Below are 144179 nucleotides of genomic sequence, written 5' to 3' on the forward strand. Positions count from 1 at the left end.
AAGTTTCCAAAGAGTACTAATAAGGAAAAGATAAGACTCAAGTCTCAGAGGAACCAGTATACCAAGTAAAGTAGATTATCGATGCAAGGACTGACATAATACAACTAGCCTGAAGCCCAGGAAAGGGAGGTTTAAGGAAGGGATTTGATCATAGGAGCAAGGTAGGACCCAGGTATTCAGAGAAATTGACATAGTAAGATTATTTACAAAGTGACTTGATACTGAGTCAGTTCAGCTACTGAAGAAGAATTATTTCCATTTTATAGATAGAGGAAAAAAGTCAAGATAGATAAATGTGAGTTGAAAAGTTTGTTCATGGTATAATTTAAGAAATATGGGGACTAGAAGTCAAACAAAACTCTATGGTTATGGTTCTCTTTACTTGCCAATTTTCAAAACCGTCTGAATCTTAATGTTTAATATAGATCAAATTTTGTTTGGGGAGGAAAATATATTCAGGAAATGTGATTCTCAGATCTCTAATCCAACATTTTATGTTATCCAATGTTTTTGATTTCTTCTACTAGCCAAAAGTATGAAAATATAAACTTTATTTTTATTTTTGTTGAAGAAAATGCTCAAGGCAAATATACTGTTTATTCAGTATTTGATTCCACTTTCTACTTGGGTTCTACCTTGGTGACCTGGTGCAAATCACAGATTATCTTCAAGGGCCCTTCTTGAAACTTTACCTTAAGATGCTAGCTGGAGACAATGGATTGTTTTTAAGTATGTTTTCCATGGGACCACACTATGATCCTTTCCTTTTAAAACAGACAAATTCTATGGAGAAATGAGGAGTAAACTAACAGCACATAGGGTAGGAAGAGGCAGATAATCATTCAACTCTCCTCTTGAATGATCAAGCAAGAACAGAGTGGAGCAAACAAGAAGAAAAATGGGTGATAACTGCTGAGGGCTTAAGTCATTTAAAAAAGAAAAACAAAACAAAACAAAAAGCACTCAGACTTTATTTTCCCATATAAGCCACATTGGACAAAGGGATGCAAAATATGTAGCATAGAGAAGAGAGCCAAGGGAAGAAAGTGTCTTTGGAGTCCGTTTTTATTTATAATTCTACTATTAGTCTCACTAGAAGCTCAAGTCTGTGGACTAGTCATTTAATGGAATATATACATATATCAGTCCTTTGAATATCAAGACAGAGATTTTTTTTTTTTTCGTTACAGGTAGTGTGTTGCATGGTTTGAGCTCCCTGAAGGTTCAAGAATATGATTCATAGTGTACAAGTCAAAGTTGGAAAAAAAAAGTGCTAGAGGCAAATAAGATACAAGTAATCATAGGTTTACATTCTACCAGATCATTCCCATTCAGAAAATTAAAATTGAGCTTTTTCTTAATTGTATCAGTAATCAAAGCATTTAACTGTATTTTTTATGAGATCAAAACATACTCATACATGTGAACCTATGCATTATTTTATGCCCAATTAATATCTAACATTTAGCATTTTAATTTTACTTTTTGATACATACAGCCAAAATCTGTAAAAATTATAGAATGCCATTTTTTAATGTTTGCAAAGAATACAACATATTTTCTCCTTAAATAACATCTATAAAAATAATGAAAAATTACACTGAATTCTTTTCTGAACATAACCATAAGGGTTCTACACTCCCATTTACTAATATGTCAGGCTTCCCAAAAATCTCTTCCAAGAAACATGCTAAAAATAAGGCATTCTAATACATAATGATGACCTACCCAATCTTACACTCCTGGCTAGAAGAGGGATGAGAAACTCCAATTCTGCCAAAAACTGATTAAGAAGTACATTCCAAGTCTCATGTCTAGATATTTTCCACTCAGATATTACTCATAATGTCCTAGCCAAATAATTCACAATTTGCCAACCCTCCACACCTCACTCTACATGAGGTAGAGGAAAGTCATCTGAAATACCCTACTTGATTACCTTCAGAAGGCTAATCCAAAGCAATTAGACTGCGGTTTTCTAATCTTTCCAATTTTATTAAATTTATTATATATGTCTCATTTTTTTAAGGAAATCAACATAAAATACTACATAGTGCTTCTCATGAATACTTTCATGTCTTCCTTTCATGAAGATGTTGAGTTGTCTTTGTTATCTAAGATAGGAATCACCTAAATTTATATCCTGGCTTTTTCATTTACAGGTAATCTTTTGTAAGGAATATAACTTCTCTGAGAATGCTTCCTAATCTTTTGAAGTGAAAATAATACTGTTACTTAGCTCAGGATTGTTATGAATACATGAGTTAATCCACATGAAGTGCTTAGCACCTTGAAAGTCTCTAATTTTTAGCTATAAATCTTATTAATATCAGGTAACTCCGTTTTTTCAAGATGTCACACTTTTTCCCAGCTTGACTGGTTTCTTAAAATGTGACCCCAAATTTACTAACCACTGTAGATTAATTGTATTCCAAGTAATTGTCATGTTCTTCAATCTCAGATAAATTGCCTTTCGAAAACATTTAAAAGATGGACCAGAAGAAACTATTTATAGTGAGTTTCCTGAAGAACATGTATCCATTCATTTCTTTAGGACAGTGTTTTATAATATTTGTTCATTTCAATTATTCCATATGATTTTTTTAGGTCATACAAAAAGGGAGACTGTATGGCCACGTATTTTTAAAAACACTGGTAAATTCAACTTTATAATCTTCATAGGTAATTTCTGTCCATACTCATAGCAAGCTACACTTACACAAAGGTCCCCAAAATTTTACTTCATCTGAGACCTCTACTCTGAACCCTAGATATTCAAAATCCACAATCAAGTCTGAATTTATTAACTGCCTCTGACCAACTTCCTCTCCCCCAGAAAAAGTTGAGTCTATCTAGTTGCTCAGTTTAGAAGTTATCCTTGATAATTCTTACTTCCTCCTCCCCCCATATCCATCTTTTTAGTATTCACATTGATATTACTGCCCTGAACAGGTACACATCTTTCCACTTTCACTGTTTCCATTTCAAGAAAACTTTTTCTCTCCCTCTGATTAGGTTAATATTCTAGTAATTGGTCTTCCTATACCTACTTCTTCTTCTTCATTTGCCACACTACAGAAATCTTGTCAAAACATACACTTAGTCATGTTATTTTTAAAACTCTCCCATTGCTTTCTTTTCCTCTTTGGAGCAACATTCTTCATATGACTAATTTTTTGGACTCTCTTCCTCCCCTCTCTCTCAATCTCTCTCTGCCCCAATCATAGTGACTTTGTTCCCCTTATAGTATGTGCCATGACCATGGCTCCCTCTTACTGCAAGACCTTGACACATGTTGTTCTTCCTACTTTGCAATGCTCTTTCCTCTTTTCCAACTAATTTCTACTCAAAATTTAGATCTTGGTTCAAGGGCTGAAGCTTTCTCTAACCATACCCTACCCTGCCATTTAGCCATTTAGATGAGACTCTTCCTTTCTTCCTTCCTCTCTCTCTCTTTTGTTTTTTTTCCCCAAGGCCATGGACTTGAGGGGCAGAATTGATTAAACACATTAGTTCATGGAACATTACCATCATCTATGTGGGCATAAATGTGACAGATTGTATTTTTCAAAGATGACCTCAACAATTTCTCCAATCCCCCATGTTTTTCTTGACACTACTTCTATTGAGAAGTGGAGTCTATGATACTTCTTATATCAGAATGTGGTTGTGACTTCTTTGAGCATAAAGTATGGTAGAATTCATACTATGTGACTTCTGAGATTAGGTCATTAAAGACCGTGCACCCACCACTTGGTTCTCTTGGAACACCCATTCACTGGAGCCCCTCTTAAGATACTCTCTCTCAGATCCCACCCACCTGGCTGAGAGAAGCCTCAGCCACACAGAGAGGCCATATGTAAGTGTTCTCATGATGAGTTTCAGTTGCATCAAACTTTAAATCATCTCATCTTTGATTCCAAATGTGAGTAAAGACATCATCTTGAAAATAAATCATCCAGTCCCAGATTTTTGTTTCCCCAGCCATTTTAATCTTCTAGGCTGAATCTTCAGACATACTGTAGCTTTTCTCACAGATTTGTGAGTATAATAAATGCTGTTGTTTTATATCACTACATTTGGGGATGATTTGTTACATAGCAATAATAACCAGGACAGATAGCCATTTTTGTTTTATGGGTTTTTTTATTCATTATTTTTACACTTTGAGCCAAAATTCCCACTTCTATTTCTCTGTCCTTCCACTGGCTGCTGCACTACTCTGTTTTAGTATGTGTCCTTGGATAAGTACATATCTATGAGGAATGTTAACAGTTGGTTTTTCTATGTATCTATTTTCATTGAAGTAAATGATCTTGTGCTCAGATATTTCCTCCTAACTTTTCCCAGTCAGTAGTGTTTCACAATCAACCTGGGTTGGTAATTGCCTATCAAGTTCACTGCTCCTAAATGCTCTACACTATTCCACTGTGTGCATTCATCACATTTCTTTTTTTTTTTTTTTTTAACGTGTTCATCCTTTCCTTTGTCACTGGCTTTGGCTTTTGGTGGCGGCGGGTGGGGGCACCATGTAGCATGCGGAATCTTAGTTCCCCAACCAGAGATCGAACCCATGCCCCCTGCAGTAGAAGCACGGAGTCTTAACCACTGGACCGCCAGGGAAGTCCCCATCACATTTCTTATTATCTAGTTGTCTTGGGCTGAATTCTTTGGTTACCTCCAACTCCCTTCTTTGTGAAAAACAAGCCAGCAAAACAAAAAACACCTTAGTATGGACTAGAGAATATATAACAAGGTATATACAACAAAGAGTGAAATAATTGGTTCAGAGGTATATTCATAAAAAGACAGGCATATGTAATTCCCCTAAATACCATCAGATATCTATAGCAGTCTCAACGTCTAACAGCAGTGCACAGGAACACAAGAATTTCCATTTTCTACATATTTACAAATACTTGGCATTTTTCTAAGCTCTAATCTTATGGAATCCTGGTATTGCTTTAGTTTAGATTTGTACGTTAATAATATAACATAGTACATTTTCAGGCTTGCTGTGTACTGTCTACTTAAACCTTTTGCCCATTTTCACTTGGGTTTCCTTAGTTTTCCTTTTGATTTGCAGAATTTCTTGTATTTTGTAGATATTCTTTGTTTGAAGCATTACAAATATTTTCTCCTAGTCGCTAATAAATTTTAACCAAAGAACCCTAAAATTTGATAGTTTCAAATCTACCTTTAGTATTATTATTTTTTCCTTAGCTTTTCTGCTTGGGTATATATTTTACTTTTCCTACTCATGTCTTTATTCCATCCACAGTTTACCTTTTTATACAATGTAGGTAGTGATACAACTTTATTTTTCTCCACAAATATGAGCCAAGTCTTCCCAATGCCATCTACTACAAAATTCATCTTTTCTCCCCTGAAATTTGGTGCCTCCTTTATCCTATGCTTAGCATCTATGTGCACAGGACACTGCTGGTATATCTTTCTGTTCCTGTATCAGTACTGCAGTGTTTCCATGATGATGGCTCTGTGACACAGTTTAACATCTAGTAGCATGAGGCCTCCTCCCTCTTTTTCTCCTTTAAAAATAGTTTTAGTTAGTCATGGACTTCTATTCCTTTATACAATTTTTTAAGAATAGTTTTCACATGTTTCTACAAAATCTTGCTTGAGTTTTATTAGAATTATTTTGAAGTTAGAGATAAATTTGAGAATTAACACCTTTATAGTAAGTCATCTCATTCAGGAATATGTTATCTCTCTCCATTTGTTTAAGCCTTGTGTTATGACTTATCTTGTAACAGTCTTTTGAATTGCTTACAGGTAATTCCTAGATAGTCTATAGCATTTTACTTTGTTTTGTTTGAGGAGGGGTGTTTTGTTTTGCTATTTTGAATGGTATTTTACTATCAATCTTAGCTTACTTTCTTATTGGTTGTAGATTGTAGAATGAAACACCATTTACTATTTTATGTTGGTATTATGTGAGATATTTCTGATTTCTTTTATTGGAGCCACTAAGTAATTTGTTAATCATATCTTACAGTGTTACCTTGGTTTATTGTTTCCCCCATTTATGGTATCAGGATGTCAAAACACATCATCAACCCAAAAATAAACAATTCCAAGGTTTATTCCTCACTTGGGAACAAACAAATTGCTGGCAGAGGGACCACCAGCAAGAGGACTCTTTGACTTCAGGGCAGGGAGAAAAAACCTATTCCTGGGTAGCTGTATGATTTCTGAATGATGCTGTGGGCAGAGTGGTAGAGCAGGGCAGGCTGCCCTGCAGGAGAACTTATCCACAGGACTTAGCAGAAGTGACTGGGGCTGATGCCCTGGCTGGTGTCAACGTTTGGACCAAATGTCATTTTGCTGAGAAAGACTTATTAATTATACCCAACTCTATTTTCCCACATTATATCACCTGCAAACAAGGATAATTCAATCTCTTCATAATCAGCCCCCCTCTTTTTTGGATTGTCCTATAAAACCATTTTCCATGTTAGAGGGGCCAAATAGCAGACTCTGGAGCTGGACTTCCTTATGTTTGACTTCCAGCTCAATCATTTAGCATCTCTATGACTCTGTTTTCTGTACCTTAGTTTTCTCATCTGTAAATTGGGTATCATACTGGTACCCAGTTCACGGTGTTTCTGGGAGGATTAAATGGATTACTATATATAAAACTTTTAGACGAATCCTGGCAGAGGTCAGTGACAGGTTCTTCTCTTTGGAGCCTTTACATTACTTTGCAATTTTATCTCCTTAAATGTGATCATGGATATCAGTCTTTTCTACTAGACTGTGGGCTCCATGAGAGCATCCACTTTATTTGGACTGGTTCATCATCACATTCCTAGTATTTAGCACATATTCTGGAACAGAGTAGATATTATATGCTGAATAAATAAATGAGTGAATGAATAAAAATGTTTATTTACTATAAAATTTCTCAAAATATTTAATATACTAATGAGATTTTTTAATTCTAAGAGAATATTTAAAGTTTCCTAAGTTTATATGACCATAGACATTTTGTTTTGACCTATTTCAATGGAGAGCCACTAAGGACCAATACACATTTGCACCACAACTAGTGAAAACCTGCTCACCATATTTGGCATTTTATTCCTGAGTTAAGTCAGGCTATTAGAGAACCAAATACCAGATTTTAGTATATTGGCATCCATCTAACTGTTTATGCTACATTACATTTCAGTATAATGCTCTCAGTTTATACTGAAGGGCTTTAGAAGGACCAGTTCTACAAAACACTTCAATATTTTTACTATAAAGAAGTAACTGAAAGTGCACATCGTTAATGGTACAGGGTTTTCTTGGTGAGGCCCACTGGAGTAATTCCTGGTGTCGGTAAGAGAAATATCTTCCTTTTTCTGAATATTTCCTTTGTTTGGTTTTGTGAAAACCACAAATTTTCCTCACTAATTGCATTTGCTTGATCATAGTAACCACTAGAAAGCTTCGAGTCAAATTTATGTATGCCCTCTAATATGAGTTAGGGTTTCTATTCTAACTCCTGGTTTCATCATAATTTTCTACCTTATTTATATTTTTCTCATGTATTTTAATTATTTTAACATATTTTATTGCTTTAAAAAATACTCCTTTGCCCTTTACAAGGCAAAGCATAATAAACAAAGAAGTCAATTTACAGTACAGTAATAAAATCATTTACAAAGATACATATTGCTAAAATAGCAGAGAGAACAAGAAGAGGAGGAGGATAAAAAGAAATGATGTCTATTACATCTCTTTTGTTATTTTGGAATGGTAAACTGATCTTTCTTTGGGAAACCACACCTCTCGCCTCTCCTCCCTCAATCATTTCAGGGATCAAATCCTCCCATACCCTGGCCAGTGACTGACTGAGTCTGTGATGTGATGTAAGCCAGGCCAACTAGACACAACCGGGATTTTTGGTGAAACTCTTGGAAAAGAAGCATGTAATCTCTTTCTGATGGGTCTCCCTTAGAGTAGAAGATACGAACCAGGAGCTACTGGTGGTAATCTTGCCACTGTGTGGAATTAATTGTCTACTTGAATGAAAGGACTTAAGAGGAAAGCAGAGAAGAGACAAGGAGCCAGAATCCTCATGGAACCATTTAAGCCTAGAAATTCAACTATACCTGATGCATCCTGGGGCTATTCAATTACTAGTGAAATTTCAAATAAAACAATGATTTTTTTATATAAAATTAGAGTTGCTTTAGCCTGAGTTCTCCTTCAGAAAGACTAGCCTGGAACAAATATTTGAGGAGAGTTAGCAAGCATATTTTGAGAATGATCTCCAGAATCAGGTTGGGGGACTGGGAAGAGTGAACTGAGAAAGAGGGAAAAACAACACAAAGATGCTTTCTAGAGTTGATCATCATGGTGGTCAATGTGGGCTAGCTCCCACCAGGACCTTCTGAGTAACACTGAAGTATATGCCCAGAACTGTCTGCTCAAAGAAGAAAAGAATAGTGCACTTATCCACCAACTTTCTCCCCGCTGGTCAGGAGATTTCTCTAGGCTTCATAAGCATGATTGCAAGATGGTTTTTGCCAGGGACAACCCATGCCAAAAGTTAGAAACATGAGATATGTTGTGTATGAGGTACTATCATCTTGCACTTGCACAAAGTGCTCGCCAAGATACGACTGGAGTAAAAGATAAGCCAAGAGCATAGGAAACAAGGTAAAAGAGGAGTAATGTTAAACCTCAAACCCTAAAATATAGAATTGGATAGAGGAAAATGAGGGTCCTTCTTCCTCAGCTAAGAAAGTGACTATCTTTTTTTTTTTTTTTTTACAAATACAAAACAGTTGTTTGAAATATATCCTACTACACAAGAATGAAACTATGAATTACAAAGTCTGGAAATAGAGAACAATATTAGCCTTTTTATAAGCTTATTCCTATGGCCTTCATTAAAGTCTCATTTCCACTGCAGTTGAAACAGGCTTGTCTAGAAGGATAAAGGAAAGAAATCTATTTTGTTCAGAAGAGCTCTTTCTTAACTTTTGGTTAAGGGCTGATTAGTTTTTCACCTTTTTTTTTTTTGTTTTTTGTTTCTTTAGTTTTTCACCTTTATCTCTGGCTATTAATTCAAAATTTGTTGAGAAAGAGACCTAAGTCATTAGCTGAGAGAGAGGGAGGTACAGATACAAAAATTTTTCTGTTAGAGAAGGAATTCCCAGACCAAAGTCCTGATAAATGATCTATGATTCCTCACTGATCTTTGTCTTTGGAATTTGACCACAGACAAGAAAAGTGACACTTTGCTAATCTTTTGAGGGAGGTATCCTCAGCCTCCGGGCTCCCAAACCCATACCCTGAGGACATAAGCAATAAAGATGAGCACCTTCCAGTAAGACAACTCTCCTCCTTAAGGCCCTTCAAATGTGACCATGGAGTAAGAACAACAGTAGATCTTCCTAGAAAGCAGAACAAGGTTGGCTGGACATGGAAGTCATTGCACTGCCAGGGAAGGGAGTGTTGCTGCTATTTACTGCTCTACAAGCTATGTTTTGAGATTTGGACCAGTACTATATCTCTATTTCTCTTTAACAAAATGGGAATTTTGCCCATTTAGCCTATTGGATTTTAAGTGTGTTGAAAATGATTAAATGTTACATTTAACTTGAAGTTACTAGATCATGAGTAACTACATGACAGTTTTTCAATCAAGACATTATTTTTCTCTCTTTGGCTTAAGGGAATTTGAATTGTTTTCTGATGGTTGCAATGGAAAGAGCACCGGCTTTTGTATTGTGAAATTAACTAATAGTAGGGGAATGGTTAAATAAGTTACAGTACATCTATTTGATGCAATAGTATGAAGCTACACACACAAAATGTTAATATATGTTTATATAATTATAAAATATAATATATAACTATAAACACATATAAGTTCTATATATATATATATTTAGTAGTTAATTTTCTTTGCCTCAAGATAAATTTGATGTAATGCCTAGATGAATCGTTTGAAAAGAGGTAAGTATTGTCTATCTGAAATCCTCTATCAAAATATCATGGAAATATTAATTATTTCATGGCATACCAGTCTATTAGTCAATATAACCTTAAAGATAGAAGTGTGGAATTAGTTATGTGATCTGATTAGACTTAAAAGTATAAATGACATTTTGGATAGTGGGTGAGAGAACAATGGAAGAGTTCCATAGCTCGTGATGGCAAACAATTACTTCAATTATCATTTGTAAACATCTGTTATTGAGTGCCTATAGAATCAAGGTTTGGGTAACCAAAACGTTGCTGCCACTAAATCTTTAAAGAAAATAGGATTATAATGGGCTTGGCTGGTCACTTGCTTTTTAGAAGACTTGGAGAAAGAAAATTATAAACTTAGGTCTTTAAATTCCCAGTTAAACAATAAGTAAGAAAATAGAAAGATTCTAAGACTTCCTAAAAAAAAAAAAAAAAAAAAGTCTTATCTGCTATAGTCATAGAGTTGAAATTTCTGAAAACCAAACCCACAGTCTAATTCTGTGGGTAGTAAAATCACACTGTATAGTGAATTCTCAATCTTACACTGTTTTTTAAAGTCAAATCATTTATTGGGAAGCAATGGGATCCTAAAATTTGGGATGACACGTGTGCAGATTTAAAGGAAGCTGAAGATCTTAAACCTCTAAATTCTGTTGAGCTTCCTCTGCCAACAGAAGTAAACCATCCTCTCCTTGCCTGAAGAATCTTTAATGGCCCTCTCTTAAGACAGTTTCCTTACAGGGGGTCGCTGATCCTCCCGAGGACCTGTTCCCAGCCCTTCTCATTGTTCCTAGACCTATAACCAGATTCAAGTCCCAGAAAGCCCCAGTACATCAAATTCGAAGTGTGAACTATGAGAAATCATCAGAGACACCAAAAGAATCGCAAGATTTTGCCAAATTTGCCTGAAGCAGAATGACTTTTTGAAGACTTGGAAATGGAGGCTGTTGGGTGAAAACGTATCACCATTGCAAGATGGAGTCATCTTCTCTAGAATGTGGAATATCTTCAGAATCAGCAATCAATATATGGCACTGGTTCTCCCATACCCATGACTCTTGGGTCTGGGAATCAAGGGATGGGAATGAGAGCTGATCCTTTCACTTTTACTTTTTATCATCCACTACACAATTTTTGCTTCTTTTCCCTGCAACATTGGACTTTGCTGGGCTAGAAGAGTAAGCTCCCATTCCTGGTGGAATGTACCACCAGGAGGTGTAGCAGTGGTTACAGAACACTGGAAATTGAGTTTACCACCTGGTCATTCTGGGTTTCTCATTCTAGTATACCAACAGGAAGAGAAGAGGGTTACTGTACAGATTAGAGAACACATTCTGACTATTAAATGGAAATTGGATTGAAATAAAGAGGTAAGAAACAGTATAGCTGGAATGCAGATGATCCTCTGAGATATTCCTCCATTCTCCCACATTCTGTGGTAAAATTTAAGGAAAAAAATTACAATAGCCCAATACACGCAGGATTGTCAATGGACAGACTTGTCAGGAATAAAGGCGTGGGTCACCCCATTAGAAAAGGAAATACAACTTGCTGAGATTCTTTCTTAGGGCAAAGGAAATGTGGAATGAGTAGGGTAAGATAGAAAATATAAATCACAGCTATGACCATGTGCCCATATATAGAAATGAGGACTGAAGTAGTTTTCAGCTCTTGTTTACATACATATGAATATATTTTTGTATAATTCATTTCGTTTTCTTTTTTCCCATCTCCCATTATCCTAATATTTAAGATATGTGATATAATAGAATGGGTAAACTTATATCTCCTCAGTAAATAAGTTATAAAATATTAAGGGGGGATATATCTCAGTTAAAAAAATGACTAAACATTACCCAAATGTAGATAATGTGCTGCATTGACTTTGTATCCTCTTTTGGAGAGTGGGTTAGTATGTTTTCAGTGGCAAGAGGGATAGTTATACCAGGTAAAGCTAACATAAGCTTTTGCTATTGTCTTTAGATGAAAATTAAATATGATTTAAACTGGTGTATATGGCTTTCGATTTGAAAAGTGGTGGACTGTAGTAGTTTCATACTATGTCAACATGGCCAAGCTGCAACTACATTTCCTGGAATCTCTTTCCCTTTATAGTTTTGAGTTGGAGTTGGTCAAGAGGGAAATATTCATAAGACTGGGAAGACAGAATTGAAGAATCATTGATTACTTCCTGGAGATTGTAGTGGTTCTGTGTGCTAAGAAATAGACACAAAGTGCTAGTGGCTTTCAACTTGTCTTTCCTCTAACGCCTCCCTGCTTACAGCTTTTCTTCCTAACTACCAGCTCTGCTCATCAATAACAAGCCAAGTCATGACCAAATGCAAAGGCAACAAATAGCCTTCCATAGTCTTCTCTACCAACTGTCCTTTCGGTTTCAGTATGGCAGCTGGAATTACCTGGCTTCCTAGATCTATCCCTGCAGACTCCAAATTGCTCATCCATACCAGTGCTTCAGCAGGGCTGGTTAGTAACTTTTCCCTGATCACCTATATCTCTTTTTTGGAGATTCCTTTTTCTTACTTCCTTAGCTCCTCCTGCAATTGCATAAATAATAAATTTATTTTTCTGCAACACTTATAGTGGTTCTATTTCCCTGATTGACCTCTGGTTGATTAATAATTGTTTTTAAAACAGTTGATATTTATTGCTGTTTTGATGTTTTTTTTCTTCTCTTGGTTTCTAGGTCACCACTTCCTCTTTCTTGTCCTCTTACTTACTTGAGTCTTCTTGTATGTTATCCTTTCCTTTTCCCTTACCCCTTAATAACAAATATTTCAGAGCTCAATCTTGGTCCTCCTTCACAAGCTACAATCAGTCCTTTGGTGATCTTAGGTAGACTTGCAGTTTAATATATTTGATTAATCTTTTTCTTCCATATCAAGATCTAATCTGTCAGAAAATATTCATGGCTTTATTTTCAGAAGATATTCAGAATTCACCAAAATTCAATCATATATGCCCATCTCAGTTATCTGAACTATCATTATCTTAAATGTCTTCTTTTGCTCAACTCTTGACACCCTAGAGGTTTCCTAACAAAGAATTCAGAGTAATTGTTACAGATCATACGTTACATCATTTTATTGTATCCCTCAAATCCCTGCAATATCACGCCATTTTATTTACAACTACAGCCAACATCCTCACAATGGCTAAGGCCCCTCTGAGACCCTATGAGATCAGGGCCTCTATTACATTTCTGGTCCCATCCTCTACTCTTTCCCCTGCTCACTCCACTCCAGCCACTCTGGCCTTGTTGGTGGTTCTCAAACATACCAAGTGTGCTCTCACGTTCAGGCCTTGATAGCTGTTCTTCTCTCTGATCATATGTCACCTGCTCAGTGAAGCCCATTGTGACCGCACTGATTAAAATTACCACTCACGCCACCATCAGGATTCCTCAAGGTTGCCCTATGCTTTTTGACATGTTTGTTACCTCCAAACATACCAAATACTTTTATTATGTACGTTATTTCATATTTATCTTCCCAACCCCAACTCTGGGTAGACTAGAAATTTCATCAGGGCAGATTTTGGTTTTCTTTTTTTTCTTTTTTTCACTGATGTAATCCATGGGCCTTGTATAATGCCTAGCAACTAGTGATCACTCAATAAATATTTGTTGCATTAATAAATGAATGGTGAAATTCATCTCTATCAAAGATCCAGTACTTTTCCTGACATATATATTATTTATAGTATAATTGTTCTTTCTCTTTTATAGAAATGTTGGCAAGAGATGACATTGTATAAAATGTGAATGTGTTAACTTTAAACACTATGTTTTATAAAAACTATGCCCTCATAAAAAGCAATGGCAAGCAAAGTTCAAATCTCTTATACTTTCTAAAGAAGAAAAAACAATTACAATAGCAATGAATGATGAGAAAATTATCTAACCAAAATATCATGCATAACCTACTTTCATCTGTATTATAGTTAGGTCAACATAAGAGAATCTTTAGTATGTTGTTGGAAACTTAAACAAAGGTTTGTTTAGTACTTCCTCCTTGATAAATGTCAGCTATATTTAAATTTAAATAAACCAGGAGCAAAGGGGAGAGCTGAATCCAAGAAATCCCTTCCAGCACAAAAATAAAAAATAATAATAAAAAAGAGGGGATAAGATTAGCTGGGATTGAACTGCTTGCCAGAACTGGGGGAAAATGTTACTGCAAAAACCACACCTCAGGAAACATTTCCAAATGTGATTGAGGGTGTAGTCTGGTGGTTTATGTAGCAATGTAGAGCAGAAAGTCGATCAGGAGAGCAGAAAAACAGACGTGACCATGAGCCAGTGAACAGTAAGTCAAGAGCAGAGCCCACACAGACCAAGGACAAGCAGCCTCACCCTAATGTTTTCAAGACATTTGATGAGTTCTGCCTTTTACTTAGAGCAAGGCTTTAGTGACTTGTGGAGTCTACTCTTTAATTCCAGATGTTTTTCTTCCTTGTAAGGATGCCATTCATCTCCCTCGTCTTTCACATCAACAGCAAACAGCTCTCTAATCCAAAAGGAGGTACAGAGCATAAATACTAGAAATTTCTACCTGCTTCAAGATGCAACATTTCCTTCCAGGAGAGACACCTTACTTTTGGAATACACTTTAAAAAAAACACTCCTATTAAGTAAAGATTCTAAGTTGAGTATAATTCTTGACTATTCAAATCTTACACTAATATTTCATGTTTTATTTTTTAATGCAAAAAATCACTACATTCACTAATCTGCAAGTAATATTTATAGCATAAGTAACTTTATCTGGGTAGTTTAGAGTATGTCTATTTGTAGAGTTCACAGAGGCTGACAGAGAATTAGTTTTAGAGAGAAGGCTTTGATAAACAATGATTTGAGATGGATAGATAAACAGATAGATAGGTAGATCATCCAGAAATGAGAATGAATGGCCCCAAATCTTGCCAACAAAAGCATGCACCAAAGTAGTAGTGTGATCAAAGTAGTATACATAACCCACTGACGTGGCTTTGTGATATTTTTTAAGTCTAATCACAGAACAAAATATGGAAGAAAGTAATAAGGTAAAAAAATTTATTCTCAATATATACGGCAGCATTAATCTAATAATGTAAAAAATGTTTTCTATTCAAAACTGTCAGGCTTTTGACATCAGGGACCATATAAAGAGTATTTTATAATGCCAAGTATGGGTCACATGTAAAGATGAATCATTTATAGTTAACTGGCAAAGATTGTCATTGTGTATTAGATTAGTGTTAAATATTATCCTGTCTGCAGAATTCTTTTATATTCTGAAATCACACACACACACACACACACACACACACACACACACACACCCAATATTTTCAAGGATATTTCCCCCAAGTCTAAGAAATTATTGTTCAAGGAGCAGGAAGATAGATAGATACATAGACACGTATCTTTAGCTATATACCTTTCATGAGCCCTATCCCCAGTTAATAAAGGAATGACAAGAAAAATACTCAAATTTGACGTGTAACTAGATACATAAATATGAGCTCTGATAAACATCAAACATATATATGAAACCAAATGGTACATTTCCCAATGAGAAAATATTTAACCATGCTAAGTTACCTCTATTTTGCCCAAATGTTCTTTTGGCAAAACATTTAATTTTCTTAAAAAAAAAAAATATATATATATATATCAGTTGATTAAAATATCTGTCTTCATTCTTTTTTATAAATAATTTTTCACCATTTATAGGAAAAGTTATGTTTAAGTATTAAGCGAAGAGACCAGGTATCACAATTTAAATCTAAATAAAATGAGGCAAGTCAAATGTAAGTGATTTGTCTGAGTAAATTTGTAGCAGGACTGTAATTATAAACCCTTCCTTGAAGCAATGCCTCTTCCCTGGTCTACTGCACATTCTACTGAGCCTTGCAGATTCCAGAATGGAGAAGATAATTATTTATTTAGTCAGAAATGTGAATATGATTCTACAGAAAAGGAACAGATTTAGAATTTTTTTTCCTCTTCAAATGTCTTAAATCCTTTATAAGTCCTCAGTTATTAGTTTGTGGTTAAATACAACACAATCATCTGATAAATCTTTGTAGTGTGGTCTGATTTTTCCTGTAACAAATCCAACAACCTGAACCAAACTAACACATTTTCTGGCTTCCTCCACTGAAAGAAATTATAAGAAAGTGAGCCAGCCTTTCTGTCCTGGGGCAAATTTGTCTAAGAGCTAAAGTTTTACTTTGCTAGATAAGGAAAAAAATAAAACTCTTTTTACAGGTTTAAAGCCACAAGACAAGCAGAAAACACAGAACTGTTTATCTGTCCTCATGCTTATTTATATCTCACAGCCATCAATCTGATAACAGGTTAATTCTGGGTGTCTTGTTTCTAAGGCAGTGACATGTAGACATTACAGATAGCTGGTGCCTGGCAGATAGGGGTGGCAGTACCCACCAGTGCCCAGATCTGTAACTTAATCCTACACTAAGTGATGCTTTACTAAGTCATAATGCTAAGAAAAGGCTAGAAAAATGCAGTGAAAGTCACCAACATCAATCCTAAAAATTCAAATAGAAACTGGACAGACAAGTGGGAAGGCTAGTACTGAAGAAACACTGCCAAGTTTCTTAAAGTATGGAAGATCAAAGATGAAAATTCACTTTGAAAATATTAATGCCATTGTGAAAAGAGCTGGGTCATGGCCAATTCTTCTCTAATTCTGAAGACTTAAGAACAATATAGGTTATAGATAAGAACTCCTTGTTTACAAGACAAGTCTGAACATCCAACTGAGAGGTTAGGCATCCTTTTCTGGCAGTCACTCAAACTGCAGACATCAGTCAAACAGAGCCAGATTATGGAGTTGGGGAATAGAGTAAGTGCCCTCCATAGTTACTTTTAGTCTTCAGATTTTAAATGTAAAGGCACTGCTAAGTCAACTAAAAGGAAATTGAGTTATAAATAAATAATGACATTCGGAAACAGAAGACTGCTACCTTCATGAACCCATACTGATTTTATTTATTATTTTCTTTTGGTTTCTGATGCTTTACTTGCTTCTCTTAAAGTTTGTAAACTTTCAGACCCTGGGTGGCCTATTATTCTGGATTTCAAAGTAAAAATCAAGAATTTGTTCTTTGTCCTTCCATAGATTAGTCACATGGCCTTAGGCAAGTTGCTAAATTTCTCTAACACTAAGCGATTAAATTAATAATTGAAGGTGTTACAAACTGTGTCAATGATAAAAATTGCTTATTCTTAATACCTGATATTCCTAAAAGCTGGGTTTGTTGACAGACCTTCCCTTCCTTTTGAGTTGGAATAAGAGCCTTTCAGTATGTAATATGTGATCTCATTACTCCTCACTTGTGAGTGACAAGTAAACATTATAAAATTCACTGCCTAAGACTGTAATGGAATGTTTAGGTTGAAGCTAAAATTCTCACTGGAAAACAAAAAAATAATTTAAGCCCCTTTCCCTCCCAATTTATACCAAAATTCATAATATCTTCTGGTTTTGTAATTAAACAGTACTTGAGTATTAGTTTATGGAGGCTGTTGTGCTGTTGTGGTTTTACTTTTTTTTTTTTAATAATCAAAACCACTGTTAAGAGTTTCACTGAAATAATTTTCTGGCTATATTTGCTAAAAATATTTTTGTTACTTAGTCTTTACATTAAGAGTCAAGTGACCATAATTTCAACAATGCAGTAGGGATTAATACCGTTACAGGATTTACCTCCTGTTGTCAAGAACCTCACAGCATATATCCCTGAAAACTGAAATGATTTGCAGTGGGACATGGAAATGGAGTGGTAGGGAGAGGTGGGAATGTTAAGTAGGGGGCTGAGGGGGTGCAATCCCTACAGCAACAAACTAGAACAACTTTGTCAGGGACAATTTGTGGTTTGACCTTTCTCTGTCTTTATTTTATGCCTTCCACCTGTACCTTCTGCATAATAATATCATCTTTATATTAAACTTACTCCCCTTAATTATAATCAGCATAATTTACTTTTTCTCATTCTCAGGAACTGAAAAAAAACTCTACTTGTAGACATTAGAAATTTGAAACTATAGAAGTATAGATATAGTGTTTTTTGTAAAGATAAACAAAATAAATACCCTAATCTTTAAGTATCTAAATTATTTTCGTTATTCCCTGTTTAAAAACATTTTTTTAAGATGGCTCATATATTTGGTGCATTTCCAAAGTGTAAATTACTATTTTTGTTATTATTTTGCTTATTGCATGTCTAAACAAGAACAACACTGGGAACAATGAAAAATTCTTTCCTTGGAAGCATATTTAGATTTAATATGTTGAGAGTTTGAAAGTAGACCTTTGTGAAGTCTTCTACCTTCCTAAACCAGTCCTGGTGTGCAAACTAACCTTGTTTTCTCTAAAGGAGGCACATAAATAGTCCTCCTGTATATCTGCTCGGAAGGGTACTAGTTCTCCCATACGCCCATGTCAACTGTGCAGTTCTTCCATTCATCTGGTCTGTTTGGAGAATTCTATTTGCATTCTCACAGCCATCTCTTTGCTTTAACAATGAAGTCCTTCGGTAATTAAAGAGTTCTGTTTTTCATATCATGCCCTACGTTTATCCCAGAACACTGCTTGTCAATCTTTGCTGAGCTATACTTGAGATTCTACTTCACCTAAGAGTAAAGAGCAACAATGTTTGCTCTTTTAGAATATGAGTATTACATATGGCACTAAGCAAATTCTCTATGTGTGACCATGTGGTGGGGTCCTGCATTGCCAGGTCATCTTGCCTACTATTTTTAGACCTTTCTATAATCTTCCATCTGGTAAGCATGCTACTGAAGAGATGCAGTAAAGAGAACAGAGTCAAAGATCTTCCTCCTCCTCCTTCCTTTCCACCTTCTCCTCTTATTCACTTTAATAGTGTTTATGCATATTTATATGACTTGGCAGCATTAACACTAATATGGATTATTATCTTTGCATTTGAAGATGTTCATTTATAATGAGTCCTTATAACAAAGAAAAAGTTATGTCTCTAATGTCATTTCAAAAAGCCTTAGTAGAGTACACCTGACAATGATATACACATTATTTCCACTTTCTTCAATAAAGATCCAAACTTTTCAAAGAGGCCCTGGTTCACAGACTTCCAACCTCAGGAAGCTTAATTAATTAAGACTGCAGCTGTGGTGCTCTGAATTCCACCTTGGCCTTTGCTTTGAGGCCACACTTCCCACTGGACGCTCCCAGTCGATGGCTGAGCCCGGAAAGCATTCAAAGGCAGGACTGTCCCTGGGAGACACAGACTCCCCTGCAGACTCTGGCTGGAGGACCCCCAAGTGTCCTACTGAAACTTCCTGAAACTATACTGCTCTTCAGTAGGCTTCCTAGCAACCTTTACTCCTTTTTCTCTTCGTTTACAGTTAGACTGACATTATGGTCTTAGAGCTACCCCAGACTTCTCCCAGTTCTCTAATAATATCCCTGCACATTTAATCCCATTTTGCCATCTGCTTTTCAGAGGCCCCGGACAAACACAGGTCTCAAAGACTAGAGATACACGAATATCGCAATATTTAAAATCTAAAATGGAGAATCCAAAGAACCATAAACTTCAGATGTATTGAGATCAAATCAAATAAAAAGATGGAGTGATCAAATAGCAAAAGGGTTTATGATGTTCACAGTTCAAAGTTTCTTCATGTCTTCTCTCTACAGAGGAAGAATTCAACATTTAATTCATTCTTACCTCAAGTCCCAAGCTCTCCTTGGCACAGTAAATACACCATCTCAGTTAATGCTCATACCTGCATGTTTTTAGCAGATAAGGAAAACTGAAACTCAGAGAGGCTGCCACTGAACAGGTGCAGAATGGTGGACGGGAAATGGGAATCTAAGCTGCAAACCTGTCCTTTGTCCTTCACTGCCTACTACATTTGATACGGTGCTAGGTTACAAAAGCAAGGGAATACAATAGCTGCCACACTTTTCATATTGTTCTTATTTTCCTATGGGTTGCCCTAATTCATAGCTGTTTACCAAAAACATATCAAATTAATTGTAGTGAGTGCTTCCATGCCAAACCTAGTTGATTGTAGCATGCCAGAAACTCGTTCGGTTCTAAATGGCAGAATTTTAAAAATACCGTAAAAAACACACATTTGTCAAATCTGCAGAATACAACATAGGGTTGCTGATATGTAGGGTGATACATTTAGAATGCAAACTGAACTTGATAAAATGAAATGAACTAAAAGCAGCAAGATGAAGCTTAACAGAGAAAACATGTGGCCCTCATTTTAAGTTCAAAAGACAGTTTTGTAAGTACAAGATGTAACTGCTCAAAGATGAGACCATTTTTCTTCTGAATGTAATACATGGGTTGGTCTTCTGGAATGACAAGAGTTCATGTAAAGGTCCAACGTTTTGTATGACCACAAACTCGATATGAGCCAACAGCGTTACTCTGTGGCTAAAAAAGAAAATCTACTTTTGGAGTACTAATTTACATATGGCATTATCAAAGACAGTAAACACACAGACCAGGAGGATAGTCCCTGCATCTGGGCATCGACTTTAGGAGGAGCCTCCCTAACCTCCAGTATTATGGACACCATGCCGAAACAATGTCCTGGATGAGGGTTTACTCATGCATTCATTTAACAAATGCTTAAGTGCACACTATAAAACAGAAGTGTGCTTGATAAAAGGGATGAAAAAGTAATCCTTGCTCTCAAGGAATTCAAAGCCTAGAGCTGATGATCTGAATATTTAGCCTAAAAGAAGACTTAGAGGAAAACGCAAGCTGCCTTCAGATATTTAAAGATATTTTAATAGGGAAGGTTTACTTTTTCCAAACTTGATTTCATTTAGGTTGATCTCAGAAAAAAAAGCTGGCCTGCAAAGCTGGATGGGAAATGGTTATGTTCCCAGTACTTAAGATAATCATCTCTCTTAGTCAAGTACTCCCAGTACCCTACTGCTGAACACGGATTGTGGCAAAGCCTACTGTAACCCTGGGCCCTAAGCCCAACTCCCATCCCTCCAGGGGAAGGGTAGTATCTGTTGTCCCTCCTGAACTGACAGGATAAGACTAATGATTATTATACCCCAGCCCCTCATCACACCAGGGAAGGAAAGAAGACTTGTCAAAGTCATCATCCTAGAATCTGACATCCAACCTGCTGGGTGCTCGTGCTGCCCTAGAGCATGATAGGCAATGTAGAATTTACACACCTCCTGATCCTGTCTGCATTGCCTTTTTCCTAAGACTGCCATTTCATCAGGATAGTCCATTTCTGCTGGACTATCTGCCGTTCTTTGAATGAAACGCATATAAGAAGAAATATGCTGCCGAACTTAAATTAGGTACTCAAATATTTGTTGAATAAAATAACTAGGAACTAACCTATAATCAGTGAGTGAAGGGTGCATCCAAGAAATTTTCAATGGAAGGAAGAAGGTTATAAAAGTAATAATGAGACACACAATTAATTATTTTTTAGGTAGAAATCTTTCAGTCATTGGGGTCTTCAAGCAGCGATGAAGATGGCATTACTTAAGTATATTATTGAGTTTATTTCCGCAATGGGCGATTCCTATATTGGGTGGAAAGATGTTGTCTTGGTAAAACTCTTAGTCCCTCTCCAATTCTAAAATTCTGTTGTGCTCATACTTTGAATGGACAATGCAAGCTGCATCCAAGCAGTTGTCTCATGTGGTTGATTAAATGCAGATAGTTGATCTGTATATTTTCTCAATGGCAGTATTTTCTGACTGTATTGTTTGTACATTTACATTACTCTCTCCATCTCGTATTTATTAATGTTACAAGTGAAATTTAGCACTGCAATTACTTCCTTTATTATTTTAATAAATTACATTATTTTTAAAAGAATGTTTTAAGTGTACGTCTTATTTATCCGAATTTTATCTTTTGAAATTTTAGAGTATAAATCAAGTTTAGTAAAAGATTAAATTTTACCCATACAAGGCATTTTTCTTGAAAACATGTCTGAAATCTATCACTTTTTCCTCATAGTACATTTATTAACACTATAAAGTGGATTGTCCTCACGTGGAAATGTTACAAAAAGTATAAAATTCAGTCTTGAAAAACTCCTAACAAAGGATCTTATATTTATACTTCCCTGAAAGATAATTTATGCTGGCAGTATTGACCATAGTAAATAAACTTGGCATTTACAAACATTACCTTACTTACTTTGGTGCCAGAACTTCGTTTCATAACACATCAAGCAATGCAGTTAAAGCAGTAAAGCCAAAACCCAAATGGTAAAACTATAATGAGTAAGGATTGTAAAAATACTCTGCCCAAACGGTGAAAAGCTACAAATAGCTAATTCCAAAGGGAGAAAAAGTTATTGTACCTGTGAGACAAATATGTAATCAAATTTTGTGAAAAATGGGGAAAATTAAAACATACCATCATTTCTGATCCTGGAGATTTCCCACTTATGTAACCTTTCTATTTTGGAGACACTTGATTTGTATCTCACAAATGTTTTAGTAAGGAAGGAGGAATAGCAGTTATCTAACATGCAAGAAAATCTCATTTTCTGTCTATTTTTCTCAGCCATTTTCAATAAATCAATCTCTTTAAGTTCTAGAATGGAAATCTTTTAAGTTTTTTGCAAATAAGTCTATATCAACAATATTAGATATTTACTTCTCTATTATACTTCATTTCTAACAGGAATATTTGTATGTGCCAAGGACTGTTCTTAAAATATCACAAAGAATGGGGAGTTTCATATTTTGAATAACAATTTAAATTTACCTAACATCTAAATACATGGTGCAAATAGAAATACTCGAAATAAGAACTTTGAGAAACTGGACAGAGAATGAAATTATATAGAAAAAAAGAAAGAGAGAGAGGGAGAAGGAGGGGGAGGAAGGAAGGAAAGAAAGAATTATAAAATGAAAGACAGTGCATGGCTACAGTGTTGTTTTACATAGGTTTATTTTGAATGCCTTTCTATAAATTAAAAACAGTAGCTTGAGTCTCTTACACTGTTATCTCATTTCTTTGATTAAAAGAAAAAAGAAATCTGACATACTATATATGCTTCCTCTTATCTAATAAGATCTAGACTAATTAGCAATCAAAACTTATGTGTGTTGAGTTGAAGTAACAGGCAGTCTTTCATTCATAAACCACTGTTATGGTTTATAGCCTGCAATATCCAGTTTTAGTTGAAGTTGAAGTAAGTCCTTAAAGATTCACAAAGCAATATGCAAAAACCACCCTAGATTTTTAAAATGTATCTCCTAATCTTTTACATTTGTCTCATTAACACCTTTTTGACAGCAGACAATTAACAGTATTTTTCCAAAGTATTTAACCTGGTTTTTATAAAAACAGCTTTCTTTCTTCTCATACCGCTACTCCACCAGTTATGTAATATTTGATTAATTACAATAACTTGTTAGAATAATAAGTATAACTGGCATAATCAGTTTTAAAATAAATATAATACCTTCTATATAAGCATAATAATAAAACCAGTCCCCTCTTGATACAGTCTAACTGTTAAGAGAAAAAGTGAGTGCTGTGCTCAAGTTTTGCTAACTAACCCTGAGCATACATAAAAGACATCAGTCCATATGAACCGTACTGGTTAATCTTGGACAGCACTTCAGTGAAGAGATATTAAGAGAGCTCTTCTGTATTTATGCAATGATAAAATGTTGAGGGCATAAAATGTGGAGAGTAGTCATTTGATTTTAGAAAATGTTTATATATGGATCTATTTATACAGATGCAAACTTTTACCATATATATAGATAACCATTAACCATCATCTGTATTTCACAAAGGAAATACTAGTCCAATTTGCTTTGAATCACTAATAGATCAAAGAGTTGGAAACAGACTAATTTTCAGTGCAAATTTAGAATCTATTATTTCTGAACCTATTAAAAATTGTAAATGTGGGTTTTTTGCTCTGACTCCAAGTCTTTCAGGAAAGTATCTATAGTTAACTATGCACCTTATCAGCAACTTTGGCAGTGAGTTTTTCGAAACTGCTTGGGCTCAAAGTTTTTATTTTAAGAATTGAAGTTGGTAATTGGGGTCAGATCTATGGTATGATGTAGTTGTTAAAAAAAAAAAGAAAGAAAGAAAAAAAAAGAACTTCTTCAATGCTGAGTTCTTATATTCCTTGACTAGATCATTTGATTTGGGAGCACTCTGCTAAAAAGATCATCCAGAGAGCCTGTGGATGCTTAACGAAGATGGGCAAGTTCTGAAGAATCAGCCAAATTCAGATCTAGTTTCAAGAGATTATTCATGAATATAGTATGTCAGAACAGGTCAGAGATCATATTGCCTGTCTGTAAATCTGCTTTTCCTTGAATAATGTTCACCTCCACTTTAAAAAGGTTTATGCACTTGGAAAAAAAAAGTCCAAGCTGGTGTTTTAAATAATCTATTTACTCATGACGGAGATATTGAAGACTTGATAACCTACATGCTTATAACAAAAAATGTTGCATAAATAGAAAGTGCGGGGTACATAAGACATATCATTATCCATAAAAGCAGTACAAATTCCCTTTGGTCTTCTTTTGACAATAAAGGAAAAAAATCTGGAACAGACTTTTAGAAAAAAAGTAAAGGATCATATAGCATACATTTTCGCCTCAATCTTTGGCATCTATAGGTAGAATGTCAAGTCTAGTATTGAATCTTGAAAAGAAATCAGAGACTTGTTTGGATAGAAACCAGCATTTTATTTCATTTAAGCCAAATGAATTTAGTTGGTTTGGGGAAATATTTTTTAAGTGTTTACTAATCTTCTGCCTTTGGGAGAAAAATAGAATCTCATCTTGAAATATTTTCTAATTTTAAGTCCAACTGTATATATTAAGCAAGCATGCCAATTTAAGGAGACCCTTACATGTTCTAAATATAGAGATTATAGATACAACATATTACAGCTACTGATACAGAACTCTCACAGATGACCAGGAATCACTTATATTGAATTTCATTTAGTGATGGATTAAAAAGTAATTAAAAATTACTTTTTAATAATAAAGTATTTTTGATTTTTAGAAAAGCAAAATATATTCCTTAACAAATTCTTAAATATTAACAAAAATAAAAACACTTCCACTGTAATTTCTATCAGTATATCTCACAACTCCATCTTCAGATATAAAAGATCATATTTTTTTTTTAAATCTTACAAATCACTATTATTCAATTCAGTCTTGTTTGCTCTTCTCTCAGTTTTTGAGCTTGAATTTACACATGTCCCCTGAAGCTGGAAACATTCTCCAGTTACTGCTGGCTATATGCCAAAATTTCCCTGTGCTCTCAGTGTTATAATTTTGTGAATTCGTTTCTTTCTGCCTTTTCTTTTCCTCTCTTTCTATCTCTCTTTCTCTGATATTCACAGACACCATATACCCAGCTTTCCTCCAAGGGCATACATACCATGCTAATGGGCTACTTGAAAAAGAATTCCACCACCATCCACTTGTCTGCCACCAGCCTGTCCCTAAAATAATCCCAGTCTTGGCGCTGGTCCTGGATCACTAGTCAAAACGTCTCACTTCTTTTTGATGAATTTCTTCTTTGAACACCTGGGTCTTTTTCCTGCCACTTGACCTAAGTCGGGGACTTGCGAATTCATCTTAAATTGTCTAATATTGAGCATCAAAAAGAAAACAGCCTAGTTCTTGATCATATTTCCCAAAGAAAACTCCTTGTCTGCAATGCAAATTGTCTATCCTCTAACCAACAACTTTTCAATTCTAAATTTAGGGAGCACTGCTTTTATCCACCGGCAAAGAATCATATTAGAGACTCTACCCAGATTAATAGAAACCTCCTCACCTTATTTATTGTTTCAATTAAGATTTGACTACAAGTAACAGAGACCAGCTCTGGATAACTTACACCAAAAAAGGAACTTAAAAATAGCGAAATTTAAATTTAAGAAGCAATGGGCATTATCTACATTAAGATAATTTTCAATTGCTAATGAAAGCCAGAAAACAGAACTTGCCTATTTTTAGATAGGATGATCCAGCGGTATGTCAATTCTCTCAAATTCAATCTAAAAATTTAATGCAAACTTTATAATATACTATTAAGATTTCTCTTTTAACTGATTATTAAGTTCATATTTTTAAAAAAGCAGGAAAAAATAATTCTTTTACATATACACACTGCTATATTTAAAATAGATAACTAATGAGAAGCTACTGTATAGCACAGGGAACTCTGCTCAATATTCTGTAATGACCTATAGGGGAATAGAATCTAAAAAAGAGTGGATATATGTATATGTATAACTGATTCACTTTACTGTACAGCAGAAACTAACACAACATTGTAAATCAACTATACTCCAATAAAAATTAATTTAAAAAAAATAATTCTTTTACAAATGCTGCCCCAAAAAAGAGCACTGACATGGAACTAACACTGCTAGATAGTAAAACATATTAAGAAGTTATAGTACTTAGAATACTGTCTTTTTATTACATGTCATTACAATGACACACTGCCAACTACTTTCTATCTTTAAGATACTTCATTGAAGTGTTCAGTTCTTCTAGGAGAGATTCAAATGCTAACCCACTGGTAGGTACATCTTGGAACTAAGACTACATGATTTGGAAGATGACTAAGAACTCAAAGAAGAATCAGGTATTAAGATCAGTTCCATTCCTATGTATTTCCCTAAGATAAAAGAAAATGTACGTTGTGTATAGCAGCTTTATCCGTGATAGCCTAAAACTGAAAACAACCTGGTTGTCCATCAACAGGATAACTGATAAACAAATTGTAGTATATGTACACAATGAACTAATACTCAGCAAAACAAAATAAACACTGATAAATGAACCGATCTTAAATACCTAATGTTAAACAAAAGAAGCAAAATACAAAAGAATATATGCTGCATGATTCCATTTACATGAAGTCCAAGAATACTGAAAAGTTAACTATAGTGATAGAAATCAGATAGTAATTGCTTAGCGGTGGTGGGAGGTGGGGAGATTTACTCAAAAGGGACATGAAGGAAACTTCTGATATGATGGAACTACTCCATATCTTGATTTGGGTGGTGGCTACATGAGTTTGTACAATTGTCAAAACTGATCTAACTGTACAATTTTAAATACATGAACTTTATTGTATGTAAATTTTACCTCAAAGAAAATATATATACATAATCCATAATTTTTTAAAGTGAAGTAAAAAGATAAGTTGAACATAAAATAGATGTCCATTACACTGCATCCCTCAAATAGTTAATAAAATACTTCCCTTCTTTCCTTCGATGTAATTCCAACCTTACTTCTTCCTTTTCCTATTTTGTGTCTCCAGACATCATCCCACCCAACAGTCCAACCATACTGTCATCTCTCCACCTTTATTTATTTTACCATTTTTCCAGTGGCATGAGAAGCTCATAATCGTTAGAAGGCATTCTCAGATTCCACTTCAATGAATCCATGATCATGTATAATAAAACCTTCAAATTATCAGAAAGCAGAGACATGAAGATGAGAAGTCAACATTTTAAGACGTTAGGTGTGATCATGAGAGCTGTGATATCCACTCCCTCACTACTGCCTCCCAAGACGTAAGGACAGTTTCTACTTTTTAACTTTTGGATGGACCAGTGAATTTTGACTATGAGGTTAAAGTGAAGCAGCACAGTTATTTCAGAACACATACTGGATATTGTAAGAGTACACTTACCCTTGAAATTATTTTCTCCCTGTTAGAACATGAGCCTCAAATGGGCACTTTGCTGTTCTAGACGGTCAGTTAATTGCTTCTGGGTTTACGATTAAGAGCAGTGAATTTTACGCTAACCTTCCGTTTTGATGTGAATTGAGTTCTTTAGTTAGTATAACCAAAGCTATATAAAAGGCAGCACTACTAAGTCTGTGATACTAGCAGGGGCATGAAAGACAGGGAAATGAAAACCAATTTCAGAATAGGTTGTCTTCTAGTATATTTTTCTTAATAATGTAGGGAATTCATTTGAGTGAGTTGGATACCACCTAACTTTCTTGTCTATTTCAGATATGAAACCATACTAGAAGTCAAGAATTGGTTTTTGTGGATGAAAAACTGGTCACCCAGCCATGGTGAAAGCCCTGTCTGTCTTTATGAGGGACAGTCCAAACAGCTGAGAACATGTATACAACCTCCATCCTTACCACTGGGATCCCTTTCTTCAAGAACCATTTTTAAAAAAATAAGCAACCTAGAGGCAGGGACTGATCAATATCTGTGGAGTGGGTTATCATATCCAGTATATGAAAAGCATTTTCTACATCAGACGTTTTTAATTTTTTTATAAGTATTTAAGTGAAACACAACTATTTTCTTGATCTTGACCCACTTTAAGAAGCTCATATACATCTCTCTCCAAATTACATCATCCGATTTTATTCTTGCTCCTTCAAAGTTCCCACCCATCCCAGATCATTAGCCTTTTGCCCAGGATCCGAGGTTTCTCTTTTTCCAATTAGTTCTTCTTTTAGAAAGGAAGACAGATGATTTTAATTTATAATAAGTTGTTGTAAAGCAATGTATGATAGATATCTAAGCAGTGTGCTATGGGAGCCAGAGAAGAGAATATTGTAACTAGGTGATCTGAGAGCGCTGATTGGAGATGCCAAGTATTTAATATAGGCTCTCAAGAGAATAGATAAGATTTTGAAAGAAAACAATGGAGGGACGATAAAGGAAGAGTATAATCTAAGAACAAGGCACACTGCTTAATAGATGGACTGTAAAATATAAGTAAATATACTTTTGTGAGATATTTAGGTTTCCATATTAAAGGACTTGTCTTTATTTTTTCTCTACAGTAGATATTCATCAGGTGACTCTGACCAGGGAAATGATTCGGCTTGATCTGTGCTTCAGAAAGATAATTCTGATATCATGCAGACTGGATTAGAATGAACAATACTAGAGAAACAGAGATCAGTTTGGAAGAAAAGAGAAGGAATTAAGACACCAAAGTGGAAATGGGGAAAAATATTATCAATGTAGCATCAATAGAATTTGACAAGCAAGTAGACTAAGAGTTCAGCAATAACTATTGGGGTAATTCTAAAAGCTTTCCGTCATTCACCATCTCTCCTGGGAAACACAATGGACCAGAAGTATAACAGAGCACTAACTGTCTCCCTGAAAACCAAGTTTCAAAAGCATATTCAGATCTCCTAAGTACCAGAAGTGAAAAACTTCATATAATGGAAGGACAGGTACTATGAGTAATTCTGGGAAAAGGCTAGGCTTCCTACTTTGTCATGTTTTGTCTGTGGCTTTTGTATTAATGGAATGGAATATGTGTTTTCCTTTCCACAGAATAGCTAACTACCACTACCTCCTCTTAGCCTGGTTCCCTGTTTCATTCCTGTTGTTTCTGTTTCCCAAGGGCTGCATCCTGTATCCCTTCCTTCCAGCACTGTTTTTGTACCCTGGCTTTTATGTTTTTACAGGTTTCATTTAATAATCCTGGTCCAATTTTCACCATCGTGAGCCTTTGAAGCCATTTGCAATATTCTTAAGTTGGGACACATTGGTTCTCCATACTGACGACTGAGCTGCCTAGGACCAAACTGAATTCCCCACGACCTTCTTTGGATTTGATCCCTACTGTCACTCCGGAGTGGGTCTTTTTTTTTTCCTGATGGGGCTCCACAATTTTGCTGGTTTTCTGTCACTTGCACATCCTTAACTCTGCACAGACCCCCTTTCACACCTAGCCTGTTTTCCTTGCAGTCAGGACACAACGTGCTGGGTTATTATCACCATCTTTCTAACAATAATGCTGACGCCAACAGACATCATAGTGAAACAGGAGGAAGGTTACTGGGAAGTAACATGTTGCTTGAGTTTGATAAGTTATCAGTCACCTTATCCCAAGGTTTCAGAAATAGGCCATACGCAACCTGTTTTTATATCTTTGCTTTCTCTTAAAAGATCTGCTCTGGAGAAATATTGCTCTAAGCACCAGAGTAGCTGGATCAATGTAACAGCAAACTATGTTTTGTATCATGCAAGATTCAAGGTTGTTGTTATAACTCTTTTGAAATATAGATTAGTTTTTCTTTCATTAAGCTTTCTATATGAATTTTTTCTAAAAGTTAAAATTGACTTGTGACTCCTGGCTCTAAATCACAAAAGATAAGTATATAATGGTGTTTAAAACTTAGTCTAATTATTCTGATTATCTGGGTCTCATTTTCTTATTCGTAGAATGAGAAATGGAACAAAACAGACTTTACAGACCCAAATTGTTTTAGAACGCAATCAGTAGTAGGAAAACAATTTACTCTTATCTTGTAAAGGACTACATTATTCCCCTGGCCTCACCTCCATTTCCACGCCAGTTTCTCTCAATTAAAAAAAAAAAAATTCATAGATATTGTGCTTTGGTTTAGTAGTGTATTTTTTTAATGTTTTTCATAATTTTTATGTGCATGAATATACCTACTGCTTAAGTCAATATTGGGAATTAATTCAAAAGTAAGTTTGTACTGTTATCAAGTTAGAAATCCTGTGTAATTTCCTCGGCTTCTACATCAATTGTACTTTACAACGACAATTAATATTCTTTGTAAAGAATGGCTCTGTTCCATGCCACAACTCTGACCATGATCCTTTTTCAAATCTACAGAACCAATTCAGAAGAAATTAGATATGTTTTATGTAAGACTTAAAAAAAAAAAGAATAATATCCTATCGTGTCCAATTATTTCAAGAATGTTTGCCTCCTGCTGTGCAAAAACTAATAACAATTTAGTTTTGCTTGGGGCAGAATGGCGAGTCCTTATTTGTTTAAGCTTCATTTAAAATATACCCTACAGTACAAAATGCCATATCACGGATGCTGTGGTTCATTAACTCAAGGCCATATCATACTCAAAAAGAAACATAGTTCTTCAATTAACCTATAGATTTTAGATAACTCTCCAAAACTCATTACCATTCAAGATAATTACATACTTCTGGCATTTTTATTTTTATTTTTGGTTAGTGAAAGTTCATTTCTCAATGGCGCTTACCCTTTCTTCCAACTGCTGCAGACATAAACCATTCTGCTTTAACAATTCCTCCCAAATTCATTCTCCCATGTATGCTTGTTGGAAGCTTTAGTGGTATCTAAATTAGACTTGGCAGAAATAAAGAGAGACTTTCCACTTTTAGACTGCACATCCTATGGGGCACTCATTTGAAAGAGGCAAATTGAAAATGAAAGAGATTTGATGCTACAAGGACTACAGCAGAAAAATGTCTGAAAGTGGCATAATTTAAAAATACAATAACCTATGTTTATTTATAATGTCTAGGGAATGCCATGGTTTGCTTAATTGAAAACTGTAGGTAATTCAAGGATACACATGCCATACATGGATTACTGATTTTCAAAGTGCAATGTGATAAAATACATTCAGCCCTAAAACTTGGATTTACCAAAATTTGAACTTTGATGATTCTGATGGTCCTTCATTGTATGTACATTCTTGGCTTGCCAAAACATGCTCCCTTTCTAGCAAAAAGAATGAATTTTTGTTTTTATTCAGCCCCAAAGAAAGCAATGTGTCTTGTAACAAAGAAGAGGATTGGTTGGTTAGGAACAATTGCATTTTTTTTAAAAAATATTTGTTCTATATTCCTACTGCTGGTCAGAAGAGTCTGTATATGGGCACTCAGGAGCAATGCAAGACATGGGCAGGAGGCATTGGAGAGCACCCATGTGAAGATCTACCCATCCACCAAGCAGTCTGTTCCACTCATTCAACCCAATGGAGATCTACTAGAAGCCAGAGGTTTCTTTAAGTAGATTTAAACCCTATTGCCATTCACTTATTTTTATTTTATTTATTTTTGACCACACCACATGGCTTATGGGATCTTTGTTCCCTGACCAGGAATTGAACCCAGGCCTTCAGCAGTGAAAGCATGGAGTCCTAACCACTGGACCACCAGGGAATTCCCTGTCATTCACTTTAGTGTTCATCGCTTAATACAGTGGAAAAGAGAAGCAAGAAGTCAGGGTTGTGAAGATGGTACAGGAGGAGGAAAGAAGGAAAAAACATGAAAACATATCTTGATTCATCCATTCAAATACAATTAAGTAGTGCTATGTTGCAGACGCTGCACAAAATTCAGAAGAAAAAGATTGTCAAGGAATTCAAGTCTAAAAGAGGAGAAAGGCATTTAAGCAAATAACTATAATACCTTGTCATGAGTGCTCGAAGAGAAGTATGCAGAAAGTACTAAGGGAAGAAAAAGTGAAAGAGGATAGGTCAGATCTTACTAGAAGGAGGAAGCTGTAAAGAATGGTCATGGATTGGAGGTAAAAATTCGATACATCTTGAAAAAAGGTTGAATTGTGAAGAATAAGCAAAGGGGCTCACATACATGAGAGACAGAAGTAAATACCTATAGCCAGTACAGCCAGTATGAGAGTCCACAGAGATGCAATGATCCACTTGAGCCCAGGGGGACTTCTTTTTGTCTTTTTTTAGAACACAAGGTGAACTTCACCCTCAAAATTTTAAACTCCAATTTACAGTTTTTAATCTCTTCAAAGTTGTCGGTATTTGTGAAATAGGGAGCCTCCATATATTTGTAGCTTTCCTACTGAAATAGGTGTAATATTTTGAAAATATTCAACTGTGAACCTTTCATCATTTAGGGAATCATATGTCCTTCCCCAATCCTAGAAGTCTTTCTAGTATTCAAATTAGTAAAGAAAGTTTAATTCCTAAGAGCCTAAGTAGTATCAACTACCTAGAACAGAGAAGTCACTGAACAGATTTAAATTGCAGACTACAGTTATCAGGCCTTGTCAAGCATTTTACATACTCCAAAAGCGCTCCTTTTATAGCAGTGCAGGACGCTATGGAGACTTCCTGGAACAGACCCCTCCCCCATATTCTCTGCTTTAGCTCCTCTCTGAAGTACCTAGATAATAGTAGCCAATGTACATCTCCTGAGTTGTCTTACATATGTGAAAATCCCCACCAAATGGAAGAAGTTAACTACTTGATGACCATGAGCACATAGTCCCCAGGCCTGCTGGAGCCTGAGAATAGATAAGGTTAATCCCTGTGACACCGCCCTGTTACTTCACCAATCAGAGAATTCGGCATGAGCTGATCACGTTCCCTGCAACACACCCCACCCCTTACTTGGCTTTTTAAAATGTTTTCCTGAAACCCATCGAGGAGTTTGGCTTTTTGAATACTAGCTTGTCCTGGACTTCTTGTATGGGGCCTTACAATAAATGCTGCACTTTCCTGCCCCACACCCAGTGTCAATAAACAGACCAACTCGACTGCACGTGGGTGAGTGAACCCAACTTCTGTTAGGGAACAATTCATATGTTAAAAGCAAGCCTAGTTTACACAAAATAAAGTCTTAATGTAAACCATGGGTAGAGAGAACTCAGGATATGTATGATATGAGGAACATAATCAAGTAACAGGAAGTGTAAGAGGAAATCCCTTCCTAATGGCAAAGAGGGAAGCGAGGAAAAAAAAGAAATATAGAAAAAAAAAGAAATATAGACCAGAATTGGATACCATTGCCCAGTTTACTTTTTCCATTTACTGATTATTTGTTTAATAACATTTTTGTTTTTGGTGCCTACAAGGTATCAGTTATTATTCTAGGTTCTATGGTTACAGCATCAAATGTAAAGTCTCTATATTCAGAGGCAAGTTTCTGAAGGAGGAGTGTTTTAAGAAATACCCAGATATGTTGGGGAATCTTGGAGAAGTGGGGTTTCTTTCTTACTTTCCAGGTTTCAAGGTGAAAAAATGCAAGTACCCTTAGTGAAGTACTGCATCTAACTTCACCAGGTGGAATATCAGAAATGGTTGAGATAAGGTCTGAGTCAAAGAAAAGATCAAGATGTCATCTTGGTTAAGAAAAAAATGGTAAGAGATTGAAAATTTGAAAGCAGAAAACATAGGGAACTCTTCTCTCAACCCACACCAAACAGAGTGCCAGGATCAAATCAATGTGTGTGTGTGTGTGTGTGTGTGTGTTTGGTTTTTGCAATGTTTTTACATGGCTAAATTTGAAAGCAAGAAAGGTTAAAAAAAAAAAAAGTGGTAGCCGAAGTTGAAGAAAGAAATAAGCCATAGCATGAATGGGAAGTAAGGCAGATGGCCCATGGACTATCAGGATGAGATGTACCTAAGGGACTAGGGTGTTAACACCCATGCAGGAACTGAAGTTGAGGTCACAGGTCCTAGTAAGCTGTGAATCTGGAACGAATTTCTCAGCATAAAGCTGGGAACCACCTATAAAACAGGAAACTAATAAAATTCTTTCCATTAGCCTACGTAGAACAGAAGTGGGCACTGACCAAATGTAAAGATAGTCACGTGTGCAATTTTGAAGCCCACACCTGTAAACATAGGGGTTAGAAATCATAAGCCTAGAAATTACCGTGAAACTGGCTTCAAATTAGAAAACCCATAGGTCAGATGTAAAGCAGCCACATTAAGGACATGCATAACTTAGGGTACACGTGTGGTCCATGTGGAAAACAACTCATTTTGATAAGGTCACTGTCCAACCGTACAAAGCATGAAAGGAAAACAAAATGGGAGGAGAATGTGCAAGTGAAAAAAACAGAAAAATTGGGATCATACAATTTAAGAAATTAGAGCAATCTGAAAGAGAATAAAATATGTTTGTCAAAAAGTTCAAATAGATGAAGGAAAAGATATATGCTATAAAGTAAATACAGGAGATTTCGAAACAGACAGTTACATTTGCAAAATACATAAAACTTACAGAAATGAAAACTGTGTTGCTGAAATTAAAATATCAGCAGACAGATGGAACAGTTTCTAAGACAAAACTAGAGAGAGTATATTAGACTATAGTTATCAGAAATCATACAAAATTACACAGATTTTTTTTAAAGGTTAACAGATAAAGAAGCAAGACTAGACAGCTCCAAAACTGTCTACTATGAGTTCCAGAAGGAGATGATATAGAGAATTGGAAAGAGAAACCATTTGAGAGGTGACTCCCAACAACTTTAACACAGAAAAAACTTGAGTCATCATACTTAATAACACACCTCATACTGAGAGAAATAAGATTAAACAACACTACCACCCAGCAAACTGAGTCAAAATAATAACATAAAGATAAAATATTACAAGCTATTCAAAACATCAAGAAATGGGACTTCTGATAATGACTGATTAACTTTTTTTTCATCCCACTGAGAGGAATAGAAAATCTGGAGACCCACAAAGAAGTGTTAGAGACAGGGTCAAGATACAGAGGATACCGGCCAATATACCAGGGAGACTTAATTTGGTACCTGGCATCTCTTTTTCCATTGGGGTAAGCCACACTTTCAACACCATCACAGGGCTAAGACGACTAGGAATTAGCATTCAATGTCTGAAAAGTGAGGAGCCACAGTGAACTCCCTGTTTTGAGTTAGGACACCCAAATATTGTGTACCTCACAACTAAGGATGGAATGCACACATGGCCTTGCAGATATTGTGGGTCAGTTTTGAAATAGCTTGATTCTCAAAAATGTGTTAAGGTAGATTTGTGAGTAAATATAATTAAATATTGGTTCTCTGATTATTATAATATCCCATGGGGTTCAAAATACATATAAAATGAAAGCTCAAGAAACTAATGGCATGGGGAAGAAGGTAAGGTTCAAAGAATTAAAGTGATCAAAGTCCTTTTATTCTTCAAGATGAGGGAAATGTCAGTATTTGACTTTGAAAATCAGGATAACATACTGTAAATTATAGGGTAATCATTTAAAATGCTGATAGAGTGGAAATAATAAAAGGGGTGTTAATAGAGAGAGAAAATGGAGTAAATAAAATTGTTAGTCTGTTAACCCAAAAAGTGGCATGAAAAGAATTTAAAACAGATGAGACAAATAGAAAGAACCAAAAAAGCTATTACTTAAAACCAAATATATCAGTAATAACATTTAACGTCAATGAATTTCATAATGCAAATAAATACAAAATTGTCAGACTAAATAAACACATGCGCACACACACACACACACACACTCCCCTAAATGCTGCATGCATACAGAGAAACAGCTAAAACATAACAATATGAAAGACTAAGAGGAAGATGATTAAAAAATTAGGCAAATGTTAATTAAAGGCAATCTAACCCATGTTCATTGATTCCAGAGAAAGACTTCAGGAAGAAAGCATTGCTAGTGATAAAGTGGCACACTTCACCATCATAAAAAGGTTCAATTCACCAAGAAGATATAATAATTACAAATTTTTATGTACCTAATAACATATTCCAAAATTTTCTAAAGCAAAAGTTGACCAAATTACAGAAAAAAATAGAGGAAATAATGATCATTATGGGAAATCATAACACAATTTTTTCAATAACTGAGAGAGCAATCAGGTAGAAATCAGTAAGATTAAAAATTTTAATTCCATGGTTAGCCAATTTTGACGTAAGGAACATATGCATAAGTACAACCACCCAGAAACACAGACAAATTTTTTTCAAATGCACAAGAGGAATTTACAAAAATGACCATATGCTGGATTTAAAGCAAGTCTGTCTTGGTCCATTAAGGTTGCTATAACAAAATATCACAGACTGGGTGGCTTGTAAACAACAGAAAGTTTTTTCTCACAGTTCTGGAGGCTGCAAGTTCAAAAATCAGGGTGCCGGCATGGTCTCATGAGCGCCCTCTTACAGATCACAAACTTCTCATTGTATCTTCATATGATATAAGGGGGTTAGCAAGCTCCCTGGGACCTCTTATAAGGGTGCTAACCTCATGCTTAAGGGCTCCACCCTCACGACCTAAGTACTTCCCAAAGGCCCCACCTCCTAATATCATCACATTGAGCAGTAGGATTTCAACATATGAATTTTGGGGGGACACAAACATTCAGAGCATAACAAAGTTTCAACAAATTTCACAGCACTGCATTTTATGCAGAATATGATTTAGGCAAGAAATAAAAGTAACAAGGGAATCCTCATGTATTTAGAAATTAAGAAATTGAATTCAAAATAACCCACACATAAAGGAAAAATCATAGAAACTGGAAAATATTTTGAACTGAATGAAAATGAGAATACCAACACAGATTTTCTAGGATGTACCTAAAATCATGCTGAGAGGATTTATGATATAAATGTATACTTTGCAACAAAAGAAATGCTGAAAATCATTGAGCTAAGAATCTATATCTAGAAGTTAGCAAAAGAATTTTAAAAATACAAAGAAAAAGTAGGAAAGGAAACTATTTAAGAGCAAATATTTATGAAATAGAAAAGTGGATCCATAAATCCAAAATTTGGTTGTACAAAAATACAATAAAACTTATAAGCCCATAATCAAGAAAAAAAGAAAGCTTAGATAACCAACATCAGGAATGAAAAAGGGGTCTTTATGCCATATTCTACAGACATTAAAAAGGAATAACAAGAAATCATGAACTTAATTACCAAGAACAAAGGAAAAGTTACATGAAATAGAGTAATATCTAGAGAAAGATAACTTAGCAATCTGATACAAGAAGAAATAGAAAACCTGAATAGATCTTTACTAATAGCTCATTAAATTTCTAATCAGAAAACTTTAAAAGAACAAAATCTCTAGCCTAGATGACATAAGCAGAGAATTACACCAAACTGTTTAAGAAGAAATAACACTAATAATTTACAAAATTTTCCAGAAAGTTGAAAAAGAGGTAGTACACACCTTACTTTATATGACCAGAGTAACCTTGATTCCAAAATTTGACAAGTTCATCACGAGTAAAAATCACTCTTATGATCACATATGTAAAAATCCTAAATAAAATGTTCACAAACCAAATTTAGCAATGCACTAAAAGGATAATAAGTCACACCCAAGTTGGATTTATACTGGGAATGCAATATGGTTTCAAAATCAATCCATGTAACTCACCACATTAATAGATCTCTTCTCATTATTCCCATTAGCATCTCTACGACCATTCTTTACTCATCTCCGCCCTAAGCTGTGCCCTGGCATGCTGGTAAGCTTCAACTGCTTCCTAGTCTGATATGTCGGTGGAAGACACTGGCAAAAGAAGACAATAGAAAAGTGATATCAGATATCTATTCATGCAGTTTTCTCTCCATCATGCTGTCCATTTGGACTGTTGCATTTATCATCCCCAAATTAAAGCTTCGATTAGGTGGTCCTCTCTTACAGCTTTGTATTTCACAAAAGTTAGGTAACCACTGCCTTCCTATCCTTTTGGCTTTGATATAATAAAGCTTCCCCAGGGACACCCCTGGTGGTCCAGTGGTAAAGAATCCACCTTCCAATGCAGGGGATGAGGGTTCGATCCCTGGTGGGGGAACTAAGATCCCACATGCCGTGGGGCAACTAAGCCCACATGCCACAACTACTGAGCTTGCACTCCTCAACTAGAGAGCCCGTGTGCCACAAACTACAGAGCCCATGCGCCACAGCCAGAGGAAAAAAACCCGCACACCACAACTAGAGAGAAGCCTGTGCACTGCAACTAGAGAGAAACCCAAGCAGACCACACGCCATAACGAAAAAGATCCTGCATGACTCAACAAAGATCCTGTGTGCCGCAACTAAGACCCAACACAGTCAAAGAAAATAAGGAGACTAAATAAATAAAATAAATAAATATTTTTTTAAAAAAGCTTCCCCACTATAAATTGTTTTGAGGTGCTTTACCAATTCCTATTGGGTATTCTTAACCCTATCTATGTCTTTGTACAACTTCTTTCCTGCTGATCACAGAGAAATAAAAAGTAATAAAATATTACGATCATCTCAATAGATGCAAAAAAAGTGAAATAATTCGATACTAATTCCTGAAGTAAATTTTAACGAACTAAGATTAGAAGGAAATATTAACCTGATAAAGAGGAACCACAAGAGACCCATAGCAAACATCACACATAATGGTGAAGTGTTGAAAGCTTTCCTTTTAAGATCAGGAATGAGACAAGAATGCCCACTAACATCATTTTAATTCAATTTAGTACTGGTGGTTCTAAGCTGTACATTAAAAAAAAAGAGAGAGAGAGAAAGAAAGACATAAGATTTTGAAAAGGAGACATTTTAAATCTTTAAATTTGTTCACAGATAATGGAATTTGTAGAAAATGTAAAATAAGAAACAAATATAGAATTAGAATCAGTAGGAGGGGATCAAGATGGTGGAGTAAGAGGACATGGAGGTCACCTTACCCCACAAACACATCAAAGTACATCTACATGTGGAAAAATTCTCATGGAAAACTAACTGGAAAAAGGCAGAAGAACTATACAATCCAGGCTGCAAGAAAGATTCCCAAATAACTGGATAGGACGGGCGAAAAAAAGCATCAGGTTGAGACCTGTGCCCCTGGGAAGGGCCTAAGAAAAAAGCAAAGACCACATGGACAGACTATTGCCCTGGGACACAAGTGGGTCAAGCCACAGACTGTGCATCCCAGTCCTGGGTTTGTATGTGGAGAAGACAAGCCCCCTTGGCTGCTGGAAGAACGCCTAAATTCAGGGACAAGAATGCATACTCTCACCACTTCTATTTAACATAGTATTGGAAGTCCTAGCCACAGCAATCAGACAAGAAAAATAAATAAAAGTTATCCAACTTGGAAGGGAAGAGGTAAAACTGTCACTATTTGCAGAAGACATGATACTCTATACAGAGAATCCAAAATTCTCCACCCAAAAACTATTAGAATAAATGAATTCAGCAAGGTTAATACACAGAAATCTGTTGCATTTCTATACACTAATAACGAAATATCAGAAAGAGAAAGTAAAAAAACAATCCCATTTAAAATCACATCAAACAAACAAACAAACAAAAAAACCTAGGGACCTACAGTCAATTAATCTACAACAAAGTAGGCAAGAATATACAATGGAGAAAACACAGTCTCTTCAACAAGTTGTGCTGGGAAAGCTGGGTAGCCACATGTAAAACAAGGAAATTAGAACATTCCTTCACACCATATATAAAAGTAAACTCAAAATCGTTTAAAGACCAAATGTAAGACATCAAACCATAAAACTGGAAGCATGCATAGACAAAACACTCTGACTTAAATTGTAGCAATATTTTCTTAAATCAGTCTCCCAAGGCAAAAGAACTAAAAACAAAAAAGAAACAAATGGGACCTTATCAAACTTAAAAGCTTTTGCACAGCAAAGGATATCATCAACAAAAAGAAAAAACAACATATGGAATGGGAGAAAATATTTGCAAATGATGCAGCCAACAAGGGGTTAATATCCAAAATATACAAACAACTCCTACAACTCAATATCAAAAAAAAAATCTAATCTAAAAATGGGCAGAAGACTTGAATAGACATTTTTCCAAAGAACACATACAGATGGCTAAGTGCATGAAAAGCTGCTCAACATCATTAATTATTACAGAAATGCAAATCAAAACCACAATGAGGTATCACCTTACACCTGTCAGAATGACTATCCTCAAAAAATCTACAAATAACAAATGTTATAAATGATGTAGAGAAAAGGGAACCCTCATACACTGAGGTGGGAAAGTAAGTTAGTGTAGCCACTATGGAAAACAGTATGGAGGTCCCTTAAAAACTAAAAATAGACCTACCATATGATCCAGCAATTCCATTCCTGGGAATATTTTTTGAAAAAAATAAAATACAAATTTGAAATGATAGATGCACCCTAATGTTCATAGGAGTACTATTTACAATAGTCAAGACATGGAAGCCACTCTAATGCCCATGAAAAGATGACTAGATTCAGAGAATGTGGTATATATACAATGGAATATTACTCAGCAATAAAAAATAATAAAATATTGCCATTTTCAACAACGTGTATGGACCTAGAGAATATTATGCTTAGTGAAGTAAGTCAGACAGAGAATGACAAGTACTATATGATATCACTTAGATATGGAATCTAAAAAATAATACAAATGAATATATATACAAAACAGAAACAGACTCACAGACATAGAAAACAAAATTGTGGTTACCAAAAAGGAGAAAGAAGAGGGGAGGGACAAATTAGGGGTATGAGATTAACAGATACAAATTACCGTATATAAAACAGAAAAGCAACAAAGATTTACTGTATAGCACAGGAGACTATACCCATAGCCTATAATGGAATATAATCTGCAAAAATACTGTATCACTATGCTGTACACCTGAAACTAACACAATAGTCTAAGTCAACCATACTTCAATTTAAAAAAAGACACAAGTATGCATTAAAAAAATAACTCTTGATTGTATAATAATAGTACCTTCTGTGCTATTTTTGAAGTTTGAAATCTGTACTTCCTAAAAATTAAGTAATGGGTATTTTCCTTCTATTAAACTACTAAAAAATAACTGATTAAAAAAAGAATGATAATCAGTAAAATTTAGCAGCAGTTAATGTACAAGAATCATTTATATTTCTTACACTGACAAACAACAGAAAAAATGTAAAAATATGCCATTTACAACAACATTACAAACAGCAAATATCTAGAATTAATCCAGCAAAAAAATATATAAGGTCACTTGCATAAAAGTATAAAATATCACTGAGAGAAATTAAAGAAGACTTAAATGAATAGAGCATGTTCATGGATTTGAAACATGAAACCATAAACATCTCATTCCTCTCAAAATGGATCAAAATCCTATCAGGTTTGTGTGTGCATATGTGTATGAGAAATAAGAAATGCATGAAGGGGGTATAAGTTTATTTAATAAAAAACACAGTAAATGAAACATTTAAAAAATAGGTTAATTGACATTAGAATTGCAGGAGAAAAATGTAGGTATTTTGTGGGGTCTTTAAAAAAGTGAAGGTATCAAATTATACTTAATAAAACATTTGCCAACTTAATGTTTAGTCACTACAGATTTGAACTTGATTAATAGCAAATAAAAATAAAATATAAAATAATAAAAAAATAAGCAAAATTTATATTGAAAGGCAAAGAGTCAAGAAAGAATAATTGACACTCATGAAGAAGCAAAAGGTAGGACATATCATGTTATCACAATATCATCAAAAGTCATAACATCATAATTAACAACTTATAACATTATAATAGTTAAGACAAAATAATATTGGCTTAAGGACAGATAAGTCAATGAAATAGAAAGGATCACGCAGAAACAAATTCAGACATATATAAAAACTCTATGAAATCTAAAAAAAAAAAAAAAAAAGGTTCTGAAGAATCTAGGGACAGAACAGGAATAAAGACGCAGACGTAGAGAATGGATTTGAGGACACGGGGAGGGGGAAGGGTAAGCTGGGACGAAGTGAGAGAGTGGCATGGACATATATACACTACCAAATGTAAAATAGATAGCTAGTGGGAACAGCTGCATAGCACAGGGAGATCAGCTCGGTGCTTTGTGACCACCTAGAGGGGTGGGAAAAGGGAGGGTGGGAGGGAGACTCAAGAGAGAGGATATATGGGGATATATGTATATGTATCGCTGATTCACTTTGTTATAAAGCAGAAACGAACACACCATTGTAAAGCAATTATACTCCAATAAAGGTGTAAAAAAACAAAAATGACGACAACAAAAAAAACCTCTATGAGAAGGTACCACTACAGAGTAATGGGAAAAGGATAGTATTTTCAACAAAAGATGGGAAAATGTGATATTCATATGGAAAACAATATACTTGAACCCTTTCTCATACCATGTATAAATATCATTTGTAAGTGGTCCACAGATTTAAATGTAAAAACTAAAACAATACATGTTACAGAAGTTAATATAAAACATCATTTTTATAGTATTGGGATACAGCAAGTTTGGGTAAGTAAGAAAAAAATTACACTGGAGTGTATTAAAATTAAACATTACTGTTTACCAAAAAGCTATTAAGAGAAAGAAAATACAAGCCACAAAATGGTAGAAGATATTTCCTCTGTGTGTAACTGACAAAAGGCAGAATACAGTAGTTCTCCCCTATTCACAGGGGATAAGTTCCTTCTAAGACCCCCAGTGAATGCCTGAAACCACAGATAGTACCAAACCCTATATATACTAATACAATGTATTTTCCTATATATATTTACATACCTGTGATAAAGTTTAATTTATATATTAGGCACAGTAAGAGATTATCAACCATAACTAATAATAAAATAGAATAATTATAACAATATACTGTAATAAAAGTCATGTGAATGTGGGCTCTCTCTCTCAAAATATCTTATTGTACAAATTTAATACCTTGTCTATCTCTAAGCACTTCTCATGCACTGTGGCCATAACTTTTGCAGCCTGAGGTGTGACAGCAAAACTAGCATGAATTTTTTTTTCCTTTTTCACAATTTTAGGAATAGAAGATTTGTTTTTACCATAGATCTTAGCAACCTCACATACAATTTTTTTTTCTTTCCTTATTAGGTCAAGAACTTTAACCTTTTCACTTAAAAGAAGCACTTTCTGGCTTCTCTTTGGCATATCTGAATTGTCAGCATCACTACTTTTGCACTATGGGGCCATTATATAGGGTTACTTGACACAAGGGCTACGTTATCTCAACAGTGAGAACGGAGATGGCTACTGAGAGACAAACAGGAATGATATGCTGGACAAAGTGATGATTCACGTCCCGGGGGGGCGGGGAATAAAGCAGGACATCGTGATATTTCATCAAACTACTCAGAACAGTGGGCAGTGTAACACCCCAGAACTGTTAATATCTGGAATTTTCCATTTAGTATTTTTTGACCACAGATAGCTGAAACCACAGAAAGCGAAACCACGGATAAGGGGGGCACAAATGTATACAGATAATCCCTAATAACCAACAAGAAAAGGGAGGGAAAAAATGAGCAAATGTTTGAATATTCACTTCAAAAAAAAACACACAGGATTCCTAAATAGCTAATAAACATGTTAAGAGGACACTCAAACTCATTAGTAATCAAGGAAATAAAATTTATAATCACAGTGAAATATTAATCCTCACCAATTAGAACATTTATAAGAAAAACAAACTCATAACATCAAGTATTGGTGTAGACGTGGAGCCCAAGGAACACTCCAACACTACAGCTGGGAATGTCAATTGATACAACCACTATGAAAGCTAGTTTAAAATTATCTGTCAATAATGAAGATAGATAACCCCTATGATATAGCACCATCATTGCTAGAATTATATTCAACAAAGAGACAAGCCCATGTGCATTAACAGGCATGGGCAAGAATGTTCATGCAGTATTATTTTTAATAGTCAAAAATTTAGGCAATCTAAATATTTATCACAGCCAAATGGATTAAAAAATGGTAATATTCATACAGTGGAATACTACAGACAGTAGGGCAAGGAAGTAAATATCTACTGTCGCATAGACAAATCTCACAGAGTGTTAAGTGAAAGAAGTCAGACAAAATGAATATATTAACTACACAGTTCCATTTATGTAATTTCAAAAACAAGACAAAATTAAACTCTAATTTTTTTTGGGGGGGACACACCCTTAGATGGTACAATTCAAGAAAAACAATGACACTATTACAATCAAATTCAGAAAGCTGTTCCCTTGGTGAAGATAGCTGGAGGCAAGAGAGTGGTTTTTGGAGCTGTGACCAAGTGGTGCTTATATGTTTTTGATTTGCAATAATTTTACTGAGCCGTGTAAGTTCTGCCTCTTTTCCTAATGTACATCATATTTTGCAATAAATAACAGATTTAAAATCAAAATTATAAAAAACTACTAGACAGAAAATGTAGCTGTTAATTAAAATGACAACAGACTTCTTTACAGCAACAAGAAAGACCAGAAAACAATTTTAAAAACTTACATCAATGGGAGGTAAATAAACTATAATAAATTGGTTATTTTAAGATTTATACTCATTAACAGCAGATTGGGATTTTGAAGGTAAAATGAAATCAGTAACAGACTCTAGAAGAAGACATTTTTTTTTTTAACTCTTAAACATCATGTGAAGTTTTGACCCTAATTTTTGTCCTTGATTTTTTTGACCCTATTATCTGCCTTTAAAATGAAGAGGTTCTTGGTGATAAAGACAACATTTAACTCAGAGCCAGTCTTTCTAGAATTTCAAAAATAAAAAAAGGAAAATATTCTGTGATTTTAGAGTGTTCTAAAAATGTAATATTAAAAGGTAATTGAGGGACTTTAATTGTATCTTATTCATAAGATAGAGGAGGGACTTCTCAGAAATAGGGCCCAACTTTGATAAAGGCATCACGATGTCAGAAGTATGGTTGAGTTCAGGAAACTAGAAGAGGCTGCATGAGGCTACAGTCACAGTTACAGGTCAGGGAGCTAGAGCAGTTAAAGCAAAAAACTAAAACTGGCTCTAGACTATAAGAAGCATTTAAGTGACATAAGAATATTTAAAAGATTCTGAGAAGAAAATGATTAGACTAGATATTTACCTTAGGAAAATCCTCCTGATAGGTGACTATTGGAAAAAGGGAATATTGAAATCCCAGGGACAAATTAGGACCTTTTCAAGTCCAGGAAAGAAATGGTGAGTATCTTAACTAAGGAGCAACTATATGACTAGACATGAAAGATCCAATTTATATTTTTTTAATTTTATTTTATTTTTTATACAGCAGGTTCTTATTAGTTATCAATTTTACACATATTAGTATATATATGTCAATCCCAATCTCCCAATTCATCCCACCAGCACCACGCCCCCCCTCCCCACTTTCTCCCGTTGGTGTCCATATGTTTGTTCTCTACATCTGTGTCTCTATTTCTGCCTTGCAAACCGGTTCATCTGTACCAATTTTCTGGATTCCACATATATGCGTTAATATACGATATTTTTTTTTTCTCTTTCTGACTTACTTCACTCTGTATGACAGTCTCTAGATGCATCCACGTCTCTACAAATGACCCAATTTCATTCCTTTCTTGGCTGAGTAATATTCCATTGTATACATGTACCACATCTTCTTTGTCCATTTGTCTGTCGATGGGCATTTAGGTCACTACCATAACCCGGCTATTGTAAATAGTGCTGCAATGAACGTTGGGGTGCATGTGTCTTTTTGAATTATGGTTTTCTCTGGGTATATACCCAGTAGTGGGATTGCTGGGTCATATGGTAAATCTATTTTTAGTTTTTTAAGGAACCTCCATACTGTTCTCCATAGTAGTTGTATCAATTTACATTCCCACCAACAGTGCAAGAGGGTTTCCTTTTCTCCACACCCTCTCCAGCATTTGTTGTTTCTAGATTTTCTGATGATGCCCATGCTAACCGGTGTGAGGTGATACCTCATTGTAGTTTTGATTTGCATTTCTCTAATAATTAGTGATGTTGAGCAGCTTTCATGTGTCTCTTGGTCATCTGTATGTCTTTGTTGGAGAAATGTCTATTTAGGTCTTCTGCCCATTTTTTGATTGGGTTGTTTGTTTTTTTTAATACTGAGCTCCATGAGTTGTTTATATATTTTGGAGATTAATCCTTTGTCCATTGATTCGTTTGCAAATATTTTCTCCCATTCTGAGGGTTGTCTTTTCGTCTTGTTTATGGTTTCCTTTGCTGTGCAAAAGCTTTTAAGTTTCACTAGGTCCCATTTGTTTATTTTTCTTTTTATTGCCATTACTCTAGTATGTGGGTCAAAAAAGATCTTGCTGTGATTTATGTCAAAGAGTGTACTTCCTATGTTTTCCTCTAAGAGTTTTATAGTGTCTGGTCTAATATTTAGGTCTTTAATCCATTTTGAGTTTATTTTTGTGTATGGTGTTAGGGAGTGTTGTAATTTCATTCTTTTACATGTAGCTGCCTACTTTTCCCAGCACAACTTACTGAAGAGACTCTCTTTTCTCCATTGTATATACTTGCCTCCATTGTCATACATTAGTTGACCATAGGTGCATGGGTTTATCTCTGGGCTATCCTGTTCCACTGATCTATATTTCTGATTCTGTGCCAGTACCATATTGTCCTGATTACTGTAGATTTGTAGTATAGTCTGAAGTCAGGGAGTCTGATTGCACCAGCTTGGTTTTCTTCCCTCAAGATAGCTTTGGCTATTTGGGGTCTTTTGTGTCTCCAGACAAATTTTAACATTTTTTCTTCTAGTTCTGTAAAAAATGCCATTGGTAATTTGATAGGTATTGCATTAAATCTATAGATTGCTTTGGGTACTATAGTCATTTTCACAATATTGATTCTTCCAATCCAAGAACATGGTATATCTGTCCATCTGTTTGTGTCATCTTTGATTTCTTTCATCAGTGTCTTACAGATTTCTGAGTACAGGTCTTTTACCTCATTAGGTAGGTTTCTTCCTAGGTATTTTGTTGCAGTGGTGAATGGGACTGTTTTCTTAATTTCTCTTTCTGATCTTTCATTGTTAGTGTATAGGAATGCAAGAGATTTCTGTGCATTAATTTTGTATCCTGCTACTTTACCAAATTCATAGATTAGCTCTAGTAGTTTTCTCATGGCATCTTTAGGATTCTCTATGTATAGTATCATGTCATCTGCAAACAGTGACAGCTTTACTTCTTCTTTTCCAGTTTGTATTACTTTTATTTCTTTTTCTTCTCTGATTGCCATGGCTAGGACTTCCAAAACTATGCTGAAAAAGAGTGGCGAGAGTGGACATCCTTGTCTTGTTCCTGATCTTAGAGGAAATGCTTTCAGTTTTTCACCATTGAGGACCATGTTGGCTGTGGGTTTGTCATATATGGCCTTTATTATGTTGAGGGAGGTTCCCTCTATGCCCACTTTCTGGATAGTTTTTATCGTAAATGGGTGTTGAATATTGTCAAAAGCTTTTTCTGCATTTATTGAGATGATCATGTGGTTTTTATTCTTCAATTTGTTAATATGGTGTATCACATTGATTGATTTGCATATATTGAAGAATCCTTGCATCCCTGGGATAAATCCCACTTGATCATGCTGTATGATCCTTTTAATGTGTTGTTGGATTCTGTTTGCTAGTATTTTGTTGAGGAATTTCGCATCTATGTTCATCAGTGATATTAGTCTGTAATTTTCTTTTTTTGTAGTATCTTTTTCTGGTTTTGGTTTCAGGGTGATGGTGGCCTTGTAGAATGATTCTGAGAGTGTTCTTTCCTCTTCAATTTTTTGGAAGAATTTGAGAAGGATGGGTGTTAGCTCTTCTCTAAATGTTTGATAGAATTCACCTGTGAAGCCTTCTGGTCCTGGACATTTGGTTGTTGGAAGATTTTTAATCATACTATCAATTTCATTACCTGTGATTGGTCTGTTCATATCTTCTATTTCTTCCTGGTTCAGTCTTGGAAGGTTATACCTTTCCAAGAATTTGTCCATTTCTTCTAGGTTGTCCATTTTATTGGCATAGAGCTGCTTGTAGTAGTCTCTTATGATGCTTTGTATTTCTGAGGTGTCCATTGTCACTTCTCCTTTTTCATTTCAGATTTTATTGATTTGAGTCCTGTCCCTTTTTTCTTGATGGGTCTGGCTAAAGGTTTATTAATTTTGTTTATCTTCTCAAAGAACCAGCAGCTTTTAGTTTTATTGTCTTTGCTATTGTTTTCTTTGTTTCTATTTCATTTATTTCTGCTCTGATTTTTATGATTTCTTTCCTTCTACTAACTTTGGGTTTTGTTTGTTCTTTCTCTAGTTCCTTTAGGTGTAAGATTGTTTATTTGAGATTTTTCTTGTTGCTTGAGGTAGGATTGTATTGCTATAAACTTCCCTCTTAGAAGTGCTTTTGCTGCATACGTTTTGGATTGTCGTGTTTTCATTGTAACTTGTCTCTAGGTATTTTTTGATTTCCTCTTTGATTTCTTCAGTGATCTCTTGGTTATTTAGTAACGTATTGTTTAGCCTCCATGTGTTTGTGTTTTTTACATTATTTTCCCTGTAATTGATTTCTAATCTCATAGCATTGTGGTCAGAAAAGATGCTTGATATGATTTTAATTTTCTTAAATTTACTGAGGCTTGATTTGTGACCCAAGATGTGATCTATCCTGAAGAATGTTCCATGTGCACTTGAGAAGAAAGTGTATTCTGCTGTTTTTGGATAGAATGTCCTATAAATATCAATTAAATCTATCTGGTCTATTGTGCCATTTAAAGCTTGTGTTTCCTTATTAATTTTCTGTCTGGATGATCTATCCACTGGTGTAAGTGCGCTGTTAAAGTCCCCTAGTATCATTGTGTTACTGTCGAGTTCCTCTTTTATAGCTGTTAGCATTTGCCTTAAGTATTGAGGTGTTCCTATGTGGGGTGCATATATATTTATAATTGTTATATCATCTTCTTGGATTGATCCCTTGATCATTATGTAGTGTCCTTCCTTGTCTCTTGTAACATTCTTTAAGTCTATTTTATCTGATATAATTATTGCTATTCCAGCTTTCTTTTGATTTCCATTTGCATGGAATACCTTTTCCCATCTCCTCACTTTCAGTCTCTATGTGTCCCTAGTCTGAAGTGGGTCTCTTGTAGACAGCATATATATGGGTCTTGTTTTTGTATCCATTCAGTGAGCCTGTGTCTTTTGGTTGGAGCATTTAATCCATTCACATTTAAGGTAATTATCGATATGTATGATCCTAATTACCATTTTCTTAATTGTTTTGGGTTTGTTTTTGTAGGTCCTTTTCTTCTCTTCTGTTTCCCACTTAGAGAAGTTCCTTTAGCATTGGTTGTAGAGCTGATTTGGTGGTGCTGAATTTTCTTCACTTTTGCTTGTCTGTAAAGCTTTTGATTTCTCCATTGAATCTGAATGAGATCCTTGCCGGGAAGAATAATCTTGGTTGTAGGTTCTTCCCTTTCATCACTTTAAATATATCATGCCACTCCCTTCTGGTTTGTAGAGTTTCTGCTGAGAAATCAGTTGTTAACCTTATGGGAGTTTCCTTGTATGTTATTTGTCATTTTTCCCTTGTTGCTTTCAATAATTTTTCTTTGTCTTTAAGTTTTGTCAATTTGATTGCTATGTATCTCAGCCTGTTTCTCCTTAGGTTTATCCTGCCTGGGACTCTCTCCGTTTCCTGGACTTGGGTGGCTATTTCCTTTCCCATGTTAGGGAAGTTTTTGACTATAATCTCTTCAAATATTTTCTCAGGTCCTTTCTCTCTTCTCCTTCTGGGACCCCTATAATGTGAAGGTTGGTGCATTTAATGTTGTCCCAGAGGTCTCTTAGGCTGTCTTCATTTCTTTTCATTCTTTTTTCTTTATCCTGTTCCACAGCAGTGAATTCCCCTATTCTGTCTTCCAGGTCACTTATCCATTCTTCTGCCTCAGATATTCTGCTATTGATTCCTTCTAGTGTATTTTTCATTTCAGTTATTGTATTGTTCATTTCTGTTTGTTTGTCCTTTAATTCTTCTAGGTGTTTGATCTTTAATTCTTCTAGGTCTTTGTTAAACATTTCTTGCATCTTCTCGATCTCTGCCTCCATTCTTTTTCCGAGGTCCTGGATCATCTTCACTATCATTATTCTGAATTCTTTTTCTGGAACGTTGCCTATCTCCACTTTATTTAGTTGCTTTTCCAGGGTTTTATCTTGTTCCTTCATCTGGTACATAGTCCTCTGCCTTTTCATTTTTTCTACCTTTCTGTGAATGTGGTTTTCGTTTCACAGGCTGTAGGATTATAGTTCTTCTTGCCTCTGCTGTCTGCTCTCTGGTGGATCTGAAAGATCCAATTTAAAAAAAGAAAATAGTGGTAATATTGATAAGACCTAATGAGCAGTGAGATACTGGAAAAAAGTTGATTCCTATTTCCAAAGTTTTCAGACTAGATGGAGAATTTAACAAGATGCAGTAGAAACAGGAAGATCACACATGCCACTTGCCCAAGACAGCCCCTCTCTAGGCCTGCTGGCCTTATCATTATTAACAGAATGCTCTTTAATTCTCAAAAGTGTCCCAGATTGAATGATAAATTATACAGTCACCTTGGCATATAGGAAGAAGTGCAAATTTGTAACTTGGAAAATCTACTACGGTTTCAGATATGCTGATTTTGTGATATCTATTGACTAACATATTCCTGTGATAAGAAGTTGAGTTCTAGAGCTATGGAGACTTGTCTGGGCAGAAGACTTTGAAGTTTGAATTTTGGAATTTGAGAAAATAATATACAGAGGCAAAGTAAAATCCATGGGTGGAGATGATATCATTCTGGAAGAGGTGTTGCATAAAACAAAAGAAGCCATGGAAGGCCTCATTCCACTACACCTAGTAATTCAGACTTATACAACACTCTTTTCAATAGCCATCTTCTTCATTAAAGAAGGTATCTTTTACATAGGCATTTCTATCACTCCTTGAAAGGTTTTCTCTCCTCCTCTTCTCCTTCTCTCCCTACTAGCTTTTACCTATCACCATGTAGAGTGTAAGTTAGCTTTATGAAGAAAGGGAGTCATCAACAATCAAAAGGACAAGGGCAGCCTTGCTGTGTTTTGAGTGGGATATTTGTAATATAAAAGAAGACCATTTGTCTCATTTTGCTTTTTTAGAGGACTGACTGAAAACTATTCATTCCCTGGATATCATGTGACCCTTCCCCTACCCTCATCCACTCTTGCCAAGTGGTTCATTGACCCTTAAGTATTGAACTGGCAAGAGTTTTGCAACATGGTTCAGTAAGGCTTAATGTGGGATGACACATTCCCCAAAATAATATTTGGTCTGGAGGGAACTTGTGAAGCAGTAGCTAATTCGACTGGGAGGAAAGTTGGGGACACACACTCCAATTCACTCTTCCCAGAATCACTTCCTTTATAAATTTATAACAGAAATCTTGGCTTAGATACATAAAATCATTTTTCACATTTTGAACAGCTTACAATGTATTTGTTCTTAACATTGCATGGACAACAACATTAAGTATATGTATCAAAATCACTTTGTCCTATATTTCTCTTTCAACTTTACTGTTCAGTTTAGTATTCTTTACAGTTTGTTGCTCACATAGGATTATCCTCTTATCACAGCTAGAAAACAATGAAAAAGAAACATCTCTGAGCATAATGCTTCAGTATTAGGCTAATGGTTTGGAATAGAAAAGAGAAGCAGCTGTATAACTTCCTTGAGTTTGTGATGGATAATTTGTCATGTTCTAAGCAAAGAATCCAGAGAATCATATCATGCACAGGGTCACTAAAAGTTTTAGGACTGGTTTTTCTCGACAAAATGAGAATGCCAGGAATAGGACTCAATGACTCAGTCTTCATACTTGAACTTGGCAAACTGTCTTCAGATACTTGAGACACCTTATTCTGAACTATCAAAAAAGTAAAATGGCAGGTAACACCTAAGGCTAATTATACTTACTTTTCATGAGGTAGATTGTTATGTGTGGGGATCTAGGGTGGAGGATGTTGGAGACAATAAAGAATAAATATACAAATTAAAATTTCCAAATAAAAGATTTTTACATATGTGATTAAGTCAGCTCTCAGACAGAAGACCCATGAGGAAAGGGATCACCTCACACTCAGTTGTATGGACAATCAGCACCTTCTTCACAGTGTTTCCTCATTTTGTAAATATGGACTTGGCATTTTAACTTCTTTTTTTTCTTTTTTTGGCCACGCTGTGCAGCATATAGGATCTTAGTTCCCCAACCAGGGATCAAACCCACGCCCACTGCATTGGAAGCGCAGAGTCTTAACCACTGGACCACCAGGGAAGTCCAGCATTTTAACTTTTAACGAAGGTATTATATAATCACCAACTATAGGATACTGGAAAAGTCATTAACTTGGGTCTTAATTTCCATATCTGTCAAATAAGCATACTGAATATGTTTGATGCTAGTGATAGGATAGAGTCCACAACAGCTATGGGAAGTTGGATAAGAGTTGGCATGGAAAATTGATTTTATTACAGCAAAAATCTCTGAATTTTTTTTAGAGAGAAAATACTCGTTGAGACTTGAGCATAGATTTAAATGAGAAGAATGCAAAATCAACTACCCAATAAATGTAACAAAATTCAGAAACTTCTTATATAGATCATGATTGCTCTATATTCTCTATCAGAGTATGTATCACTTGGACCTATTTGCAGCATTCCTGAGGTCATGATTTATGAAAAAAATACATGGAATATAGACATTTGAGTCAACCACATGCTATCATGCTATCTAAACAAAAGCATTTTTGTATAAAAAAGATTTATGTGAAAAATCATAGCAAGTTTAATCACTGTAGATGAGATCATGGATGCTGAGTCCACAGTCCTTTTAAACAAATAGAAAATGGTTGCTTTCACATAGCGCAATCTGAATTCAGACTACCCCAGTTGAACAAGTGATGCATGCCGGCTGTATTTACCCTATTATAGAATTTCTTATATTGTTGTCACTTTATATAATTCATTCCTTTCTTTTTAGCCTGACCCACTCAGTGGCTAACTTCTCAGAACTATGTATTTCTTTTCCATTGCCTTTTGTTTATGTTAGCCATTAAATTACTCTAGCCAAGCATATTCTAAAAGTATTCAAAGAAAAAAATGGTTTTTTTGTTTGTTTTGCAAAGTTGCAAACTTTGCATCTAAGTTTAGAAGTATTTGAAATAAAAACCTAATGGTATATTTTGGGAATATTCTCTTTGCGATTCTATAAGGCAAATGCCACATATGAAACGGTTGATAGTGGTTCCTTCGGTCACCATCATCCTGTAAAGGAGATCAGTTCACCATCAGGTAGAGAATAATGTTATTTTCTTTGTGAAAGCTCTACAGAGATGTACTATTTAGTCCAAGTATAATAAATCATATTGGGGAAATTATTTGTTAGCAAATATGTAGTTCCTTGAAGAAAGCACCTGAAATAACATTGCTTTACACTCAAACAAGATAACTCCTCTGGTTTGCTTCAGAAACAGATTTTTCATAAATCTAACAAGAAAAGTGGTGAGTAATGCCATCCTAACTTAAGGCATTAGGTGTCCTCACGTAGAACAGTTCTAATAAGCAAATTATGTTATGAAGCCTATTTTATCATCTTTTAGTAATTTAATTTTGATAAGGACTATCTGAAAAATATTAGCCAGTAAAATATCATGTTGATTTTTTTTCTACATTCATAAGTTTGTCAATCAAACACTAAGTCTTTTCAACTAACAGAGGATTAAGGAGCCTGGAAATAATAATACATAATGAGTCATTGGTGAATTTTAGTTCAATTAACCTTTATTCTGACAGTGAGTTCTGACATATTCTCCTGCTTCTAGATTTCCTTAGTCCTGTCGACTGGAAAGGTTAAATGTAACCAGAATATGAGAAAAGCAAACATACTGCTGTTCTGCAAAAACTCTACACTGTTATCAATAAGATAAAGAACTTGGACAGAACACAACTGGACAACAACCATATTTTATTAAAAAAATGAATTGGGGGCTTTCCTGGTGGCACAGTGGTTGAGAATCCGCCTGCCAATGCAGGGGACACGGGTTCGATCCCTGGCCCAGGAAGATCCCACATGCCGCGGAGTGACTAAGCCCGTGAGCCACAACTACTGAGCCTGCGTGCCACAACTACTGAAGCCCACGCGCCTAGGTCCATGCTCGGCAACACGAGAAGCCACCACAATGAGAAGCCCGCTTGCCGCAACTAGAGAAAGCCTGCGCACAGCAACAAAGACCCAAAGCAGCCAAAAATAAATAAATAAATACATTTTAACAAAAAAAAATAGAATTGGCCAAGGTATCTACTGATAGCTCAATTCAATAAAATAGTTTTTTCTAGCATCTGACAGTCTTTTTTATTTCACTTTAAAAATCATCACTGAGTTTTTTTTTTAATTCCAATGATTTTAACTACTATATATATGTGTGAATCACTATCCAAATTTCTGATCCAATTACTCCATGATCTTCAATACCTATGCATCACAATACCTTATGCAAGGTCTCCCAGACACTCTTACACCAACAGACTTTAAACCAAACTCAAAATTTCCCTTCTCTCTCTTGAAATCTGTGTTCCAGTATTCATCAGTTGCCTATTTAGGTCCTTCTCACTATCTTATAAGCTTGTTGAGTGTAAAATGTGTGCTTATATTTACTTTACCATTATGTATACTCCACACCAGAACATTGAAAAAAATGAATGAACATTTGAATCATAGTCTAGATACAATCCAGTCTTGAAACCTCAAATTCATCATGACTATTCCTCTAGCACATTGCTTCTGACACACAAGTTCCTCTGAGTTTGTTTGTTTGTGTTTCTAATAACTGTTTCACTAAGCCCAGGTCAGAGTAGACTGAGGTGGGGTAAACAGTGGCATGGATGCTGTGCATATTACAGTTAAAGTAGGCTAATTTGAGCAGGATCTTTGCCAAAAGAGAGAGCTGTGGCCTGGAAATCCAAGATTAAAGGAATAACTAGCATGTGGGCGTGAAGACAAGGACAACATTGGGGGCTCTTTTGGAGTAAGCAGCCTGAATGGCAAAAACAAAAGACGATTTCAAAGATAACAGGATATAAATTCAGCACTTAGGAATTAATTGCTAAGTAAGAGGAGTGAATTGTAAATGTTCTCCCAGAGAGATGTATTTTCCCAGACATTAATTCTTTGGAGATGCCTTCTATGGTATCATGGAAATAGTTACTACGTCCTCTGGATGGAGTGTCCATCTGTTCATGTCTTACCTATCACTACTTTTATCAAGAGAAATTCTTTGGTTTTTCCCCAATGAGACATGTTACAATTTTTATAAAATGTACTTTCCTTATTATGTTCCGTGACTGAGCACAGATGACATATATGGTCAGCTTCTGTCATAGAAAATACATATCATTTAAAGAGTATGATTTGTGCCATAGAAGTTGACTACTGAAAACTTTAAAATACAACTTTTCATTGAGATATGGTTGTATAATATTACATTTGCATGGATGCATAAAATTTTTTCCCCTTGGAGAAAACAGTATTTTTCAAATTCCTATGAGTGTGAAAGATATTAGATACAATAAAATCTTACTATTCAGCATTTCTTAACATCATTAATATACACTAACTATAGTTGTAATACTTTTTTAAGATGCTATATTTTCATGGTATAAGGACTGAATGAAACCAAAACTTTTATTTTTAAAGACTATGCAGCCAATTCTCCATTTTCAATGTGCAAATATTAAAAAATATTCCCTGAGGATTTGAAATACTTTATCATTTATTTAAAGTTTTCCTTTCCAAGACTTATACTTAATTTTGGATTCAATCATCTTTGGAAATGTTCTCACTTAATTTTGCTTAGGGCATATTCTGGAGTAAATAGATACTTGTTTATATACTTTAAAAAATGAGTGTACTTCATGAACTGGTACCTTTATCACACACAAATAAGTGCAGCATAAAAAATAAGATGGTAGGGGCAGGGAAACCATCTTGCATTTGAATCTCAAGGGGTACAAAAAGTCCTGGGAAGCATTCCATGCATTTGCCCTGGGAAAAGGCATTGTAATTTGAAATGCTATCTCATAACCCATAAGTTTCTTATTGCATGGTCCATACATTTTAAATTTTTTTTAAGTGTAGGAATAAAAAAGGAAGGGTTTTTTTTATCTTTTAAAGAACACATAGACCCACCACCAGAGCCTCCCATCAAGCCTCTTAGATAGCCTCAACCACCAGAGGGCAGACAACAGAAGCAAGAAAAACTACAATCCTGCAGCCTGTGGACCAAAAACCACAGTTACAGAAAGACAGAGAAGATGAAAAGGCAGAGGGCTATGTACCAGATGAAGGAACAAGAAAAAACCCCAGAAAAACAACTAAATGAAGTGGAGATAGGCAACCTTGCAGAAAAAGAATTCAGAATAATGATAGTGAACATGATCCAGGACCTTGGAATAAGAATGGAGGCAAAGATTGAGAAGATGCAAGAAATGATTAACAAAGACCTAGAAGAATTAAAGAACAAACAAACAGAGATGACCAATACAATAACTGAAATGAAAACTACACTAGAAGGAATCAATAGCAGAATAACGGAGGCAGAAGAACGGATAAGTGACCTGGAAGACAGAATGGTGGAATTCACTGCTGCGGAACAGACTAAAGAAAAAAGAATGAAAAGAAATGAAGACAGCCTAAGAGACCTCTGGGACAACATTAAACGCAACAACATTCGCATTATAGGGGTCCCAGAAGGAGAAGAGAGAGAGAAAGGACCAGAGAAAATATTTGAAGAGATTATAGTCGAAAACTTCCCTAACATGGGAAAGGAAATAGCCACCCAAGTCCAGGAAGCGCAGAGAGTCCCATACAGAATAAACCCAAGGAGAAACATGCCGAGACACATAGTAGTCAAAGTGGCAAAAATTAAAGACAAAGAAAAATTACTGAAAGCAGCAAGGGAAAAACGACAAATAACATACAAGGGAACTCCCATAAGGTTAACAGCTGATTTCTCAGCAGAAACTCTGCAAGCCAGAAGGGAGTGGCATGATATACTTAAAGTGATGAAAGGGAAGAACCTACAACCAAGATTACTCTACCCAGCAAGGATCTCATTTAGATTTGATGGAGAATTCAAAAGCTTTACAGACAAGCAAAAGCTAAGAGAATTCAGCACCAGCAAACCAGCTCTACAACAAATGCTAAAGGAACTTCTCTAAGTGGGAAACACAAGAGAAGAAAAGGACCTACAAAAACAAACCCAAAACAATTAAGAAAATGGTCATAGGAACATACATATCGATAATTACCTTAAACGTGAATGGATTAAATGCCCCAACCAAAAGACATAGACTGGCTGAATGGATACAAAAACAAGACCCATATATATGCTGTCTACAAGAGACCCACTTCAGACCTAGGGACACATACAGACTGAGAGTGAGGGGATGGAAAAAGATATTCCATGCAAATGGAAATCAAAAGAAAGCTGGAGTAGCTATACTCATATCAGATAAAATAGACTTTAAAATAAAGAATGTTGCAAGAGACAAGGAAGGACACTACATAATGATCCAGGGATCAATCCAAGAAGAAGATATAACAATTATAAATATATATGCACCCAACATAGGAGCACCTCAATACATAAGGCAACTGCTAACAGCTATAAAAGAGGAAATCGACAGTAACACAGTAATAGTGGGGGACTTTAACACCTCACTTACACCAATGGACAGATCATCCAAAATGAAAATAAATAAGGAAACAGAAGCGTTAAATGACACAATAGACCAGATAGATTTAATTGATATATATAGGACATTCCATCCAAAAACAGCAGATTACACGTTCTTCTCAAGTGCGCACGGAACATTCTCCAGGATAGATCACATCTTGGGTCACAAATCAAGCCTCAGTAAATTTAAGAAAATTGAAATCATATCAAGCATCTTTTCTGACCACAACGCTATGAGATTAGAAATGAATTACAGGGAAAAAAACGTAAAAAAGACAAACACATGGAGGCTAAACAATACGTTACTAAATAACCAAGAGATCACTGAAGAAATCAAACAGGAAATCAAAAAATACCTAGAGACAAATGACAATGAAAACACGACGACCCAAAACCTATGGGATGCAGCAAAAGCGGTTCTAAGAGGGAAGTTTATAGCTATACAAGCCTACCTAAAGAAACAAGAAAAATCTCAAGTAAACAATCTAACCTTACACCTAAAGAAACTAGAGAAAGAAGAACAAACAAAACCCAAAGTTAGCAGAAGGAAAGAAATCATAAAGATCAGAGCAGAAATAAATGAAATAGAAACAAAGAAAACAATAGCAAAGATCAATAAAACTAAAAGTTGGTTCTTTGAGAAGATAAACAAAATTGATAAGCCATTAGCCAGACTCATCAAGAAAAAGAGGGAGAGGACTCAAATCAATAAAATCAGAAATGAAAAAGGAGAAGTTACAACAGACACCGCAGAAATACAAAACATCCTAAGAGACTACTACAAGCAACTTTATGCCAAAAAAATGGACAACCTGGAAGAAATGGACAAATTCTTAGAAAGGTATAACCTTCCAAGACTGAATCAGGAAGAAACAGAAAATATGAACAGAACAATCACAAGTAATGAAATTGAAACTGTGATTAAAAATCTTCCAACAAACAGGGCTTCCCTGGTGGCACAGTGGTTGAGAATCTGCCTGCCAATGCAGGGGACACGGGTTCGAGCCCTGGTCTGGGAGGATCCCACGTGCCACGGAGCAACTGGGCCCGTGAGCCACAATTACTGAGCCTGCGCATCTGGAGCCTGTGCTCCGCAACAAGAGAGGCCGCGATGGTGAGAGGCCCGCGCACCGCGATGAAGAGTGGTCCCCACTTGCCGCAACTAGAGAAAGCCCTCGCACAGAAACGAAGACTCAACACAGTCATAAATAAATAAATAAAAGAACGTGAATTTCTAAAAAAAAAAAAAATCTTCCAACAAACAAAAGTCCAGGACCAGATGGCTTCACAGGTGAATTCTATCAAACATTTAGAGAAGAGCTAACACCCATCCTTCTCAAACTCTTCCAAAAAATTGCAGAGGAAGGAACACTCCCAAACTCATTCTATGAGGCCACCATCACCCTGATACCAAAACCAGACAAAGACACTACAAAAAAAGAAAATTACAGACCAATATCACTGATGAATAGAGATGCAAAAATCCTCAACAAAATACTAGCAAACAGAATCCAACAACACATTAAAAGGATCATACACCACGATCAAGTGGGATTTATCCCAGGGATGCAAGCATTCTTCAATATACGCAAATCAATCAATGTGATACACCATATTAACAAATTGAAGAAGAAAAACCATATGATCATCTCAATAGATGCAGAAAAAGCTTTTGACAAAATTCAACACCCATTTCTGATAAAAACTCTCCAGAAAGTGGGCATAGAGGGAACCTACCTCAACATAATAAAGGCCATATATGACAAACCCACAGCAAACATCATTCTCAATGGTGAAAAACTGAAAGCATTTCCTCTAAGATCAGGAACGAGACAAGGATGTCCACTCTCACCACTATTATTCAACATAGTTCTGGAAGTCCTAGCCACGGCAATCAGAGAAGAAAAAGAAATAAAAGGGGGCTTCCCTGGTGGCGCAGTGGTTGAGAATCTGCCTGCTGATGCAGGGGACACGGGTTCGAGCCCTGGTCTGGGAAGATCCCACATGCCACGGAGCAGCTGGGCCCGTGAGCCACAACTACTGAGCCTGCGCGTCTGGAGCCTGTGCCCCGCAACGGGAGGGGCCGCGATAGTGAAAGGCCCACGCACCGCGATGAAGAGCGGTCCCCGCACCGCGATGAAGAGTGGCCCCCACTTGCCGTAACCAGAGAAAGCCCTCGCACGAACCGAAGACCCAACACAGCCAAAAATAAATAAATAAATAAATAAAGTAGCTATAAAAAAAAAAAAAAGAAGAAATAAAAGGAATCCAAATTGGAAAAGAAGAAGTAAAACTGTCACTGTTTGCAGATGACATGATACTATACATAGAGAATCCTAAAACTGCCACCAGAAAACTGCTAGAGCTAATTAATGAATATGGTAAAGTTGCAGGTTACAAAATTAATGCACAGAAATCTCTTGCATTCCTATACACTAAGGATGAAAAATCTGAAAGAGAAATTATGGAAACACTCCCATTTACCATTGCAACAAAAAGAATAAAATACCTAGGAATAAACCTACCTAGGGAGACAAAAGACCTGTATGCAGAAAACTATAAGACACTGATGAAAGAAATTAAAGATGATACCAACAGATGGAGAGATATACCATGTTCTTGGATTGGAAGAATCAACATTGTGAAAATGAGTATACTACCCAAAGCAATCTACAGATTCAATGCAATCCCTATCAAATTACCAATGGCATTTTTTACGGAGCTAGAACAAATCATCTTAAAATTTGTATGGAGACACAAAAGACCCCGAATAGCCAAAGCAGTCTTGAGGCAAAAAAATGGAGCTGGAGGAATCAGACTCCCTGACTTCAGACTATACTACAAAGCTACAGTAATCAAGACAATATGGTACTGGCACAAAAACAGAAACATAGATCAATGGAACAAGATAGAAAGCCCAGAGATTAACCCACGCACCTATGGTCAACTAATCTATGACAAAGGAGGCAAAGATATACAATGGAGAAAAGACAGTCTCTTCAATAAGTGGTGCTGGGAAAACTGGACAGCTACATGTAAAAGAATGAAATTAGAATACTCCCTAACACCATACACAAAAATAAACTCAAAATGGATTAGAGACCTAAATATAAGACTGGACACTATAAAACTCTTAGAGGAAAACATAGGAAGAACACTCTTTGACATAAATCACAGCAAGATCTTTTTTGATCCACCTCCTAGAGTAATGGAAATAAAAACAAAAATAAACAAGTGGGACCTAATGAAAGTTCAAAGCTTTTGCACAGCAAAGGAAACCATAAACAAGACGAAAAGACAACCCTCAGAATGGGAGAAAATATTTGCAAATGAATCAACGGACAAAGGATTAATCTCCAAAATATATAAACAGCTCATTCAGCTCAATATCAAAGAAACAAACACCCCAATCCAAAAAGGGGCAGAAGACCTAAATAGACATTTCTCCAAAGAAGACATACAGACGGCCACGAAGCACATGAAAAGATGCTCAACATCACTAATTATTAGAGAAATGCAAATCAAAACTACAATGAGGTATCACCTCACTCCTGTTAGAATGGGCATCATCAGAAAATCTACAAACAACAAATGCTGGAGAGGGTGTGGAGAAAAGGGAACCCTCTTGCACTGTTGGTGGGAATGTAAATTGATACAGCCACTATGGAGAACAATATGGAGGTTCCTTAAAAAACTAAAAATAGAATTACCATATGACCCAGCAATCCCACTACTGGGCATATACCCAGAGAAAACCGTAATTCAAAAAGACACGTGCACCCGAATGTTCATTGCAGCACTATTTACAATAGCCAGGTCATGGAAGCAACCTAAATGCCCATCAACAGACGAATGGATAAAGAAGTTGTGGTACATATATACAATGGAATATTACTCAGCCATAAAAAGGAACGAAATTGAGTCATTTGTTGAGAAGTGGATGGATCTAGAGACTGTCATACAGAGTGAAGTAAGTCAGAAAGAAAAAAACAAATATCGTATATTAATGCATGTATGTGGAACCTAGAAAACTGGTACAGATGAGCCAGTTTGCAGGGCAGAAGTTGAGACACAGATGTAGAGAATGGACATATGGACACCAAGGGGGGAAAACTGCGGTGAGGTGGGGATGGTGGTGTGCTGAATTGGGCGATTGGGATTGACATGTATACACTGATGTGTATAAAACTGATGCCTAATAAGAACCTGCAGTATAAAAAAACAAACAAACAAAAAAAAAAAGAACACATAACTGAAATATGTATTTCAGCAGAAAAACAACTTAATTTATAAGCACCATGCAAGAGAGCCACTGGGGTTCTAAAAATATGTTGAAAATCCAGTTAAGCAAGTCAGAGCCGCACTTGTGGATGAATCCCTTTAACCATCTCATGTAAGAGATATCATGTTTAACATGCTGTGCGTATTCAAAGGAAAAAGACAACCCAGTTTGAGATTTAGTAAAACAATTTTCATGGGCTATTTAGCCCTCATATATCCATATAGAAAAGACCAACAAAAACCCCACCAATATTTTTCTTCTGCACAAAGAATAATATTTTTCAAGTTAATTTTTATTCTACAAGTTTTTCTTTATAAAACCTATCATATACTTCATTTACTACATAAAAAATGAACTATGATTCTTTAACAGAATTCTAAATAACAATATAATAAATGTGAATTATATTTTTATATGCACTTAACAGGATTCTAAATAATAGTATATAAATATGAATTATTTTCTGCATAAAATCACAAGATAATTTACCTAGAAAATTGCCATTTCATCATACACTTCAGATATTATAAAACCGATTTAGAAAACCCCCAAGAAAATAAAAAGTCCAAGAAAAAGAATTCCGTATCAACTTGCCTGTAGCTTTCTAACTTACCATGTAACATCAGTGAAACCTCCAAATTTACAAGGGCAAAGGTGAAAAGAAATAAGAAAAGGTCACACAGAGCAGCACCCAAATTAGGACCATTTTAGTATGTATCTAATAGTAACTAACTAACAGTAACTGAATCAGTTTCAAACTGACTTTCTCAATGGACAATTGTTGCTATTGAAAAATCTCCCTGATAGAACTGTATTCCTTTGAGACAAGGCCTTGGTAAAATGCCTTAACAGGTACTATACAAAACCATTAAAACTATAACTTAGGGCTTCCCTGGTGGCGCAGTGGTTGAGAATCTGCCTGCCAATTCAGGGGACACAGGTTCGAGCCCTGGTCTGGGAAGATCCCACATGCCGCGGAGCAACTGGGCCCGTGAGCCACAATTACTGAGCCTGCGCGTCTGGAGCCTGTGCTCTGCAACAAGAGAGGCCGCGATAGTGAGAGGGCCACGCACCGCGATGAAGAGTGGCCCCCGCTTGCCACAACTAGAGAAAGCCCTCGCACAGAAACGAAGACCCAACACAGCCAAAAATAAATAAATAAATAAATAAAACTTATAAAAACAAAAAACAAAAAATTATAACTTAAGCTGATTGAGAGGGAGTCAAGGATTTTCATGAAAAGAAAAGAAGGGAACAAGGTCCTGGTTCAAGGTTTGTGCCCCATGCCAGAGACCAGTTGGCCCCCCTTGCCAAAGAAAGACCCTCTAGAATGGCAATCAGGGAGGCCATTGTAAAAGGAAAGTGCCTGCTAATGAAAGTCTAATTAGATGAGTGAGGGGCAGAAGAAGAGGAGCATTCCAGCAATTAATACTCAGGCATTTGTAGGCTGGTATGTCATTGTTGTTATCTATCCATAGGCAACAGGACCTCAGTCACCAGCCTGAGCTATAAGTTAAGGGGTGAGTTGTGGAATAGAGTTTGAGAGATGACTAGCAGGACCAAGAATAAGAAATAAGCTGCCCACTATTCACAGTAGCCAAGACAACCTAAATGTCCATCAACAGGTGAATGGATAAAGAAGATGTAGTGTATATATACACAATGGAATATTATTCAGCCATAAAGGAAGAATGAACTATTGCCAACTGTAGCAACATGGATGACTCTAGAGATTATCACAGTAAGTGAAGTAAGTCAGAAAGACGACAAATATCATATATCACTTGCATATGGAATCTGAAAAAAATGATACAAATGAACTTATTTACAAAACAGAAACACCCTCACAGACATAGAGAACAGACTTGTGGTTGCCAAGGGGGAGAGGGAATGGGGGAGGGATGGATTGAGAGTTTGGAATTAGCAGATGCAAACTATTATATATAGAATGGATAAACAACAATGTCCTACTGTATAGCACAGGGAACTATATTCAATATCCTGTGATAAACCAGAAATGGAAAGCAATATGAAAAGAATGTATATATATATATATATGTATGTATAATATAAATGAACCACCTTGCTGTATAGTGGAAATCAACACAACATCATAAATCAACTATACTTCAATAAAATAATTTTTTTAAGAAAGAAACTGCCCAGCTACTGAGTTTGGCCTTCAGCTCTAAAGCTGAACTAGAGAAAGCAAAGTAGCTAGCCAAAATTTTAATTTTAAATTCTGTAGAATTTAGTTTAAAGCAGCAGCTCAATTTTATTACTTGGGCAAACACGGTGGTCAGATGTAGTATAAAAGAAATACAATTTGGGACAGCATGGAAGCTTGTTCCTCAGTTCTTATGTGTCATAAGGCAACTCATCTACTACAACTGGGGCACCAGAGCCCATGTGTTGTGATGGATTATTTCTAAGCCAACATATAAATGTTATCTATATCATGGCAAGTTAAAAAATCTAAGTCTCATATCTCCATCTGTCTACACAAAACAGTAAAACCTACCTTTTAAGCCTCAGTGAGGAGTTTTTGATGGTACTCAACAAATGTTAGCTTTCAGTTGCTGGACACAGACAATTGAAAACAATTCCTGACTTAAACAGGACAGTCTGGGAGATGAAGCATGATTAAGCTCCAGCTTATTGATGGGAGACATATCAATGGATCTATCTAGTTGGGAGAACCCAGGGGAAGCAAAAGCAAGAGACTTCAGAGCGGGCTGATAATTATTTGTCATTAGTTGCTTTCAGTGAAGCAATTTATTACTTCCTCTTCAACCAAGAGATAAATTCTGATGGTATAGCACATGCAGTGTAATAATGAAGAACATAAGATACATGACTCCAGAGAGTAGAGGTGAATAAAGAAGGGCTAAAATGCCTGAAAAGTGGGGTTTGAAGAGAGAGGTATGGACTGTGGCTAGATCGCCTAATTAAAAAATATAGAAAGATAGCCCCAATTTCCACTTACACTCATGGAGCTCTCAGGAAGGAAGATATTGTCTGATAGAGAGCTAAAACAAACAAACAAAAACAAAACAAAATGAAAAAACAGCCAATCCTGTTAACATTCAGCAAAATGTATCTAACATTTACCATGTGCAAACCATGGTAGTATAAGTAGAGAGTAGGAAGAGTAGATAAGATAACAAGGATACATTTTACCTTTGTCAGAATTGTTGAGGGCAAAAAAAAAAATAAATGTCCCTTCTTTAACTATCAGACTCAGAAATGGAACTGAGTGGACGTGAAAGTTCTCTGCCACACTAGGTCCTATGAGACACAGGGCCAAGATGCTAGAGTCCCATAAGATGAATTGGCTGAGAGCAAAGAGAATGAAGAGAAATATTTTGGAAAACAGATGTTGGTAGTACGATTGTATAAGGAAAGAGCTTATGTGTAGAGAATGGAAGAGAAAAGGAGCTCTAAAGAGGAGTAAGTGGAATGAAGGATTAAAACCAATTATTTATATATATATATATGACCTTAAACCATCTGTTTTTAAAAATATTGCTTGAATGTATGAAATTTAATTGTAAAAATAGTCTTAAAAAAAGTACATCCTGAGAAATGTATTCAGCTGTTTTGTTCATGTGTCCTCCCCCTGCAATCAGCAAATTTATTTTTAAAAGGAGTGTTGGGGGGCTTCCCTGGTGGTGCAGTGGTTAAGACTCCACCTGTCAATGCAGGGGACACAGGTTCGAGCCCTGGTCTGGGAAGATCCCACATGCCGTGGAGCAACTGAGCCCATGTGCCACAACTACTGAGCCTGCGCTCTAGCGCCCACGAGCCACAACTACCAAAGCCCGCTCCCCTAGAGCCCGTGCTCTACAACAAAAGAAGCAACCCCAATGAGAAGACTGTGCACCGCAAGGAGGAGTAGCCCCCACTCACCACAACTGGAGAAAGCCCGAGCACAGCAATGAAGACCCAGTGCAGCAAAAAATAAATAAATATTAAAAAAAGAAAAAAAGGAGTGTTAGGGAACCGTGGTTAGTTCTTCGCATCAACCCCTTCTACATTTGATTCAAAAGAATTAAAATGTGGCATGTATCTCTTTCGATTAAGTATAATACTTCGATTAATGAGCAGTTAACATTGTCTTATAATTTGAAAAAGGTATATATGTCATAGTCTTTCTCAAGGCTCTCTCTTACAGGGTAAAAATCAGAATTACATGCTTTCTCAGCCAACATTTGACACCAACAGACTTTACTATCCTGCAAAACCAACATTTTACAAGCTCCATCCTTTCCTTAGATACCTTACTCATTATCTGTCTTGCTTTCTCCTGATAAATGGCTCCTGGTCACAATCAGCCATCAAGTCAACTGGGATGTGAGTTAAGGCACTACTCAACACAATATTACAACTTTTCCAGTGACTCTGCCTGGGATTGCTGAGAGCCCTAAAAGTTTCCTTTGCATCCTACATGCTCTAAAGAGCCTTTTGTGTGTTATCACAACACTATCAGTATCGTGAATTCAAGATATGTTTGTTTTAGTGAAGTCCGTACTTTGTAATGCTCTGAAGTATCTTGGAAATATTGTTGAAGAATTCAGTTCCTTTAGGCTCTAAGAGTGACATGTACCTTGGCTGAACTTTAAAATAAATTCTATGTTTATCACTGTTTTACTGCATCCTTTTATTTTTGTTGGTTTCTCTTACAAGCATGAATTCTCTTTGATCTTCCCATACTTTGTAGCCACACAGAAATTTATAGAGTATGAGCCTCAATCTTTTTTTCCTATAAGACAGCCTTGACAACTTAGTGCCACAATACTTCTCTTCTACAAGAACAAAAGACAACTCGTTTTTGATATCTGATCCTGGTTTGTTCTTTCAAAATTTTCAAAATGTTTCTTTAAAACTTCCCAAGTCAAGCCATTTACCAAGAATATGAGAAAAAATACAGTTTACATTTTCTATATTTTTCCAAAAATTTCTGGATTTCCAACACAATGAGATTCACTAGTAATATTTCTTCTTCACATTGAGATACTTATTTGAAAAGTCAACATGTACTATTTTTTCTCCATTTCAACCAATCATCTTCAGCAACCTGTAGCCCAGCCCACACTCCACACACAATACGCTTGAGAGTAACCCACAATGACAGGACAAGTATTCTTTGACCTTCAAATTCTTCCAACCTGGAGACTATTTCTTAATCTCAGTGATGTTTCCCAATGTACTAATTCACTTCTTTCTTTCAATTCCTTTCTCCCTTCCTTCCCTCCTTTCTTCCTTCCTTCTCTCCCTAATTAAATGTTCATTTGTCTTCTACTATGTTTTAGCCTCTAGGCTAAGTGCTGGTGATATAGAAATGAAGCACCTGAAGCCCCAGATCTGAGAAGTTCTGCAGGGATCACAAGGCTATGGGGTAAGTGTTGACAGGGACAGTCATATGAGAGCACAGGGGAGGAGAATCTTTAGTGGTCCTGCTTCCAGTTTCACTTAGCATTGGCAGCTTTCTGGTAGGATTCATCAGAAGTCAGTGGTGACGGCTCCATCAGTGGTGATGGTTACTTGTGGGATTCAGTTTTCTCAGCAGTAGGTTTACAAGTACTTTTGATGCTCACTGAAGGGTCTCCCATGACTTGCTAACCTTTCTCACTGGACTGATCTGAAATAATCTACTGTAGGAGAGCCTATGGCAGCATTCTTGCTGATCCTTTAAGTGGCAGCCAGGGTCTTAACTGGCTCTTTTAAAGAAGCGTTATCTTAAGCGTTAACTCAACACAGTTTAGCATAGCATTAGAGAAGCATATCACTATGAAACTACATGGTCATATCTGAACAATTGGCCTTAAATGCCCCTCATTATGCCTTTGATGTAGTGTGAATTCTCATAGTTCCAAAGAAATTTTTATAATTGTGTTGCAGCATACGCTTGGTTGAAGAAATAGATCACAGAGAGTGTCACCCGTCTCTATGTTCTGGAAGGAATGCTGCTAAATCTGATACCCACAACTGAGTCATTCAAAAAGCTGAACCCAAAAGAATTCAAAGATCCTTTAACAATTGTGTAAATCTCTGGTAGACAGAGATTTGGATTGCATGGAGAATTTGGAATTCTCTATGGAAACAAATACTGACCAGCCATTTGTTAAAATGCTACTCTTCAAATAAATACATGGCAAGAGTAATGCTTACTGTCAGATATTCTTAGAAGTACTAAGAAAGTAACTGAGGATGAGACAGGAAGAGATAGAAACCACAAGCAACATATTCAACAATAATATTAATAGCTACCATTTACTATTCACTGCACTAAACTCTGCATGGATTACCTCATTCAATCCTCATAAAATCTTTTTGGGCTCAGTAAAATCATTGTGGCCATTTAACAATGACAAACTGAGGCTTAGAATGGCATAATAGTACTAATTATCAGTTATATTTGTATGAGTATATAAAACTACACAGGTATTATGCCTGTGTAGAGTATTTGACAGAAGTTTTCTTGTGTATTGGTTATCTTCAGGAGAAGATTTAAAAAAAATTCTTTTACAAGACATTTCTTGGTATTCCATTTTCTTAACTCAATGGCGTTCAAATTAGAGTATGTGGTCCACAAACGTTTTCCGATCTGTGACAACATAAGTCACACTGAGAGCAAGATTTTAGACACATTTATAAATAAGAATGTAACATTGCCCTTCAATCTATGTACTTGATCATTTATCTAGTAATTAATTTTATTGTGTTTTTAAAAAGTACAAGTCCATAATAGTTTGTAAATTTTTTAAAAAAGCAAACTACCTGCTCCACAGTTCATTAGAGAGGCACAGTCTTGCTTGAGTTACCCACAAAATCTAAGTTTCAACTGAGACTGTGATAATGCAAGTGTCAAGTTATACCCACAGGACTCACATGTAAGGGAAATATTTCTTCGATATTTTCAGGGAGAAATTAAAATCTAACTTAAACATACTGTAAATTATATTGCTTCTTCAGTTTCTAAATATGAAAAACTGAAAAAAGTGGATCACATATTCTTTAGGTTTTTTTCTAAGTCTCTGTAGTATAATGATTGTAACACTTATGTAGACAGTAAGACAGAAGAAAATGCTTCTTAAAATCTGGTTCACTGAAACTCCTAAAAAGCTCCTTGGAATTCCAGAGAGTTTCTTATGTTTGCCACATTTATAACATTAATCTATTTCTTTTACATATAGGATGGATTGGCTTTCATATAAAACATTTCCGTAGTATTGTCAGAATGAGTGCCATATTTCCCATTCACTGTGGTATTTTGTTGATTTTGGGGAAAATTTAATTTGGTAGGCTATACGTAGTGGAACTGTGCATTCATAGACCAGGTTTAAGACTCCTGGTCTTTCTCATTATGCAAATTCTTTAAGCCTGGAGCTACCTGAGACTCCATCAAACACACGATGCCTACCACAAAAACTGAGAGCATATATTGTGTCCAAATTCACTTACTCTTGGAACATAAACTGCTAGAGGTCAGGTGCAAGAATAATTAAACAAGTATCTCCCAGTTGCAGAGAATTCATGCAAAACTCAGAAGTCCAAAAAAATCACTCTTCAAGAGAGTAAATCCTCAATTACTAAATCTGCTTCTTTATATACTTTATAAATGTGTGGCATTATGATAAGTGGCCAGTCATCATTATACCCACCACAAAAGTTATTTATTCTTTAAGACAAAACAAAAACACTGGCATACCTAATTAAGGTCAAGATCAATAACATTTTACTTATCTTAAATTAATGTATTCAATTCCAATTTATTTCCTCACATTTTACCACATCTTACTTAAAACAAAATTTCAAGATTCCCCTTGTATGTAATTTTAATAAGCTACATATAGTTTTGTTTTTTTAATAGATAATACAAATTGTATTCCATGACTGATGTCTACCGTGTCTGCCAAGAAGTTTAATGGCTTTACTGATTGTTATGATTCAAATACACAGATCCTTTCTTCCCCCACTTTGCATCTTCCACCAACTCCGTCTACATTTCTGTTTCATTCTCCCAAATATCACAAGCTACAATTCTAAGCCAGATTTACTTTCTGTTATCTTCCTTCAGTCTTTGTGTAAACCTTTGTTATATAAAACTCTAGCTTTTCATGCTGTCAATTTTCCAGATGTTTTCTTTTTGTGATCCCTGATTTCCTCTTTTTTAAATTATGTCTATTTATAGTGATTCACAATTCATACAATATACAAATACAAGAGCCAGGATTCTTCCATTTGCCAAATAACTATAAAGAAGTAAACTCTTATACATAATAATTCACAAAAGAGGAACCACATTTGAAGAAAAATTATCCTACCTTCTTTAGTAATAATAACATACATAGACTATTAGATACATTTTTATTTTATTTATTTTCCTGTGAGCCTTCCAGACATTTATCAATGGCAAATAGTATTAGGAACCCAACTATGTATAGCACTGCCTTTTTTCTATAAAACATCTAAAAGACCATGTAAAAATTTTCTCTTGGGGGTTCTATCAACATTCCTCAGTGTTTGTGGGTGACAAATGATTGACAAATCCTATTCTGATCTAAAAAATTGGCTAGGCCAGTCTAACACACTTATGTACACATTACCTGGTCCACATTGCTATCTATAAATACATAGCTAAGTCCCCAAACTAAATCTGTAGTGACTGACATTGAATTATTTTGCAGTTATTTTACTTACTCCCACGTTGAAAGCTACTAAGAGATTGAGAAGCAGTATATTGTCAGATAAAAGCCAGTATGGCATATCAATCTTATTCCTTCATATACATGTACCCTTCAGAAATGTCTTAAACTTCTATTTCAAGACCGTCACATCATGATTATTTGATAACCATTGGGAAATTTAATTATAACCTAAGCGTTTTATGAAGGAAAGTATCTGGTATCAGTGAGTGGCTATGAAAACAAATGGAACCATATCAGTGGCAAAACATTTACTTATGCAGAAGGATTCAAAAATCTTCAGCTACAGAAGCATAATTGAATTAAGCTAAGTGAATAGTTTTACATGCTAGAAGACGATTTATAGCACTGGAATATATTAAGAGGATGGCTGGAACAACTCACTGTCTATTTTTTTAAAGGACATTAAAAGTGACAAATCCTAAAACACCACCTGGCTCCTCTTTATACTGAAAATAAAATACAGCTACCAGCTGCTTAGATATTTATTTACGAGTAATTGTGGCTTCTGTTGCAAACCCTATTTCTTATTCTTTCCTTGAACAGCCTGAAAAAAAAAAAAACAAAAAAAAACCAGACTTCTTTACACATAATAGAAGATAGAATTAAAATAAAAATTTTAATTTATAATTATATTAAAATTAATATCACCTTTATTCCTGATATTAACACAAATTTAGGAATCAGTCTATAACTTACTGAGGACTTTTAGTCTTAGAGACACCAAAAATATACTGAGAACAAATAAAAGAAAATAAATACTTAAATGCAGTTAGGAAATTCTATCTAGATACAAACATCGGCCCAATGTTGACCACCTTGATGGCCCTTATCTCAGAGTTACTCATCCACTAACTACTGTGGTCCTTTTTTGCAACTGAAGGACGTTTTGCTAGTTTTCAAGGCCATTTATCACTATGGTATAACAAGGCACCATCTGACATCCCTAGGGTGGAATGTGGTGAGGTTTGGTTTGTATGTCAAGCAGCAAGACATTTGGTTAACATTAGGCCGCGTGTTTTTATTCACTATCAAATTAACTGCTTATTTAAATACTCCTATTACTGCTTGTTTTGTCCATATAAAAAGGTTTAAAGGCTTTCAAAAGTTAACTTAAGGAACTGAAGTTTAAATGCACCCACAGTTGGTCTGTGGTGGCGGTGGTGGTTGCTTGCTTGCTTTTTAAAATTCAACCCAATATCATAGTGATGCGCTAAAATGCCTGTGCAGAAATGACAGTGACCTTGAAGTTGCAAAACATTTGTCAGCCAATGTCATTTAGTACAGATTCAACCAGGCTGGCTTTCTAAGCTTCCTGAGGAAAAACAATGTATATGGATGGATATAAAACATGAGTTTTGGTGAAAAAAAAAAAAATCATCTTCAATAATGAGGATGGCAAGTTCAGATCCTGCAGCCCAGAAGTCAAAGCTTAAATTTGACTCACATTCATTCATTGTATCAGCCATTGCTGTGCTCACTTTTGTGGAATTCTAACTTGGATTGCAAACGTAAATTATGTTTTCATTGCTCTAGTGGCAGGAGACAGGAGAGAATGTTTCTCGTCGTAGGTGGAGTGAGACCTAAGGATGTCCCTTCTCCAAAATAAAATGCGATCCTCTCATAGGTCAAAGGGTTCCTAACATGGGAGGAAAGCAAGGGAACTATGGAGAGCCCCTGGAATTTTAAAGTAGAGAGAAGTCAAATTTAAATTTCCACAACACTCTTTAACAATCCAATGTCTTCATTCTCAAAAGCAGTGGTCAAAATGAGAAAAAAAAGATGTAGCAAGAATCCAGCTGCGGTGTTCATTTTCTGCCCAAAGCAAATAATTGTTGAGCAGAAGTTTCTTTTCCACATGTTGCTGGCTTTCAACATATACATACACTTTTAATCAAGAGCACGTGAGAGAGTTTGAAGTAGCCCTTAGAGCTCAAGCCAACACCACAGTGGTTCTTGATTCTGACCCAGTGGCCACTGTGGATGGCTCACACAAGCATATTTATTTAAAGTGATTTAAAAATGACTCCTTTGACTTAGAGAATCTTGTTTTCATAAAAGCCATGGTATCTCACAAGCAATAATTATTTATGATTTACATAGTTAAACTTATCCAACACATGACCCGCTATTGATACTTTAGCCCTTAGCAATTGTTTACATTTAAGCCCATGGCATTTAAAAGTGGGCCTAAAGTTTACTACAGCTTGGCTATTACTCTCTTTCTTCCACAGTGGATGCTGCATTTTACCTGTCAGGATTAAATCATTTAAGTGATGGTAGATAACATCAAACAAAGGCCGCAAAGACTAGCCAAATTTCTTAAATACAATTTAGGATTACCTTTATTCATTCATTCATTTAATAAATATTCACTGAGCAACTTTGATGTGTCAACCCCCAAGTTAGAGGCTGGTGATAAAGTCGTAAAGAAGTAATCAGATCTTTCGTCCTCAAGACCCAAAGAGCTCATGTATGTGCAGGTATTGGTATGTGGGGGTGTGTGTGTGTGTGTTATTTTGGGGGGCAACAATTTTTTAAAAATTACACCTACAGATACATTATTAGAAGCCATGGTAAGTGTTGTGAATGAAAAGTAGAACCTTCAATGAAAGTTTGTAACACAAGGCCTGATTTAAATATGTGGAATTCCAAATTAACTGCAATCAGTGTTGTCTTGAATTGACTCAATGCAATTTGACATAGGCAACTTTTGTGTTGTGCAACTTTTTGTGTTGTGCACATATCTCTTTTAGGTGGTTTCTTGCAGCTTCCTCTAGTGATCAATGTCTCTGCTACTACATCCTCCCATCCCAGTGTCATGGGACCTGGATATGAGCCCATACTCCTTTCTTTCTCAGTTAACTGAGGTCGCATTTTGCTACTCTTGGTAGCAAGAGTTTTAGCCATGAATGTGATGTATTTGCTAACTACTTGTTAGCAATGTCCTGATTCTTACAAAGAAGGACAAAAGTAACTTCAGGAAACACAGAGGCTGGTTGAGAATATTTCTAGCGAAATAGGATCTTGATGTTCCCCTCAAATAACAGTGCAAAGGAAGTTGCCAATTCTGGTCCCAACTGCAGCCAACCCTAAGCTAATGAATTGCTCTTTTCTGTGTAATTTTAGCATTACTCCACTGAAAAACTCGCTCCATTTTCTTTGGGCTATTATCACTTTTGTCAGGCATTTTTTCCATTTAAACCAAAGGAGATCCCATTTCAGCAGAACATTTATGTGTAGTTTTTCTTCTTGGAGAAAAATGTTTTTCTGTCTTCATGGTGATTTGCAATTTTAGCGTTTACAAGATGAGCACCGGAACCTGATAGATTAGTTGACTCAAAGAACATTGATCCATCCGAGCCCCTGCTTATCCATTCTAATTTATATTCTAAACCGTGATGCTTATGAATCAGGGTCAGCTTTGTTATGAGTGGGATCTGACACCTTGTGAAGATATATTGTTCTGGATTTTAGTTGTCATTTGAAACATGGGGCTATTTCACTAACAATCTCTATAGTCACTTTTGATTTATTCTAAGACACATTAGAAGTTGCTCTTTCTCTAAGCTTCTGTTTATTATAAGACAATGTATAAATTTCTGTATATATAAGCTTAAAAATAGAATGCAGTTTTTGTGACAATTATAACTAAGCTTAGCACATTTAGGGATTATTTAGGGAATCTAGAACATTTATAAATGTGAAGTTTAGTTGTGGCTTACAAGAAAAGGAAACAGCCCTCCTTTGTATTTGTCTCTCATGTGGGATGGGCTCTCTTTAGCCAAGAGATTCTTACAATTAAAGCTTCAGAATATATAACAGTAGAATTGATTATGTAACATCAGTTATTTATCGTATAAGTAGATATCTGTATAAATATATAACCATGACCACTATGTTTTCTTGCTTGGAGGTAAGGGCAGAATGAAGAGGTGGGTGAGAAATGTTTATAAATATTAACTCCCAAATAATATGTTAAAGCTGGAGTCCAAAATCCAATTAATGTTCAAAGTAGAATTAGTGTATTTTACTTTACAATCCACTTATATTCTCAAAGCCAAAGTATTTATTAAGGCATTCTGCTATAATTAGAAGACTTACCATATGAAAGAATTTAGTAAGTCCAAGGAGGTTGGGTTCTGAAATGTAAACCTTCTTTCTATACTAATGACTTTTAGTAAAGGCTGAATTTCTTATATAAACATAACACTTTTGATTTGGGAGTAGATGAATAATTGACCAAGCACAAACTAAAATTTTTGTTTCCTGCTGTAGTTATCATTAGTATCAGAAAAAGTTGTAGTGTTCAAGTTATTCTTGAAAAGTTTGTAGTTTTAGGAAGAATACCAAGAAGCCAAGGGCTCTGGATCATGTACAAGTCTTAGGAAAGATATGGACCAATTTTGGTCAAAAGTAAAGACAAAACAACAACAGTAGAAATGGAAGCTCCATTATTTTGCCTAAAATGGATCTTTGTAGTGATCTAACAAAATATTAATCACTGATAATTGTTTAAGGAAGAGCAAATTCTTAACATTATTTAGGGTTTTAAAATACAAACCAGCTAATATTCTCACTGATGCTTATATTTTTGCTGAATAATTTATTCAACCAGCATTTTGGAAGGATATTTAAAAATCAGGTTTTTTTTAATTTTATGTAAATAGGAATTCTTTTAATATTAGAATTTCAAAGTCCAAGGTTGAAAGTTCAATTCAATCTCAATCTACCAGGCACTAAGTACTTGGAATTGAAAATTAAAAAATACTTAGTCAATTCCCTTGAGAACTTGATAATCTTGAGAGTAGAACTGACAGAAACAGATATTTCAACAAGATATTTTGAGTCCTAAGTTGGATCATGAGATACAGGAAAGATCCTTGCTTGGACTTTCATAGCTATGTGATTGGCACGTAAGTTGCTTAATCTCTGTTTGTCAGTTCCCTTGTCTCTAAAATCAGGATGATAATAATAATATCTACCTCAGGGGCTTCCCTGGTGGCGCAGTGGTTGAGAATCTGCCTGCCAATGCAGGGGACACGGGCTCGAGCCCTGGTCTGGGAAGATCCCACATGCCGCGGAGCAACTAGGCCCGTGAGCCACAACTGCTGAGCCTGCGCCTCTGGAGCCTGTGCTCCGCAACAAGAGAGGCCGCGATAGTGAGAGGCCCGCGCACCGCGATGAAGAGCGGCCCCCGCTTGCCGCAACTAGAGAAAGCCCTCGCACAGAAACGAAGACACAACACAGCCATAAATAAATAAATAAATAAAATAAATAAACCCAAAAAAAGTTAAAAAAAAAAAATAATAATATCTACCTAATAGCGTTGTTGTGAAGATTGAACTGGTTAATACATGTAAGGTACAGAATGGCCCTTGGTATATAACATCACTCAATAATGTTCTTCTCATATAATAATTTATATAAAACAGCATAGTACTAGGCACTTAGAAAGCACCCAAACATGTTAGCTAGTATTATTGTTTATTATGGAAACAGAATTGGTCTGATCTCTTGCTTTAGTTAAATCCACCAGATAAATTTTAGCCAACAATTGGCTTGTGAGGCAGCCTTTATGTTTTAATACGATTTTACCATGAGAAACGAGCTTCCTTTAAAAAGTCCAGGATGGTTTACTGATAAAAGGGATAAACTAGCCCATTGAACCATGTCCACTTTAAAGACAACAAATCATTTTATAATCACACAGCACAAATTATGTTTGTTCAACTTGCTAGTTACATTAACTTCAGAGAAAAATGCACTGGAAAAAAATAGCTCTTTTCCTGTGGAATGCCTTCATAAATTCTTGTTTTCTCAATGAAACTAGACAACCACCTTGTAGAGTAGGCAGTATTTTTTTTTCTTTGCAAAAATAATTTCATATTATAAAAAGTAAATGATAAAAGTTTTCTGCAGTGAACTGCACTGGAGCAGATCTTGCTTTGTCCTCTTCGTCACCTGTCTTCCCGGCAGCCAGATCTCTTATGTTCAAATACCAAAGGCATTAGTTCCTAAAAGGGAGATCTCCAATACCTTCCCTGAGCAAGAGGCCTTTTTATTCAACCAATATTCAAATAACTACCTTATGGTAGGATATGTGCTGAGACCTGGGGATATACTAGGAAACAAGAAACACAGCATCTTGTATCTGCCTTCCTGGAATGTATAATCTCATACATGAGAAAGAAAACAAATTGATGAACAGCATCAACTAATGTTCCATGTAAAAATCCAAATAAATTTTGAATGACTTGATTCGAGAGCAAGTTGCGTAAGGAAATAAACTGCCGAGACAGAAAAAAACCTACAAGTGAAAAACCAGAAGGAGTGCAGCCTAATTGTGGATGTTGGTGGCATTTTGAGTGAGTGACCACAGGGTTCAAGGTGACATGCCACAGAAGAGTGACAGCCAAGGTAGCACACCTCATGGAATACACAGAACACACAAGGCTTTCAGAAGCAGGAGAGAGAAAATTCAAGAAGAAAAGAGAGACAGAAGACTAACCTTGAAAGGAAACAGGGTAACGAAAGCATCGTATCTAGTAATAGTAGTAATTGTGGGGTATTGTGTTACATGCAGGGAGAGTCAAAAGGCCTCCTCTGTCAGGCCTGACAATGCAGACAGAAATAGTCCGGGCACTGCAGCCAGTATAAACAGGGTGTCAGAAGACACAAACTGGGACAAAACAATGACTAGCATAAACCTAGTACCTTCAGACTTGCAATGCAGTATTTTATATAGGAAAAGTTTTGCCTACAATTCAACTCAGCTGTGTATATGTGTATTTTACCCTTGGTGAAAGCAGATAGAAGAAATGTCTATTAAGAGTTGAGCATAGTTTTAGCAAGCTAATCTCAGGAAAATCCTGTTTTGTTTAAAGTCTAAATTTAAGATCCCCAAATTGGTATTAGCTATAGGTATAATATTTCAATTCAGGTAGAAAGTAAAGTCCCAAGCCATCCCAAACCAAAAACTACATTTATCCCAAGCAGAAACTGGCACACTGATTTGGCCTCCCTGCTTTTGTACACGTGGAGAGGAAGGAAATACTACAAAGCTGTGATAACAGACAGCCGCACCCACCATATTAGGCAGGCCATGAAAAGAAACTGGAGACTCTTCACAGAAAGTAAGATGCACGGGGAGACAGAAAACTCAGGTTAAACTTGATCATTTATTCCCTATGAATGGGTATCAATTTCTTCTAAATCTCAGTCTCTCCTTACTTGTGCAGAGGGATAATAATATTCATCTTTGTATCTTACATTGTATTCCACCAGAATCTGAATGCGAGACAAGCATTTGAATGAATGCAGCTCATTTCAGAGGTGATCCCAAGAAGAACTGGCCAGAAATTGTGGAGATGAGAAAGAAAAGGAAATAGCCAATAAAGTCTGTATTATAGAGCAGATGACTGCTGTGGGCGTCTGGGGAGCTCTAGGAAATCATATGGAATATACTGCAGAGTTGTTGCTCCGTTGAAGGGGGAGGGGCTATTAGTGGCTATTTACCCACTAATTCCTATCAGTCATGGAGAGCTATTTCCAGGGTCATTACTTGCCTACCACTGCCCGCCTGCCCTATGTAACCCTTAGGGAGTTCTGATGGCCAAAGAAACCTTCAGGCAAAGAGTCACAGAGCTGACAATGGAAGCTCTCAGGAATAGTAAGCACAGAGGAGAATGGGTGGGACACCAGCAGTGTCTGCCATACCTATTAAGGTCAAACAAAATTTTCTACATCCAAAAATTGTGGGCGCTGTCAGCTTCTGCATAGATTGACATCAAGTCGATAGTAAATGGAAATAGGTTACAACATTTAGTGCAAATGTAGTTCTGACCACAGCAGAATTTGAACAACAATAGAAACAAATATACATTTAGAATTGGGAGACTTGGTATTTTTAATCCTGGCATTTTCCTGGGCATATCACTTTTCTGAGCTTAAATGACTTTATCTGTGTAATGGGATAATATTAGCTTTCATAGAGTAAAGGTGAGCATATTAAATGAGGGGAGTATGTTCCTAGTGTGATGCTTAGCCCAGAGTGGATTTTCAATAAATATTCATTCTCTTCCCTCCACCTCCCTTTCTTATTTAAAGATTATTCTTATCTGGAGATGCTTAACATTTTCCATATATCACTCCAGCCCATTAAAAGCAAGTTAAAGGAACTGAAAATAAAAATAACATTCATTTAACATTACATAATGAGCACCCACTGTATGACAGGCATTGTTATAGACATTGTACTTAAGATAGAAAAATAAGAGTCCAAAATCCCTGTCCTCAAAAACTGTGAAAAAAAGATAGAAAATTATATACAAAGAAGATCATTTGACATAACTGTCTACTCACTGATCACCATGATTTGCATATCATTACTATTATCATTATTGGAATATCATTAATATGAATTTCAAAACCGCTGCAGTGGTTGTCCAGGGCAGCAGTCTAATGTTGCAATATTGCAGAACGCATTCTTGATTAAAAATAATAAAACACAAATGAAAAGCTAATGAACAAAAAGTCAATTTAGAATTAGCCAGGACAAATTATTCTGTTTGCAAAGGATCGTATTACTACATGATTGCACTTCTAGGAAATCATGCATTATGATTTTATTAGTAAGAATTAAAAAATAAGGAGATGCACAAAGAGACCTTCATGGTCCCTCCCAATGCTAAAAATCTATAAAGTATGACTTGTAATATAAATGGTTAAAGAAAAATACAAATGTAGAAGTAAACAACTAACTTTCCTGGAATACACTTAAAACAAAAGAACTCATAACACTAAATGAAATACTAATGCTGCCTGGGTCAGGTTGATCCACACTGTTACTTTAGGATGGCTGCCTAAGCTGGCAGGAAGCAATTTGGTCCTTTCTGCAATACCACCAGAGCCAACACTCCATAGCTAGTGTGCTGAAAGATAAATATGCTTAATGGGGAAAAAGTTACTAAGGTTGGAAAATAATCCTCTTTTAAGTAGCATAGTGCGTTAAAAAGTAATTATAAGGCACTTGGGAGACTGATTCTACTATACATAAACTTTGTAATGAACACCAACTCCTAAAAAACACTTTGAGAAGAAAACTATGCACAACCCCAGTGGAGCATGACACCAACTGATATCTGAGCAGTGAGCTGGGAAATGACCCATCGCGAGGGTTACTCAAATGTTTGGAATAAAATGGTAATGGTTTTGCTTATTTTACTTTTGAATAGTTCCTCAGTAATTTGTACCTTTATTTCAATCACGGAAACATTATACACATGAATTAAGGAAATGACTCCCTTTAATTTCCCTCAGTGATTTTTCTTTTAAATCAATGCTTCATTAAGTACAGTTCATGTGCAAGCTGTTGCAGTTTTACCTAAGGAATTCTCTTATTTACATTAATCTACATAATTCTACAGTGTCAATTTTTAGCAAAAATAAATTTGTGTGTTAAAGTATGGTTTAATTGATATTAGTATTTAATGATAGCAATATATTTTTTAAACTTTAAGAGTGTGTCACATATATTTCCAAGTCTACTATCTCTATCCCCTAAAGAAGAAGAAAAAATATATGTCCGGTGTCAAGCATACACTTTTAATCCCTTGCTAGATCTCAAAGGAATATTAGGGTACACTAACATAAGTGTCAAGAAGAAGGTAATGATGGATGGTGGATTAAGCAAACACTACTTTAGAGTCAATAATGATTCCCTCCCACAAAGAAACTGTATGTTTCAAAGAAAGCTTTGAAGGTTGGTAGCAACTTGTTAAAATCTAGGTTTCAGATTTAATAAACTCCATTATTTTTACTTTTTTTTTTTTTTTTTAAAGAAAATCAAGGGAATAAACTTTTCTCTCTTGGCAAGTTTCCTTAGAAGCTCAAATTTGAACTGTAGTTTCAAAGAACCCATATTTTTTTAAAGTAATTTAGGATAAAATATGACACCTAATTTAAAGACATTCAGTTGGCTTCATATCAGGTTACATACTGATCTTAGAGCCATTTACTAAAGTTTAAAGCATGGAATGGATTTGCTTCATCAAACTGATACTATAAGTAGTTCTTTAAGGCCTATTTTATATGATGTATTTTTAATTCTGTTAACAGTGGCTTTTGGAGAACAAAGCTATGCAAAATTTTCACCTGTCCATAATCTTTCTTCAAAATTTAAAACTTTCAAATCTGTTTGGAAGAAGGAACAGGACAAGGGAGAATTACATTAAACTTCTTCTGAACGTTCTTAACTATTTCAGTCATACGTTATCTGCTGCTTCCCAGGGTGTAAGGCAGTGTTGCCATGTGGGAGGGAAGACAACCTAATGTAATTAGGTTGTAATGTAATTCCCAAAGGTATTGCCTATGACCCACCTTAAAAAAAAAAGTACTAAGCCCAATAATCTTCCCAATATTTAAGCAAGAAAGATTACCTGCCAATAATGGGCAAGATGCAAAAGGAGGAAGTAGTGAAATCTCTGAACAACTAAGTAGGCAAAGACCAAGAGGTGAGTGATGTCCTTATTTATTCATTAATTCGACAGGCTTTGTTGACCTAATTCCACATGTTAAAGGACTGTGCTGAATGTCAGGCCAGTTAGAAAGGTGAATAAGACATGGCTCTCCCCTCCTCTTAAATCCTACTAGAGTGGAGGGGATGGAAAATGACCCTTAACACTGAATACTTGGATGGAGAAATACTAAATTATAAGCAAAAGGTTGACAACAGAGTAAATAGAAACACACAATTATAAATGTTTAGCTAATCAAGAAAATAAAATAGATAAAACTTTCAAAAATTTAGTAACTGGGGACTTCCCTGGTGGCACAGTGGTTAAGAATCCACCTGCCAATGCAGGGAACATGGGTTCAAGCCCTGGTCTGGGAAGATCCCACATGTCACGGAGCAACTAAGCCCATGAGCCACAACTACTGAGCCTGCGCTCTAGAGCCTGCGAGCCACAACTACTGAAGCCCGAGCCCCTAGAGCCCGTGCTCCACAGCAAGAGAAGCCACCGCAATGAGAAGCCTGCACACTGCAATGAAGAGTAGCCCCCCGCTCGCCGCAACTAGAGAAAGCCCACGTGCAGCAACGAAGACCCAACACAGCAAAAAATAAATAAATAAATAAATTTATTAAAAAAAAAAAAATTTAGCAACTGCCATAGCATGCCACAAAGGAGTTACAATCAACATGGTTCATACCATTACAGCAAAGTTGTGAAGACTGCCTACCCTACCAGGCCTTTTTCCTTTAGTTTCTGGGTTGTGGGTGGTCTAGGTAACTAGTTAAGCTTTACCTCTCTCTTCAGGTCGTGTATCAGCCTGATCACATCTATCATTTTGGATCAGAACTTCTAAATCTTTTGAGATCTGGCCAAGGAAGGATAAAAGAAAGGTATATTTAAACCAATAAGTAATATTCGTAAACAATAAAGAAATTTATTCATTGCTGTTTATTATTCAATCAAGCATTAATGATTAGCACTTAATGTATTTCATACCACATATTATCATTTCATTTATTTATTCATTAAAACTTTTATTTTGGTTCAATCCATATTTATTGAGGATCAGTTATATTCCATAGCATTTGACATCTGTTGCCCCAGAATCAAACTTCCATTATTGTACTCTCACATGATTGAAAATGTGAGCCTATCTATATGATTGTATTCTTCTTTAAGAGCTAAAATAGTTTTTTTTTTTCTTATAAATCCAGCAGCTAATATGTTGAATTGAATATCATTCATTGGATTATATTGATTGAAATAATGTTACTAACACTTAATTTTCCAAGTTTATTACTGGCTTATTCTTCTTTTATACATAAAGTAAAATGAATTTAAAGTTTTCCTGTGATAACGTCACCTCATTTAAACTCAGATATGTTCTTTTGAATGTGAGATAATAATTTGACGTAAAGGGTATTAACAAGAGTCATTTCAAAGAATAATACAAGCAGAAATAAAATAATTAAAATGAATGAGAGTTCAAGAAGTAGAATTATGCCTCAAATAAGCCTGGTTATGGGAAGGAGGGGTAAGGATGGACTACACCTTCAAAGGCTAAGGGCTGATAAGACTGGGAAAGAAGGACCAGAAATAGATGGAAGTTGAACAATCATACCAGGAGCCTCATTGATCCCTAACTATGAAAAGGTAATTTCAACATATTAGACTGCCATTATAAAACCACAGAGTTTCTTCTTAGTTTCCCTACCCCTATCTTATGCCCAAGGTTCACTCAGATGGCGGGACAACGGCAAATATGACCATATGAATCCTAGTTCTGCTACTGAGTAACTTTATAACCCTGAGCACATCAATTACTATCTATGAGCCTCCATTTATTCTACTGCAAAATGTGAATTATACTACCAAACTTATAAGGTAATTATACGTTTACATAGTGAGAATTTGAGAAAATGGTAATTAATACAGCATCTGGCATATGGTAGGATTACAAATTTTTATGATATCAAGGAACTGTTACATTAGGTTCTAACAGCAGCAACAGATGGTAGGTTGTTAAATTTACTACTAACCCACATAGCTCACACAGAATGCAGTAGAAACTGTAAATATCTATATAACAGTAAATGTATACAGTCCACACATATATGTCATAAAATGTTGCTAGAGAGTGTGATTTAATGCTGGACTACATACAATCATCTTAACATATAACACTATTGATAGTTGAGTTTTCCTTCCCAAGGTTCATAACATTGTGTTAGGAAATTTAGGTTTTCAAAGAACAAAGTTTCTATGAACTTTTTATAATTTTCAAGTATTTGATAAATCCTCCAAATAAACTTTGATTTAAATTAGTTTGGTGTTATTTGGTTGCTAGCTAACCTTTTCTGAGGGTTTTTTTTTTCTTTTTAAAGTCTCTTCCTATCCTGTATTTAGATACAGCCATGTGACTCAGACCTGTTTTTTTTAAACTTTTTTTTTTTTAATATTTATTTATTTATTTATGGCTGTGTTGGGTCTTTGTTTCTGTGCGAGGGCTCTCTCTAGTTGCGGCAAGTGGGGGCCACTCTTCATCGCGGTGCGCGGGCCTCTCACTATCGCGGCCTCTCTTGTTGCGGAGCACAGGCTCCAGATGCGCAGGCTCAGTAGTTGTGGCTCACAGGCCCAGCTGCTCCGCGGCATGTGGGATCTTCCCAGACCAGGGCTCGAATCCGTGTCCCCTGCATTGGCAGGCAGATTCTCAACCACTGCGCCACCAGGGAAGCCCCCTGAGAGCTTTTAAAAGCATGTGCTAGGCACTGTGTTATAAGTTCTCTCTACAAATTGTCTCATTTAATTCTTTAAACGACCATGTAAAGTTGGTACCAAAATTAATACCTTGCCCTCTCTTCAGCACACACATACACATCTTACAGAGAGGAACGTGACGCTTAGAAAAGATAAATAAATAATCAGTCCCCAATCACACATTTCACAAGTAGCAGAAATGAGAAGATACCTCATACTGTTTTATAGCTAGGATAAAGGGATATGGGCAAAAGCAAAATTACATTCCCCACATAAAGAGACAAATATGTTACCCTGGGATACTTTTGAAAGATATTCAGTTCTTCATTCCACTCACTGGTTCAACAGCATAAATAAGGAAATATTGAATATGTTGAAAGTGTTAGAGCTTGGGGGAACTGTAAGGAATAGGTAGTAAAACAGTTATGCTTTGAGTTGGGATACATTTTCTTGTCAATTCCACAAAACTTGAAGGAGTTTCTTTCTTGGTGCGGGGACGTACTGCGTGGCTTGGGGGAATCTTAGTTCCCCGCCAGGGATGGAACCTGGGCCCTCGGCAGTAAGCGCGTGGAGCCCTAACCACTGGGCCGCCAGGGAATTTCCAGTTTCTTTTTCAAATAAAGAAAAATACAAAACTAGGGGGTTTTTTAATTTTTTTTTTGTTTTACATACGCCATACAATTGATAGAAAATAAAAATACCCTTTAAAAAAGGCGTATGACTTAAAATTGATGTTTAATTTTCATGAGAAGACAGAGACATAGATGGATACTTAAGAATCCTGTGTGAGGACTTCCTTGGTGTTGCAGTGGTTAAGACTCCATGCTCCCAATGCAGGGGGCCCAGGTTCGATCCCTGGTCAGGGAACTAGATCTACATGCATGCTGCAGCTAAGAGTTCGCATGCCACAACTAAGGATGCTGCCTGCTTCAACTAAGGAGCCCATGTGCCGTAACAAAGGAGCTCACGTGCTGCAATGAAGGAGCCCACCTGCAGCAACTAAGACCCAGCACAACCAAATAAATAAATGGATATTTATCCTGTGTGGTTTCTGGTTCTCCATTTGTTCCAGAGTAAACCCATGAAATTAAGTAAAACTTGACATTAGATCTGCTATTTCATAAAGAGGCCAATCAAAGTTTTAATGCCATTTGACCCAACACTTGCTGTTCAGTAAATTGATTTTATTTATATTTCACAAGAGACTCTCAAAAGAAAAATTATACGGTAGAGAAGCAATTGTTACAGGCTAATTTAGCCTTTTATAATTTTCTAGAGAATACTTTTGTTCTCCAAAGGAAATAGTTAACAACAAAAAATATATTAGTATTAGTTTCATAGAAAGAAATGAAGCTTTATCCTTGCCAAATATTTTAACATCTGAAAATGTTGGTATTGGTACTAAAATGAAATCAAATGGAACACATAATATGTAATGAGGTTTTCACTCCTGCCAATTTAATTCCTATGTCAGTAACTTCTTGTTAATAGGTGTGATTCTTTGACATATTGGTTTCTCCCTCCCTCCTCAATGGTTTCAATTTTATTTACACAGTAGAGTAGTAAAACTAGTAAAATATGTTGGACAAAAAAAAAAAAAAAAAGAGTATTTCCATAGCATGTTTGAAAAACATAAAACCAAAGCCTGATTCAAGCAAACATCAATATGTAAAAGCTTTTTAACAGAACCTTCCCCATTCACCAGGGACATTCTTATCAAAAATATATATGAGTCCAAAGTCAGCCCAATTAGTTGATGGAGAGAACCTAAGAATTAGTGTAGGAAAACATTCCTTTACAATCACAAATAGCTCCTCAGAGAGATGACACACAGAGATCGGACTTTCGTTAGATTCTGTTCATGGACTCTCAGAGGCAGAAAGGCCAGGCACAATTCAAAAAATGAATCCAAAAAAAAGTGACTATACCAAGCCCAGGAGTCCTAAGTGTTGAGTAGAATGTGTGGAGAAAAGTTACTATTACAAATTATCATATAATATAAACTAAAAATGGAACTAACACTGATTTGTTCCAAAAATATATACAGATGTGTTGAGGAACCCTAGACAGAAAAAGGCACATAAACCATAGACATTCCTCAATCCCCAGGGACACCTGCAGCTTGACATGTTATTATTTAGAAGTGAGGATTGCCCCTGGCTACTACTCTGTGCTTCTGCTTTAAGATTTGATGAAAGTGGCAGGAATTCCTTTCATCTTGTCAATGTCTCCACAATTCTTTACATTCAGCTTCCTTTGTATCTGGCTTGGAAAGCTGAACTAACAAAGCATTATTAATTTTATTGTGGCTAAAGAAGAAACGGACATGTTCTTTCTTCTTCCCAGGTTTAAAATTCAGAAAACAAAATGAATCTAGCCTTTGGGGTAGAGGGTATTTAGTATGCAACTCAACTCAAGTTCATAGAAGAGGTGTTCCTTGTTCACAAATTTTATAGCCTCTTCACATCTGTTGTAGATTTCATCAGCAATTTCTGTTTAGAATTCCTAATTTTCTGAAACCAAAAGATTCAAAGGAAAAACTCCATGAGACTAAACAAAAGAATTCTTTCCTTTCTGAAAAATGATATATTGGGAACATTTAGAGAAGATGTGGAAGTGAGAAGTCTTGAATTGAGATAGTATCTGATAAATTAGGACTTTCCTACAAAGAACAGGACATTTTCAGGGACTTTTTCCAACTCAATGCAGCAATACTTACAAGCCTGTTCCAAATTCCTTCCTATTTTCTCCAAAAGACCCTGTTATTTAAGGCACATATTTTCTTTTCTGACTCCCCAAATTCCTTTGTCTCACCTGTATCATCCTTGTGCTTAAATGAATACAGATCAGAATACTGTTCCCAATTTCTTATTTAAGCTGTTATCTCTATGAAAAACACAAACACATTTTAGTTTGGTTTCCTTTAAGTTTCTTCTCCCTAGTAACTATACAGAAACGGACTAGAATTAAAAATTTAAAAGTATGCGTGTTTGGAAGCAGGGAGGCACAAATTAACTTCTGCTGATTTGTAATAAATGTCTGCTTTGATCTAGCTAGTGTTCGGATTTAGCTCCCTGATTCTGGTCTTAGCCTGTCCTCTCGTGTATCAAATGCTAGTTTCTGTTTCTCAAACAGCAAGTTAAAAGACTATTGTTGGGCTTCCCTGGTGGCGCAGTGGTTGAGAATCTGCCTGCCAATGCAGGGGACACGGGTTCGAGCCCTGGTCTGAGAAGATCCCACATGCTGCGGACACCGGTTCGAGCCCTGGTCTGAGAAGATCACACATGCCGCGGAGCGACTAGGCCAGTGAGCCACAAATACTGAGCCTGCACGTCTGGAGTCTGTGCTCCGCAACAAGAGAGGCCGCGATAGTGAGTGGCCCCCGCTCGCCACAACTAGAGAAAGCCCTCGCACAGAAACGAAGACCCAACACAGCCATAAATAAATAAATAAATACAAATTAAAAAAAAAAAAAAAAAGACTATTGTTCATGTTGCTCATCCAGGCAAAATTCTCAATACCTTCAACTTTTTAAAAAATAGACTCTATTTTTTAGAGTAATTTCAGATTCACAGCAAAATGGAGCAGAAGGTACAGAGATTTCCCATATATCCTCTGTTCCCACATGTACACAACCTCCCTATTATCAACATTCCCCACTAGAATCCTACATGCAATTAATGAACTGACCCAGACACATCATCACCCAGAGTCTGTAGTCCCTAATTTCCCAATATTCTTCTCAGGTGTAGGACCCTCAGTGATTCTAAAAGCTTCTTTTACCTAAGACTATGTTTCTCTTCTACACTTTAGCTATCCTACTTAATGCTCTAGTATTCCATAATTTAACTCATTTTTTCAAATCTGATCTTTTTCTTGTTTTTCATATTAATGTTAATTCCACTTTTCCAAAAGGGTATTATCGGAGATCTTAATGGGTGATTTGTGGGGGCTGGTAGGCGAAGGAGAAATTGCTAACAATAATAGCTTCTAAAATAATTTATATTGAGTAAACACAAAATTAGTATTTTATCATACTCTCCGCATAAGAAATGGTGTGCCTTATCTGAAAAGGACCGGAAGCCATGCAAGTTACTACACTGAGATGTAGGCACCATTGACTTTGGATCTGTACATTGATCCAAAGACAGTATTTTTCAATGAAATTTACATTGAGGTATATCATCCACTAGATGATTGCTGTTCTATTTTAAGAGATACTGGGTTAATATTCATTGTTTATTGAAGTTTATGTATTACACAAAATCATGTCCATTGGATCTAATTAAAGAAGGAGGGAAAGCAGAGACTTATAATTAGGTCTTCTGTACAATTTTGAGTTCAGCCACTTATTATCTTTTTGAATTTAACTGAGTCACCTAACCATTTGCTAGACCTGTAATCGTAGGCAAGGTACTGCCACAATACCTTGTCTGAAAAGTGGAGATAAAAATACTAACACCTATATATTTGTTATGACCTAATGCAAGTAAAGCTTTTGGCATTGTTTTTGATAAACAGTAAGCTTTCTGTAAACAATAGGTATTTTTAACTTTGTGCAGAATAGCACTGGTGAACCAAAAATTAGAATAGCTCAAGTGATTTTTTATATTCTAAAAATATTAAATTGAGACTCTATCTGGAATTTGGAGAATTATTATAATTCCTCTTTGTATTATGATTTCTTAATTCTGAGCACAATTCTTGGCACATAGTCAGTACTCAATAAATATTTGTGGCATATTATTTAATAAAATTCTTAACTCTCTAATAGACAGCACTGGTGAAAGACAGAGACCATATATGATTTCTCTTTGCATCTATCCCCACATCACTAATGTAATAGTTGACTCTACAGAGCAGATTTTTTTTAATTGCTAAGTAATCAAATGAGTGAATCAATTAATGAGAAAATTGTATTTTGAAATATACATGTTATATAATTTTGCTTGTTTCAGAGAAAGATTTTTTAAACTTCCATTTAGTTTGTGCTGACACAAAATAAGTTAAATTCTATGAATGCACAGTCTTTAAAAAGTAAGCTACAACCTAAACAGGAAAACCAGCCTATTTTGCAATCATAACTCTGTATAACATTATTTTGCAGAAATAAGAGGGATTATATGTATAATTCATCCAAAATTAATATTGCTTTTTTAGATAAAATAAAATACTAATGGTTTTACGCATGCATGAATAAGTAGAGTAGTGGATAAAATGCCTAAACTTATGGGTAAGGGATTCCCAGCTATGGCCAAGTGAGATGATAGATGGAAACCCTTCCCCAAAATCAGCTGTAAAGCTGGACAGAAAGAATATAACAAATATTTCCATGCTCTGGATATCAAACAAAAGCATGCAACTATCAGAGAAGCATTTATGCTTGAAGAACTGCTAAATTCAAGTAAGGACAGTAGGACTCCATGGCTTTTTCTGCCTAGGGCTTCTCCCATCCCCATTCCCAGCTCAATGGGCATGGAAGTTCTGATAGGATTAGGCAGTCCATGAGAACTGGCTGCTTTGCTTCTGTGGTCAAAGGGAACCCATTCAAATAGGAAAAGTAAGCAATGACCACATTCAATATTATTATTGGTAGAAGTAACCGTCTTGCGGTTATGACTGAAGGAAGCATATTCTGGCTTCAGTCTGCATACACACAAAGCAGAGGCCTAAGAGGACTCAAACTAGCCACACACTCTTGGTCAAAACTGAGGCTGCACACATGTGCAGAGAAAACATGAAAGATTCCAGTGGAGTAGAAGCAAAGACAGAATAACACTCCCCTACCCACACATATACCATTCATTCACACATATACCATTACTGGCTTCACATACTTAAGCACAACCTTTTTCTAACCATTGGCTGACAACTAAGTTATGCACGGGAGAGACAGACTTAGCCAAACAAGTAACAAACAAAACAGCAACAACAACCTTCGGGGGTGGGGGGTGGGATCTGAACTTAGAGTTGCTACAAAATATTATTTAACAACTCCAGTTTTCAACAACAACAGCAAAAAAAATAATGAGATTTGCTAAGAAATAGAAGTGTGTCACCTATATTATGGAAAAATAAGCCAAGAACAGAAACTGTCTCCGAGACTCCCCAGTTGTTGGACTTAGCAGACAAAGATTTCAAAGCAGCCATTATAAATATGTTCAATGAAGTAAAAGAAACCATATTCAAAGAATTAAAGGAAGGTATGACAACAATAAATGAAAAAATAAAGGCAAATACATGGAGACAAAGTACATTAGTGGTTACTTAGGGTTAGGTGTAGGAGCACAAAGTAACTTTGAGGGAGGAGCAGAGTTTAGCATAAATTTAGGAGGATGATAGAAAGATTCCAAACCTGGATTGTTGCGATGCTTGCTGAACTCTATAAATTTGCTAAAAATCATTAAATTAACCATTTACAATAGGTGAATTTTATGGTATGTAGTTTATACCTCAGTAAAACTCTCTCAAATATGTGTGCACACTTCAATATTTCTTGACCCCTTAGTTTTTCTCTCTATATTTTACCTATTAGAATTTATTGTAAATACTGAACCCACCTTAACATCATTAAAGTACTCAAGAATTTCAATACTTAGTGGTATTATTCCTCTTTACAAGTTCTTTATCATTTTTTCCATATAGTCCAATTTCTTAAAAGGTGTAACAAATAACTAAGAACCTTTTTTTTAATGTTTATCTTAAGACTATGGCAAAACAGCCAGAATGCTGCTAATTTACCGCTTTTTTTAAAAAATAATTTATTTTTCTTTTTTTAAATTAATTAATTTATTTATTTATTGGCTTCATTGGGTCTTCTTTGCCGTGCACGGGCTTTCTCCAGTTGCGGCGAGCGGGGGCTACTCTTCGTTGCGGTGCGAGAGCTTCTCATTGCGGTGGCTTCTCTTGTTGCGGAGCACGGGCTCTAGGCGAGCGGGCTTCACTAGTTGTGGCACACGGGCTTAGTTGCTCCGCTGCATGTGGGATATTCCCAGACCACGGCTCAAACCCGTGTCCCCTGCGTTGGCAGGCGGATTCTTAACCACTGCGCCACCAGGGAAGCCCCTAATTTACTGCTCTTGATTTCTCATCTGGACATCTGAGAATTGGTCCTCTATTCCTGTCTCGTGATGCATCCTCCTCACTTCCATTCACACACCAGAGTAATTTTTATGAACATAAATCCACTTATATTACAAATTTTTTCAGTTTGCTAATAATCCCACAAGTATTTTCTCTCCCTCTCCCTCCTCACTTCCTTCAATCTTTTAACCTGGAGTCCACAGACTCCAAACAGCTTTATAGATTAAATTAGGGTTTTATAACCCCTGAAATTGTATGTAAAAGATTTCTATAGGCAGATTTGTACATATTTGAGGAGAGAAATTCAAGGGTTTCGTCAGATTCTAAAAGGGGCTATTTCCCTGAAAAGAGTAAGAAACCTGGTCCTTCTGTATAAAGCTTCAGTTCCCTTTACTGACATACAAGGCCACCTGTAACCTGAACGCAGCCTCCTTCCAGCACCAATTTATCTCCCTTTTTTTTTTTGCTTCATATGCTGTAGAGATAGGCACCACTTGTAATGCCCTGAAAATAACCCTGTATTATTTGCCTCTCTGCATTTATACAGATTCTTCTCTTTCTGACTTCCTGGACCCCCACTTTACCTCGTAAACATTTACACACTCTTGAGACCATTTTCAATTGCCTCTTTCTCTAAGAAGTTTGCATGATCCTGTCAGTAGAAGTCCTTTGTGTTCCTCTATTGTGTTGTGAGTAGACTATCAATGGACCTGAGTTCTAACACTTCTCATTTACTGCAATTCTTGTTCATAAAAGTTTTCCTAATCTAGACTGGGAGCTCAGGGAGAGGAAGAACTCAGGCGTGTTTAGTTTCCAGCCAGATAGTAGGCACTCAGAAACATTTTAAAATGAATCAGTGCATGAATTGATACACACATGAACTCAGAGGCTTTCTGGGTCAAATTATTTTTTCTGTCACTTTATGAAGGAATAAATTTGTTTCAAGAGCAAAGAAAAATTGTGTTGTGCTGTAGTATACAGAATAATGGCCTCCCGAAGATGACCATACCTTAATTTCTGGAACCTGTGAATATATTCTGTTAAATGGCATGGGGGAAATTAAGTTATAGATGAAATTAAGGTTTCTAATTGCTTGACCTTACAAAAGGGAGATTATCCTGGTTTATCTAGGTAGGTCCATTATCTTCAGATGGGTCTTAAATTGAGAAGAGGGAGACAGAAGAGTCAGAACCACAGAGATGACATTGTGGGGAAAGCCTGACTGGCCATCGCTAGCCTTGAAGATGGAGAAACGTGTCACAAACCAAGGAGTAAGTGCAGCCTCTAGAAGTTGAAAAGGGCAAGAAAACAGATATTCTCCCAGAGCCTCCAAAGCAGGACATAGCCCTATATACCCCTTGGTTTTAGCCCAGTGATACCCATTCAGACTTCTGACTCCCAGACTGCTCCACTCAATTTGTGCTAATTTGTTACAGTAGCAAAAACAAACTAATACCAGGGCTTTCTACTTCCTAGAATTAAAACAGCCTTGTTACCAGTTGAATTGTGTCCTCCCAAGAGATATGTTGAAGTCCTAAAACCCAGAATTCAAAATGTGACCTTAGCTGGAAATAGTGTTGTTGTAGATGTAGTTAGTGAAGATGAGGTCATATTGGATGAGGGTGGGTTTTTACTTTAATATGATGCAAGTCCTTTTAAGGAGGGGAAAGAGACAAAAAAGAGAAGACCGCCATGTGACAACAGAGGCAGAGATTGAAATTATGCATCTCTAAGCCAAAGAACTCCAAGAATTGCTGGCAAACACCAAAATCTGGAAGAGGCAAGGAAAAATTTTCCTCTACAGGCATCAGATGGAATACAGCCCAGAAGAAATCTTACTGTCAGACTTTGAGCCTCCAGAATTGTGAGATAATACTTTTCTGTTTTTTTAAGCCACTCAGTTTTTGGTTTGTTATGGCAGCCCCAGGGGAACCAACACTAATACTAATTCAGGCCCCCTCATGCCTGAATTCTAATTTCAGCATGTTGCATATTCACCAAACTTCTCTTTAAAGATCTCTCATGATCACTTTCGAAAATCCAATTCAATGTATTCTTCAGGTTGTTGCAGCAATTGCTACATTTAGCGCAGAACAGATTTGACACCCAAAATGTTGAGCTTGCAGGAGTCAAGGAGTGAACAATTGGGCTCAAACAGCTGACTCAACTCAAGTGTCCGTGAACTGTCTGCTATGAGCCGCACAATGCAGCCTCGGAAGGAACCCAACTGAAAGAAGACAGGTCAAAAATTCTGTTTTAACACTCATGAGTTTTGTTTTAGTGAACAAAACCGTTAAGTCTTGTTTTGGAGATAAAGTAGAGGCATTGATGCATTTCATCAAGGTTGGAATTAACATTGTCTGACGGCTTAACCTCAAAATAATTGTCTTGTCTTAAACTCCAAATTTCTTCAAACCTTCTTTTGGACCAAAAAAAAAAGAACAATTGGTTTTGTAAGTATTCCTGACTGTTACTGTTTAATTTTAAATTGATTAAATAATAATATCGGTAATACAAGTTTGTCTCCAAACCACTGTATCCCCAGTGTTCATTCCTTCTAAATTGCAGCAGCATTTATTTTATACTTCTTGCTTAGTGATTAATCATGAACTGCTTTGTTAAATCTCCTGTACTGAGCTCTTGTTTTTCATATTGTGAAAATCCATGTGTCCCTGTCTAAGTCAGAGGCATCATGAAGGCAGTGAGTGATTCCTGCAATCTCTGTTAATCTCTATACACAGGTACTCACACATGGATGACTAAAATTCTTTATGAAATCATTCTCTTTTCAGAGTGACATCAAAATGTTTTGAAAAAAATGTCAAAGGAAAAAGTGCAACTATTTATAAAAATGAGAGCAATAAACTTAGTTGTTTTTATTTAGTATATAAAAATCAAACTTAGAGAAGCAATTTTGCTTTGCTTAGTTTTATAAGTAGACTAAGCTCTTTTGCTGGAAATACTCCTTTTAAGAAACTCCTGGCCAAATGCTTTTCAAAAAAATTTGAGTTTATTAGGAAATGCTGATGGATCATAATAGATGAAAGCCCTAGCTGAAGTAATGAAATGGCACTAACTTCCTTGGTAAAACTGGCTTAAATACATAGATTAATCAAGCTTTGTTAATGATTATTTTCTATCCTACCATATTTGTTTGAACATCATAATGTGTTTTTAATGTACATTTGCCAAGATTTAAACTACGATACCACACCTAAACTGACATTAATTGCATGACAAGGTAAATTTTAAAAAAAGGATAGATGGGATCAAGATGTCTTTCAAATATATCCAAACATATGGTTCCTTGAAACTATCCTTCAAATCGGTATTTTCAATGTTTTTTTTTACTGATTGTTTCTTAAAACCGGATTCTTTCCTGAAATTTTGCATAAGAATTCAACCAAAAACTTCAACAAATTTTCAACTCACATTTATTACCTAATTTTAGTTGACTTTCAAATTATGTTTACTTTCCCAGTAAGAAAAGGATCATTTCCGTACTGTATTAGTGTGCTACGGCTGCCATAACAATACCACAGACTGGGTAGATTACACAAAAGGAATTCATTTCCTCAGAGTTCTGGATGCTAGATGTCCGAGATCAAGGTGTCAGTGGGGTCGGTTCCTCCTGAGAGCTTTGAGGGAAGGAACTGCTTTAGGCCTCCTTGCTTGGCTTATAGATGGCCATCCTCTCCCCATGCCTCAAACCATCTTCCCTATGTACATGTCTATGTACATATTTCCTCTTCCTATAACAATATCAGTCAAATTGAATCAGAACCATCCTAAATGACCTCACTGTGACTTAATCACCTTTGCAATGAACTATCTCCAAATATGGTCACATTCTGAGGTACTGAGGATTAGGACTTCAACATAATTTTTTGGGGGGTGGGGGGTAGGGGCATAGTTCAGCTCATAACACATGCATAACTCACAATACAGTATTTACAAGACTTTAAGTAGCTATAAGTCCTTTGAATTAAAAAAAAAAAGCAATAGATAATCTCTTTACACTTGATGTACAGTGGCAGTTTTATTAACTTTGAACATTTAACTATTTGATTTCTTTTTTCTCCTGAACTAAGTTCATTGTTACAGAGTAATGAAAACTAAGAACTGTATTTTCAAAATCTTGTTATTATTTTAGGAAAATAGATATGCTAACAAAGCACACAGTAAGCAGTGTCTATAAAGTGTTAATTTTCACACTAATTACATCTGGGTTTTCATCCTTTGAGATGAGCAAATTAAGTTGAAGAGAACCTAAAAGTTTGATCTTAAAAGCAAAACTGAACTGTTTCTTACTGCAGTGAAACAGCCAACATCAGACAAGGCAACTACAGATCCAGAGGTGTAACTGTCAGTTTGGAGTTGATTTTGGAACATGACCAATCTGCAACTTCATTCTTTTACACGAACTTATCCGTTATGCTTAGGGCCATACCACTACCTCTTCTGAAGTAACACCAAGGCAGAAGTAACACCAAGAATGAAAGGCCAAAAAAGGGGCTAAAATCTCAATAAAACAATGTGAAATCCCAAGGATGTGCTTTTTTTTAGTCATTTCAAAATTTATGACAGATATTAAATACATATTTTAATGTGCACATTTGTGTAAATGTATCTATATGATTTATATATTATATATAAATAAAATTAAAAGTCAAAGAAAACTTAATTCAACTTAATCATATAATCAGGAATAGTACACCAAAGGTAAGAATGAGAAGATTGCGCATTTTGTTACATACACTGATTTCAGAAAACTTGAAAATTGGTGGAGGGAGGGGGAAACATTAGTTTTTTTTATAAGAATAGTTCATGTTCATAGTAAAAGCCAGTTAGCCTCATTGAAATGTTTTGCATTTTCATCACACCTACGCTCCTTATTCTTTGACTTTGCATGAAGTGTTTTTAAACAAAATATTCTTAGCAGTTAACCCAATGTCTTTTTTCAGGTTTGGATAATTTTATGAAAGAGAACATCTATGCGAGTACATCTATTCCATCTATTACTTAGTATCTCTACACTAAGGGAATTCCAGGGACATTTAATTACCTTCTGCATTTCTTTGAGGGTTTAAATGTGAAAGTGAGATGGGAAGACAGACAGCTGAAGAAGAGTAACCATAAAAGATGAGGCAAGCTAAATGCAATAAACCTAATCTTGAACACAAATGCACACAGCTGTGCGGTCCTCAGGCACCAGAGAACCTGTCTAAATGTAATGCAATATTAAAGAAAAACATCCATGGTCTCTGGGAAAAACTTCTCCATTTCTTCCTTTGCTTTCTTACATAGAGAAATCTTAGATCGCAAGACATAGGATGCATTAAGAAGTGCTTCCTCTGTTTGAATGATCCCTCAGCCTTGAAAGCCCAGGTGAAAAAAAGAAAAACAACAGGATTCCTATTTCTCATTCCAACTGTTACCTTATACTGAGTTATTTCTGTGGCATACAATAATTTAGGATAATAATTGGACAACGAGTATTGACAACTTTTTAGAAACTTTAAACAATATCTGCAATACCTATATTAGTAACATATATCCATACAAATATAACCTAATAAGGTCTATCATCACTTCTTATTTGACAGTGCTTCCCACATAATTTACCATACCAAATAAACCTAATTAGTTTAACATCTCTCTTTTACAAGGTGAAACATAAATCCTTTGAGATTTTCCAGGGGCCCTCTTGAAAATCTCAAAGTTACCCTGAGGTCAAAAAGACACCATTTAGAAGGTGATTCTTCAAAGTTGTCAAAAACATCAAAAGGTGTGAACATTTGACTAAATAGGATCACCAATTATTATGAAATAACATTTAATTATTTAACCAAAATGACAATACAAGATTTTATAGATAAATACAGAAGGTTACATAGTTGTGAACAAAACTTAGCTCTTATAGTATTGAGAAGACTGGGTTTCCATACGTAATCAAACACCTGATTTAAAAAAAAAAAAACAAACCTTGAAGCACAGTAAATTAATTGGTAAGACACAAAATCTTTGCTGTCCAGGCAGATTACTTACAAGGTAAAGAAAAACCTTTGTTTATAATTTATTAAGAGCAGACCAATAACCTAATAAAACTTTGTCCTTTTAATAGAGAGAACACCAAACCCTAATTTTGCAACAGTGTACTTTTGATATTAAAGCTGACTTTTTAAAAAACTTAAATTAATCCATTCCAATCTTAGCAAGCTTTACCACACATAAAATTCCTTTCCCAAGATTCCTTTCCCACAAAAGTTCTAAAACTTTTTTGTGTCCATTCAATTTTTGTCCTATTTTTTTGTCCTCTTTCTCATTATGGAACAATGAATTTGTTCCATATGAAACAATCATTTCACTTTAAGAGAAAATCACTCTTTTTTCTTTAACAAAAATGTATCTTGATAGCTCATACTTTTTCTTACCAAAAATACATCCTATTTTCCTTGCATAGAGATGCTTCTCTTATTATTTCTAGTAGTTTTTTTGTTTGTTTGTTTTTAAAATTTATTTGGCTGCGCCGGGTCTTAGTTGCGGCACGCGAGATCTTTAGTTGTGGCATGTGGGGATCTAGTTCCCTGACCAGGGATTGAATCCAGGCCCCCTTCATTGGGAGCACGGAGTCTTAACCACTGGACCACCTCTACTTCTCGTAATTTTAACTACATACATTAATAAGAATCGTTATCCCTTAGAATCCCTAGTTCCTAGTAAAAACTAAGATGTAAACAACTGTGGACTGTTACACTGGCATTCTGTGGACTGACAAAATTTATAAATACATTTCATAATTTCTAGAAATATATTCTACCTCATAATAAGCTTTTCACTGAGGCACAAAACATGTTTATTAGTAGGCCTAAATATATTTAGTCCCTCTGTAAAAGGAAGCCAATAATGGATAAACCTATGTTCAGTAATTAATGTTTCAGTTTCTTATTTGGAAATGATCTAGATATTCAATGAATGCTCATCATTTAACTTATTTCAGTATAACTCTAAGGCATCAAATTGTCAAAAAACTTTTGGAAACTACTTTTAAGTAGACATACTATAAAGTATAATTATTGTTGAAAAGTTCTTAGTTATAGCTATTTGACTTGTTTATCTTAGTTATATCTATTTGACTTGTTCTTAATTATGTTTAGATTACTCATAAAAATTTCGTTCAGAGATTAAACACCTAACTATCCTCTGTTATCTTTCCTGCTGACAAATTGTTCAACAGAGATAATGTGAGCTTATCTGACTTTTAGTAAACCTAGGTAGAATAAAAGTTGCACATCTGCATTCTATTTAATGCTGATTACTGTAAAGACAAGACTGTTCTAATTGAACCAACGAATTTACACTAGCTTTTATTTCTAAAGTTCATCCTAGATTATATCAACCTGAATAGACCTCTTTACAAATAACACACTCGGAGGTGAAAAAAACCACACATGTCAAACATACATAGTCATACATATATATACAGACAGATGCAAACAGAGATCTTACAGCTTTTGTTTTAAAATTTTAATCATGAGACAGGTAAGATAGTAGAAAACTCACTAGTTAATAAAAGAAAAGCTGAATCCAAATCATGTTTCTGGCGGATGTCATAAATTAAGATTACCGGCTCAGATAGCTTAAAATTTTTACTAATGTTTTTGAAGTCTTTTAAGATTTTTCATTCATCCAGTTTCCAAATAGCCTTCCTTTTTTTTTTTTTTTTTTTTCTTTCTTCTGATAAGAATTACCTCCTTAAATTTGCATTTCAAAGATGTAAAAGTTCCTCAGTTCCTAGAGAAGACTGGGTAGAACATTTACATCTCAAAGGCACAGGGAAAAAATGTAAGTTCTTCCAAGGACTTTTGTTTCTCAAATCCATAATTTTGCAATACCTGAACGTCTTTATAGAAAAATGGTAGAGGCTTTGGGATTGGTTAAAAAGGTGGGCTTTGAATTGCTTCTAGAGAGGAACTTCTGTGCTTGTAGACTCAATTTACAAGACAAGTACAGTTGTTTTTAATTTCTCAAGTAATTGGGTTGCAACCTGAATGACATCAAAGGTCTGATCCACCCATCCATCTAAATTATCTTCGATTTGCTGTTTTAGATCAGGGAGAAAAGCTTCAACTAAGATGGAAATCAAAAGATTTCTCTGTTCTAGATTTAGAGCTGTTTGTCTTTGGAATGTTTTTCTGGGTACATAGTTTCATCTAGTTTAAGCTAGAAGGCCTAAAACAAAGTTCCTATCAGGCTCTGAATATCAGCTTCTGACCACAGTGCTCTAACTAACACTAATAAAAACAATAAAAACAAACACTTTCAAATATCTTGTCAGGTTTCAGCTGGTACATACAGTAAATATTACTGGCAGCACCGAACAACCCCTTGGCTGCAAGAAGTATTCCCAAAGAAGGTGCAAAAGATACCACCCTCCCAAGATCCAGAGCCACACCCAAAGATAGCCAAAGAAAGATTTAGACGATTCCCCTGAGAGCTAGCAACAGTAGGTAGGACCCCAGCTGCAAATGGGGTGCAACTCACATTTCTGTCTGGCCATATCTGGGGGGCCCCCAACCTGATGGTTGCCAAACCAAGTACTCAGGACACAAAAGGAGACAAACAAGGAGACAATAACTGTCCCTGGGAGAGAGAGGATCAATAACCAATGGGTCTGGATTTAGAAACAAAGGGACAACATGAAATTTTACCATCACCTATTGACTGGGCACTATAGACTGAGATCCCAGAGAGCAGACTCTAGAATTCAGACTCTAAACTTAGAATTCTCATCCTTCACTGGCTTCTGCCAGTTTTCCCAAGATTCCATCTGCAGAAGCCTGAGATTTAAAGTCGAGAGTATAGCTCTAGTATCTACCAGAACTCATCCAGGTTTTTGATTTATTTTAATTTTAGTTTCTCCTGGGCTGTTTAAGGGAATAACTAGTAGCAGTTTACCAGAGAATCCCTCAGAGTCCTGTCGACCCTGGGAGAGTAGATCTGGAGGAGTCTGGAAGGCCACTAACTTGGTGGACTTTTGTTTACAGTCTTGTCTTTCAGAGTGAAAGGCAATTCAGACAGAGGATTTGTAGTCTGTTAGCACTCAGGTAAAGGAGGATAGAGGGGAGTAGTAGGAGTCACATCAGTCTTTTGTTTTCAGTACCTCTTGTGTCTTTAATTTGTATTAGCCCTTGGCAATGAATCTTTCAAGAAGCTATTTTGCAATCTTGAAGACTTTTGGAGGCCTCTGCATGCCAATTAAAATAGGTACCCCATTCTTGATTTGGGAGCTCTTGCTTTCAAATGTACTTCCTCGATAAATAATCTTGTCTAATTGGAACATTCACCATAAGGGCCATTGTAATTCTAGGCTGTCTTGATATATTGCCATTTATGTAGGTATCTAAATCTTCCAGGACCACAGTATTTAGCCGTAAACTAAGACTAAGCAGGTGTGCCGGAAGATGGCGTGCTCAATTCTTTGAAAATTGAGGGTACCATTTCCTTAAGAATTTGGTCTCCCAGAGCCAAATTAATACATAAGAGGGTTGCGCCACTGGGTTGGGGATTTTGTGGTGTTTTCCAGTGTGCCTTGTTGCATGAAAATTTTCTTGAGGTTGGCGGGGTAACTAGCATCTATTTAACTCATTCTGTGACCAACTTATCCTAGCACTGGAGTCTTAGAAACAGGTGTCCAGTGCTCTAGCTCTAATAGCTTTTAAGTGTTTGATCTGTGCCCATCAATTTTATGGCTTTGGAGAGTCCCATTAGCAACAGATCTATTATTCCTTTCACGAGAAGATTTGCTTTTTTATTGAGATAAAATTGACAGGCAACATTATATTAAAGTTGTACAACAGTGTTTCAGTATTTGTTCATATTGAAAAATGATCACCACAGTAAGTCTAATTAATATCCATCACATACATCATTATTTTTTTCTTGTGAAGAGAATATTTAAGATATACTCTTAGCAACTTTCAAAAATGCAATAGAGTACTATTAACTGTGGTCACCATGCTATACATTACATCTCTAGGACTTATTTATTTTATAACTGGGAATTTGTACCTTTTGACCCTCTTCACCCATTTTGCACACACACACACCCCATCTTGGGAATTCCATGGCAGACCAGTGGTTAATACTCAATGCTTCCATGCAGGGGGCCCAGGTTCGGTCCCTGGTCTGGGAACTAAGATCCCACATGCCTCGACGTAGCCAATAAAATAAAATTAAAAAATAAAGAGCTTGTCACACACACCCCATCTTTTTTATCCATTCTTCCATAGACGGACACTTAGGTTGTTTCCACGTCTTGGCTACTATAAATAATGCTGCAGTAAACATGGGAGTACATACATCTTTTTGAGTTAGTGTTTTCATTCTCTTCAGATAAATGCCTAGAAATGGAATTACTGGATTATATTGTAGTTCTATTTTTAATTTTTTGAGGAATCTCCATATTGTTTTCCATAGTGACTGCACCAATTTACATTCCCACCAACAGTGCATGAGAACTCTTTTCTCCACATCCTTACCAACACTTATTATCACTTGTTTTTTTGATAACGATTCTGACAGGTGTGAGGTGTTATCTCATTGTGATTTTCATTTGTATTTCCTTGATGATTAGTGATGTGGAGCACATTTTCATGTACCTGTTGGCCATCTGTATGTCACCTAAGGGCTTTTAATAGTCCAACTTTTGTCTACTTAGAGTATGATGTACCATTGATCAAAACTGAATTTCTTATCTTAGTGAATTTCCCCAAGTCCCCCAGCAGTTTATGCTATGGACTTACCTCAAGGTTTTTGTGAATCTCATAATGGCTGCCATCTTATTTTCTTTAGACTGAGGTGTATCCATTTGTTTCCCTTGTTGAAATAAACCCCCCTAATTTAACCAGACTTATTGCTTCTGGCTGCCTGTGCATAGTTCCAGAGACCTGTCAGGACTGCCCAAAGGCATTTCCCTTATAGATGAGTTTGGCCACAAACCTAAATACTGTGGCCCACTAAGTCTCACCATCAAAACCTGGAGTCTCTCATACCCCAATTTTCCAAACCATGAAAAAACTGGAGTTTCTTACACCCTTTTCCCAAACCATGAAACACCTGGAGTCTCTCACACTCCAATTTTTCAAACTGTAAAAAAACTGGAGTCTCTCACACCTTAATTTTCCACCCGAAGTGATCAGGACAAACTCAAAGAGCTCAGAACACAAAATAAGTGGAGCTTGATCTGAGATAAGCTTACCAGAGATCCCAGAGAGTGGCCAAAGACGCAGCGAAACAGAAGGATTTCGTGGATTCTGCCACTTGTGTCTAGGAGCAGTCCCAGAAGTTTCAGAAGCTGTCTTCAGGTCCCGTCTCATTGCCAAAACTTTCAAATGACAAAACTAAAACAACTTAGTAACAAGTTTGCTGTCCTCGATTCAAAGGAAGTGCAGAGTATCACAAGCAGTGGAGAGTTCTCCCAAGGACTGCTGGGCAAGAATGAGTTTTACAGAGCATTAGAGGCAAAACAGGATGTATGGTCAGGTCACTCAAGATGGCTCTTCTCTTGCTCTCTGTACATCCTCTGCCCGGCCAGTGCTGGCTTCACCTAAACCCTAACACATGACTGACCTTCCTAGTACTTACCCCAGGCCCCGGCTGGCGATTGTTCTTATCAAAGGGACGGTGAGGGGCATGACCCTCTACTGGTTTCCCTGGTAACTAATGAGCCCACCTGACATCAATTGCCCTCTCCCCCTCTCCCCCCAGGGAAGATTGTCCTGCCCGCTGTCACTGCACATGGTGGGGTGTTGCTCCAGCACCCTGCTTCAGAAGTGTAAGCTCCCCCATCCATTAAAACCATTGATGTCTTTGTCTCTGACTCCCGGCTCTTTATTCGGTCTTGATGCCCAACACAGGGCATGATTGGCTAGGCTAGGAGGGCCTAGTTTCTAGGTTAGGTAAACTAGCTAAAGCTGAGTTAGAGGCTTATGATTGGTGTTAGGTTTCCTTGACAGTGAGGTAATTCTCATAAGTGCAGGCTGACTTAGGGTTAGATTTGTGATGTGGTTCTTGCCACTGGGATAGCCTCCATTTTTGTGGGTCCTGATATAACAATTAACTTTATCAGAGGTCTTGTTATGAAAAGTCAGGAGAGCTTGTGAGATAGACAGTGAGGAGAGGAGAGGCTGGGAGCTAAGGATACACTTGACACAGGGAAAATGATGTGCACCTGAGGATGCCCCCGGCTTACTCTTCCTATAACTTTGGCTACAGAAAAACTCTCCCATCAAGCTTAGAGCAAAGTAAGAAGTAGGGCCGTAGGTCTGATGGCATCGATGAGCTTAAAGGGGTGATAGGTAAGAGGAACTGAAGAGAAGAAAAAAGAAATAAATATAAACAAATGTCTGTCAATCTGGAATTAGAGTTTCAGTCCCCGCTTAGCTTTTTAAAGTGCTGATGTAACTGCATGTACTGTATTTGGGTCAAGGACATTTAAGATTGTTATTGCATTTCTGTATCATGATGCTTCAAATAGAAAGTGTTCTCCGTGGATCTCACCAATTTTTTTGTGCTATTGTATTTATAGTGAGTAGGTTATTATAGGGAAATTCTATATTTAAAACGTTTCTCTCATGTAAGAGAATACTTAAAAATAGTGAGTTAAATTATTAGTCTCTTTAATACTGATGTTGAAACTGAGGGATGTGATTAAGATTCCTACTCCCTGTGTTTTCAAAATATGACTGTTATACAAAAACATTTTGTCTTCTTTACATATAAGCTTAAGAAAGCTTATGGATCTCTAAAAGCCATGTTCAAATATAATAAAAATGATAGAATAATTTAATGATGTCCCCTTAAATATAGTAAACTATTCAGAAACACTTATAGATTGTTTTGTTTTGTCTCCAGTAGTTTAAATAAGTTTACAAAGTCATATGCACTTCACTGGAAAATATGGTAATTTGTTTTTATTATAAATTTTGTTACCCCAAACAGCTGTTTTTTATAGTAACTGGTTATCCTAGAACTTTTAATTTAAAAAACAAACCGAGACAATTATAGAAATCATCCAGAATCAAACCACAATTACCTAAACTACTTAGCTAACCAGCTATCCTGATAATAGACTTAAATTTTCACTTTAATTGGGTACTAAGGGCTAGACTCTCAATTTTGTTTAAAAAGAAAGTACATGAACGAAAATATCACACAGTGGCATTTGCAAATAGGCATTACAAAATATATAAAACCATATGTTCCGCATTTAATTTATTTCACAAAAGAGTAGAATTTTTAATGTGTTCTATTGTCACATTTACTTGCAGTTTTCTGCTAATCTTGGGAGAGCCTCTTTAAAAGACTACAAAGTATAATGAGGTGCATCTTGAGCTGTATTTAAAGGGAAATTAATTCTCTGGAATCTGCATTTGTCTTTGAAAATGGCAACAGACTTGTCTCTGTAAATGACCACAGACTTGTCTCAAGTGTGAAATCATAAATTTAAAAGTTAAAAGGCCTCTGGGGTGCAAGAGCTAGCAGTTGTCTCTGGATGAGGAGACCATTGACAATGCCAGCAGATGACAACCCTCAATACAGACGTTGTTGTGTGTGTCCACGTGAAATTTACGGAGAGATATTTTAATTCTCTTCTTCTATGTTTGACATGGTTTGTCTTCTAGAAGAGAAGCAATTGTTATCAGTATGTAACTCAAGCCTCTAGGATGTGATTACATACTTAAGGCATGAAGCATTAGCAATGCTTTCAACAGTCCCCATGGACTAGCTTAGGCCTTTGTGACTGATCAACAGGGGTAACTGTCTTGGTTATAAACCTCACATTACATTCCAGAGGGAAGTCATCACTGAACCCTTAGTTTAGAAAGTTATATTATTTGTGTCCACAGTGAAGACCTATACTAATCTTAACTGGCCAACTGTATACAGATGTGTCATCTAAAATAGTTAGCCCGGGAGGGTAAAAATGTATCTTGGTCTCACTATTCATCCAGCAACAGCTGACAATTTGGCAGCAATCTATGTTATGCTAAGATTTCCCAATATCCCTCCTTGTATTGTTTCATAGGAGGCTGCTTGAGGAATCCCATGATAGTGAAAAGCATGCTTTGCAGAATAAGTTATTAAAACAATCATAGGGTATATGTCTATCACTAAAAAAGAATCTTGACGCTGTTATTTCTGTGTGTATATAGAGGAATATGGGAGAAAAAAAGTCAATGCTTGGGTAAAAATTTCATAGACAACTGAAAATCTTTGTTTCCATCTGTTTAAAACATATGCTTTTTCTCCTGGTGAAAGGGTATCACAGATTACCTTTGCACATTTTCAAACAACTGATGTATATTTCAGAAATGTATCATTTACAGCTTCTCCTAATAAGGAAAGAAAAATCTGGAGCAGTCTAATAAGCACAGAGAATTAAATAACTTGATGCCATATGCAGCAATTTATAGTCTGTCTTTGCATAGTTTCAGTCTTTTCTCTTTACTGGATCTGCCTGTGGAAATATGTTAATCTGACTGTCAACATCATGTGTTTTTTCTGAGTCACTGATTATTGAATGCTGCTGTGAGCATTTTGTTACCATGTTTTCTTGCTAATCATACCAGTGTTTCAATGTTTCACTGTTTCCAACTGTGATTCCTTTATCCTTGGCTAATCTGCCTAGTGTTTATTCAACTGCCCTCTTTCAATACACCTAAAAAGTATCACTATAATATTTTAAGAACTCAATTCATGTCACATAAATATTAGTGTGGAAAAAAAAAAAGAATATGACACTGATAGTTGTGAACAAATTTTATCTCAAGGCTCACAAATTGGTACCCCAAGCTTGCTCATTTCAGCTATTTTTTACTGTCAGAATTAGTTTATTCTTCTATCTAGGTCATGAGCTTACATCATTATCATAGCTGAGTTTCATTCTAATCAACAGTTATTATTTCATCATTAATATTGAAATCAGAGTATTCAAAGCAGCGAGGAACTCTCCAAACACTTAAGGGACACAACAATATGCAGATATCCCAAGAAGATCAAGAACCCCATATTAATCAGGTTGCATTCATTCAGACCACTTCATTGCTCTACCCACACTGTGTGGTACATGAACTAGAAAAAAAGGAAAAGAAACAAAAAGAAAAAAATAGAAAGAAAAGAAAAGACTTTTCCGAAAGCTAAATAAGTAAATGGTTAACATTCATTTAGTGTTTAATATATGCCAGAAATGTTCTATGTGCTTTATGAATTGACTCATTTAATTCTCATTACAACCCAAGAAGTAGGTTGCAATTATTTCCCTCACTTAACTAATGAAGAAATTGAGGCCTAAAGGGGTTACTTAATTACTCAAAGATGACAACACTAATAGGTACGAGAGATGGATTTTGAACCCAGGCAGTCTGACTTCAGAACCTAAAATCTTCACCACTAAGTTATATTGCCTTTCCGATATGATCTGAAAATATAATAATAGCTGATGCGCTCACATAAATATTGATTTACATCTTTTTAAATAAGAATTCTGGAAAAGTTCTCATTTGGAAAAAAGTCACCTTTTCATCATGAGAAGATTTTATACTATCATTTTACATTTATCAGGTAAATAAATGTAAACGAAAATACATTGGCCTTATATTTCCTTAACTTCCACAGTGCCTTCTTCTATGACGATTTTTTCCCCTAGATTTTTTCCTTTTACAGTTTAATCACACTTATTCTATAAATTAGAGAGCATATCCAAAATTTTGTAGAATTGGCAATATGGAGTCATGGTTAGAGACTGAATTTGGAATTTCAAAACACCATTTTCAAATCTCCAGTCCAATACCCAGTGGTAGTAGAACCTCAGGCAAAGTTGTTGCTATTATTTCATTTCTAAGCCCTTAGTCTTCACCTGCCAAATCAGAACTATGAATAGTACATTATTAATATTAATATTTGCATTTTTACCTCATGATGATATGAGATTTAAATGAGATAATGCATATAGAACAACTTGGCTCAGCACCTGGCACAGAGAAAGTGAACTGCATCTACTTCCACTTTTGAGTGAAGGATATAAAGTTTGATGTTAAATACAGAATTTATTTGCCTTTGTTTTCTGTTTGTGAGTCTACAGGTCTGCCAATTAGATTACCTTGAGCGTAAAATCTTTCACTTATTCTCAGCACAGCATAAAAAATACCATTAATAACAAAATGTGTGCTTATAATAAGAATTATAAAGATGCAAAGGAGAAAAATATCATGCATTCTAAAGTTATGAGTAGAGTTGGAAAAAAATCCAATATCTCCATTTTAACTAAATTTTTATTAGAAAAGATATTCATGCCAGGTTTTATGTGAAGTCTTTATAGGAAATAGGTTAAGGAGCTTATGTGCTTGAAAATTTTAGACACACAGGGCTGAAAAAAGCTTTGAGAATAATTAAAGAAGAATCTGCTCAGTGAAGCATCTAATGGGAAAAGGAAAAGATTTTACTTTGTTAAAACTCATGGATGACTTTTTTCTCATTTTCTTGTTCATAGCACATTAACATCCCTTACTTGCCTTGCTCTAACATAGTCAGGGAAAGCAATGGATCCCACAGCAAACACTACAGATAAACTTAGTAAAATCTATTTCATCAAACTACTTAATTTTTTTTTTCTTCTGCCCCTGATGTCTTAATGTTCCTGGTGATTTACTTCCCAAGATGTCCACTTCATATTGTTTTTGCTGGATGATTGGAATAGAGGACCCTTTCATTGTTGTTTGCTCCACTTGATTTGAGATGGAATGGTTCCAGTTGTGTAAACAGCTCTTGCTGATCTTCCAGTCTTCTTTCCAATGCCCCATGGAGATGCAGTTGATTAAGCAGGGCACAGTGTGGGCAGGTGCTGCACACAATTCCCCCACAGTTCTAGCATTCCCCTGTGGGCCTTAAGTCGGATTCTAGTCCTAGCTCTTCATGGGTTCAGACAGCTAATCATAATTTACTTTGAGGTGATTTGGGTCATGTACACAAATTGCAGATAGAATTAAGTTAATAAAGTCCTTTTATTGTGTGCATGGCCAAAGCCAGTTCTCTAGAGAGGAAAGACTAATTGACTAGTTACCTCATGTATCATATGCTCAGATAGATGGACCTGAACATAAGAGCCTAAAGCAACTAACAGTATCCAATTAACACAGAAGATTAGGCTCTCCTTCTGCCTGAAATTTATCAGCAACAACAGTTTTTATATCTGATGGAATTGTTTGTCTTTTTTTTTAATGGGAGGACTGTGGAGATAGGAAAGGATTTCCATGATAAAAGAAGTTATTTCCCATATCACTTATATATTAAGATTTTCATCTATGAATAACTGCTTTCACAAATCTTATAAAGGCAGTTACCAAGAACTAGAAGTTTGTCATCCACATATAAAATTTTTATTAGTATACAAAAATTATTTTTTACTGAATTTACATGTCAAAAAAAGTTTACATTAAATTTTCTTATTTTTAAAAGTTGTACTTGAAGAAATTTATCTTAATTTCTTTTGGATGAGTAGTGCAATTTTCTCAATGATTTTACATGATAGAATCTTCCTGAAAAAGACAGTTTTGGACTATAATAAAATTTAAAACAGTCAGATACTAAGCATTTAGCTTTCTCTTTCAAACAATATTGGATTAGGCCTACTGTCATAATTCATCGGGAATTTTTCTGTAATTATACAATAGCTAATGCATGTTTAGCTATAATTAATATATCAGATATTGAATTAAAATTTTAAAGTGTGGTATTAGGCTTCCTTGTGTAATATTATAATATACAGAAATTTAAAGATGTTATTTTAAAGTATGTTCACCTTTCCTGCAAAGAATGGTCAAAAAATCCTGGGGCTTGCTTGGTGGTGCAGTGGTTGGGAGTCCGCTTGCCAATGCACCGGACACGGGTTTAAGCCCTTGTCCGGGAAGATCCCACATGTCGCGGAGCAACTAAGTCTGTGCGCCACAACTACTGAGCCTGCACTCTACAGCCCGTGAGCCACAACTACTGAGCCCGCGGGCTGCAACTACTGAAGACTGTGCGCCTAGAGCCTGTGCCCTGCAACAGGAGAAGCCACCGCAATGAGAAGCCCGCGCACCGCGATGAAGAGTAGCCCCCGCTCGCGCAACTAGAGAAAGCCCGCGCGCAGCAACAAAGACCCAACACGACCAAAAATAAACTAATTAATTAATTAATTTTAAAAAATCATGAGATTTTCCCTATGTTCATTAAAAAGGATCATTTAATTATCTTTTTTGCCTTTTTTTAGGCATTGTAAGTTATTACTAGTGTAAGGATTTAATTTTCATGAAAACTGTTTGATATATGTATATATATAACACCATTATATATTCTAATAACACTAATACACATAATACATATTAAAAATATATATTATGCACAGTATCATATGTATTATACACAGAATAGACAATATATTCTAATAACACTAATATATATATCAGTGTCAAAACTGGGTTTATAAATCAATTAGTATATTTTAGGTTCACAAATAAGCTTTAAACACCAATGTCTTTATAAGTGAATTTAATCACACCAATTTAAACCATTGCTCTTGGTACCATGTCCTATTCAAGTTGTTTACCCTTATAGTATGACAGACTTAGCTTTTCTTTTTTCCTACTCTGAAATAAGGTAATTTTTGTATGTTTGCAGTAAATCAGGTCCTTTGGATACCATTAACAAAATTGTATATTTCTTCCACCCTACTAAAAGATATGTATTCCTCTTTCATTTTACCGTTAGTATTCAGAGGAAGGAACAAGAGAGAAGGTCAAATTTTCCATTCTCTTTGATACGCTTGACCAGAGGCAAAAGAGAATATTGTTTAAAAAGTTTTTTAAGGAAGGAGTCAACTTATCTAGAATGTTTTCTTAGAAATTCAGACTTAGAATTTCAATCCTGTATAAATATCCCATCCAGACACTAAACTTCAGCGTCAGCCTTTCCCCAGGACATATTACAGGGTTTTCCACATGAAACATGTGACAAGTCTTCTTTATAAAGTTTTTCTTTTCAACATGAATCTTTCTGAATTTATAAGACAGAAGAGTAAGACTTTATGGTGGTTTCTTGGGAGAGTTGGAGGAAGAGTAGATTTTGCCAATGTTCATTTCCTATCACTTGTATTAGATAATGTGTTTCTTTGGAGAGACAGATTATTCTTTAACCTGAGATAGATCAGCACAGCATAACTGACCAAGAGAAATAATGCATTTAGAAATCTGGGATCTACAATAAGTTCCTCTGCATTTCGGTCCCTATCATTTAGGCTATAAAATTTTTTACCATTAAGTATTTATTTCATTTCGTACATACAGAAATAGTGACAAAGGAGTATATTGCAAGAACAGAACATGAAATTTCTGATAGGCTATACTTTCTCCTCATTATTTATGTTTTGGTCTCAGTAATAGCAGTGAGCTTTTAAATAAGAACCTCAACTTCAGTGAATTTGGCTACTAGAATAAAATAAATATCAAGGGTGTCTTTCTGGCAATCAAAACACCCAGTAAAATAATCACTTTTTCATTCCTCCATTATAAAAATATTTGACTTTCAGTGAATATTTGTTCTACCCACCAAAGACCAAATTTCTACTAAAAAAAAAAAAAAAAAAGAAAAAGAAAGAAAAAACTTCCAGTGCTTTTAAAACTATTTCCATTCAGTTCTTTAGAGTATTGCCGTGACAGGAGATGGGGTATAGAATTGACCTTTGAAAGGGATCAGTTTTCTTTATAACAACACAAGAGTCTTCAACATTTAAAAAAAAAAAAAAAAAACCAAAAAACATGTTATTCAGTATATTTCACAACCCAGCACGTACTTGAATGGCCCATGACCATAACAAAGCATTAGAATTGACATAGCAAGGAAAAAAATAGATATAAAAAGACATTGTTATCAGTAAACCAAGAATTTTGATTTAAAGAAAATATACTCTGCATAGTAAGGGTTTCAGGGAAACAAACCATAGTTGTGACTTCCTGCAGGAAAGGTTTCCTACTTACTGTTTTATTTGGTCCAGGACTTTTTCTACTTACGTCTTCTTTATACATCCATAGAAATCTAGAAAGAAAGTAGACCTGATAAAATCATGTCAATAAACCATCAGTTTTCCATCGACAGATGAATGGATAAAAAAGATGTGATACATATATGCAATGGAATATTACTCAGCCATGAAAAGGAACGAAATTGGGTCATTTGTAGAGACGTGGGTGGACCTAGAGACTGTCATACAGAGTGAAGTAAGTCAGAAAGAGAAAACCAAATATCGTATTTTAATGCATATATGTGGAATCTAGAAAAATGGAACAGATGAACCAGTTTACAAGGCATAAATAGAGACACAGATGTAGAGAACAAACGTATGGATACCAAGGGGGGAAAGTGGGGGGGGCGGGTGTTAGTGGGATGAATTGGGAGATTGGGATTGACATATATACACTAATATGTATAAAATATCATAAAATAACTGATAAGAACCTGCTGTATAAAAAATAAAGTTCAAAAAATATTCAAAAAATAAATAAAAATAAATAAACCATCAGTTTGGAGTCTTTACATGGAAAAGAAAGAGTAATGTAATTTTTTCAGTGTTTTGAAAATAAAATTAATATCAATTTCACAAGTTGAAAAAATACATACAAACGTATATATATACATAGCATACACACATGTGTGTCTATATATAATGCAATGATATGCATATAATGTATTTAAAATTAATTTAGAACCAAGTATTTCACTTTTGTTGTAGAGCTGGGATAAGCTTTCTTATATTCTTCTGTTTTCTTTCACAGTCTATCCCTCTCCTCCTGTTCATTCTCATTTTCATTGAGAAAAAGAAAAGCAAATTTAGACTGACAATGGCTGTACATCACTGAGATCAATAACACAATGCTTGTCTGCAATATTCGTTCACCCAGAGCCATTGTTGTATTACTTTCCAACCTGTTACAGGACTGGAACTTAAAAATTATGTAGTGTCAGTGTTCATAGGTAGGAGAACCACCTAGTAGTGTTACTATTTGGGGAATATGATCTGACACTTTATAGGATATGCTGCTGCCTTACGGTAGAACTGTGCTCTACCTTATGACTAGTGCCTTTATGTCAGACTACTCCTTCTACATGTGTAGAGAGATTAGGATCTTCTTATAAATGCTGGTGCTTTTATGAAAGAACCAGTTATCCATATAAATTGTAAATTCAAAATGGGCAAATAAAGGCCATTCTATTTTGTTCACCAGCATATCCTCAGAGCCTGGTACAGTGGCTGACACATAGGAGGTATTCAATGAATATTTATTGAATGAATAATAATGCATGAAGATTAAAAAATCCACTGGCATGACGAAGTAGTCATGCTTCGTTTCATTGTACTTGCCTTTGTCTATAAATATCATAGTTATGATAGGCATTTTATCGTTGAAGTTATGATAACATTAATAGTAGTGTAACCATCTAGAAAATAGTGGCATATTTCTATCCATTGTTCAGCCAAGTTAAAAAAATTTGACTGGAATTTAAAAATTCAGATATCAGTGCTGTTGAAAGTCATGGTAAAATTATATGGGTGGTCATACTGTTACTTTTGAGTTCCTGCTCTATAATTTGAACAATTTTTCCTGTACAATTTTACCATAGTATGTGGATGGTATTCTAGCATTAATTTACTTTTTAAAATTGAACCATAACTGAACTATAACTGCTTTTTAACTGAGTTCCATCTTATGAGTAGTTCTACAATGTTAAATAGTGTACAATGTTAGTTAATATGTCATTTTTATTAGGGTGACCCACTGAAGAAACTTCTTCTAGTAAGCCTACAATCTCTGTATATTTATTGGATAAAGGTCTTTCCCTAGGTATTTTATTTTGCAATGTTTAAGTTGTAATGTACCATCCAAGAAATAATATTTTATTGTAGCTTGATTGATCTCTGTGCTTAGATACACTGGTGAGTACCTTTTCTCTGAGCCTTAGTAACTAGGGGAAAAAAGGCCTCACTATATAATCAGTCCCATTAGACCCTAATTTCCAAATTAGCCTTCTGGAACTCTAAATTCTGCTTAGAGATTTTAAGATTTCAGTTTGGTAATTTTGGCTGACGTTCTATATGAGCTCTACAAAAGAAATGCATGGCTCTAAGACCCTTCTTTTGGAGACCACCAAGCTAGAATTTGCCTACAACTTAGTCCCAATAGAATTACATTAACTCTGTGTTAAGGTTTGTAGTTTCTTTTGGAGCTCACAGCTCTCATATGTTTCTGGTTTACATAACCACCCATGTCATTAGAAACAGTGAAATACAAGGTTAAAATACCCAGAAGTGATGAGAATTGTAGTCATAATAGAATCATGATATTTTTAGGAACATGTCAAAATTCAAATGGCAAATGCAGAATTTTAATAAGGTAAACCTCACTGAGTGGTACCCTGACTATCATAGCAAATCAGACTCTTCTGAAAATGTTTACATTAACTTTTCATTGCTATCAAATTTTGTATTTCTATCTAAAATTCTACATTAAACTTGGAAATACATTCTGTTCTACATTTCACAGTAGATTTGTCTACATAAATGGAAACACTAGGTGGATAGAGTGGGTAGTGAATTCATTTCTTTCATACTTTCTTTTTTCTGCCTGCGGTTTAGCTTAGTAAAAAACCCATCAAATATCACACAGGCAACTAGGCCTGACAAACATCTCTCCTTTTTTCCTACAAAAGACTAATTTTGTGCTTGCTAATGGGTCACTTTTATCATCACTAGTGCAAGAGAACTTCAGATAATTTCCCTGATTTTATTTGTGGTTTCTCTGTTGCACATAAATATTACCTTATTTGTGAAATGTTTAGTAAGACCTACTGAAATCATCTTTTTCTTCACATAGCTATATAAGAAAATAGTTCCCTTTTGTAACTCTAGAATTTGCTAGTTTTATTTTTTCCATTTTATATCCTTTATTTAAGAATTTGCACCTTGAACTAGGACTCAAAATGCATCCCAAATTTTAAAAATTGACAAAAAACAATAATCTAAAATAATCTTTGGCCCTTAAAATAGGAAGAAATATCTGTGATCACTGAATATAAACCTCTGAGTTTTCAAGTGAAGAAATTGTCTCTCAGAGAGATGACATGATTTTAAACGGCTTGGTTAATGTGTCAGTGAGATATAGCAGGAGGTACCCTCTCAGATACAATTGGATAATTTCACAACATTGCAACTGTTTCATTTTTGTAAAATGCAACTTCTCTTTACAAATAACTCAATTTTGTTCCTTTTTATGGCTGAGTAATATTCCATTGTATATATGTGCCACATCTTTATCCATTCATCTGTGGATGCTAACGTATATATATATGGAATCTAAAATTTAAAATAAAAATGGTACTGATGAACCTAGTTGGAGGGCAGGAATAAAGAGGTAGACATAGAGAATGGACTTGAGGACATGGAGTGGGAGGGCGAAGCTGGGGCGAAGTGAGAGTAGCATCGACATATATACACTAGCGAATGTAAAATAGTTGGCTGGTGGGAAGCAGCAGCATAGCACAGGGAGATCGGCTCAGTGCTTTGTGATGACCTAAAGGGGTGGGATAGGGAGGATGGGAGGGAGGCTCAAGAGGGAGGGGATATGGGAACATATGTATGCATATGGCTGATTCGCTTTGTTGTGCAACAGAAACTAACACAGTATTGTGAAGCAATTATACTCCAATAAAGATCTATTAAAAAAACAAAACAACAACAACAAAAAAACAAATTTAAATTTACAGTCATCACAAGATCTACGAAGGAAATGTACACGGAGAGACACACCTATAATAGGGGGACTTGAGTTCAGAAAGGACTTTCATGAAATAGTATAACCTGAGCTAAGATCTGAAGGATGAATAGAATTTAATTAGGAGGTTTTAATGACAGGTACCCCTGTGCATTACTCATGATCCTACCCTGGAATTGTCTTCAAATGTTATGAGAGAGAAATAAACAATTATTATTTTGAGTAAAAAAAAAAATGCAACTTCATTTCATTTCCTCTGTCCCTAACCTCTTTAAAATGACTACTAAAGTAAACACCTGTTTAGATAGAATAGCCAGTAGATGATATTTTTACCAAGGATGCCAGAAATCTTGTTTAAAGATGCTTATCTAAGATCTCTGTATGCATCTGATTGCAAATTGCTGTTTTCCAGCAAAGGTTAATGAACGGGTACCTGTTTGGACAGAAGCAAAGCATAATTATTATTTTTTTTGCTTTGAGGACAAATGTGAAAGGTGTCTGGAGAGATCTATGAAGGCTGTCTCCAGACTTGTGTAACGCATTTGATTAACGAGGTAAGGTCTCCGGCCACTGGTAGAACAATGGGAAAACAAAGGAGCATAGGTTGAGCCTCAGTTGATGGTTGCCAACAAGAGTTCTTGTTTTAATGACACTCCCCTGCTTCTGGTACAATGACACTGACATTCTGAGCCATCCTTTCCCTTTTCACTATTATAACTTTCGGCCTTTTAAGACTGACTCCAACTACAAAAGGAGTTAAGTGTAAACAGAATTCTTTCCTTTCATACTATCTGAAGAGGCAAATGGTGTTTCAATGCAAAATAAACAGAATATAGCTGTGACATTTATATAATTAAGACACAGTTATTAATACAAAGTATTCTTATATTTTTAGGTGGTATTAATTTCTTATTTTCAGTTATTTATTCTTAAGATTTTTTTTTTTTTGATGTGGACCATTTTTAAAGTCTTTATTGAATTTGTTACAATATTGCTTCTGTTTTATGTTTTGGTGTTTTGGCTGTGAGGAATGTGGGAATCTTAGTTCCCTGACGAGGGATCGAACCCGCACCCCCTGCATTGGAAGGCAAAGTTTTAACCACTGGACTGCCAGGCAAGTCCCTCATTTTCAATGATTTAGACCTATGCTACCTGGTAGCCTGAAATTAGGAATTAGACAGACATGAGCAGGTCATGTACACTTAATCATTTCTGATTAACAATTAACAATACACTACATTTCATACCTTTAGAGTTTATGGGGAGAAAATTGTTCTCCCCTTGAAGAAGTTACATACTTGATTTGATTTATTCTTTGTACACTCATTTAAATAACATTTATACATGACTCACAAAAGCCAGGCACTCTGTCAAAAGAATAACAATTCTGTATTTCTAGTCTTGACTTTTGTCCTGAAGGCCAACTGAAAAAGTTCAAGACATTTCCTTTTTAATACCATATTATCTTCCTTCTGGGTTTCTGATTTTTGTAATGATACTACCCTTCACTTACTTCTAAGATGTAACTCCTGAGTCATCTATAATTCCTGGTTTCCTATCTTCTCCCATAGTTACTTAGTAGAAAAGTGATATCTTTTTCCTCTCGAAATAGTTCTATTTCCATTACTGGGACCGTATTTCAGACTTCATTCGTAGACTCCCTCATTGACCCCCTGGCCTCCACTCTCACCTTCTTTGGGCTAGTATACACTAAAGCCTAATGAGTCTTCCCCAGACGCTCTAGAATCCTGTCTCACACAAAAATAGGTTCAATAATTTCATAATACCTACTTTTCCTTTGCTTGAACAAACAACATTAATAGCTTCACATTAACACCTAACTAAAATTTTTTGACTGGCATCCAGTATCCTCCCTATTTTGGCTCCAGTCTTATCTCACCCAGCATAACTTAGGTTACTCCTTTAAACAGACCTTTGGCTCCACCTGTATAATCAACCTTCTGAACTCTAACCTTGGCAACCACTTTCCTAATTTTGGTATAGTGCTATACTCTTGTTTCGGGAAGTTTTCAGCTCTTTTCAACTACTTAAAATTGACCTACATTACAGTGTCCATTCCAAGGCCTATGAGAATTATATTAAAAGGATAATTTTTACTTTTTAATTAAACTTTTTAAAAAAATTTTTAATTAAAATAATTTTTTTGGCCACGCCATGCATCTTGCGTGATCTTAGTTCCCCGACCAGGGATTGAACCTAGACCCGGCAGTGAAAGCTCTGAGTCCTAACCACTGGACTGCCAGGGAATTCCCTAAAAGGATAATTTGTAGATTCAGACTGTTTGGGTTCAAATCCACACCCTGATCAGCAGAGTCTAAATTAAGCCGAAGTGACAATTTCAGCCACCACAAGGGGAAAGTTGCCTGAGATGAAGCCAATATAGATAAAAGCAGAGCCTGGGGGTAGAGGGATGAGTCCTGATGACTTTTGAGTGATGCATTCACTGTAAATACTGATTTACAGCAATTCTACCTGCCTAGATGTTTTTGGTTCCAAGAATCCATCAATTCCTTTTTTCCCTTAGCCAATTTCAATGACATTTCAGTCATCTGTAACAGAAGGAGTCCTAGCTAGCAGTCCAGAGTGCTTGCCTTATCTGACTATTGTATTTTTTCGTCACGCTACATGGAAAGTCAAACTAAAGTAAAAAGTGTCTTGATACTCCTCTCTGGAGTTATATCCTTGACCTGGACACCCTACAACCTTTAGACATTGCTAGTTTCTGTCCCCTCAGGATTTCTTTTTCTTACCTATGGCTAACTACCTCTTTTTTTTCCTCACATTGTCTCAGAAAAAAGAATCTTTAGGATTAACTAAATACATTCATGCAAATCCTGACATCGCAATTACCTTCATAGGAATTTATAGAGATTAGTTTGTTCAATCCCTCTTTTTTTTAAGGGCATGAAGATAAACACACACATATGTAAAATGGTTTTCAAAGAACCTGAAGTACAGTAAACCATAAAAAAAAAGCTAAATATTTTATAACTATTTTTATTATCAGGAATTCCTTTATTGTGTCCCTATATTAAAAACTCTCTAAGTGGACCAAGATTTTTTTGTTTTTTGGAGGGGATAAAGATTCAGATACCTAAGAATATTTGAACCAATACTTTATAATAATTTTAAATTATTCTATCTTCTGAATTGTTCATATTTTCTAAATTAACTCAAAGTAAACACCATAAGTGGTTGTTAGTAAATTCACACCTGAAGTTAATATTTAAGCCTCAAATTGGAGAAAGCACTTTTTAAAAAAAAAAATTATTATTTATTTACTTTGGCTGTGCCAGGTCTTAGTTGCAGCATGCAGACTCTTAGTTGTGGCATGTATGTTGCAGCATGTGGGATCTAGTCTCCCAACCAGGGATTGAACCCAGGCCCCCTGTATTGGGAGCGCACAGTCTTACCCACTGGACCACCAGGGAAGTCCTGGAGAAAGCACTTTTGCAAATGGAAATAACCTATGCATTAAGATGTATTAGCATAAATGTACTGCTATTATTGAGTGAAAATTTGCATTGACTCAAGTGGAAATATAAAGAAACCAGCATTACAATGATTACAGCTTAGTTACCGGCAATAGCTGGGGATGATGTGTGATGTTGAAAGTACCATAGAGAAGAAAGACATGCTGGTGAATGGGAATGTGACACCACACAGGAAGTAGGCAGTGGCATTACTCAATAAAAGGCCATGGGCAGGGAAAGAAATTGGTGCTTGAGGAGGAAAAAATGATGGTATTTTACCAAGATTATTAAGGAAATTTTCCTTTGTGAAAAGCAGTTTCAAATAATTCACACACCATGTACGAAGCAAAGGATTCCTGTTTTGTCCAACAGAAGAGTATTCACAGCTAAGACCTAAAGAAGATGATAGTAAATAGTAGGCAACAGAGTCAGTGAGCAAAATCTTCACACCTCTTCAGTCACCATGAGTTAGACAAAGGACATTAGAAAATGTGGAATTTGGGATGTCTGTGAAATTTTACTTATCATATACCACTTAATACTTACTGTTTTGATCCATTTGGGCTACTAAAACAAAATACCATACACTGGGTTGCTAGTAAACAACAAACATTTATTTCTAACAGTTCTGGAGGCTGGGAAGTCCAAGATTAAGACACCAGCATTTCAACATCTGGTGAGGACCCCTTCCTGGTTCATAGCTGGTCATCTTTCAGCTGTGCCCTCACATGGCAGAAGAACTGAGGGATCTCTCTGGACCCTCCTTTATTAGGGCACTAATCCCATCTATGAGGACTCTACCCTCCCGACCTAATCAATACCCAAAACCTCCACCTCCAAATACCATCATTTTGGGAGTTAGGCTTTAACATATGAATTTAGGGGAGACAGGGGACACAAACATTCAGTCTGTAGCACTTACATTATGGTTGCTATATATTTTCCTTTATTTATACTTCTTTTCTGATTATCTCGGGTAAGAGCAAGAGAGTTTTGATAGCCATGCCTGTCCCATATTTCAAATAGTCCTGAGAAACTGAGAAGGGTGAACGAAAATGACATAAAAAATTCTTCAGATACCCTGAGAAAACCATAATTCAAAAAGAGTCATGTACCAAAATGTTCATTGCAGCTCTATTTACAATAGCCAGGACATGGAAGCAACCTAAATGTCCATCATCGGATGAATGGATAAAGAAGATGTGGCACATATATACAATGGAATATTACTCAGCCATAAAAAGAAATGAAATGGAGTTATTTGTAGTGAGGTGGATGGAGTTAGAGTCTGTCATACAGAGTGAAGTAAGCCAGAAAGAGAAAAACAAATACAGTATGCTAACACATATATATGGAAGCTAAGGGAAAAAAAAAAAAGGTCATGAAGAACCTAGTGGCAAGACGGGAATAAAGACACAGACCTACTAGAGAATGGACTTGAGGATATGGGGGGGTGGGGAAGGGTAAGATGTGACAAAGTGAGAGAGTGGCATGGACATATATACACTACCAAATGTAAAATAGATAGCTAGTGGGAAGCAACTGCATAGCACAGGGAGATCAGCTCTGTGCTTTGTGACCACCTAGAGGGGTGGGATAGGGAGGGTGGGAGGGAGGGAGATGCAAGAGGGAAGAGATATGGGAACATATGTATATGTATAACTGATTCACTTTGTTATAAAGCAGAAACTAACACACCATTGTAAAGCAATTATACTTCAATAAAGATGTTAAAAAAAAAAATTCTTCGGTTGCAAGTAACAGAAACTAATTCCTGCTAACTTAAGCAACACAAGAATTTACCAGGTTGTAAACAGGCTGAACAACAAGCTTCCTAAACATCAAAACCAGGGAAAATCCTGTGATTTAAAAGGCAATGTCATCAGGCCACCACCCTCTGAATAAATCCTCCCCAAGTATTTTCTTTCCTTGAGCCATTCTGCTCAAGAATCAAATTCCAGAGTCTAATTGACTTAGCTTTTGACAAATGACAAACCCTTGGCCAGGAAAAACAGGGGTGCTTTGGTTCATAGTCCCGAGACTAAATCTAACTACGATGAAAGAGTTTGGGCATAGATAATGAATAGACCAAAAAAAAAAAAAAAAAAAAAATACTGAGGGCAGCCGTAAGTGCATAAGTCATTTACCTAGAGAACACAGAAAATAGATAATTGACCCTAGTGCTACATTTAAAATTTTTTTTATGTGGAAAACTTTAATCTCTCAAGCTGATTTTACCATTTCTTTAGATACACATATATATTTTGGGGGAAAAAAGTATTCAAAGAACAATATTGATGCACTCATTGGTATAATAAAAAGTTGTCCACTTTCAAATACAAATTTATAGCTTTTAATAAAAAACAGCAAGCTTTGGGCTTCCCTGGTGGCGCCGTGGTTAAGAATCTGCCTGCCAAAGCAGCGGACACGGGTTTGAGCCCTGGTTCAGGAAGATCTCACATACCGTGGAGCAACTAAACCGGTGCGCTACAACTACTGAGCCTGCGCTCTAGAGCCCACGAGCCACAACTACCGAGCCCGTGTGCCACAACTACTGAAGCCCGAGTGCCTAGAGCCCGTGCTCCACGACAAGAGAAGCCACCACAATGAGAAGCCCGTGCACCGCAACAAAGAGTAGCTCCCGCTCGCTGCAACTAGAGAAAGCCCGTGCGCAGCAACGAAGACCCAATGCAGCCAAGAATAAAAATAAATAAATTTATTAAAACAAAACAAAACAAAACAGCAAGCGTCACTCCTTCTGAGTTTTAATTTCCTTGTCTGTGAAATGAGAGATTGGGGCTAGATAATCTCCAACTCCTTCATTCTTTAAATCTATGAGGGTAATGACCCACTGCAAGCCAGTCTCGATTAAAATATTTTTCAGAGATGTGTAGAAATTAAAACTCACCCTTTGATATTTTGGCCTATGACTCAAAGTGGCTGGGTTTAAGGAAATAGGTCATGATATGAACTGTTTTCCCTGAAATTAGGAGTAAACCTCTGATGTCTATCCTGGGTCCTTATTAACTGAACAGCCTGCTACAGTTCATATAAGAGCAAAGTTGTGAACTTACTGGAGTAAGTACTCTTACATATCTTGAAATTAGTGAATAGAAAACCAACAATTGATATTATCTGATTTTAGCTGCTATTTTCCCTCTTCCTAGAGTTCCCTATTCCTTACTTTGAAGTATGAACAAAAAAATATGAATCTGATTGACATAAAATATAGGCATTAACAACAGAGATAGTCCCTTATTATATTTGTCAGCAGATATTAAACAAACAAACATTTTTGATGGAAACAGTTCCTCATGCATGTTTGTATGATGTCAGGTCCTATAAATAAAAATATAATAGAGAATTTAATGCATGATAATTATGGTTTAGAATACATATTTTAATAGAGGATGTCTTTGGTTTCTATTATTCCAACACTTGTAAGGAAGCCAAAATTTCTGGCTAACCTCCAAGACAAAGAAACTGTTTTAAAACAACAACAAAAATAGAAATACACTTTATAATAAAATTTTAAGTAATATTTTATTGGCGATATTTGGTGGCATTCTTACCAGAAGTCTACTACCAATTTCTTTGGCCTGTGTAGTTTGAAGTTTACAGACTTTCAAAAGCATGGTAAGGACTTCAGAGAAGGAAAGGGTGGAGGAGGAGAAGAGGGAAATTGAAAGGTAGAGTACAGTGACGAAAAAAATAAAAGCATATCATTTGAGTCAGTGGCTAAGTTTACTTAATTCTAGTCCCTCAATTCAATCCAAAGAAAATGAATGCATTTTTAAATAAGCTATTTACAGTATGTGATGAAAGAAAGTAGAATGTGTTAAACCAAATAACTGATGATTAAATGCTGTCAAGTCAGCATGGAGATGTTTTAACCCATCAGTCATTATTCATTTATTATTGGGTAAATTCAATTTGACACCGTTATTCAACACTGCATTAGTGAACTCTTTCTTAAATGTGGAGTCTACTTACTATACTTCTATTTTCTGGTATTTAATTATTTTTTATCATTATATAGGTACCATAACCACCTGTCATAACTTTGGGAAAATAGAGAAGGAAAATAAATTGAAATCCATCACTATATTATCCTTTAATTCTGTATTAGTTTACTTTCCTCTGGCTTGTCCTTAGCATGTGTATGTAGCTCATAATTTGGCATGTGAATTTTTGGAATGCTATTACTCTCACTTAACACATAAATAAACATTTTCAAATGATAAGAATAGAAAGCATACCCATAATATATAGTGCCAATATAATATTCTGTCATGTATCAGATCTCCCAAAATTTATTAAACCACCACCAATCTTGGACTTCAAAGCCAATTTCCATTTTCTTTGTATAAGAATTAATATTGCAATGAAAATTACCTCAGTATATTTTCTTCCGTGTTTCCTTAGGATAGCTATAACACTTTTGGATTCATGTGGTAAAGAATACAAATATTTTTATATCTCTTATTTCCATTAGCAAAGTGCTTTCTAAAAAGGCTGTCTGATTACACTCCCACCAACAATATGGAACTTCATTTTCCTCTGACAATGTAATTGATGAAAACATTGGTACTTCATTAGCAGTGTTTTGGCTATTTCTGTGAAACCCTTTGTCCCACATATTTTCACTATTCGTTACTAACTGTTCTATTTTGTGATTATTACTGCTTTATTACCACTCCCCATTTATCTAAGGAGTCTTTTTGCTAAGTTGGGAGCACTTAAAGATCCATGAGGTAAAACAATGGTCTCAAATCATTATATGACAATCCCAATGATATCATCAGTCTCCGTAAAAATTTATATAGGTTTACCTTGTCCTAAATATGCAGTGTGGGATATAAATAATAATTCCATTTCAATTTTAATCACTGGGAATTCATAAATATATACAAAAATATGGATCGCACATGTGAGTATTAGTTCTTTACATTTGGTCTCATATTGTAATGTTTCAAAAGAAGAAAATGTCACACAACAGGAATGTGAGATAGGCAGAAGAGTGTGTATCTATTGTTATAGTTGATTTCAAAGGAGATAGGTTAGTAAGAGGAAACGTGGGTCTGCCAGGATAAGGAAGAGATACACTGTTGATTCTCTGCAGTTGAGGATGAGGGCTTACACTCCCCTTTAAGAGACATAAGTGTGTGGTTGTAACTAGGGAGTGCTGGTTATGTTGTGACATTGTTCAGAAAAGGGTGTGTTAGGTGGCAAGGTATCTGAAAAATGAAACATTTAGTCATCACTCTAAGTTGTTATTTTATCAGCATAACAGGCAACAACTTGTTTCACTAATGTGTATTTAATGGTGTCATACTGGCTCTGAGAAGGCTTAACGGTGTCATACAAGTGCAGAAGGCTTTTATATTGTTAAGGATGAAGCATGAATAGTGAGTTGTAAAAAATTTACGGTATGCAAGGTGTGGCCCTGAGCTGATCCCATATCCTGCAAGTCTTTATCTACACCTGCCCCAATGATATGCATGGGGGGAAATCTGTTTATGCTCTCTTATGTATGGATTGTCTTGCTTTATTTAATATTCTGATAAATACTTTTACCTGTGCTCATTAATTGCATTGGCTACTTTATCCATCCAGGATACCAGACACAAATATTTTCAACAAAATTTCCTAGAATAGTAACAGAAGTTCTTTGGCGGTTTTCATGTTACAAATCAGTTTAATATTCTTTCCTTCTAGTACTAGAGAATTATACGATTTAATCAATCTAAACAAATTCTGACCTAATATTGAACTTAAAAAAACATGTCTAGGAACATCCCTAACAGGATATTCTAATGTCTAATTAGATAATGCTTTATAAAGAAATTTTCATTGAGATTTAATTAGCCTGCACAGATTCACACCTAATGTTGTAATTAACAATTGCAGAAGCTTACATTTTCATATGAAGACCTTTAAAATACTTTCATTCAATTCTTGGAAAGTAGAAATAATTTTTAAACATAAGAATTACAGCTTTTCCTATTTTACCCTCTTAATACTCTTTTTTCTCCATATTTTATTTTATGGTTGAATATTTTGACCCTGTTTTTCTTTTCTGGTTTTTAAAAATTAAACAGATAATTGATTTAATCATCCATTATAAGCTATAAGTTTTTTTATAAGTATTAGAAGTATAGAAAAGTATCAACTAAGTGATTTGATTTGAATACTCTTCCAAATTTCCCTGCATCTAGCCTCACACCCTGAAAATAAAACTTCCACTATTTATCGAGATAGTTTTACAATTAAAGGCCTACTTTTAAAATGTAATACCTTTAAGCTTTATGTTTTTTAAGGCATCAAGATAGTAGTTTATCAAAGACTAACTCTGCAACTTAGTTCCCAAAACCCTGGGGAATTGGGGAAAATACTTTTAATTGGGAAGACATGACGAAAGAATCATGGGAGCCCATATCATGCTAAGAGACATTCATGAGCTAAGGATAACTGGAGCGCTAAAGGTAGCACAAGGTCATTGATCACTGTGGTGAAGAGGAGAGGGGTGATGCAAAGATAAAATGGGACCAAGAAAAAGTCTGCTGATTTCATATTTTTCCAAAGTTATCTATGCATATAGATAACTCTATGCTCTTCTCTTCAATTCTACAATAATCCTGCAGGTAATCTGAAGATGTATCTTCATGTAGTAAATGTAAAATGCTATTCTTCATGAATAAAGAGGGCACCAGTAAGTCTACAGAAAATAACATCTGAATTTGAATTTGTAGGTAGAATTGTATTGTCCTTGTGCCTAATGCCGTATATTACCAATAACCAACTAGATTTAACAGTTGTGACTAAGGTATACATTTTTAAAATGTAAACATTAAATATTTTATATAACAAGTAAATACCTCACTATTAATCAATATTAAATTTCATCAAGATTCCTGAAAGGAAATTTTTGATTATCAGATCTCTTCTTCTCTTTCTCACTGATGACCCTTTGTACGATTTTGAGGCAATTTGGCAAATATTTGAACACTCAGGGTTATTCTTATTTGGTATATTTAAACAATGAATAGGCTTGGCACATGCTTTGAAGAGCTTACCCAGAAGAGAAGACATGTAGGTAATCAAATAACTTCAGGTACATTTTCATAAGTACTGAGATGCATAGAATATTGTGAAGCACATAGAAGTCTTCTAAGAAGATGAGATACTTAGTCAGAATTAAGGCGAGCCAAGAATGGGAGTGATGAGGAAGCCAGTTGTGGACTGTAAGGAGTTTCAGGTAGAGATAGAACAAAAGGAACAATCGCACGGACATAATGATGGGTAATTAGAGGGTGTTCAGTATTGTTGAAATGTAAAAATTGAACAGGGATACTTGGGGTAGATGAAGCTGAATTCAGGTGTTAAATGTCATTATGCCACCTTGACCACGTACTAGTAATAGTTATGTAGCAAAGGAACAACATGGTCTTATTTACATTTTAGATATGATACCCTGGGGTAGTGTGAGAAATTAATTTGGGGAGGTCCTTGGAGGGGAAAGAACAGAGGCTGGGAAAATAAAGGTGTGAAAAAAATCCACAGGAGAAAGATTAGGGGCCTGAACTAAACATGTGCTTTTGGGTACAGAGAGTGAAGGGACAGATGTACAAAATGTGTGTAAGGTATGATTCACTCTGTAACCAATTGGGTGACAACAGTTGAGAGAGTTGGAGGAATTCAGGTGATTGCCAATTGAATGGTGAAAACACGATCCAAAACAGGGGATACTAGACTAGAAGTGACATGTTGCATGTGAGATGTCACGGGAACTCCAAGTACAGATAACATTAGGGAATGGGTTTTGTGAATCTGGATCTCAGGATTCCTTACTATTAATATCTGCTTCTTTCTTCCATACTGCAGAAATATAAACCTTTTTTTCTGAGCTGGTCCTTGTCACTATTTTCCTGGCTGCCCTTCTCCTTATGGTTTTGTGGTTGTACTGTAAAGTCTCTGAGGATAGAAACAGTGTCTTATTCATGTTTCTTCTAATAATTAGCACAATTACATGTTCTTTTTGGCACTCAAAATATATTAAATCACTCCTTCCATTTGTGAGACATTGAGGTTACAAAGATGAAAAACAGGCATAGTCCCTGCCCTCAAATGGCACACTGCATCACTGTGTGAGCAGACAAACACGTAATTGCCTCTTGATACCTGTCATATTGAAGGGGCTACAAAAGCAAGGAAGTAGCTATTGAATGGATCTTGCAAAACGAAGGAGTGGGTAGGGATTTTTTGAGATGAGTTTACTGTGCAAAGCCGTGTATGGCTGCTGCTTTCAGGATACCACTTTCGCTGCAAAATGCAAAGCCTCAATGAGTAAGCTACCTCATTCCTCCATAACACATAGCTGCTGAAAGAAGACGTAAGCCTGTTTTTTTCTTACATTATCAGTTACAGTTGACACAATGGCTCAGTTCCACAGTATCAGATGTGGATTTCAATTCTGCTCAGCTTTGTTCTCTCTTCCCCTAGGTCTTGCCCTACTCAGCGTGGTCAAAGCATACGCGCTAGCACTTGGTCCCCATACTAATCCACAGAGAGGGGGAAGATAGAAAGTAGAGGGCAATTTTCTTTCTAAAAAATATTACCCTGAAGTTGTCCTCATAAATTCTACTCAGAGTCCTTTGCACAAATTTATTCTCAAGACAAAAATAAGATAAAAGGGAGGACGCGAAATAGGTTTCTAGCTGGGCTGCCATGTGTTCTGAAGAATCATGTGAGTTATATTGTCAAAAGGAATGAAGGAAGAATAGATAATAGAGGCTTATATCACCTTCTCTGCCCTAATCACTTAATCCCATTATCATCATACCCAACAGAACCATGATTATCAGAAATTATATCACATCTGTGAACTCAGATTGTTCATCCTATTCTCTGACCCAGTAATTTTATTCTTGCAGTTCACTTGCTCTAGTATTCCTCGCTACTACAATTCTTCAGATTATCTGTGACCTTGAGCTCCATTTTTTTTTTTTCACTACCAGCGGCTTCCTCTTCTCTTTTCTTTGGCCAGCTTAGAATTCTATGATCTGTTAATGTAATCACAACATTGAAAATAATCTTAGTTCCCTTGTCTTCTTCTAATTGTATCATAATTACATAAGTCCAACTGCGATTGAACCCATTTATCCATCTTCTCTGGGCCCACATCTTAGCCTTTAAACATTTCTAGAGAAAAATTAAGAAACATAGATGATTGACTTCACTTTATATTCATTATCATAAATTTCATGTAGACAAACAATACCAGCGAGATATCCTACTATATTCTCTTTGTAAACGTGTACATTCCCATGCTCTAAGGTAAATAGGTGATACTTCCTCTCCCCGTAAGCCTCTTGCACCCTCAGGGGCACCACCCTGAACAATTCCAAGGGCTTAATTCACAATGAAAATGATGTTCAACCTTGAACACTCCCTTTCCTTACCCAACCTTGTGGCGAATGGCCTCATATTTCAAACATGAATTCCGTGATTTTATTCTTAAAAAAATTTATTTTTTTTAATGGGTTTTATTTTTTATTTTTTTTATTTTTTTAATTTCCCCACACCACACAGCATGTGGGGTCTTAGTTTCCCAACCAGGGATCGAACCCATGACACTGCATTGGAAGCGCGGAGTCTTAACCACTGCACCGCCAGGGAAGTCCTAAACGAAATTTAGAAGTCAATCTACAGGTACCAAGTTTTTCCAAAGATAAAGCAGCCCTCCATCTATCAAAGGAAAGTCCAGACCACGCACTTTTACTCTAAACTCCACCCACTGCAAACTTCTCAGGAGATATGTTCAGACATTTCCCAGAATCTTCAAATTCATCCTTTCTAATGGTGTACTCCCATCAGCATACTCTATCAGCTCTAGCACAAACTTTAAGTCTTCCTTTCCATCTGTATCATTCTCCAGATACTGCTCAATTTTTCTGCTCTCTTTCTCAGAAGACTCTTAAAAATTGGGTTCAAAAGTTACAAATTTCCAGGTATAAAATAAATAAGTCAAGGGGATGTAATGTACAGCATGGTGACTATAGTTTAAAAATCACTGTACAGGGCTTCCCTGGTGGCGCAGTGGTTAAGAATCTGTCTGCCAGGGCAAGGGACACAGGTTCGAGCCCTGGCCTGGGAAGATCCCACATGCCGCGGAGCAACTAAGCCCATGTGCCACAACTACTGAGCCTGCGCTCTAGAGCCCGCAAGCCACAACTACTGAGCCCACGTGCCACAACTACTGAAGCCTGTGCACCTAGAGCCCGTGCTCCACAACAAGAAAAGCCACGACAATGAGAAGCCCGCGCACCACAACAAAGAGTAGCCCCCGCTCACCGCAACTAGAGAAAGCCTGCGCGCAGCAACGAAGACCCAACACAGCCATAAATTAATTAATTAATTAATTTAAAAAAAAATACTGGCCCAAGAGGTCTTTAAAAAAAAACAAACAAACAAACAAAAAAAAACACTGTACATCTTGACTCTAACAACTTCTCATTCATTCTTTAACACATTTAACAACTTATCTCATTTGTTCTTTAACACAATCCTGTCTAGCGTCAGTCTTTATAACTCTACTGGGGTCACAGTCTCCAGTGATTTCTATACCAGATTGCCAGATTCAAAGGACATTATTTGATTATCATCATACTTGACTCTTGGGAATATATGTAACAGTTTGACCTTTTGCTCCTTCTTGAAATTCTCTTCTCTCTCATATCAAGCTCTTTGAATTTGCCTCCAACTTTCCAGGATGTTCATTTGCTGTCTCAATCTCTTTTTCTCAAATTATACATGTTGGAGTTCCTCAAAGTACAGTCTTGACCTCCTCTCATGTCTATTTACAATTCTCTACCTGGGCAATGATTCTATTCCCATAGCTTTAAATAGTAGCTACATGCTGGTAACTTACAATTTTACTTCTTTGATGAAGACCTCACTTGAGAGAGCAAAATTTATATAACTAACTGTCCCTTTGATACGCTGAGTGGGATACCTTAAGGGAAACTCAAAGTTAAATCATCTAAAACAAAACTCTTGCTTAGGCTTCAATCTGATTCTTCTCTGTTCCTCCTCATCTTAGTAAATGCTGTTATAGTTCACATATTTACAGAATCCCTCAACTGAGAGTGATTTTTGATTTATTTCCTCTTTTACCACCTCACACTTCTTCCTGTATTTCCTACATTTATAGCACCTTAAGGAGTTTTAACATCTACCTTTCTTTGTAATATATTTTGTATCTATACATTTCTATCTTTGCTGCTAATAGCTCAGGTCCAGCTATTTCCATCTCTTGCTTGGACTGCTTTTATTTATTTTTAAATTTATTTTATTGAAGTAGACTTAATTTACACTGTGTTAATTTCTACTGTACAGCAAACTGATTCAGTTATACATATATACATTCTTTTTTATATTATTTTCCATTATGGTTTATCACAGGACATTGAATATAGTGCTAAACAGTAGGACCTTGTTGTTTATCCATTCTATATATAGTATTGCTTGGACTACTTTTAATCACTTTCAAACTGATTTCTCATTTCTGTTTTCTCTCCTCCCATTCATTCCGCACACAGCCATTAGAATATCCACTAACATATAAATCGGATCATCTTGCCTCTATGAACCACCAGTGGAAATTATGGACTTTGGTTGATAATGATGTGTCAGTGTAGATTCATCATTTGTAACAAATGTACCACTCTCATGGGGGAGGTTGATAGTGAGTGGTAAAGACTGTGTGTGTGTGTGTTGGGGACAGGGGATATAGGGGAATTCTCTGTACTTTCTGCTTAATTTTGCTGTGAACCTAAAACTCCTCAGAAAATAGAGTTAATTAATTTTTAAAAATTAATACTTGGCCTACTCAAGTTTCAATTGGATTATACATTTCTTAGAAGTTATGGATATTTTATTAAAAGGTGAAGTGGTTTGGTGAGACACTCAGCAATATCTGACACCTGGTTTTCCTAGCTACCTCTTAGCTTTTTACATATTAAAGACATAACCACAAAGCAGGAGAGACAAGGTAATGTAAATTGATTTTGATTCCAACTACTAATCTAAAACTCCTGTAATCTCAGCCACAACACAATACTACCTAAAGCTAAGCAGCCTCAAATCAAAACTAGTTCCATTCCTACTCTACTCTTAAACCTAAGCTAAAGGAGTTTACCACTTCCCTGATATGAAAGCCCACATGGGCCTCTGCATTGCCTATAAGAAACAGGTACACATGACAGCATTAAGTCATTAAATCACAAGTTAATAATCCTTCGAAATTACTTTCGCCTCTGGCTTTATATTCAATTATAAAAATTATGTTAAACAGTTATAACTCTGAGAGAGTTAACCAAGTTCACTAGGCCTTCAACCCAACTGAATTAATCTTTTTTTTTCTTTACACAATCCCTTGGATAATTCAATTTTATTTAACTTACTAAAGCCATAATTTCTTCTGGGTGTTATTTCAGAGAATTTTTCTGGGGACTAGAAGTGAGTCTTGAATCTTAAGAACCTAATAACGAAAATTATATTTTTGACTTTGGTTTCTTTCAGTTATGAAGTTATTTCTGGGTTCTCCCTAAACCCCCATACTAACATATTTTCACTCATTGAGTACATGGGATCATTTTAAATGGAAAATTGGTAAATCCACAATTGCTCTTCAAAATCGCCAGTTAAAGAAGGTGTGATGTTTTCAAGAGACAAGGTTGAAAGTGGTTTGGAGCAGGGATTTAGAAGAAGCCTACTATTAACATCTGACCTATGTTCATTTGTTCTATTTGTTTCAAATGAATGAGTCTATATAATGAATAATGAATGAGCCTATATAATACATTATTATTAACTAAAGGCCATACTTTATTCAGATTTCCTTAGTTTTAACCTAATGTTCTTTTCAATTCCAGGACCCATCTATGATACCACATTACGTTTAGTCATCACTTCTCCTTGGGTTCTCTTGGCTATAGTAGTCTCTCATCCTTTCCTCGTTTTTTAATGATCTTGACAGTTTTCAGAGTTACCGGTCAGATATTTTATAGAATGTCCCTCTGTTGATATGTGCCTGATATTTTTCTCATGATTAGGCTGAGGTTATGTGTTTTGGGGAGAAAGAACACAGAGGTGAAGTGCCATGTTCATCACATCATCAATAGGTTTTAAAGATTTATCCACATCGAAAATGTGCAGCTCTTTAGTTCGTATATATTAACTTTTATTATATTTGTATATCAACATTCCAAAATATATTTAGTTATTCTATCATTAATGGAGAGCGAGACTACTTCCAATATTTCAAAACTGCAAACAAAGCTTCAATATCTCTTTGTATATGTGTGTGAGATTCTCCAGCAAATATAGGTAAAAATAGAGTATGTGCCTTTTTATCTTTGCTACCTTTTCCTTTCAGAGTGGTTGTATAAATTTATACTTTATAAAAACAACAGTATATAAGGACATACTTGCTCTCCATACTTGCCATCATTTGGTTTTGTAAGGTTTTAAAATTATTGATACATTATGGATGTGATTGTTTTAATTTGCATTTCCATGATCATTAGTGAATATATTTGTAAGTACACTAGTTGGTTATCCTGTCTTATTAATCAACTGTTTAAAGCCTTTGGCCATTTTTCTATTGTGATAATGGTTTTTATTCTTTTATTTAATTGTATTTTCTCTTTCATTGATTATCTTATATTTTTGTTTAAGCCTTTGACCATCTTTCAGTTTTGTTGATTGTCTTTATTCTTTTTTTATTATATCTTCTTTTTCATTATTATTTTAAATGTTTGTTAAAGAACCTACTTTGTGAGGCTCTACTTAACCTTTTACATATGCTAAGTAATAACACTTTGTTTACGTATGTAGCAAATACCCTCTCCCAATCTATGGCTGGTCCCTTCTTTTTTATTAAGATTTCTTGAGATGCATATATATCTTTTATTAATGTACTTCGTTGTTTTTTTTTTAGTTTGTGTACTTTGTGTCTTATTTAAGAAATCCCCTTACCTTAAGATCATAAAACTACCCTTTATTTTTCTTCTATAACACTTAAAGTTTTGCTTTTAACATTTATGTTTTATTTACCCTGAAATTTATTTTTCTATATGATGAGACAGCAATCTATTTTTTTATAATTTTCTCAAGTTTCAAATGTCTATGTGTAGAGGTCTACTTTTGGGAGTGCATGGGGGAATCTGGGGCTCAGCTTGTGGGCATCACCTCTGTCAGTGATTGGACCCTGTGCTGTAGGCTGTCAAATGCTTGTCATATATTTTGTCTGTTGTTATAGAGTTTATGATAGGGGTGGGGGCTAATCTGATACCAGCTATATCATTGTCACGATTGCGGGAACTGAACCCAAGATGTCTATGCTTATAAAGGTTATCCTTATATCTTTAATCTTCATACTTGTCTTAAAAAAAATAAAAGACACTAATCAGTATCTCTCCTTTTTCCAAACAATATAATGACTGTTGAAAGCCTTAACTCCAATTGCTCCTGTCAACTCGCATGTCTGTTGTTTTAGTTCAACGGTATTTTGTCATTATTATTATTATTGTTTGACCCACTCATTGTTATTTAGATAGTCTCCATTTTGTTAGTTTCTTAGTTCACCATAGTTTCTCACATTTATTTCTTTTCTTCTGAGATTAATTTTATTTAGCAGTTGTCCATGAGGATCTGTTGGTGGTTAAACCAGTATTTTTTTATCTGATAATTTATTTCACTCTAATTTTCTAATGGAATCATAGTTGGAGTACTATTCTAGTTTGTCATTGATTTCCTCTCAACTCTCTAAAAGTGTTTGTTTGGCTTCTATCTTTCCTTTTAAGAAATTTAATCTCAATCAAATCTATGTTTCCTTTTCTTTTTAGATATCCCTTGTGATTTGTTATTAAAATCTTTCTTCTATCTTTGATTTTTAACATTTTACTATGAAATGTCTAGACATAACTGTTTAGGTTTTTTTTTACTTATCTTTTTCATTACTCTGTGTGTCTTCAAAATCTGAAGATACATATCTTTCATTGATTACATTCTCAACTATTATCAACCCGAATATTACCTTTATTCCGTTCACTCTATTTTCTCCATCTGGAATTGTTTTTAGTTATATATAGGGCTTTTGCCTTCTGTCTTCCAATCTTTTATTTTCTCTCATACTTTCTTTTATCTTTTCATGCCTATCCTGAATAATTTCCTCAGGTCAATCTTCCAGTTCACTAATGTCTTCTTCACTGTATTTAATTTGATTTTTGAAACATATATTGAGTTTTAAATTTCAATTAATATTTTATAATTCTGGAAATTCCATATGGCCTTTATTTAAATCTCTTTTATTATGTGAAATATATCATGCCTACAAAAGAGCATAAAGTCTTTATTACAGTTTAAAGACTAACCAATATAGCCAGAAGGTTATTTAAGAAATAGAAAATTTTCACCCTAGAGCTAATCCAGAATCACACTGTGGGGGCTGGGGGTGCCAGCAGCTGAATAAATGTCTCTCAGCTGGAAAAAAAAAAAGGAGAAAAAAAGAAATAGAATATTTTCAGTAAGTTTGAAGTCTTGTATATGACCATTCCTGATCTCATTCTTCTTACATCTATCCCAGTGGTAATCACTATCTTGATTTATATTTTAACTTTTAAGTGAATATTACTTTAAATGTGTCCTTCAATTATTTCCCCTACTTTCAATATCGTTTGTTTTTTAGATTCATATATTTTGTTGCAGGTAGCTGTAGTTCTTTTACTTTTACTGTTACATTATGTTTCATTTACACATTTTGTGTAGACAGAGAATTGAGGTACTTATATATTAGGGTTCATATAAACAATGCTTATGAGCATCCTTATAGATGTTTCCTGGTTCCTAGATACAAGTCTGTCTAGGGTGTCTACCTAGGAGTAGAATTTCAGACCATAGGGAATGCTTATCTTCAAATATACTAGGCATTATCTGTTTTCTCTAGTGCTTGTAACAACATACTTGCCCATCTTCATTTTATAAGTATTCCCATTATTACATATCATCACCACACTTGGTATTTTCAGACTTTAAGTTTTACCAACTGGCACATATGTATCTACTAAGATATATCTCCTTGTAGTTTTAATTTTTATTTCCCTAGTTACTAATGAGGTTTAATATATTTTCCTGTATTTGTGTGCCATTTATTTTTCAACAATGAGGAGAGCACTTATTACAGTGGTATCTGTACATAATCATTTGACGAAAATGGTTCACATTCTCCGGTGAGAAAAACTGAAGGAGGATGAAGTGCCCGGAGGCCTCTTTAAACTTCTGTACATTTATGAGCAGCTCTGATGTGTGAAATATTTCCAAATGCACTCCTGCTCTCACTTGTTGAACATGATATCTCATCTGAATGAAGTGTAATTCAATCTGCCATGAATAATCTTACCTTTGTTGTGTTTAAAAATATGGTATTGGCAAAGCTTTCCCCAACCAGATACCACAAATTGTAAAAGTGAAGAAGGCTCATACATAAAGTTTTGATGACCAAAATAAAAATGGTATAGCAAAAATAAATGTATTTATGACATAGATAAAGTTGACACTGAATCTTGCATATTGTTATGGAGACAAATAATGGATATATTTATTAACACTTACTCCAATTTTACTGTTTTTTTATCCATATGTTCTCATCTTAGATTTTTATGTCATTTTTCTATTATGTTACCAAACCCCAGTTTCCAGCAGATTTACTGGTTTATCTTTTATTCTTCTAATTTCACCTGGTTGTTTCAAATTATGACATAGCCAAAGGCAAGTTAACAAGTCTAGGCAGCATATACATGTTTTGTTATTCTGTGAGAAATATTTTAATTATAACTTTAGTAAAGAAATCTAGGAGAAGACATAATGAGAAATAATCTATAGCTTTTAAAATAGTATTTTTGTTTTACTCATTTATCTCTTATAAAAGAAAAACATGTTATATAAAAGAAAGATAATTACTCACCTATTTAATCAGTCCATCTTTTTCAGTTCCAGTTTATTTAAGGCTTAACTGTGCCCTAAGTAAGACAAACGTTTGAGTTTCATCTGTGTACTGAAGATGCGAAACCAAAGGTTACATTAATTTCAATTTGCTTAATGCAAAGTAAACACAAGTAAAGAAGGTATTCTACTAGTATTGAGAAAAGACTTTTTTGGAGAAAGACAAGCATTATAAGTATTAAAGCTTTTAGGATATTTTCTTTCTTGATGCTATTTCTTGAAAATAGGCGTATAGATATCTGAATGGACAACTTAATGCTATGCTTGGAAAGCTATATTTACATTTCCACCAGTCCTTATTTAGGGCACGATTCTTTACGGGATTTTTCTTTTTTTGTATGTCACAATGTAGCCACTGAATCTCTATTCTGTCTCAACAGATCTGCTTGTTCTTGTCATTCTGGTTCTACATTGGCCAATGATACACTCTTTATAACTTTATACCATTCCATATTCCAACCTTGTGCTTTTGCATCATAATGCTTTTGTATCAGGGTTTTACATTTTCCAAAGTTCACACTCTTGGTTCAGTGTCAAGCATTTTCAACATACTCTGTAAATTGCTGCTACATTCCTTAAAAAGGAAGGCTTGCCGCTCAGTGCTTCACCTCAGTAATGTAAGAGATAGTATACATCAACGCAGGCTTTTGCCTGGAAAAAGAATAATTTAGGTTTGAATGTCACCTGAACTGTATCCCTCCACCCTCCACCATTTGTTACTTCCTATTTCAGACTGGCAAATAGCTCCCTGGACTATTCCAACCTACAGTTTTGCAGTTTATTTTATTACTTACAGATGGCTTGCATCAAAATAAAGAATGTTTTATAAACATAAATATATAAGCATAAAATTATCATAAAAATGGAGAAAATATACATCAAGTATTACATTCAATAATTAAATAAGATATATATTCTAAGCTTATCATATCCCCATAGCTTATTAGTACATTATTTTCTTGAAAGCAATATCTATACAGAACATTAATGTTGCTATTATTGCCAATAGCAGATTGCTCAGATATGATTTACAAAATAAGAAATTCAGAAATGGCAAAGTCTCCAGTGGGAGGATGTTAGAATAAATTCAAAATACAGCCATTTCATGCTCTTTTATGCATAATGCATTCCTGAAAAGAGCTACAAGTCAAATATCTAAAACTTTCTATAGACGCGTTTCATTTAGAAGATTCCATTTTTAGTTAGTTAAAGAAAAGGATTATAAAATCCACTAACTATAAGTGCAGGTAACACTGGTGAAATTTGAATTTTGCCAGTGGACTAAACCAATGTCCATTTCTTGGTTTAATTTTGAAGTAGAGTATTGCAAAATGTTACCTCTGGGAAACTGGGTGAAGAATACATTGGATTTCTATGTGCTATTTTTTGCAACTGCATGTTAATATAAAATTATCTCAAAAATAAAAATCCATTAACCCTACCTCTTTCTTCAGACAATTTTTAATCATATACCTCAAGTATTTTGTGCCTGCTCTTTATCTGGGGTACTTTACACACAACTGGTAAGTTGATAGGCTTAAGTCAAATTAGAATGCAATTGACAGTCAAAGGTTCACTCCTTTTAAAATACCTAATTATTTACACTTTATTTAACTGTATTCATTTAATGAGACTTACTGTGTTTAACACCAGTGACATCACATTTCTTTTATAAAAACTAAAAACAAAGCATTAAAAACGTAAAATATTTAAATCATTAAACCAACAAAAGCACAGTGTTCTGATAGAGTTGATGACACCGTAAAAAGGAGTTCTTGAATTGCAGACAGTGTCAGCAGGAAATAGCTTCTGAAATGTTATGAGTGAATCCGGTCGTAGTAGTTTGAATTTGATATGTAAAAGCCAATTAGAGGTGTCGACGGGCGACTGCAAAAAAAAACTGGGATGTCGGAAGCCATGTATGAAAATCTGGGGTAAGCATTGTGGAATGACATGAAGTCTAAAGGGGTGGGGCAACCTTACAAAATCTTAGTTGTACAAAAGAAACTCATAATCTAAGATGTCTTTAATAAGGAGAAATTGACCAGCCACCTCTCCCATTTCCCTCACCTGCTCTCTGCCCGGCTCCTCATTACTGACTGCACTGTTCCTGACAGCACTCCCTGATACTCACAGAGAAAACAGATGTCTCACATAGAATTGTGCCTACATAGTCACCATTTCCACCTTCTGGAACACTATTAAGTGTCTTTCCTGATTCTGGGCTAACTCCTCCAATTGTGCTTCAAATTCATGGGCTTGCTTTCTTCTGAAAAATTTTCTGTCAGTATAAATTATTTTCTCTTTCACCCATATCACGCATGTAAGCCTTTCAATTGATTCCTCATCCTCAGCTGATAGCTGCTCAGATGGCTTCCATCAGAAAAACAAAACAAAACAAATCCTTCCTTTGAATATACATCCTCTTCTAAACATTACCTTCCTTCTCTGAGAAATAGCCATAAAATTAAGATGTCATAGGTATATGGCAAAATGAGCAGACTTAATCATCTTTTAAAAATAATATCCACTCATTATTACTTAGATTTGTTTTCAGGAAAAAATGAATTTTTAAGTGATGAATAAGATAGGAGCGCTCAGTCTTTGGTTTATAAAATACCTTAATTCTAACACATTTAGTAGGACACTCAAATTCTGCTAGACAAGAAAGATTTTCATACATACCAAAGAACTCACAGTAATAAACATATTTGGAAGAGAAATAACATATATATATGTTATTATAAAAAATATATATATATATTTTTTATCCCAATAGTAAGAGAATTGCAATGATCCCAGACAGGGAATTTTTCTAGAGAAGGGAAAATAACACCGTTGACCACCACTATTATTTTCTTCTTCCTTACTATGCCCAAAGGTGCTGCTGAGCCGTCCTGGGGCAGTTATGGGCTGTCTGTCTAAAGACCTTGCTGAAGTTAATGACATACACACCTGTGCCAGTGCCTATTAAGCTTAGCTCACTCCCTAAGCAGCTGAGAAATTCCTCAGGCATCAGTGTTTATCTGAGCCCCTGAGGGCTGCTCGAACAGAGGGCGTCTCTGCTAGATCAGATCTATGATAGAGAACCACCAGGCAGTGGTACAAAGGGACTCTCCCCCAACTCCTTATTTTTCAGACTCCTTATTTTGTTTTGCCGAGCTACAAATTCTAGAGGAAAAATTAAAGTAAAAATGCTATTTACCTCATTATTTCTTAGAACTGTCAAAATCATTTTACTTATTTATTAATTTTTTAATTGACAATATTGATTTACAGTGTTGTATTAGTTTCAGGTGTACAGCACAGTGATTCATATATACACACACACACACACACACACATATATATTCTTTTTCAGATTCTTTTCCCTTATAGGTTATTACAAAATATTGAGTATAGTTCCCTGTGCTATATGGTAGGTACTTGTTGGTTATCTATTTTATATATAGTAGTGTGTATATGTTAATTACAAACTACTAATAATTTTAGTTTAAAAAAAAAACTATTTTATGATCTTTTAACACGATTTCTCTGAAAATAAATTTTATGCTCAATAGTTATTTCTCTCTATCCATGATTAAGAGGAAGAAGTTTTAACTTTATAAGACTTTCGAGACTTTTTCTGGGTTTTTCTGTGCTTAAGTCACATAGATGCAGCCTTCAAGCAACTGTCATTTGAGATAGCTCAGATGTTTGCCAGTGATCAATACCAGTGCTGTGGTCCTTTGCAAGAGGACCACTCATCTCTGCACAATCTTTTACTTATCTTCCAGTTTCTGCTTCACAGTTGCTTCCTCAGCAGAGCTGAAGGAGAATACTCCGGTGATAGCATGATATGAATCTACTCTGGCTCCTCCCAGGGAAGGTTTGGGCTTATATTTCTTTGCCCTTTTCCAACACTTTACTAAAGCTTCCAGCTTTGTCATCTTTATCACAATCTACAGGGCATGTCCAGGATCATTACAAAGATAACAGATAAGTGTTAGATACTAAGTCCTTCATCTTGGCAGGTGGCCCTACTGGGCTCTCTCAGTAACCACATCCTCTCTACTTCCAGAAGCCTGAAAAGTGTCAGCTGAAGCTTTTACTTTTTTCCTGAAACATTTAAGAGAAAAGTTGTAGACAGCACTCCTTTTTACCTCTAGAAACTTCAGCTTGTTATAACTAAGAACAACATTCTCTAACATTCTCTAACCAATATACAATTCTCAAATTAAGGAAACTGATGAAATACTATTATCTAATATACTTTCTTCATTCAGTTTTTTTTTCACAGATGTCCCAATAATGTCATTTATAGCATTTTCTCCTGATTTGGATCCCATTCAGACTCTTGCATTGCCTTCTGTTGCATGTCATTTCAGTCTCCTTTAGTCTGGAAGAGTTCTGCAATGTCTCTTGTCTTTACACAACCATGATATTTTTGAAGTACAGGGCTGCTGTTTTGTAGAAGTAAGAGCTTTTATTGTTATCTTTATTCTTGTTGTTGTTTTATCTCTTCCTCTATATCAGCTGTCCACACTGGTAAAACTAGCCTCCCCCACCAGGCCCCATCCAAGATGATTACAATCTTTCCCTTCTTCCCTCTACACCTCAGTATCAATACCTGAACAAAGTTGGTGAGGGTGAAGTTTGCACAAGGGGATGTAAGAAGCTTATAGTACCTTTTAAAAACAAAAATGGAGTGTCCACTTCATAGAAATTAATGATTAATTTGGAATTGCTGGGGTTGAGCTCTGAATGCTCAAAACACACCAGGATGGATAAATCTAGCAGCCCTTTGAAATAAGTTTCTGGAGTTTAGGAGAGCTGTTGGCCTGGCAATGTTTTTGGAACAAATCTACACAAAAGTGATGGATATAGAAAATGGAGTAAATATTACAACATAATAAAGGAGTTGGAGAGAAAAGAAGAAAAAGTAGAATTTTGAGAATGTCTACAGTTAGGGCAGAGAAACGGGGGAAAAAAACCTCTGAAGCCACAAATGAAGAAAAGGCACAATGAGAGAACTAGAAAAAGATTTATAAGAACAACTACCAATATATCAAGGAAGGAGCACTCCTCAAAGAGGAAAGAAAAGGTGTAAAATATCACAGGAACTGAGCTCAAAGTGTTCGAGGGCTAGAACCAAAGCACACTATTAGGAGGAAGTTGTTCTTGTTGAGTTTGTTGCAACAGGACATGAAAGGAAAGCCGAGTGGGGATAAGAAAATTCAAGAGGCAAGTAGAGGTTACTCCTTTGTGCCCTTTGACATTGAGAGGAAGGAGAGTCGTTTAACGACTACATGAGAAAGTAGAAGGTTTGAGGGAAGGCATTTTGATGTAGAGGTGAATTAAGCATGCATTGGTGAGCAAACAGCCAAGGAAGAGAGGAGACCTGCCAAATTCAAATTCGAATTAAAAGAGCGAAGAGACTCAGCACATTCCTAGGAGCTTTAATCTTCAAAGAAAAACTAGAAGATGGATACCGAGAGAAGAAGAGAGATATTAAAACATCTCACATTAGATGACCTCAGTTTCTACAGTGTAGAAAAATGATATGTTGATTGCTTTAGTAAGGGTAGGGCATAATGACAGAAGATAAAAGTGATCTGAAACACTGTTGGTAATTCAATAGATCGTCAACATTGAGGATCCGTGGAGGATTGACTCCATGCATATGTACTGAATCCAAAGAGCAGCCCAAAATTAACAACACGGAAAATATAGTGCAGAGATGCCCAAGGTTCTGATTTTGGTAAAGTAAGTGAAGGAAATAAGAGATTCTTAGGGTTCAAGCAATGCCATTGCTGAAATGGCTGATCATAGAGGCATGCGATTCTGGAATGGCTCTAAAATGGCTCATCATAGAGGCATGTGATTCTGGAAAGGCTCTAAAAAGCTTAGTGAAGAAAGGCAGAATGAGACACAGAGGAGCTTTATGGTGGCAAAAAACAGACTGAAGAATTGGAGAGAGTGAGCAGGAAAAGGAGGCCATCGATTAACAGGCAGAGATACAGATGGATAGTCAAAGCTGTTTTGTTGTGCAGTGATCTGGAAGTACTAGTGGGAAGAGCAAAGTATACTGATTGTATGTCAATAAATGAACCACAGAAACAGAAGGTGTCTTGAGTTTTGCCATTCAAGATAACTAGGTTTTACTTAAAACAGTTAAGATGAGATTTTTCTTGAAAAGCAAATGCACACTGAAGATTGCTTATGTTTAAAACCAGGTTCCAAAGGATGGGGTAGAAAGTAAGAAGTATTCTGGCAAAGTGGGTAGTTGGAAAAGAATGATCGGCAGGAATAAAGGAAGCAAAGGATGTAGAATTAGGTTAGATCAGAAATGCTGGTTAAGGAGAGGGGAAAGTTCTAAATATGATAAATATGTAATCGGTTATTGGAGGAGTTTTTATATTTAATCATTTCCAGTGTTCCATTTGGAATGCTAGCATGATAAAATAGGACTATAAAATTTTTCTCACTTTATATTGATTTTTCATCAAAGACACTTAAAGATATACTCACATTAAAGTTGGACACATGTTACCAAACAATAACTGTGCTATTTAGAGTTTAGCAATAATGCTTTTATTAAAAATAATTATTTTATTAAAAATAACTTACTGTGTATAAGGTCCAATGGGGTAGAAATCCTACTCGCATTGAATGTTCTTGAATATGGAAAATATTTTTATATGATTTTATTGAATCAAATAGTTACTGGAGGACATTTTAAAAATTAGCAATGAATCAAGACACTTATTTAAAAATGCAGCATTTTAGGTATATTTTTTAAAGTATTTCATGTGCTCTGACAGTGAAATGATAGTTGGCAAAATCATTCTAAGACAAAAGGATTATCTCATAAACCAATATTTTTGAAAAGATGTTTATCTTCTGAAGCTTCCGATTATATCTGATTTTAAGATTTCTAAACTATGGTGACATATATTTTCTTTTTGTTAAACATGGAAGGGCTCAATTTTATAACTGAACTCTCCTCTTTCTTATAGTGAATAATGCTTAGATTCAAAAAGAAATAAATATAATAGAAATAGGAAATGCAGTTTTCAGAGAAAAGTTGATAAATTGTGATTTTATTTTATTTAGGAAGTAAACTGAATGAAAAAACATTGAAACCTCCAGGGATTCCTGGGGTTCCTTTTTTTTAACTTTATGGAATACCTACAGAGTATATTGGGACCAATGCGCTGTGCCAGGCAAGGCTTTGTATAAAGTGGACAACTCAGTTGTCCTCTAGAATTAACAGCATTGTAAACAAATATGTCACAAGGCACTTACTAGGTTTAGTTTGTTGTCGTTTGCCTCTTAACCTAGAGCAATGAGTTGCAAAGTAGGTATATGACTTCCTCTCTCTTCACCCTTCTCATAATTCTCTCATCTCCACTCTCATAAACAATGGAATCACAAAAATGGTAGAAACAAAAAAACAAAAAAACCAATAAGGAGAATAGAGGAGGTAAAATTAAAGATCAGAAGAATAAACTATCACTAGGGCCTTTTGAAAAACAATTTTCCAAGACATGTGGGTGGTCAAAGCAAATAACAGAATCCAAAGATTTCATGAAGAAAGAACAGAATTTCAACTCTGCAGCCTGGAAGGCATCAACACCAGTTATCTGATGAGATTTCCAGATCCTACACTGGAAGCAAATACTGATGTGTACCAGTAGGTTTTTGTTAAATCTTACATGTCTGTCTGTCTCTGGCTCTCTCTTTTTCTCTTTCTCTCCCTTTTTCTCCCTCTCCCCAACTTCTCTCTCAATTGCTCTCTGTCTATACATGTATATGTATATATAGATATAGATATGGATATAGATATCTCTGGTTTGTTCCATTTTTGAATATATGCACTGCTTAGTTGATGACAATCATATGATTAAAAAATGAAAATAAAGTCATCATTCAGAAAATTGACATTTAGTGTAGAAAAATATCTGGATAATTGTGTTTCTTCATTTTCCCTGGACATACTGAAATTAATTAGACACAAATTTATAATATGCAGGATACATACTAACTTTTCATGACAAATGTTTGACCAGAAAAACTCAAAGGTACATAGAAAAAAGTCACAGTTTTAAGTGAAAATCCGTGTTGCTTTCCTGTATAGAATTTATAAAAAGTATAGTACAACATTGTGTCTATGACCAATTACATATATTATAATAACAAATATTAGAAATGCATGTTTTCCTATGTCTCTATGGCAACTTGATTAGTATGAAAAGGAAGGCAAGAACAATATCTTAATTTATAA

This window comes from Balaenoptera acutorostrata, chromosome 7 (genome assembly GCF_949987535.1).
Source record: "Balaenoptera acutorostrata chromosome 7, mBalAcu1.1, whole genome shotgun sequence".
Lineage (NCBI taxonomy): Eukaryota > Metazoa > Chordata > Mammalia > Artiodactyla > Balaenopteridae > Balaenoptera > Balaenoptera acutorostrata.